The 139341-nt window shown below is 39.1% G+C and overlaps 1 protein-coding gene and 2 pseudogenes across 13 annotated transcripts; 1 reads left to right on the top strand and 2 right to left on the bottom strand.

Moving 5' to 3' along the window:
- The first annotated feature begins 26077 nt into the window (after nt 1-26077).
- Caap1 (caspase activity and apoptosis inhibitor 1) lies at nt 26078-126770 on the top strand. 13 transcript variants are annotated; one of them, XR_013049215.1, is made up of 10 exons: nt 26078-26408; nt 30890-31090; nt 31861-31945; nt 33249-33324; nt 64565-64638; nt 67182-67220; nt 70329-70460; nt 122238-122359; nt 123000-123127; nt 125749-126770. XR_013049215.1 is itself a non-coding variant. In XM_006974013.3 (7 exons), the coding sequence occupies exons 1-7, from the start codon at nt 26166-26168 to the stop codon at nt 82216-82218; spliced, it is 1143 nt and encodes a 380-aa protein (XP_006974075.2). In that variant the 5' UTR covers nt 26078-26165; the 3' UTR covers nt 82219-83161. The 13 variants fall into 13 exon arrangements, 3 of the variants coding, with proteins under 3 accessions (XP_006974075.2, XP_006974074.1, XP_076420624.1); XR_013049211.1 differs by having other exon boundaries at nt 122984-123127; XR_013049213.1 differs by having other exon boundaries at nt 122976-123127.
- Nucleotides 85105-118027, bottom strand: LOC102916787 (ATP synthase peripheral stalk subunit b, mitochondrial pseudogene; annotated as a pseudogene).
- A 5763-nt stretch (nt 126771-132533) lies between the features above and the next one.
- Nucleotides 132534-133207, bottom strand: LOC102916472 (glutathione peroxidase 1 pseudogene; annotated as a pseudogene).
- Nucleotides 133208-139341: the final 6134 nt, after the last annotated feature.

The following is a 139341-nucleotide window of genomic DNA, read 5'->3' as shown; positions in this document are numbered from 1 at the left end:
GGGGAAACCCAATACTGTTGTGCTGCTTTGTAAATACTATACTCGGACAAGTGCTGTTCTCAGCTTTGATCACAGAAGCTTCTTTGGATAATGAAGTGCAGACTTGTGGCTGCTCAAGGTGCTGAGAACAGGTGACCATTGTGAACTCACTCTCAACAGGATTAGAAAATAGTGGAAGAAAAGGAAGAAAGGATGTAAGAGCTGGATGATGGAGGACAGGGCTGTGAAAGACTATCTTATGAGTGTTACAAGGCCATTGGAATCATGAACTCAGCTGCTGCGATTGATTGCCTATGGTGGCCTGCACAATACAGCCTGCCAGCATTCAGTCAAGGGTTGGAGAGAGGGGCTCGTGAAGCTCTGTCCCCAATCCCACCCCAGGAGCTGGTTGTTGATGGGTAATGGGGTGGGAGTGGGTAAGTCACTGTTTTCAGTGGTGTGACTAGGGAGCCCACCAGGTTCCAGTAGATAGCTTTACACCTATGCTCATGCTGATGACCTTGGTTAAACTTTTTTTTTTTTTTTTTTTTTTCCTGGAGCTGAGGACCAAATCCAGGGCCTTGCGCTTGCTAGGCAAGCACTCTACCACTGAGCTAAATCCCCAACCCCGTTAGACTTTTGATCACAATAAAATACCATGAAAGTAGGAGGGACTTTTAGGGGAGAAGGGGAATTGATGGGAATGGGAATTAAAAAGGAGATGAGAGGATAGTGGAGTGCATGTAATTGGAATGTGCACACGCACGCGCGCGCGCGCACACACACACACACACACACACGGGTATGCACGCTTGCACAAGTACTCAAGACACTGAGAACAAGTGACCATAGAGTACCCAGCTCTAAACAGGTTATCTATATTACCCTGTCCAAGGCTTAGAAAATATACACACATATAAAATTGCAAATATGTTTTTAAAATTTAAAAGACAGACTGGTTGTAGCTCACTGCAAACCAGTGTGTGGGTGTTCCTCTGCAGGCTTTAGAGCAGACAGGGAAAATGATCCACAAAGAGGCAACCAGTGCTGGACCAGGACTTCTAGAGTCTGGCTCAGATTTTTTTTTTTTTTTTTTTTTTTATATTAGCCTGCCATCTACTACACTGGGTGCTCAGGACCTGAGGGCTGCCCTGATCCTTTCTCAGGAAGTGGCTCATATCATTTTACTTTAGCCATACTTAAGTACAGCCCAATTTTGGGGAAAGGTATTCAGGTAACTGTGGTGATAATTTGTTGTACTCTAAAAAAGCTTGCCTGAAGATCAGAGGTCAGGCAGTGGTGGCATACACCTTTAATCCTTGCACTCGGGAGGCAGGGGCAGAGATCCATTTGGACTTCTGTGAATTCAAGGCCACACTGGGCTACTTGAGATTAATCCAGACTGAAAGAGAAACAGCCAGGCAGTGGTGGCACACACCTTTAATTCCAGCCCTTGGGATCACACACCTTTAATCCTAGCACTAGGAAGTTTGAAACAGGAAGTGATATGGCTGGGCAGAGAAAGGAATATAAGGCAGGAGGAGACAAGAACTCACTCTTACAGGTGCTCTTTCAGGCTGAGGAGTTGGTGAGCTAAGAGGCGATGGCCATGGCTTGCTCTGCTTCTCTAATCTTACAGCTTTCACCCTGATATCTGGCTCTGGGTTTTTATTATAAGACCATTTAGGATTTATGCAATAGGTAACAACTTAGTCCCATGAGCACAACAAAACTTCAGACATGTTTATATTGAAGTTCTTAGCAAAGTACATATGGCTTCATCCATAAGATGGTTTCTTGTTGACTTAGAAACAATGCTGAAGATAAGGGTCTAGAGAGAAGGACTGAGGTGAACATGTCTGTGGAGTGAGAATTGGTCTGGCTCTAAGATAACAGAAGTCACTTAGGCTGTTGTAAAGCCCAAGTGACAGCTTTCATAAGGATGGCTTTTGTGGTCTCAAAGCAATGATCAAGACTTGGGAGGAAAGAGTCTGAGATAAGTAAATTCTGGGAGATAAAGAAAGAGCCTGTCTCATCAAACAGCAAAGGCTCACCAGGTTGTAAAACTACATCCTTCCTGGCATTCCAGCAAGAGCAGCTGCACACCTCATTCCATTGAAGAGGTAAGCTGTGTGTTTAACTTTCCTGGCCTCCTCAGTGCTTATCTGTATGCACAGGCCTTTTGCCCTCTACACTAATGTGTGCACACATGTGTGAATATATGCAGTCAGACATTTATTATCTCATATTGTGTCAGGAATCTTGTCACAGGTGCAAATTGAATTCTCGTTTTAACTAAGAGTACAATTGAGGTATCAGCAAAGGCTAGAGTCTCCATTAAGGACTAGGGAAGCATCAGTTTTCATGTCCACTTGTTTGGTGTTGCATGCTTTTGGGGTCTTTGAAACAATGACCTCAAATCCTAATTACCTGTTGGCCAGAGAAAGCTGTCCTTTATTTACCAACATAAGAATTTGTTTCATTAAAGCAACAAGAGACACTGCTAGCAGGACCATACATAGCTCGGATCTTTATAAATCTAATCACAGAATTGACATCTCTGAAACATTAATGATATTCTGTTGGTTGGAAGCAGGTTATTTGAGGGGATTGGATAACGTAAGGCTGTGAATACTAAAGGGAGAATTGTGTAGGACCATACTGGAATCTGCATATGACATCTTCATTTCCTATAAACTGATAGCTTGGTTACAGTGAGATTAAACTATTGGCAATGTTTTGCATGTGATATGTATCTGCTATTTTGACTTGACTCTATAATATATGAGATATCCTTTGGGAGTAAAATAGTCCTCGGTATAAGTTAGTGCAAGCTTTAAAAGTCATCTGGAGAAATAGATATCTCAGTATTTATCTTAGAACCTAAATGAGGTGCTGAGGCTTTTAATTTGTCTGTGAACCACAGCAATTACTTCTGATGCCACAACACTTCAGTTCCTGACTGACTCTACACGTTCTGTGGAAAATTAGTTTAGAAATAATGGCCTCCATAAAAGAAAAATATTTAAGGAACTTGGCTCAGCTAGAAGGTGCACAGAAAAGCTGGTCACCCGTTAATCTTGAACATCACATTTACAAGGTAACTTGGGTCTGTAGCCCTAAGTTTTCTCATGTCCCACCTAGCCCTGCAGTCCTGCAGCTGCTTGTAAAATAATCATTCAGAGGCTTATGTTAATTATGAACTGGATGGCCTATGGCTCAAGTTTCTTGCTAGCTAGCTCTTATAACTTAACCCATTTATATGAATCTATAAATTGCCACATGGCCATGGTGTTTTCTGCCTGCTGGCATCTTGCTGCTTCTTGGGTGGCAGCTGGTGTCTCACCTTGCTCTCCTTTGATCTTTCACTGTCTCCCTTGGATTTTCCCACCTGGCTCCATCCTGCCCTACCATAGGCCAATGCAGCTTTATTTATCAGCCAATCAGAGCAACACATATTCACAACATATAGAAAACATCCTGCAGTACTTTTTTTTTATCTAGTCAAAAGGAAGGTTTTAACTTTAACAAAGTAAAACTACATAAAATAGAACAGTTATCAAGCAGGAATTATAGTTACAATATCTAGTCTATTTTTATTTGGCGAAATTAAAGAAAATATTCTACCTATCCTATATTTGTGAGTCTAAGGTTTTATATCTAATTTATCTTCTATTATAACCAGAGAAAATTATAATTATAACTGTTTAGTCTTCAACTACATCAAAGACCCAAGAAGGATATAATATTACCTAAGTAAACAGGAGGTGCATTGGAAGCAACTTCTAAAAATCTAGAATGACAGAGACAGCTGGCTGCCAGGACAGTTACCCAAAGTTCCTCTGCAACATTGGGGCATCCATCTTCAGCCTGTAGACCTAGAGGTTTTTAGTCACTTCTCCCTGTGTCCTGTAGAATATCTGGCAATCTCCTCTGTGAAGCAGGAACCTGAAGGACCATCTCACCTTGTTTTGGCAAAATTTGGTGGTCATTTTTCTATGAGTCCTGCATGTCCAGTCTATATAATATACTGTCAAAGCAGTCTAAGCAAGAGCAGTTCTTTGCCCAGCAGACCATTTTGTGCTAAGAAGAAGATAAACTCCATATGGAGTATCTTTTAATGTCCATCTTTCTCTTTGAAGTAAATCAGTGCTGCCAGGAGCAGACATGTCTCATTGTCCTGAAAGTCTAAGTTTTAAAAACATTTTACATACCATATTCTGTAAGTCTTTGAAGTGTCTGAAGATTGCCTACCTAATTGAAATATACCTTTATACACCTAAAAAATTAACTAACATGGTTATTGATTATCCTAGATGACTATTAATCTGTATTTCTTAATTATATATTACAATTTTAAATGAGTTACATAAACATAATACCTTAAACAAGGATAGAAATATATATACAGTATAACAATATTAACTTTATAAATTTGTAGCGAACTAAAATCTATAGCAATGTAAAACATTTTAAACAAGTTGTTGCTCTTTAAAAGTACATTTATGGGATGTCTTTCTGTACACTGTGAATATGTGTTGCTCTGATTGGTTGATAAATAAAACTGCATTGGCCTATGGCAGGGCAGGATGGAGTCAGGCAGGAAAATCCAGGAGAGATAGTGAAAGGAGAAAGAAGAGCAAGGGGAGATGCCAGCCACCACCCAAAGAGCAGCAAGATGCCAGCAGGCAGAAAACACCATGGCCATGTGGCAATTTATAGATTAATATAAATGGGTTAAGTTATAAGAGCTAGCTAGGAAGAAACTTGAGCCATAGGCCATCCAGTTCATAATTAATATAAACCTCTGAATGATTATTTTATAAGCAGCTGCAGGACTGCAGTGCCGGTCCTGCAGTGCCAGGTGGGACCTAAGAAAACATATGGCTACAGGGTTCCTGAAACATAAGAGTCAACTCAAGTGTGACACCCACCTTGAGGGAGTTAAGATCACAGGCAGCAAGGTTGACATGCATCCCCTCTTGGTTACAATCAAAGGACCAGGAAATTGTTATGAAATACCTTTACACTATGTGAAGATATGTCTTTGTGATTGGTTTAATAAAAAGTTCAATGGCCAATAGCTAGGGAGGATTTCAGGGCAGAGAGGATGCTGGGAAGAAGACAGTGTCAACAGCCAGACATGGAGGAAGCAGGAAAGCAGCTTGGGCAGTACAGAGTAAAGGTAATAAAGCTATGAAGCAGAAAGCAAATTAATAGAATTGGGTTAATTTAAATTATAAGAGCTAGTTAAAAACAAGCATAAGCTATCAGCTGAACTTCCAAAGTTAATAGTAAGTCTCTATGTCATTATTTGGGGAGACAATGGTCCTGAAGAAAAATCATCTACAAATGGTGCTGAACATGGGGCATGTATTTCAACATAAAACCTGAGAAAGCTTGAAAAAAGGGTTCCAAACACAAAAAAATGGAGCCAAATGGCTTCCTAGTCCTGCATTCTCTCCTCATGCAGACCATGGTATGGAGACAAGCCACTGCCTGCGGGTTTGAGCCACTAGTGTGCCATGAGCTGGCTGTGCAGAGGTTTACGTTTTGCACATGCAGACAGAAAGGGTTACAGATATGCATTAAAGCAGGCTCAGACAAAAACAAGCAAACTTCTAAACCAGTTACAGTGTGTTTAAAAATGTGCATAGGCTTAAGAAAGAAAAGAAAATGGGTATAGTCAGAAAAAAGTAAATCATTTATAAATAATGAAAAAATAGAAAGCCACATAAAGAAGAAAAATACACAGGGAGTCTGGATCCTGTGTGGTATTGTATTGTCTTTGAATTTATTGCTGATAAGCAAATGACAGCTGCTGGGTGACATGGAATTCTAAAAGGGATTGCTGAAATAAACCAGCAGTTGGAAGACACCAACACCTTGCCCTGGCCTCCACATGTGCATATGTGGGCAACTATACCTGTACACACAGGTGCACACACACAAGCATACACATCATACACATACCTCTCTCTCCCTCTCTCTCTCTCTCTCTCTCTCTCTCTCTCTCTCTCTCTCTCTCTCTCTCTCACACACACACACACACACACTCATGAAGAAGAGGAGAAGAGACAGGGAAGAAACAATGAAAGATGTCAATCTAATTGGGTGACTACTCCTACTCATGACCAACTCCTACCTAACTCTCAAGGACTTTTCAGAAAAAAAAAAAAACCTTGACAAGTCTTTTTTAAAAATGAATTTTCTGCTTTAACAGCTGTGCTAGCTAGTTTTTAATGTCAAGTTGACACAGGCTAAAGTCGTTTGGGAAGAATGACAAAATGTCCCTGCCAGATTGCCTGTGGGCACCCTGTGGGGTATTTTCTTGATGGGTGAGGGGCAGTGCTTCGGTGGGTGGTCCTTTATGGTGTGAGAAAGTAGTGGGAGCAAGCCAGAAGGAGCAAGCCAGTAAGAAGCACTCCTCCATGGCCTCTGCATCAACATCTGCCTCCAGGTCCCTATGCTATTTGAGTCTCTGTGATTTCTCTCAGTGATGGGCTGTGATGTGGAACTGTAAACTGAAATAAACCCTTTCCTTCTCAAGTTGTTTTTGAGTGTGGTGTTTTATTACAGCAACAGGAACCCTAAGACTAAGCCTTCTGACTCCACAATATCGTTTAGCAAGAAAAAGCACCCTCATAATCTGAACATAGTAAAAAGAGTTTGCTGTTATTTTAAAAGGCCAGGGTACCTAAAAAGGGACTGCAGAAAATCTAAATATCAACAGGGGGAAATTAGAACAGGAACATGGTTTCCTGTTTTACATGAAAATAAAACACTTTAGAAGGTCTTACTAAAATATAGAGTGAACAGAAGGGACTTCCAGGATATTACTGTCAACAAGTAGATCCAATGGTCAAAAGTTGCTTCCCTGTATGAGAACTCCAGTAGACAGTTGAGGGATCGTGCATGGCTCTTCTATTTATGCATCTGGTCCTGTAACTCCTACTATCAGACCGTCAACATTACTGTCGGTAGGCTTGCCTTTTTTATTTACTTAAATCTTTTTCTTGCTCTTTCTTGGCTGCTCTCCTCCATTGCTTTCTGCAGAGTCTCATCGTCATGGTTGTGTTGTCTTGACTGTCTGTGCTTCATGCCAGAGAGAACTTTACAAGAAAAACCAACACATACTGCTGATGTTGTTTGCTTTGTAGATGGAATTTATCTTTTAATTTGTAGTGCAGGGGGCTGGAGAGATGACTCAGTGGTTAAGAGCACTGGCTGCTCTTTCAGAGGTCCTGAGTTCAATTCCCAGCAACCACATGGTGGCTCACAACCATCCATAATGAGGTCTGGTGCCCTCTTCTGACCTGCAAACATATATGCAGGCAGAACACTGTATACATAATAAATAAATAGATCTTTTTAAAAAATTGTAGTGAAAATAGCATAGCACAGACATTTGTCTCTTCAGTGGAAATCATAAAAAACAAACAAACAAACAAACACCCTCTCCCAGACTGTCACCAACTCAGCAAACTGAACTGACTGCCTAAATCAGGCCCTGCCAGGTGGCAGAGTGTAATGTGACTAATAACTATGCAGACAGTTGGCATGTATGTGGAGTGGCCCAAGCTTTGAGGGTGTTGTGGAAACTAAAACAAAACAAAACAAAACACAAATCAAGAACATGGTTTCCTGACCTCTTCAAGACAACCCGTTAAAAACGGTCACCAACTTTCAGACATACTGAAAGCAGTTTTAAAATCCAGTTAAAACAACCATGTAAGTTTGCTCCTTGTTGTCTAAGATGTACTATGTAGCCATGTATTCCAGGCTGAACTTGAACTCGAAGTCACCTGACTCAGTCTCCGAAGTGCTGCGATTACCGTGTATCGTGAAACTGGTGGGAGCATAAACTTCTTATATTGCCCTTGCACGAGCAGGCCCAGTGCAAAATCACTGTTACGAGAGCCACTGAGAAGGAATTATGAATCGGAGCAATGGAGAAGCATTCTTTTTGTTTGTCTTTCTCTCACGTCGTAGCCCAAGCTAGCCTCAAACTTGCTATCTCCCTGGCTGGGCAGGTCCTCCTGCCCCACCCCCAATGCTGCTCCTGCAGGCACAGGCCACTGCACTCAGGTAGATCTTACCAGAAACTAGCTTACGGTGTGGAGCAGAGAACAGACCGGTTCTCCACAGCGCTTCCGCCTCCCTCTTACAACATGTTTGTGTGTTAATTCTTTGGAACCATATAAACAGCTTTCTTGTTAGCCTGGGGTATTTCTATGCTGCAGAGCTATCGCCCAAATGGTGGTGGAAATCCTACCAGAAACAAACAAACAAACAAAAACCAAACCTATTCCCTTCTGGGGAGTTCCTTCTAAATGTCAGTTTCCTGGAAACATATTTCCTGGGCCAAATAATTCAATCCCTTTGTAATGTGTGATAAATTTTCTTAGACTTCCCTTGTACTTACTATCCTTAGTTTTATGGATTGGTGGAAGACACAATGGAATAATAAAGTCCCACTTGTTAACAGAGAGATTTTTAACTTTCTCTGTCCAAAGGCTATTCTGTTAATTTTGCTCAACCATTGTTCTAATCCCATCTGGAAAACATCAAGGTTTTCCCCTTTGAAATAATAACAGGAAGCCCCATCTGCCTAGTAGAAGGAAACATATGAGCCAGCTCTCCTCAAAGGAGATGTTTTCCACTTCTGTTAAGATCAAAACTTTTTTTTACAAAAAACAAAACAAAACAAAACAAAAACAAGTTAATTAGAGACTGTTTTAATAGGGAGCAACTGGAGACAAAGATAATATTCTAGATCACAGCTTCCAACCTACGGGTTGTATTCACTGGAAACTAAATAAAATAAAGGGCTCCCTCCAGCTTCCTGGAAGGACCCTATGAGTTCTTGCTAACGAATCTTTGTGCTACTCGACACTGACACATTTGAGAAATGCACACCTGCGTCTCCTCAGAGAGCCTCATTAAAATTGATTGCTAACTCCATGTTTTTCCAACCAAAAATATTTTTTTAAACTAATTTGTGTGGCAAGGTGGGGCTCTCATGCCTGAAGGCACATGTGCAAGTCGGAGGACAGTTTGGTGGCGTCAGTTCTCCACATTGAGTGGTTTCTGGGTTGAACTGTTATCAGTTTGGGCAAAACCTTTTCCTCTTGAGCCATCTCTCTTGCCTCTCAACTAAAGAAAAGATATTGCTACATAGAAATATTGTTCTGTAGAAATTTATCTATCTATCTACCTATTTGTTTGTTTACAGTGCTGGGGTTCATGCCTGGGGCCTTATAGATGCTCAGCAAGTATTCTAACACTGAATTATATACCTAGTCATCATACATATTGTATGTACTAAGGGGGCAACATGATGTTTTCACACATGCACACACTGTACAATATTTAAGTCTGTAAAAACTTATTTATCGGGGCTGGAGAGATGGATCAGTGGTTGGAAGTGCTGGCTGTTCTTCCAGAGGACTCGGGTTCAAGTCCCAGCACCCACATGTTAGCTCACAACTGTCTATAACTCCTGTTCCAGGATACCCTCACACAGATGTTCATGCAGGCAGAACACCAATGTACATAAAATACAAATAAATAAATTATTTAAAAAAACTTATTTATTGCCTCAAAAATTTATCATTTTGTTATGGTAAAAATGTTCAAAAATCTTTTCTTCTTGGATGCCAGAGTTTTTGCATCTATCTGGCTATAAGTTTTTTGTATCCACTGACGAACTTTTCTCCATCCCTACCTTCCTACTCATCCTTGCCTCTGATAATCACCCTTCTCTTCTTTTGTTGAGAATGAGATCATGCAGTACTTGTATTTCTGACTCTTATGTATTCCACTTCTACCTCTGATTTCAGGGCCTGGAAAAGAGACAAAAAAAAAAATCATGTGCTCAGGTATTTTTAGCTCAGAGATGTCCTGTTCTTTTGGCTCTTGCTCTAACCATGGACTTATTAACTATCTTGATGTTTTATGTTCCATTTTATTGTCTTTCTTATGAGAAAAATTACTTTTAGCTTTGTTGATGCTGGGTTCAAACTCAGGGCCTTATTAAGTAGGAGTCCTACCTCTGATTTACACCCTGCTGGAGATGTCTTTCTGTATGCTGTGAATGTGTTACTCTGATTGGTTGATAAAAAAAATGCTAATTGGCCAGTACCCAGGCAGGAAGTATAGTATAGGTGGGATAAGGAGAGAGAGAATAATTCTGGGAAGGGGAAGGCTGAATCAGGAGACGCTGCCTGTGTGGGAGCCCATTCTCGGGTTCCTCGTGGCTTACCCAGCAGGTCCGAATAGAGGATGATCAGGACCACGGGCCTGAGTGCAGGTGTCTGAGATGGTCTGCACTTGGCTGTGCTGGGGGAGGAGGTCTTTTGCTCCACCCCCTTGGCGTCTCTATAAAAACCCTGGGCCAGAGATAGTCGGGGCCCATTGGAATAGGTTCCAGGCCCTCTCGAGGCTATCCTTTATTTTCTATCTGTTTATCTCCGCAAGATTCTCCACTATAAATCCTTCTATCTAATATTTCCTGCTGATTGCACTCAAGAAAACTCTGGGGAACTGTGGGTGTGGTGGGAAAACACCCCACAGAATGGCGCCATGAACAGGGACTAAAGAAAAAAGAGAAATAAAGGGACTAAAGAAAAAAGGAGGAACAAAAAAAGGGGGGACTAAAGACAAATGAACAGGGACTAAAGACAAAGTAATAGGGACTAAAGACAAAGGAAAATAATAGTTTTATTACAGAGTTTTTGGTGAAAGTGCTGTCAGCCCTGCCAGTGGAAAGGCATGCCAGTGTTATGGAAAAAATATATTTTTTATATATATTTTTGAGAGGCAGGGGTTTTATCCTCGAGAGAAAAGGAAAGCGGACTGGAAGGATGTCCGATGCTGCAGCAAAATTCTCTTGGGTCAAAATTTTCTATCTTCTATCCCTTTCTCAATTTCTATCTGTGAAAAATAAGTATAAGGTATAGGATAGTAATATAGTTTAGGAAAACTTAGAAGTGTAAGATTGTGTAGGAAAAAATACGTAAGGCAACTAGACAGAAAAACTCTTCAACTTTCTCACTTTGGGAGCTATAAACGCAAACTGGGGAAAAAAATCTTTCTTTGGGCTTTTCGGGTAGTAAAAAAGCTCTTCTTTGAGCTTATGGGGAAGAAAAAGTTTCCTATGGAAGCTTTTGACTTGGGGATAGCTGAAATGCCAAATCCAAGTGGCAGGAGAAAGTAATTTCTCCCTGAGGCAAAAATGGGGGTGTAAAAAGTCAAAGTTTAAAGCTGGGAAGTTTTGGGAAAAGTTGGTCTTTCTCTCTTGGGGAAAAAAAAATCTTTCTCTTAAACTATAAAGCTTTTCTTGGAAATTTTGGGGCAAAAAAATCTCTCTTAAAAGCCTTAATCTTTCTCAAAAGCTCTTAAACTTAAAAACTAAAGCCTTTCAGAACTCTCTCAGAAGGACAAAAATTAGAATCATCTGAAGATATTAGTATGGGGACCACCTGGGATTAGCTCTAAGAGAAAACAACAACCCTCTTAAGACAGCAAAACCTCTCCAAGTTCTTTCAAGCTTTAGAGAAACCCTGTCTCGAAAAACCAAAAAAAAAAAAAAAAAAAAAAAAAAAAAAAAAAAAAAAAAATCCTCCCTGCAATGCAGGAGGCAGGGACAAGTTCTTAAAAACCTCTTCTAAGCTCTGTCTCTTCAAGCTGGTAAAAGATAGTGGGTCAGAGTACCCTGAGGGAATCGCTTGGGAGAGTGTGAGTAAAGAGCTACAGAGAGCCCAAAAGGGCAGGAAACTTTACCTGAGAAAAGCAAAAAACCAAGCTTTTCAGTTATGCCCAGCTGAGGCATCAAGGGTTTTGTTTCTGAGTGAGCATTTCAGAATGAAAAGGTGCTCCTAATCGTCCTATGCAAAGATTCCCTGAAACTGTTAGCATTGTATCTTCGCTTCTGAGCAAAAACCCAGAGGCGACTGGCCAGCTTCTCTGAGTTGGAGTGCATTTTGGGGATACTAGGGTTCCTGCAGTTGTAAACTTCCTGGAGCACAGAGCTGAGGCAGGAAGGTGCAGGACCCAGGGGAAGATTGCTAATGAACAAACAAAACTAAAGCTGGTAGAAACGGCACAGTTGTGTGCTTTCCTACAAGTCCCAGGTTTATAGGTCCACAACTGCAAAAAGAAATCTGAGAAAAGCTTTCCTATCAGAGTAAGGACCTTTCTGGGAAAACAGTAAAGCTGAACTGTGTCTGAAGCAGTCGTGCTGCGGAGTCAGAACGCTGTCTGGGGAAAGAGCCCAGCCAGGGCAGAACAGAACTAGCAAAGCTTTCTTTTCTGTCAGAGAAAGCATCTCTTTGAGAAAAGCTTTGTTTCAACTGACTCCAGGTGAGATGAGGGAGTGTAGCCCTAAGGGGTGATTGCCTCTGGCATAAGCTCTGTCCTTGAGCAACCAGACAAGCAAATGCAACCCACTGGGGGACTGGGCCAGGTGAAGGCAAAACACCTGTCCTAATGGGAGTTTAGAAATGGCAAAAACCTCCCTTGTTAGATTATCAGTCTGTAGGCAAACCACACAGACCCTGAAAACAGAAATGGATTAAAGCCCCTACCTTCAGTAGCAGGGAAAGCCGCCACTGTAGTGTCGGAAACCGTTTCTGGGGTAGAGGGGGTAAACTGAGACCAAACTGGGTACTGTCTGGGAGAAAGCCTCTGAAGAAACAGAGAAGGGACATAGTCCTCCCCAGAAAATATGTGACCTGAAAAAGCTGCTAGAATTTGAGGCAGATTGGGGGGGAGAAAAAAGCCCCTTCTTCCAAAGGCAGCTAGCAGAGGTACAGAGCTGCAGACAGATAGCTGAGGCTCTGCATCTGGGGGGGGGGGAAGGAACAAGCAAAATGAGAATAAAGTCAGTGGGAGAAAATCTCTCTGAAGGAGCTATGGAAAAGCTCTGTTGCAAATGATCTTGTTTTTCACTGACTGCCTAAGGCAAGCACAAGCCCCAAGCAAAGTTGCTATCAGAAATGCCAGCCTCAATGCCAGCTAACGAGGCAGGTGTGGTTCTGATTCGGGGGCCAGTGTCTGATGAAGTTGAAACACCTGTTAAAGCCAGCTGAGGAGAGGCCAGAAATCTCCCAATGTGCCATAGCTGAAAATGTAAAATGCTTGTTCAAATCTCCCATTGCAAAAGCAAAAAACTTTGTTCTAACCTCCCAGGCAAGTCTAGTAAGAGAACCAGTTGACTCTCAGAGCCGAAAAGAACTATGGGAAATCAATGATATAAGGAAAATGATATAAGGGACTGATATGGGACTGATATTATTATAGACTGATATAAGGGAAATGCATTCTGGGAAAGGTAGTTTTTCCACTAAAGATGGCGACATTGCCCTGAAACACTTTTGTCAGCTCTAAAATTAAAATACAGCTTTTAAAAATAAGGAGGAAAATCGTCTAAGAGTTTGGGTGTCAGTTCCAATGAAAAATTGAAAGAATACAGAACTAGGTGCTTCGCGGTTTGGGGGTTGGTAAAATGCCTTATTTACCCTAATAGCTGTGCAAAGTTTTTATGGTAGTTGGATGACAAAAAGCTACGTATAAGAGCAAACAAGCCACTTTAAAATCCTTAAAACAAGGGAAAGCAGTTTATACACTGAACGTTGTCTTAGATATGAAGAAACTTATGTTGAAATTAAAAAAGTTCTTTGCCTTTTGAACAAACTGCCTGCAATGAGTAATTCCTTTGCAAATCTAATAAGGAGACAAGGTAACAGGCATTCAAAAAAATGACTGCTTTATAGATGGGAAACAAACTTCAGAAAATCTAGCTGTCTTACAAAATAGTTGCTTTACTTGAAAGTTCCTTATAAGAAATCAATGTTAAATATCACAGCTGCTAATAACATCAGGAGTTAAAGCTAATGAAGTGAAAATTCTAAATCCTGAAACTCAAGTGAAATGGAAAGATTCCTGTTCGGGATTATGGAAGGGTCCAGATCCTGTGTTAATATGGGGTCGAGGACATGTTTGTGTGTTTTTTGTTTTTTTTTTTTTTTTCACAAGAGGAGAATGAAGCTCGGTGGTTACCGGAGCATTTGGTAAGGAGTGTGGAACTAAGAAAAGTCAGCTCCAATGATGTTCCTGTAAAGGAACCAGAATGAAAGTAGCTCGATTAGTATTTGAGGTTTTTGTCACTGGTTTAATGCAAACAGTGAGGAATAAGAGTTCGGAGCTGTGCCGCTTTTGGCTTTACTAGCTCCTTTAGAAAAATACTTTATATCACCTAATAGCTGTGCAGTATTTGGCGAAGAGCTTTACAGCAGCTAAATACGGTAATTTCACCTTCAGTGTGAAGTGAAGTTTTTCGGTAGAACGAACCAAAAATACTGCTGTAATAGAAACGTTTGTCTGAATTGAAGCACTTAGGGGAACTACTATGAATTTGGGTGAAGGGACAGCCTCTAGTTAAAAACCGTTTACCGCTGACAGTGCATCTCTGCCGGTTCGAAAAGGCCGAGAAAACTCGGCAACTTTGGAGTGTGGCTTTGTCCGGAGAATGTTACAGTCCCCTAGCAACAAGTATCACAACTCTATAATGACAACACTCACTAAATCCCAGTGTTGTATATCAAAGCTGACTATAAACTCTAAACTTTAGAAATGATGTACGTACTTCCTGTCTAGTTAAGAGAATCTTTCTAATAGAGATGGTGATAATAATTAAGAGAAGTAGAAAGATGAAAATAAGATATGTGAGTTTGTAAAAATTCTGTCTTGTTAGATATGTGTTAAGAAATCTTTAGGTGTTTGCTAAGTTAGATATATGCTAATGGTAGCCTATATAAGTTTGTAAAATAGATCTATAGAGTTCCTTTAAGAATATAAGCTTGTAAGAAGTATCTAAGGTAGTCTTAAGACATGTAGTAATAAGCTTGTAAGATGCTAGTTGTAAATGCAAGTTTAACTAAGAAATAAGATGGAATGAATATAAGTATATAAGAATTAATAAGAAATATATTTGCTAAAGTAGTTCTATAGTTTCCTTAAAGTATAAATAAGTAGATGTTAAAATGTTATATGTGAGTTTGTAAAAAAGTGTAAATGTTAAGTGTGAGTCTATGCTTAATGTATATGGTGAAAGAACCTGAGACACAGAAGGTAGTGTCCCAGTAGACTGCAAAGTAGGCAGTCTGAATGGTTTCAAAAGGTCCAGAAGCCGCTAAGAAGCTAAGAATGGCAGACGCCAGAACCAGCACAAGGCATCCGCAGCTGAGATCCATGGAATATCAACGCAGCATAGAAAAACCTGAGCTAACAGCAAAAACGGTGCGGTTTAGAATATTACTATAACTAAAAAGGTCTTTGGCTTGAGAATAAAAGTTCAGAGACGCTTGTTTGAACTAAAATTATTAACTGCAAAAAGTTTTGGTTGAAAAAATGTCTCTTCATATTTGGAAGTGAAAGCCTGATACCAGAATTTTTCTTGTTTGAACTTTTTGAACTTAAAAATGAGATAAAATTACAAAAATCTTGGTTATGGACTTCTTCATATTTGGAAGGCTCGTACCAGAATTTATTTGAATTTTGGGACTTAATGAAATGAATAGATTTCATTGCAATGGGACAATTTTGAGTTTACTTATAGTAATGACCTAGGAACTGTTTGCTGGAATTGGGTTAAAAATGGAACTGTTTAAATGAAGAAATGTATTTCTACTTAGAATCAAGATGCAATTTTGTGTATGCATATATGCTTTATTAACTGGTGATTTATGAATTGTTTTGTGGAACTGTTTATGTAAAAATGGAATTACTTATGGAACTGGTTTTGTGTTACAAATGGAACTGTTTAAACAGAAAAGTTTGGGTTTTCTAACTAAGCTTGAGATTTTGCTTAAAATTATAAAGAAAAGGGAGAGTTAATATTCCTTAGTCTATTTAATTTAAATTGTTTGAGTGGATTAATGTCATGTTTTGTTAGTAAGAAATGCAAATGGGGTATACTAAGAGACTACTTTTAAAGTGTGTAAAGAGTTTTATTAAGAAACTGCTTTTGGATGTTTTGCTAAAAGTTTTCAAAGTGTTAATGGTTAGATTGAAAATATTGCTTTTCAATATGGGTTTGTAGGAATTGTTTAAGTTTGGGTTCCTCTAACTAGGTTTGAGATTTTGTTTAAAAAATTATAAAGAAAAGGAGGAGTTATGAGATTGAATTATGTTCACAGAAACCTATTGATATTAATGCACCCTGGTTTTGTGGAGTTGAGGAAATGTTTAAGTTTGATGTGAATACATCAAAGTTTTTCCTATGTTCTGTTAACAAGAAAATTCAAATGACTGAGTTAAAGTTGTAAGACGGAGAAAATTGTTAACTATATATAGTACCATATATGCTAATTCAAATGGTTCTGTTAAGAGTTTGCTTTGAGTTGTAAGATTGAGAGAATTGCGACTATGTATGACAATATTTATGTTAAACTGTTAATGATAATGATGAAGCTAAGGGATTCTTTAAGTTTGTAGTCGCCTTAAGAGTTTTTTGGTTTAGAAAGGGCTTGAGGCAGCTAAGACTGCTGTAGTCACCCTGGACCTAATTCAAAAGAGAAATGCCATCTATATCATCCTCTGCTCCCATACTGGGAGGTGTAATAGCTATGGAGATTGCTGTAAGCCATTAATAGTTATTTTTTTATATATTAAGAAGGGGGGACCTGTGGGAGCCCATTCTCGGGTTCCTCGTGGCTTTACCCAGCAGGTCCGAATAGAGGATGATCAGGACCACGGGCCTGAGTGCAGGTGTCTGAGATGGTCTGCACTTGGCTGTGCTGGGGGAGGAGGTCTTTTGCTCCACCCCCTTGGCGTCTCTATAAAAACCCTGGGCCAGAGATAGTCGGGGGCCCGTTGGAATAGGTTCCAGGCCCTCTCGAGGCTATCCTTTATTTTCTATCTGTTTATCTCCGCAAGATTCTCCACTATAAATCCTTCTATCTAATATTTCCTGCTGATTGCACTCAAGAAAACTCTGGGAAGCTGTGGGGTTGGTGGGTAAACGCCCCACATGCCTGCCACTGCCATGAGAAGCAATATGTGAAGGCAGAACTGAGAAATGGTACCAAGCCATGTGGCTAAACATAAATAAGAATTATGGGTTAACTTAAGTGTTAGAGCTAGTGAGTAATAAGCTTGAGCTAATCGCCATACAGTTCATAAATAATATAAGCCTCTGTGTGTTTACTTGGGTCCAAGTGGCTGCAAGACTGGCGGATGAGAGAGATTTGTCCTGACCACTGGCAGACTGGGACATAGAAAAACTCCAGCTACAATATCCCAGTCCAAACACAATGGCTTTTATTCTTTTCATTCCTGTGTTCTTCTTTTCTTCTTAAAGGCTCATAGTTTGTCCTTTAAAAAAAAAAACCCACGTGCCAGGCGGTGGTTGTGTATACCTTTAATCCCAGCACTTGGGAGGCAGAGGCAGGCGGATCTTTGTGAGTTCGAGGCCAGCCTGGTCTACAGAGCGAGATCCAGGAAAGGCACAAAGCTACACAGAGAAACCCTGTCTTGAAAAATCAAAAAAAAAAAAAAAAGTTTGGATTTTTGCCGAGCGGTGCTGGCACACACCTTTAATCCCAGCACTCCAGAGGCAGAGCCAGGAGGATCTCTGTGAGTTCAAGGCCAGCCTGGGCTACCAAGTGAGTTCCAGGAATGGCACAAAGCTACACAGAGAAACCCTGTCTCGAAAAACCAAAACCAAAACCAAAACAACCCCCCCCCACGATTAGCTAAATATTATCATCCTAGCCATCCACATGCCCAGGTAAGCTCAGACATGTTGGATGTCACCATCCTCCTATAACTGACAATGGTTTGTGATGCTTATCACTAATTTTTCTCTCTTCCTTCCTTTTACATAACCTATAAAGAGATACCTGTAGATATTGTCTGCCAAATTTTTTTATGTCTCATGTCTAAAATCTTCTATTCTTCTGTCTTACCCTCTGCCATTAACTGCTATCTTATATTCAAAATCAAGAGGCAGTTCCTTTTGGTCTTAGGAACATTTTACAAAATGTTAGTGGTTAGACTAAGAATGCCACTTTTATTTACACCCTAGCTACATAAAATATTTACAAAGAACATGCATATGTAATATGCACCTGTGGTGGTTTGAAAGAAAATGGCCCCCAAAGGAGTGGCACTATTAGGAGGTGTGGCCTTTTTGGAGAAAGTGTGTCACTGTTGGTGTGGGCTTTGAGGTCTCCTTTGCTCAAACTATGCTCAGTGTGGTACACAGTTTACTTCCTGTTGCCTGTGGATCAAGATGTAGAACTCTCAGCTCCTTCTTCAGTATTATGTCTGTTTGCAGGCCATCCACCATGATGATAATGGACTGAATCTCTGAAAATGTAAGCTAGCCACCCCAATTAAATGTTTTTCTTTATAAGAGTTGCTATTGTCATGGGGTCTCTTCATAGTAATAGAAACCATAAGGCAGAAGTTGGTACCAATTGGGACTAAGATAGGCCTGACCATGTTTTTGTTTAGATGAATTTGGACTTAGGTACTTTGGGTTAGTAAAGCAGAGGAAGGCTTAATGGGCCATACTAATAGAAGCATGGAAGACAGTGGTGCCAAGGGTCATATGAACTGTGGTGGGTGTGCATTAAGAGGCTTCATAGGAGAAGAACTTTAGTATGTTGCCTAAAGACCAGTCTTGTGATATTTTGGTGAAGAATGTGGCTCCTTTTTGCCCTTGTCCGAAAAGTTTGCCTGAACTAAAGTGAAGAGTTTTTTTTTTTATAAATTCCATCAGCAGAGGAAATCTCAAAATAGCCCAGTATTGACTCTGTTGTGTGGTTATTAATGTTAACTCTAATGAAGATTTTTTTTCTCCCTTTTTTTGTTTTTGTTTTTTGTTTTTTGAGACAAGGTTTCTCTGTGTAGTTTTGGTGCTTGTCCTGGATCTCACTCTGTTGACCAGGCTGGCCTTGAACTCACAGAGATCTGCCTTGCTCTGCCTTCTGAGTGCTGGGATTAAAGGCATGTCCCACTGCTGCCCTGCTTGTTTTGTTTTTTGACACTGGATTTTGTTTGTAACAGTCCTGGCTGTCCTGTTACTCACTCTGTAGACCAGGCTGTCCTTAAACATCCTCTGCCTCCTAAGTGCTGGAATTAAAGAAGTGCACCACCACCACCACCACCACCACACAGCTTCTAAATGAAGATTTATAATTAAAAAAGAGCAAGCTGAGCAAGGAAAAATACAAAATGTACAATTTGAGGAAAATGGGGAACCAGGAAGTGGAAAGGAGCTAAATCCTGTGTTCAAGGAGATAAACAGATTAAGTAATAGAATAAAAGGAGTGGTGACCTCAGGGCAAGACCCCACAGAACTAAGCTTCCAACTTGTGAAATGGAATTGAAGCTTAGAGCCAAATGTGGTGGTGCACACCTTTAATCCCAGCATTGGGAAGGCAGAGGCTGGTGCATCCCTGAGTTTGAGGCTAGCCTGGTCTACAGATCCAGTTTCAGGACAGCCAAGCATAGGCAGTGAAGGAAATCATCAAATAAGAGAAGCTGGTGAAGATGTAATTGAACAAGGGGATCATCTTTCAGCCCCAGCAAGCAGAAGAACTTGGCAGATTAGGCCATGTGGTTCTGGCTTTAGAGTCAAGGATAGAAGAGAGGGGCTATGGAATCTTCCTCTGAGACTAAGGAAACAGCTGATGCCAGGTGTGTGGCAGGGGTTTCCTTGCATGTAGGCTCAGAGGGGCCATTGTATGAAGCTGTGAATTTGAAGCCTAGATTGTCTTGGAGACCCCAAGATGATGGAGATGCCAGAGCTGTGGGATACCTACTGAGGAAAGATGTTAACAGTGAGTGTAAACAGCCCAAAGAAAAGGAAGTGTGTTTTAATCAACAAAGCTGCAAGGAGTTGGAGATCTCAAGAACACTTTGATATCAGACATGGAAATGCAGAGTTCAGTTTGCCCAGCTAGTTTTCAGTCTTGCTTTGGCCCAGTATTTCCTCACTATATTCCCTTCCCTATGTTTTGAAAGGGTAATGTATATTGTGTGCCATTATTTGGTGGAAGCATGTGATCTGCTTTTCTTATTTATTTCTATTTATTTTATTTTTTATTTTTGGTTTTTTTTTTTTTTTGGTTTTTCGAGACGGGGTTTCTCTGTGTAGCTTTGCGCCTTTTCCTGGAGCTCACTTGGTAGCCCAGGCTGGCCTCGAACTCACAGAGATCCGCCTGGCTCTGCCTCCCGAGTGCTGGGATTAAAGGCGTGCGCCACCAACGCCCGGCTTATTTTTGGTTTTTTGATATATGGTTTCTCTGTGTAGTTTTTGGAGCCTGGCTGCAACTCACTTTGTAGACCAGGCTGGCCTCAAACTCACAGAGATTCACCTGAATCTGCCTCCTGAGTGCTGGGATTAAAGGTGTGTGCTACTACTGCCTGGCCTTGATTTTGCTTTAATGGGGGATTACAGGTAAGAGATTGCATGAATCCCAAAGAGACTTTGAACTTTAAATTTTCAAATAAGTTTTGAGACTACTATAGACTATGGGGACTTTTGAAGATAGAGTGAATGCATTTTTGTATTATGATATGGCTACAAGCTTTTTGGAGTTCAGAGAGTGGAATGTGGTGGTTTGAAAGAAAATGGCTCCAAAGGGAGTGGCAATATTAGGAGGTGTGGCTTTGTTAGAGTAGGTATGGCTCCTTGTTGGAGGAAGTGTGTCATCATAGGTGTGGGCTTTGAGGTCTCCTTTGCTCAAGCTACACTCAATGTGGTACACTGTTCACTTCCTGTTGCCTGTGGATCAAGATGTAGAACTTTTAGCTCTTTCTCCAGCACCCTGTCTGCCAACATGCCCCCCACCATGATGATAATGAACTAAACCTCTGAAACTGTAAACCAGCCCCAATTAAATATTTTCCTTTATAAGAGTTGCCATGGTCATGGTGTCTCTTCACAATTGAAATCCTAACGAAGACAATACCCAATATCCTCACCCTCTGGCTTTTTGTTTGTTTGCTTGTTACAGGCATCTGGCTTTAACTAGGTGACACAGGCTACATATTTGCCCACCTGTTCAACTGACAGTATTTCATTGCCTGTCTGAAACATCAGTTCCTGATTTCAAAACAGTAGCAGTGTCTGCTGCTTTTGCTTTCCCCAATCATAACCCTTTGCATCTTGGCAATACAGTACTTTGGAAGTGGGAAGCTGGAAGATCATGAAATCATGGCCACTCTTAGCTACCTAATAACTCTGAGGTCAGCGTGGGCTACATTAGACCCTGTATCAAAAATAAATCAAACTAACCCCCTCCCCCAAAGCAAAACTAAAATGCTACCTTAGCATCAGGCTGGGAAATTATGTGGCCTTTGGGTATTGGAAGATAACAAACATCACCCCTCACTCTATGAATGCCTGGGCTCATTGCAGATGTAGATAGTTCTTTTTAGGATACCTAACTAAACCTTTTCCTATTTTTATACTATTCAAAGTTGTGTTCATAATCAGTCTCTAAAGAAGAGACTAATAAGGGCACTAGATGAATACAGAGGAAGATCTTTCTCAATAATAAAAACTAAGAGTTTCTAGAAAAATGGCTCAATTATATTAAAGACTACATGGAGGATTAGAACTCTATGATTATGGAGAGTTGGACTATTGCAGGTCCAGAGTCAAATTATCTTGCGTTATCATTAGTTCCTTTAATAGTACCATTTCATTGCCCACTTTCGAGTCTGACCTAACAACCTTTCAAATATCAGGTTGAAATGCATTACCTTGTTATCTAAAACCTGTAACAGGATTTCCCACACTTCACTATAACCTGGTAAGTTTCCACCTAAACATTTGAAAAATCTGGACTTTTGAATTTGTTTTGTTCTGTGACAATATGTGTTCATTTAACTGCTCCCATATTGAAACATGTTATTTGGAGCAGTCTGAATCCTTGTTCCTGTGCAGTGCTCACTCACATTTGCCTCATCATAAGCAGCCTCTTGTTTTCTTTTAGATAAGAGCTATGCTTTGCATTGACAGGGTAACAGGCCTAGACATTGCCAGGGATGTGACACACTGGTACATATCCGGACACTGGGCAAGTACCAGCAAAATGCTGGGATTGTGGGTAAGAACATCCCCATTGGAAATGGAGCACGAGTAGAAATATCTTTTCAATCATTAATAGAATCACTTCTTTTGCCAGAACTATTTGGTTCCAAGGAAATCCTGTGATTCTTCATTCTGTGTAGTTTTTGTTTGTTTGTTTGTTTGTTTGTTTTAGACAAGGAAGTCATTGAACCTGGAACTCACCGATTCAGCCATACTAAGAGGACAGCAACTCCCAGAGATCCTACCATTTTTCTCCTCAGGATAGGCTTATAGGCCCGCACCATGGGCCTTGGCTGTTGACATTGTGTTTTGAGGATATGAACTCAGGTCCTCAAGCTTACTTGCCCAAAGCAGACTGTGCTACAGTCACAAAGACTCTTTTCATTTTTCATGCTGTGTGTGGTTAAATGTTTCTTAGGTTAAGTGTGACACTACTAAGGTATTTGAGCTTACTGAATTGACAAAATGCCATACCAACTTCCCAGATGGCTTGAATTTAGGCTTTCTGAAACTGGTAGCTGGTTATCCTAGGAACTGGATCCCTTTTCAGATCTAGATCTCAGCATTTTCTAATTTGTATGCTTGCCGTCCTTTATAAATTATTATTTTCTCTCTTGATGTCTTGGAACCACATATAAACCTACTAGAATTATGGCTGTCCCAACAACTGGACATGATTCAATGATTTTTTTTTTCTGTATTACATGACCAAAGTCCTCACTCAGGAGACCTGTGTTGCTCGATAAAATTTAGTTCAAAACTCCTAATTACAGCTTTGTGAGACAACTATGTAGGAATGAATCTTTCTAGCATCATGGGATCTTTAGGGTTTGTTTGTTTGTTTGAGATAGGATTTCTCTGTGTAGCCCTGGCTGTCCTGGAATTCACAAAGATCCACCTGCCTCTGCCTCCTGAGTGCTGGGATTAAAGGTATGCGCTACCACTGCCTGGTCAAGGATCATTCAGTTCTTAACTCTTGAGAACTATCAGTTGATTATCCATGCTTGGTAGAGAAAGATTTTGATCAAAATGGAGAACTAAGAGAGGCTGGAAAACATCACAAAAAATGAGGTCAGAATCCTTATCTGAAGAAAAATACAAGGAGTATAACTGTAGTTACCTAGAATATTAGCATTGTAGGTTTCTTCTGAGTGATGCCATAAAAATAAATAATTTCAGTAAAGGCCATTTTCTTATCATACTTCTTATTTAGAATGATTAAAATGTTGATATTTTTGAGATTTATTTCTTAAATTATATGTACTTGTACGTATTTGTGTGGGAGTATGTGTTCATGAGTGCAGGTACCTAGAGAGCAGAAGAGGGTGCTGGATACTAGAGCAGCAGTGTAAGTTATTAACACTGAGCCATTTCTCTACTCTTCCTACTCATCCTGTTAGCCTTGTCAATAAATGAAATTGAGACAGCTGTTTTGTTTCAACAAAATTTTTGTTCTTTAAAAAGAAGTCAATACTGGGTTGAGAATGTAGCTCCATTGGTAGCTAGTGCTTGCTAGCATACACAAACTGCTGGGTTTGATTATCAGCACTATGAAAACTAGGCAAGGTGGTACAGTAATCCCACTACCAGGAAAGGGGAAGCAAGAAAGAAGATCAAGTGTCCAGGGCTGGGGCTGGAGAGATGGTTCAGCAGTTTACAGCAATTGCTGCTTTTCCAAAGTTCCTGGGTTCCACTCCCAGCACCCATATAGTGGTTTACAGCTATCAGTAACTTCATTTCCATGGATCCAATGCCCTCTTCTAACATCTGAGGGCACAAGGCACTGGTGTGGTGCATGTATGTATATACATGCAGGCAACATATTCATACATATAAATACATCAATCTAAAAACAAAACAAAACAAAACAAAACAAAAAAAAAAACAAAACAAAACCAAAAAACCCCCCAAAAACCAAGAAATAGTGCAAGGCCATCCTTAGCTACTCGGAGTTTCAGGCAAGCCTGGACTATGTGCAACCCCTCCCAAAACAACTGTGAAAGTAAATTCCTGAAAAGAGGCTGTGGCTGGCTTCACCCCCACCCCCACCCCACAAAAAAAAAAAAAAAAAAAAAGCAAAAAACCTGGAAGAAGCCTGTGTAGGCAGAGAATCATGGATGGATTGGAATTTCAGTACTGAGGAGAGATGGAAATTTTGTAGTTTCAGAGGCTAATTACTTTATCTTGGGCTAGTTTTAGCCTCCAGGAACAGCCGTTTCTTACCCCACTCTTATCAGTGTATAAATTGACACGACTGCTCTGTGATATGGTTAAGGGTAAGGTTTTTATTCCAGATAGGAGAGAGAACACCCAAAGGCATGTGGAAGAGTCCAAAGGAAGAAAGTAGACTGATGGCCAGGGTTATCTGTCAGAGGGGAGAATAGCAGGGGACAGAGAAGAGAGAAAACAGTGAGAGAAGCAGGAGCAGCACATCGAGAAAACATAGTGAAAATACTTAGCTGGGGAGAGGGAAACCCATGAGCTGGAGGGAGTTTAGGGTAGAGGAGGAGATAAGAAGGGCTAGGGTGCTAGCATGGACTTGGAAATGTGTAACAGGTATCTGTGATACTGAAGGCACCTGTAGACCAGCATGAGATCTTATATGCTGATTAGACACGAACTACAGTTAGCCATACATCCCTTTTGCCAGAGGTAAGTGAAATGACTCCTTTTGGTAGATGGGAAACAGCCTCACAAGTCACTGAGGAATGCTGGCTTTTATCTATCGCCAGAAATCCTAGTCCAGGTTGAGCTCGTTTCTGGACATTTGGACTGCCTTTTGGAGTTTGGGGAACTGGAGTTTCCTTTGGATGTGACAATATGAACTAACAGGTTGTGATAATAATAAAAGCCTCTTAGAAGCTATTAACAGAACACCAGCTTTTATCAATCCAAGAGCTAAGAATGTCACCAGATAAAATCTTGGGCCTACAGGATTGTACCCTCCCTTATCTCAATGTTATCTGTCTCCTGGGTGTACCCAATAATGTATTTAAAACTTGCCTTGATTTATCTTTGTTTTGTAAAATTATAAACAAAACAAAACAAAATGAAACTGCTTCCAAGTTGGAACATAGAATTTGGAGTAATCTAAATCTGCGCTCCTCAGGCCAGGGTCACTCAAAATAGCTCCAGATAAACTCTTATTCCCTTTAAAACGAGAGCTGTGTTTATGTCACACAGCAATAACAAAACAAATCCCCAAATCTATTCGAATTCAGACTTCACAAGATATATAGTGTTGGGTGTTTATAGTTCCACCTACTGTAGAGGTAGGTAGGGACAGTTAAGCCCAAGAATAGTAGGTTTGCCCAGACATCAATGCTGGATCACCTCAGAAAGAAAAACAAACAAAGGAGTTCCTCTCCCTAGGCTATCTGAGGAACTTTTACTGAGGCAGCTAGAACTCATCTCCACAGGTGGCTGTTTTCTTGACTCTAATAAAAACTTTGAGCTCACTAAACACTGTGAAAAAAGACCCCTTCTTTTTAAACGTTTTACTCTCCCCGATCCCACATTCTTTAAAAGTAACATGGAATCATGGCTCGAAATTAGTATCAATGAGAAAAGATACAGAAGCACAAGACCGCTATTCTTGAACAACTCTTTAAAGAACACTTAAAAACAATTTGCCCAAGTGAGGTCGTAATGAGAGGAAACATTTTTCCCCCCTGAAATTCTTTTTATTGCTATATTGTTGTTGGTATCACACGTGGAACTTGGAGGCAAAGGAGAATTACTCACGAACCTATTTGTAAGCTGAGAAACACTACAAAGAGTTACCCAAAAGGCAAAGATTGTTTTGGAAAACTCCACCTTCGGATCTTCGCTGAGGTTTTAAAAAAAAACAAACCACATTGAGCCCGACTGGAACACACGTCACCTTCCGAACTGAAGACCACCTCAGCAGCTAGCACCGCGCGTCCGGGTCCCTCCTCCAGAAACGACACCCTGCGAAACGCGCCGGGACCGGAAGTGACGTCAAGCCTGCGCCAGCCCCGCCGGCCGCTACGGAAGCGGTGTTCTGTTGCTGCAGAGACGGCTGGCTGTCGCCGATGGTTGCGGTGCGGGGACCATGACGGGGAAGAAGTCTTCCCGGGAGAAGCGGCGCAAGCGGAGCGGGCAGGAGGCGGCCGCTGCGCTCGCGGCCCCGGACCTGGTGCCCGTGCTGGGCGGTACCGCGGGCGGCTGCGGGAGCGGCGGCTGCTGCGGGGGCGCCGGCGGCGGGGCGAGTGTGGCGGGCGGCGCGGAACGGAGCGAACGCCGAAAGCGGAGGAGCACCGACTCGTCCTCCAGCGTCTCGGGCTCCCTGCAGCAGGTGCGTGCCTCGCCTCGCGCCGGTGCCCGGAGCTGCAGCCCCTCAGAAGAGCCGGGCTGCGGAGCCGGGCGGGCGCGCACAGGAGCTCATTGTTAGTGCCGGGGTCCCCAGGGCCGCCGGTTCTGTTCCGAGTCCGGTGGAACCCGTCCCCACGTTATGAACTTCCAAGTTTCTGAATTTACCGCTCAGTACCCCTCTCCTATTAAACTTTTCGTGGCTCTTTTTTACTCGTGGCTTTCCCGATCTCGGTAGAGGCTCCGTGGGGTCGGGAACTAGTTAACAAATGCCTGTGTAAGCATTTACATGATCATACCTTACGGTTTTAATGGGTTCTGATTATTTTCACATTACACATGAAAAAAAAAAATTCAGACAGCTGAGACCCAAGTTCGAAAGTTTTACCCACAGTCACAACTGCAAGAATTTCATAGTTCTTACATTTGAATTCAACACCTGGGACCAAAAAATGTTTTTGTGCTCCATCAACCTGTCGCGATACCCCCATTTAAAAACAGTAGTTTGTAACTTACAATTAAACGAAGGTGTTCTTAAAATCCATGGAAAACGGGATTAAGGCAGAAGTTGAAAGCCCTTTGTACTGCCGCTTGATCGGCATACCTTCTGTTGATATGCAGCCACTTTTTAATGGTTTCCTTTTACGAACATAATTGGGTAATATGCCGGCACTGAATGGGGTTCCTTCCATACATGGTGTGTTTTAGGGACTTCCCAGTATCCACATATCTTTATTTATTAATATTTAGGTTTTTAGTTTTTTTAATTTTTACATAAAATACCAAATGAAACATGTTCATGGATCTTGTGCAAGAGTTACATAGGCATAGAGCTACAGTAGTGAAATTGCAATGTCAAAAGTATATGCGTTTTAAAAAGCGATGGATTAAAAAAAAAGCGATGAATTCCTTTTCTTTAGTTCCTGGCTGCAGATGATATATTGACCAAATGCTTCATGCTCACGGTCCTAGAGCTCCACAGTCAAGATGGACTAAACCCTTGATCTGTGAACCGAAATCTTTTTAGAGCAAAACAGACGTGCTGGGAAATAGAACCAAATGCTTTTAAAGAAAGACTTTACTGATTTATAGCCACAAATATTCGTCTTTGTAAATCTTCACTAGTGTATGTTATCCTTCTAACTCTCCCCCATCCCCCATGTGTAGCCCTGGCTAGTCTGGAACTTGCTGTATGTATGCTCTGTAGACCAGGCTGGCCTGAAACTCAGCATCCATCCTCCTGCCTCCGTCCTTGGAATGCTGATATTATAGGTGTGTCCCACCGCCCCATTCTTGTTGTCTGTCATCTTTCAGAGAGCTGTCGTCAGACTAAAGGGCCAAGTGAATATTACCCTTTTTTTTTCTTTTGATTCAGGGTCTCACTATATAGTCCCTACTGGTCTGGAATTTGTAGAACAGGCAGGCCTCAAACGCAAAAAGGTTTGTCTGTCTCTGTTTTCTGAATACTGGGATTAAATTTAGGCATGTGCCACTGCACCCGGCTAACATTGTTTTAATATGTATTTTCCTGATGAATAGTTAGTGATACTGAACACGTTACATTCTTATTTTCTATTTGATTCCTTGTATAGTTGTATATAGATCCTTTGCCTGTTGTTCTTTTATTCGGTGTTTCACTGAGGAGTCTTACACGAATTTATATTAAGCTTTAGTTTTAAACCTTTGTGTAGCTTATACAGAAAATGTCGCAACTTTGTTTATGGGGTGCTGGAGCCTTTGATTTCTTTGTAGCCAGAGCTGGTAGTTTTTTTCCCTTTCCAGAGTTTGTGTTTTGGAAGATCTTAAAATTTGTATAATAGTTCTGTATTTTCTTTTAATACTTAACAAATTTTACGTATATTTATTTTGTGTATGTGTGTGTGTGCATGTGTGCCAGAGCAACTGTGGAGTGGGAGGACAACTTGTAGGTGGTGGTTCATGGAGTCCAAGGATTGAGCTCAGGTTGTCAGGATGGCAGCAAGCACCCTTACACGCTAAGCCACCTTGCCGACTCTTTTCTTACAGTTTTTAAGGTTAAAAAAGAAGTGTGTGTGTGTGTGTGTGTGTGTGTGTGTGTGTGTGTGTGTGTCCCATTTGAGTGTGTGCCACATGAATACAGGTGTCCAGAGAGGACAGAAGAGGGCATGAGATCTATTGGAGCTAGATATAGGTGATTTTAAGACCATTGTAGGTCCTGGGAGCCACGCTTCCATCTTCTGAAGAGCAGCAAGTTCTCTTAACTGCTGAGCTGTCTCTCCAGCCTCATACTCTTTAACATTACAGCTTTAAATTGGGACTTGTGGGTGCAACTATCTATATGGTTTTTCTTCTATCTAGTCATAGTATTTGTTATTCGTGATTTTCTGTAATACTGTGATCATACTAGACTTTTTACTTTTTTTTTTAGCACTTTTTTTGTTATTAATTTTGTATTATCAAAATCTAGTGTAGTATTAGATAGTAGCAGTGACAACAGGCATTCTCTTTCCATTTTGTTTTTAAAGTAAGACTCTCCTTCCTCTCTTCTTCCTTTCCTTCTGTACTGAACCCAGGGCCTTGAGCCTGCTAGGCTAATGCTGTAGCACTGAGTTATACACCCAGCTCTAGTGGGACTGTTCTAATGTTGTTCAGTAAGTATATTTGGGACAGATTGTGAAAGGTGGCTTTGGTCAGGTTAGGGAATTTTCTTCAACTGGTGGGTATGTCTTTATCATGTGGCTTCCTGGCAAGCTGTTTATGTGATTGTATCTGCTAGTGTAATTTTGTTGTTTATTTATTGGTAAGCTAGTTGATACTAAACTGTATGTACTGTCTTGGGATAAGCCCTGTCTGGTGTTTTGGATCTCTGTGTTGTATGAAGTATTTTTACTTTGTGGTAGATATTTTTGTTTATTTTTGAGTCTCTGTGTAGCCCTGGCTATCCTGATACTATTTAGCCTCTAACTCACAAAGATCCACCTGCCTCTCGAGTGCTGGGGTAAATCTTAATTAGACTAGCCTACAGCTTTAATTTTTATTGTGGATTGAGTAGGGAAGTTTATGTATATTGCACAGTAGTTCATAATATTTTCCTTACATGCTTATCAGAACTTGTAGGGCTTTACAGGCTTAATTGGTTTTTGTTTGTTTTTTATTTGTTTTCAGTCAGGGCCTCACTATGTATCCCTGACTATCCTGGAACTCATTGTATAGGCCAGGCTGGCCTTGAACTCACAGAGATCCATCTGCCTCTCCCTTTCTAGTGCTGGGATTAAAGATGGACACCATCTTGCCTACCCTAAAAAAGCACTCTCATAAAAGAAATTTGAAGAGCCAGTGAGATGGCTCCGTAGGGCTGCACAAGCCTTGCACCCGAGTTCCATCCTTGAAACTACTGTGGAAGGAGCAAACCTACTCTCGGAAGTTGTCCCTTGACTGCCGTGTGTGAGTGTAAAGTCACACATTGTATACCCATATAATAGCAATAGACAATTTTAAATTGAAAAAAGAAAATATTAGAGATCTTTTGTGCTTTCCCACCCCATGTGGCCTTTCACATTCATATCTGATAAGCATCTGCACTTGTTAATCGTGTGATATGGTGTAGTCTAGGGGAAGGAGGGAGGAAAGGCAGTCTTAAAGAAAAGGTACACAGAAGCCCCACCTCTATAGCTGAGGGAAGGAGGTGTGTATTTGAGTAATTCAGAGAAGGTCCTTGTGCTGGGAACCTAAAAAGTGAACACGAAGGGCCAGGTGGAACATAGTGTCACAAGAACAGCATGGACTCATTTCATGGTTTTAAACTAGTATAAGTAAGGACCCATTCTAGAAAATTCATCTTGTAATGGTATACAGAACTGAAGTCTCATACTGAATACAGGGAATGCAGCTCCATGGCTGCCATAATCTAGGAAAGATTATGGACCAGAGTTTTGGAAGTAGATTTGGAAAGACTGACTAGTTATGGGGGATAGGAAGTATAACTGTCAGAAATGTCTTAAATTATTGAAACTATTTGAAACTTTTGAATATGAGTAAATCATACAGCAGTTTAAAAATGATAGCTTGTGGTTGGAATATGGCTTTTTAATTGTAGTTTGTAACATTTGCTGCTTTTTTTTTGTATGAATTTAAGTAGAATGACAAAGCATTTATATCTTTTGGATGAATGGCCCCTGAAGGAATCTCCTACTTCTTCAACTCTAAAATTTTAGGATAGTCCTCATGGAGTATATTTTCATTTGTGTCTTCTGAGTTATGTTTTTCTTTTATTAAAACTCCTTGTGTTAACTGCAGAGTGAAGAGTAAAATTAAGGAGTGATGAACAACTAAATTTTCTCTTTGGACTTTAGATAGATAATTGTGCAAATAAAAGGAATTTAGAAGTGTTTAATGAAGAGTAATCCAGTGACAATAGATGGTGTTATGCATACACTCTAAGTATTCTAAATAGTGTTATTTAATAATTCCTTATTTTTTTACTTGTAGGAAACCAAGTGTCTTCTGCCAACTCTGGAAAAAGAATTATTCTTGGCAGAGCACAGTGATGTTGAAGAAGGTGGACTGGATCTGACTGTTTCATTAAAACCAGTTAGTTTCTATATATCAGACAAAAAGGAAATGCTCCAGCAATGCTTCTGTATAATAGGAGAAAAGAAGTTACAGAAGATGCTTCCTGATGTGCTGAAGGTACTTTGCTGGATTAGGAGGCTGCACACACGTGGAAAGAGAACCTTCTTGTGTAACAGTCATTTCACTGAATGTAGTGTGCGAGTGGATGTTCTAATCTAGAACAAGCTACTTGAAAGAATGCAAGGAAAAGAATTTGGAGAACCTTAAGTGACCTTATATGTTGAAGCATTTTTTTTTTTTTAAAGAAAAATATTTAGGCAAGTCATTTATTCACCCTCTGGAAATAATTTTATTATTTCCGGGTAATGGTACTAATTGGAGTTACAAGGTATCTTTCTAGTACTTAAGAGTAACATGCTGCTGTGTAACAATCTACAATAGTTTGTAGTAGCTTATGTTTCATCAAGTTTATATGTGTTTTCTTGTATGTATTCCTGAAAACATTAGGGAAATATGTGGTATTCTGATTTTATGTATAGAAAGCCCAAGCAAATCGTAAGGGTGAGTAACTCATATAGTCACTCCCTGAAGATTTAAATCTTAAGAATTAAATAAGGTAAATAGACTACAATTAAGGGTATCTGGAAGACTGATTTGTACTTCAGTTTTTCCTTCTAATAAATCCATTCAAATCTCTGAAATTTTCATGTCAAGTGACAGCTTTTCAGATTTCATTCCATAAAAAAGTTCATGTGAATATTCTTGAGGCTTTAATTTGTTTGATTATAAGATTTTGCTAATTGGAATTTTTCTTATAATTGCAGTTTTCCAGTTTACATTGGAGCTATAGTACATAAATGCATTTTTTTAAATGTCATTTTCTTTAGAACTGTTCAGTAGAAGAAATTAAAAAACTATGCCAGGAACAATTAGAGCTCCTGTCTGAAAAAAAAATCTTGAAGATTCTTGAGGGTAAGAATGAATATTTTTACATTCTGCAAACTTATTAAGTGGTTCTCTGCATAAATATTGAGGTTTTCTTTCTCTTGCTTGAATGTGACTTTAATTTCATTATTGTGGGGTCACTGAAGAATATTTTTGCTTGTGTTTGTACTGAAATATAAAATTTATATATGAGAATAGAATTTCCAAAAAACCCCCAAATTTGATAGTTTTCCCCAACTAATATATAGATAAGTCTATGTTTTTATATTATAATAAAATGAATTAAAAATATCAGAAGTACTGTAAAAAAATCACCAAGAAGTTACATTTTCTTTAAAATAATTAAGACATTTTCTGCTTTATTTTCTTCATAACTTATAACGAGCTATTGTGTATTTCTCTTGTTCCAACAAGACTTAGATGTAATATTAGAATTGTTTGCAATTTTCCAGCATTTATGTCTCCCAAACAAAGATTATTCTTTGATACGGATAACTTTTAGAATTTTGGATTTTCAAGTTATTTATTTTTTTGGTTTGATTTGGAACTTTGAGAGGTTTTTCTCATTTGTATTACAGAAGAAACAAAAGCAGATCTTTCAATTTCCAGAGACTTTTTTTTTTTTTTTTTTTTTTTTAATGTAAAGTAATGGGGTTGGAGAGATTGATCAGTGGTTAAGACTGGAGTTGGTTCCCAAACAACATCAGGTGGCTCCCTATACCTCCATCCCCGGGGATCTGATATCATCTGCCTCTGCAGGCATCTTCCCCACTGTGTATGCGTAGGGGCACGCATGCATGAATGCATGCGTGCACACACACACACACACACACACACACACACACACACACCAAACAACAACAAAAATTAAGGATTTAATGCATTTTGTAATTCTGGAAATATATACATATTTATGTATATAGTCCCTAATTATGTACATACACCTTCTTGTTTGTATGTGATTGATAAAGGGAAGACAATGAAAAAAATCAATTTTACATATAACACTGGAAGCTGGAGAATGGTTTAGGATTAAGAGCACTTGGTGTTCTTCTGGAGTATCTGAGTATGGTTTCCCACACACACATTGGGTGGCTTATATCCATCTGTAATGCCACTTCCTCCCTGTGTGGACACTTGCATACATGTACCTTCCCACACACATATACACACAAATAAACACATAGATAAAATCAGTCCTAAAAAATACAAGTAATAGAAAAATATTTTATTACTTTATTAAACTTGTATCTTTTAAAGATGGCACTTTTTATATAATGATAAAATCATTTTATAAACATGTTTTCAGTAGTTCATTTTTTTTTATAAGGTGACAATGGTTTGGACTCTGATATGGAAGAGGAGGCAGATGATGGCTGTAAGGTGGCACCCGATTTAATCAGTCAGTAAGTTAAAAACACAAACACTTTCATTTTAAAATTTCTTTGTTATCCTTTTGAAGATCCGTGATTTAAAACAATATTAATGTATGTGTGCTTGTATGAGTGTATTGCCACATGTGGGTAGGGGGAGGCCAGAGGAGGGCATCAGATCTCCTGGAGTGGGAGTTATAAGTTGTTGTGAGCTGCCTGAAGAGGATGCTGGGAGCCAAACTTGGGTCCTCTGGAAGAATAGGAAGTGCTCTTAACTGCTGAGCCATCTCTCCAACCTCTCTTTGAAGATTATGATTATCTGAGTGTGTGTGTGTATATGAGAATCTTTATATAAATATGTACATATATAAAAGTTCATTTGACCTATTTATTTTTACATGTACGTTTATATGTGTATTACTGTAAATATATATATATATATGTATGTGTGTATATATAATTGGAAAATTGTGATGATAAAAAGTACTTGAAGGCCGGGCAGTGGCGGCGCATACCTTTAATCCCAGGAGGCAGAGCCAGGCGGATCTCTGTGAGTTCGAGGCCAGCCTGGGCTACCAAGTGAGTTCCAGGAAAGGCGCAAAGCTACACAGGGAAACCCTGTCTCGAAAAACCAAAAAAAAAAAGTACTTGAAATTTTGAGAACCATTGTCAGTGGATAATAACATGAATACGTATGTATTTAAGAGGCTGGAGAGATGGCTCAGTGGTTAAGAGCACTGACTGCTCTTCCAGAAGTCCTGATTTCAATTCCCAGCAACCACATGGTAGCCCACAACCATCTGTAATGAGATCTGGTGCCCTCTTCTGGCCTGCAGTCATTCATGCTGTATACATAATAAATAAATTTTTTTTTAAAAAAAGTATGTATTTAAGCTGAAGTTTAGATTTTTTTTCATGTGGAATAGAGTATTATTGGGTAAGTATAACTCAAAGGGACAGTTTCACATTACAAGTATAGAGAGGTGCTGGACAATTGATGCCGCAGTTAAAAGCACTCGTTGCTCTTCTGGAGGCCCCCAGTTTGATTCTCAGCACCCTCATGGTTGCTCACAACCATCCATAACTCCAGTTTCATTGGACCCGATACCCACTCCTTACCTCCTTGAGCATCAGGTATTATGTGGTACATTTACATGTAGGCAAAACACTCATAAATATAAAAGAAAATAAATCTAATAAAAATTTTTTTGAATTGTTTTGTTATTTTGTGTTTTTTTTTTGACAGGGTTTCTCTGTGTAGTCCTGGCTGTCCTAGAACTTACTCTGTAGACCAGGCTGGCCTTGAACTCACAGAGATCTGCCTGCCTCTGCCTTCTGAGTGCTGGGATTAAAGGTGTTTGCCACCACCGCCTACCAAGAATTTTTTTTTTAAAGGTGTAGAGAGCTAATCAAGTTATCTATGTTTTCTTAAGCCTTGAAAATGTCTTGCTATGTTCCTTGGCTGCCTCGAGAGAAACAGACTTAGTACATCTTGCTTTAAGTCATTCTACAACATAGAAAATGTTGACATTTTAAAGAAATCATTTTAGTAGCTTTTCTTTAAAAACAGTGATAATCCTTTATATAATGTAGAACTGCACATCACTCAGTTTATTTAGTTTAAGTATTTACTAAACCTGTTGCTTTTTAGTACTTTTAAGTTTCTTCTCCCACACCCTTTCTTCCCCCCTTCTCTCTCCTCCCCTTCTTCCTTCCTCACTTTTCCTTTTAATTTTAGTTCTAGGAATTGAACTTCACACATGCTAGAATTTTTGTCCCACCAAGGTATATCCCTAGCCCTCAGTTTCTTAAATCAGTTGTTATGTTTCTTGATGTTACTTTTAGAACCTTGAATTCAGTTTTTACTTGATTACTTTTATTTTCCCATTATTCATTTCCCTCCATTTTTTAGGTATTATTAAGGTTTAATGCTTTACTATCTCACACCTGAACAATAGTGCCACTTCTTTTTTTAGTGTGAAAGCCGTTTCAGTTAGAATATAAATTTGGTTCTTTTTAAAATTACATCAAGGGATTGGAGAGATGGCTCAGTGCTTACAAGCACAGGCTGCTCTTCTAGAAGACTTGGTGTCTTAATTAGTGGTTTTATTGCTGTGAAGAGACACCATGATCACAACAACTCTTATAGGGAAAACATTTAATTGGGTAGGCTTGATTACAGTTTCAGAGGTTCAGTCTATTATTATCATGGCTGGGAACATGGTAGCAGGCAGGCAGATGTGCTGCTGGAGGAGTAGATGAGAGTCCTGCATCTTGCAGGCAACAGGAAGTTGACTGAAACACTGGATGTTATCCTGAGCATTGGAAACCTCAAAGCCCACCCCCACAGTGACACACTTCCTCCAACAAGCCTACTCACTCCATAAAACCACACCATATAGTGCCATTCCCTATGAGATTATGAGTGTCAGTTACATTCATGTACGGTAACACTTGGTTTTGAATCCCAGCTCCAGGGACTTCAGCATCCTCTTCTAGCCTCCATGGGTATTAGTTATTCATGTGGATGCACAGAGATACATACAGCCATACACACAAAACCAACCAACCAAAGTTAGAACAAGGGCTATATTTTAGCTCAGTAGTTGAGTTCTTTCTTAGTATGAACTAGACCCTGGGGTTTAACCCCTAGAACCACAACAACAAAATTCAGTAACTAGCTTTTGAATTATTATGATGAAAAAGTTTTACAGAGATACAAAGATACAAAGCCAGTGTCATAAAGAACCCACTGTATGATTAGACAGGTCACATGAACTTTTTGTCATGCTCTGTCAGGTAGACAAAGCAATTACAAACATATATATGTGTATCTGTAGGGACCAGGAGAGGGTGTCAAATGCCCTGGAGCTAGAGTTACAGGCTGCCAGATATGGTTGCTGGGATCCAAATCCGAGTCCTCTGGAAGAGCAGTATGCACTTTTAACCACTCACCCATATATCTCTCTAGGACCTAAGAGCTTCAGGATTCAATAGTTCTGACCTTGTGCCTCAGCCTCTTAAGTAGCTGAGACTCCAGTTTTTATTACTAAGAATGATGTAGGACCAGTGAGATGAATCACTAGGCAAGGCATTTGCTATCAAGTCTGATGGTCTGAGTTCAATCTCAGGGACTCACAATGTTGGAAAGAGACAACTGACTCCCCAAAATTATTTTTTTTAGCCTCCCCACAGACACTCACCACAATTCTACACATACCCCCACAAAAATAAATGCATGTAAAAACATTTTTTTTAAAAGAATGTCAGTTGTGATGAAGGAGTCGTCTTGGAGTGTAAATTGAATGTTCTGGGAAGGGAGGGCTGTGGGAAGACCCTGGCTTTTGCTCCTGTTGCTGACTCCTTTTCCCTGCTTCTTGGAGCAGAATAACCCACATAAGCAAACCTCTAGACCTAAGACAGGAAACTAAGGGCTTCTGACAGAATGCGGGCAGAGCATTTCTTTCACCTTGCTATTGAGCAAAATTGGAGCCACAGAATGAAGACAGATTTTCCTTTTCTCAAAGCTTGCAAAGGCAGCTTAAGAGGCCTTTACTGATAGCATCCTTTTGGATTTTGCTTTGTACTTTGAGGTCAATTGAGTTCTATTCATCTGAGGGGAAGTGGACTAGTGGGTAGATTCATGTAAACCTTTTTTCCAGGCTTCAGCGGAAGAGTCAGCTTGGCATATTTGGTGCTTAAACTCCCTGTGTCCTGTGACCTGCTGTTTTTTACTCTAGTAAATGCTCACCGTGTGACCAGGCTGCATGCTAAGGAAGTAGTCTGTTATGAGCAGACAAAAAAGGCTGAAAGAAACTCAGTAACTTCTATTGAGCACCGAGTTAATAGAATACAGGAAATAAAGCTTTAACAAGATAATAGGACTGCTCGAGGAAATATAGTTAGAGCACAAATGTAATTTTGGGAACTAACGCTATTCTGTGTTTCTTAACTCACTAGGCTGAGTGATAAAAAGATTGGTTATGACTGGGAACTGAATTGTTGTCCTAAACAGGCCGAACGGGCAGATAAATACAGAATACTACAGAAAAATCTCAAAAAAATATATGTAACTCAGTTTTAGGAGACCTATCATGGATCTACCAGGAAAAACAAAAAGTTACACTTTTTGAGTTAAAAATTCGCCTTAAGACCCTATAGGGAAAATGTGGTGATAGATTGTGTACCTAATAAAATGTGCCTAATGATCAGAAGACAGAGCAAGCCACTAGATTAAACATAGAGGCCAGGTAGTGGTGGTACACACCTTTAATCTTAGCATTCTTTTTTCTTTTATCTTTTTCTTTTTTCTTTCTTTCTTTTTTTTTTTTTTTTTTTGGTTTTTCGAGACAGGCTTTCTCTGTGTAGCTTTGTGCCTTTCCTGGATCTCGCTCTGTAGACCAGGCTGGCCTCAAACTCACAAAGATCTGCCTGCCTCTGCCTCCCGAGTGCTGGGATTAAAGGCGTGCGCCACCACTGCCCTAATCTTAGTATTTTTGAGGCAGAGATACATCTGGATCTCTGAGTTCAAAGCTGCCCTGGACTACATGAGATTGACTCAGTCTAGGAGAGAAACAGCCACACAGTGGTGGCACACACTTTTAATCCCAGCACTTGAGATCTCATGCCTTTGCTTGGGAAGCACACACACCTTTAATCCCAGGAAGTAATATGGCAGACCAGAGAAAGATATATAAGGTGTGAGGAAACAGGAACTAAAGCCTATTCAGCTGAGGAAGCTCATTCAGCTAGAGGCCTAGGCTGAGGCTTTTCAGCATGAGGAGTTGGTGAGGGAAGAGGTAGTGGCTGTGGCTTGCTCTGCTTTTCTGATCTTTCAGCTTTCACCTCAATATCTGGTTCTGTTTTTTTCTTTCTTTCTTTTTTTTTTTTTTTTAAATTAAAAGACCATTTAGTAATTCGTGTTACAGGAAGAATAAGGAGAGAAGATCTTATGGGTTAAATTATGCCCTGGAGATTCATTTGTTGAGGTCTTACCCAACAGTGGCTCAGAATGTAACCTTATTTAGAGATTAAAAAGTGGTCATAAAATTACAGTGAGGTTTTTTAACGCGGGTTCTGATCTGATCTGTGTCCTGATACTAAGAAGCAAGTGAATACATTGGAAGACACGAAAGAGTAAATTGAGTAGGGGAATTTCCTTTACATTTCAAAGAAATTAAAAAGTAATGAACTACAAGAACATTGAGAAAATAAAACAGCAAATACAAAAGCTCAAAACTAAAGAGATAGAAAACACACAGAACTTTAACCATTCATGACCTCTGTCTTTGTAAAGGCTATACTATAGAGAATATCTTTCTGATTTGAAGGAAGTAAGTGAAGGATAAGATTAGAGAGTAAGGAGATGCTTCATAGGTATATGTGAGCTTAAAACAAATTAGAATCCACATGTGGCATTGTATGTATAACTGTGGAACTAGCAAATACATGGCTTTCTTGCAAAATGCAAGTATATCCCCACAGAAGTAGAAAACATGAAGATTGATGCTGGAGAAATTGGAAAGTTGAATGAAGTTCTGTTGAGGAAGCACCAAATCAAGATGGGTGCATTCACACCTGAACTGTTCCTTACATAAGTCAACATATGTAGTGTACTTGCAGCCGATGAAATGTTCAATAAATGCCAACTGTTACTATTCATAGACAGATACCTCTCTCTGTGTGTGTGTATAGCCTAGAAAAAGATGAAGAGATTTTTCAGTTTACCTTAAATTTCTGCATACTCTTAATATCCACAGTCTTATAAGTAGTGCCACAAAAGCATACTGGAGATTTTAAGCCAGTTCAACCTGTGAATATAGGTTCACAGGTATAGGCAAATAGAAATATTAGCATGTAGAATCCAACAGTGTATCAGGTGAGTAATTACACTGCTCATTGTGTAGAATTTACTCCAAGAATTTATCAGAAAACCTAGTTAGAAAATCTATTAGCATAGTTTATATCACTAAATTGAAAGGAAAATTACATGACCGTATAAGTATATATAGAAAAGGCCTTTGGGAATGTTCAGCTGTCATTTTACTTGTGTGTAAGGTTTGGTACATGGTGTTTGATCCATTATGAAATGACTATTAGACAAGCACATAAGACTATACATCATCTTGCATATTTGATTTTTGTGTATTGTAACAGCATCTAAAATCTAGTTCAGTCAACTTCCTGTGCATATTGTTTTTAGCTAGCTATAGTCCTAACCTCATGCATTAGATTTCTAGACTTAGTCATTCTGTCTAACTACAGCTTAGTGCACTTTGATCTGTATCCCATTTTCTCTTTAACCCTGGTAAACACTATTCTATTATTCTGTTTCAGTGTAGTTAATTTTTTTTAAAGATTTATTTATTTTTATTTAATGAGTGTTTTACCCACATGTATACCTTCATCACATGCATGTAGTACCTGAAGAGGCCAGAAGAGAATATCAGAATTCCTGAAACTGCTTCGTTCTAGACAGTGTGTTCTGAGGTGCCATGTAGGTGTTTGGAAGTGAACCCAAGTCCTCCTTAAGAGCAGCAAGTGTGTATAACTGCTGAGCTGTCCCTCCAGCAGTATATTGGAATCTCTTAAGATTTCATATATAATTGAAACCATGGTGTTTCTTGGTTTTCTTGTTTGTTTTTTTTTTGGCCTTTTTTATCTTTTTATATCTATCTATCTATCTATCTATCTATCTATCTATCTATCTATCTATCTATCTATCTATCTATCTATCTATCTATCTATCTGAGATAGAATCTCATTATGTATCTCTAACTGTCCTGGAACTCACTATGTAGACCAGACTGGCCTCGAACTTGCAGAGTTCTCACCATGTAGAGTTCACAGCCTGCCTCTGCCTCCTGAGTGCTGGGATTAAAGGCATGTGCCACTATGCCTGCTTTTTTAATGTCTGCTTATTTCACTTAGTGTAATGGCTTCCAGGCTCATTCATGTGGTTATAAATGATAGGATCTCATTTTAAAAAGCTCAATACATACATACAGATATGCATGCATATATGCATGTGGGTATCTGTATATGGGATGTGTTTATCTATGTGTAATAGGTATAAATACAATATGTTATTGTATGCTACTGTTTCTTTACCCATTTATTTACCATTGGACTCATAGATTGATACTATATCTTGGCTGTTGTGAATAAGACTGCAATGTATATAAAATGTGAATATATCTATGAGGTGTATTTATAGAGTTGCTTTTTTCTTTTTTACTTCTTTAAAAACGTTTTTGAGAACTTCCATACTATTTTCTACAGTGGTTGTACAATTTACATTCTTACCACCTGTTTGCAAGGTCTTCTGTTTTATCCACATCCTCACTAATTCTTATCCTTGGTATTTTTAATTAATTAATTTGTTATTTATTTATTTATTTATTTGCAGACAGGGTATCTCTGTGTAGTTTTGGTGCCTGTCCAGGATCTCGCTCTGTAGACCAGGCTTGCCTTGAACTCACAGAGATCTGCCTGCCTCTGCCTTCCGAGTGCTGGGATTAAAGACATGCGCCACCGCCACCCAGCTCCTTGGTATTTTTAAAATGTCATTACTTAATTATCTGGTGTGTGTGTGTGTGTGTGTGTGTGTGTGTGTTTTCTCTCCTTTTAATTGTGGGTTGTAGGAATTGCACTCAGGTAGTCAGACTTGGAAATGTGGAGTTCTTAAACTAAAACCTCAGAAACCATAAAGATACATTTGTGTGAAAATATTAGAATTAGTTGAGTAGGACTAGGGAGTTGATTCAGTAGGTAAAAACACTAGCTACACAAGCTGACCAATGTGAATGTGATTTCCAGAACCTAATAAAAGTGGGTGGAAATTTTATATAGCACCTTATTAATGATGTTTCAATATCAATTAAAAACAGGCTTTGTTGTGGATTGTTTTGCTCAGTTGACTATGGACTAATATGAGTACTCTGAGCATGGTTAAAGTAAGCCAGGATAAGCTGTGGTATTCAGTTGGTTAGGTATATTAAATACAGTTAACTATGTTTTTATTTTGCCTTGTGTTTTCTGACTGTCTCATGTAGCCTCATTGGGCTTCTCACTCTATGTAGCTGGGGTTAGTCCTGTGTTCCTGACCCTCTTGCTTCTGCCTTGTGAGCACTGGCATTATGCGTGTGCCCCATGTCTTCCAATGTTTTCAGTTTGTAATGGGATTATAAGCATTAGTACTTTGCAAGCAAGGGACAGTAGTCCTTTTATTAGGCAAAGGTGGACTCCACTGTAGATTCGGAGGTTAAAGTTGATGTGCTTTGAAGATGGAAGAAGTAGCCATAAATTAAGAGATGTAAGTGGTCTTTATGGGGTGACAAATATACAGAAATGAGATTTCTCTTTCTTGTAGCCTCTTGAAGGCATGCAGCAGTGTTTCCACCTTGGTTCTTGTTACCTGAGGTCCTGTTTGGATTGCTGGCCTGCAGGACTGTTTGGGAGTAGATTTATTTTGTTTTAATCCACTAAATACTTTGCTATAGGAGCAACAGGAAAATAATGCAGTATACTTAGTAAAACCTGGGAACTAAGCCAAAAGTTACATATAAACATCTTTTTGAAGTGGTTTCCAAGCAGCAATATATCAAAATATGGATTTCCATTTTTTTTTTTTTGGAAAAAAATACCAAGTTAAGTTTTCTGGGAAGACAAACATTGTTTAGAGTTATGTATTGGTATCCTTTTAGGACATGTATATTTCAGTCAACAGCATAGTACTTCATTTTCCTAAATGTTTAATGTATAAAAGTATTTATGAATGAAGCTCTGATTATAGGGAAAAAAATGGATAAAAGCCAGAGGCTAGTTTAGGAAATATATCAATTTCTCAGCTTCTTAGTGACTAAGGAAAAGAGGAAATGAAAGTATCTTTGTTCAGTTTATCATATTATTTTTTAATTAATTAAATTATTTAAATTTTTATTTTATTTTTATTGTTTTTCTTGTGTGTATGTATGCACCATGTGCATGTGTGCATTTCTCTTGGAGGCCAGAAGAGAGCATTGGGTCTCCTGGACCTGGGGTTACAGATGATTGTGAGCTATCGTGTAGGCACTTAGAACTGAGTTGGGGTCTTCTGTAAGAATACTTAGGGCTCTTACCTGCTGAGCCATTTTTCCAGCCTCATTTTTCAAGATTATGAATGTACAATATCTGAGATATTGTAGTTAAAAAATGTATCTTGGTACTTTTACATCATGAGTGGTGTGTGTGTGTGTGTGTGTGTGTGTGTGTGTGTGTGTGTGTATGTATGTATGTGTGTGAAAAGTGTTGTTATGCTGGGTGGTGGTAGTGGTGCACACATTTAATCCCAGCACTTGGGAGACAGAGGCAAGATTAAATGCGTCTTAAGGGCTGTGGAGATAGCTCAATGTAAATTTCTTGCTAGACCCACCCATGATTCATTCCCCAGAACTGTGGGGAGAAAAGAGAACAACAATTAAAAACCTAACATGAAAAACAGTTGTGTTCTTTTCAATGGACACCATTTTTTTTTTTTTTTTTTGCAATTTTAATTAGAAAGAACATAACATTATAAGAATTGAGACACTACAAACATCTTTCATCAGGAAGCCATGGATTTGTGTGTGTGGTATTTAATATGACGTATTTCTATTAGTTTTCTTATAACATGCTAAAGAGTTTAAGATATGGAAATACACGAAAATGTTTAGGCACAAAATCTAAAAGTTCCAAAATTATCTTTACAGTTTATGTTAAGTCATTGTGTAGAAAACTTTAAACATACAAATTATATTTTTTCTCTAGGTTCAGTGTTAAAATGCTTTTCTCTTCCCAGACTATTTATATTCCCCTGCTTAAAGCTTATTGGCTATTTTTCACTTACATTATTTTTTTAAGGTTTTACTTTTCATTATGTACATGTGTGTTTGTGGGTATGTGTATACAAGTGTAGGTTCCTGCAGAGGCCAGATGCATTGGATCCCCTGGAGTTGGAGCTGCAGGCAGTTGTGAGCCACCCAATGTAGGTGCTGGTAATGGAATTCCAGTCTTCTGGAAGAGCAGCAAATGCTCTTAATCTCCTAGCCCTCTCTCCAGTCCTGCTTACTTTAAAGTGGCCTTATTCCAAAATAACAACAAAAAAGGTATGAAAAAATTTGACACTTGGCTACTTTGAAATTCATAAAAGTTCAAAGTTGTGTCCTAGTTTGGTCAGTCGATCAGTGGGTTAATCTCAATCTCTCTCTCTCTCTCTCTCTCTCTCTCTCTCTCTCTCTCTCTCTCTCTCTCTCTCTCTCTCTGTCAACTTGACAGAAGCTCAAGTTATCTGGGAAGAGAAACTTTAGTTGAGAAAATGCCCCATCAGATTGTCCCATAGGCAAGTCTGAGGGGCATTTTCTTGATGTGGGAGGCCCTCACTCACTGGGGGCTGCTACCTTGGCCAGTGGTCCTGGGTTATGTAAGAAAGCAGGCAGAGCAAGCTATGGGAGGCAAGCCAGTAAACTGTACCTGACTTCCCTTCATGATGGACTGTGTGCAACTAACCGTAAGCTGAAGTAAACCCTTTCTTCTCCAACTTGCTTTGCTCATGGTGTTTTATCAGAGCAGTTGAAACCCAACTAGAACAGTTGAGTATAATAGCAAGTGTTTATAAACCTGGCACTTAAGAGGCTGAAGCAGGAAGGTAGTAAATTCATGGACATCCTGGGCAACTTGCAAGACCCTGCCTCAAAATAAAAAGGAAAATGAGATCTAAGATTTCTAAATATCTAATACCCACAGTTTGTAAATCCCTGTAAGGAAATAAACAAGCTAAGTTACCATTGTATTGTAGATAGCCTAAAAACTACCATCTCAACTTTCTAATTAGGAATTGTGTCAAAACTTATGAAATGTACGGATTAAGATAAATTGCTTAGCAAAAATAACATATAAGATAATGCAGAGCCTGAGGATTTTCATGATGACTCCATCTGGCGATTGGCTAGAAGAGAAGCTTTATGACAGTTAAAGTTGCACTGAAGATGAGACTAGTTGTTTGGCCTATAATGTAATATGATTATGCTCTGAAGAATGTGTTTGTAATGAAATTTAAGTCTTGAATAGTACAGCAAAATAGCCAGCATGGGGATTTTTAGATGTTAGGGATAAAAATACAAACACTTTAGGGAAATCATAGCAATGCTTCAGAATTGTTATTGCTAAATACCTTTTTATGAATTTTAAATGAATGCATTTTTATTGCAGGATTTGTCAGTGGAAATGAATTTGTATTTCCCTATAGGTGATGAGCTATGTAGAAATAGTGTTGTAGTTTTAGAGGATAGGAAACTCTGAAATTCTCAAAATAAGTTGCAATGAGCAATGAGGAAATAGCATTGTAGTTTTAGATGACAGGGAACTCTGAAATTCTCAAAATAAGTTGCCGATTATATATGAGACTCTGGGACTGTCCCAGCCATTCGTAACTTCTTTTGCAGAGGGTGTGCTTTGAATTGAGCAGCAAGTTCAACTTTTAATGTTAACTTTTTAATATGCCAGATATACTTAAATTTTGAAAATACCTAACTGAACTGTTTAAAATAATTTAGAATTTTTTAAGAGAATTAGACTTTTTAAGAATTACTTCATTTTCCGGAGAGACGGCTCAAATGGTAAAGGCCTTTGCCGTCAAACACTGTCACCTGAGTTCAGTCTCTGGGACCCACAAGGTAGAGAGAGCGCTGAGTCCTATAAGTTAGCTCTGATCTCCACATGTGCACTGTGGCAGATGCATGACCCTGCCATACAGGAAGAATGACCTAAAAGGCCCATAAGATGATTCAGTGGGTAAAGACCTCTGCTGCCAAGTCTGGCAGCCTGAGTTTGATCCCAGGACCCACATGGTGGAAGTAAGACAACCAACTCCTACAAGTTTCTGACCTGCCTATACATGCCTGTCGTTACATACATGTATACACGCACACAGAGAGACAAAATATTGTAAAAAGTAAATTAAAAAATTGCTTCATGTCTCTAATCCCAGCAATGAGACATTGTTTCAAAACAAAACACAGTATCATAACAAGTCAAACAGAAGACATGGCACATTGATTACTTTTCTTGTTGATGTGACAGAGATAAAATAGCCAATAAAAGTAGCTTAAGGAAAGGTGTGTTATTTTGGCTCACCTTTAAGAAAAGACAGTTCATGATGATGGGGAGGCACGGCAGCAGTAGCATGAGGCAGCTGGTCACATGACATCCACAGTCAGGAAGCAGGGAGACAGATGCTGGTGCTCAGTGCTTTTCATTTAGTCAGGGATCCCACCCAGCACATGGGATGGTGCTGTTTACCTTTAGCATGGGACTTCTTCTTTTTTTTTTTTTTTTTGATATATATTTTTTATTTTACAATATCATTCAGTTCTACATATCAGCCATGGGTTCCCCTATTCTCCCCCCTCCCACGCCCTCCCCTTACCCCCAGCCCACCCTCCATTCCCACCTCCTCCAGGACAAGTCCTGGGACTTCTTTCCCCACTTAAACTTTTTTGGAAGTACTCATTATACACCCAGAAGTGTCTTTCTGTCTTGATTCTGACTTAGTCAAGTTGACAATGAAGATTGATTACCATATATGGAGATCCATCCATCCTTCCTTTCTCCCTTCCTTTCTCCCTTCCTTTCTCCCTTCCTTTCTCCCTCCCTCCCTCCCTCCCTCCCTCCCTCCCTCCCTCCCTCCCTCCCTCCCTCCCTCCCTCCCTTCCTTGTTTTTTATTTTCATTATCTTCTTTTTTTGGTTTGTGACAGGATCTCACTGTAGCCCTGGCTAGCCCAGAACGTCCAGAGATCCCAGAGGTCTACCTGCCTCTGCCTCCTTGAGTGCTGGGGTTAAAGGTGCCACCACACCCAGCTTCTCTCTCTCAGATTTTGGAGAGCCTTAAACTTCAGTATGGTTAGAAGCATCAGTTGACTTTATTTAGTTACTAGTTTGGAAGTACTGGTTATTAGTTATACTGCATTAGTTTAATGTAATAGCTAGATTTATTTATAAGCTATTCCACCTTCAAAACCGTTTTTCTTACATATTCTTCATAGTCAGAACAGGTACTTTAGAAGCAAGAACAAGAGGATGTAGTGCAGAAATGGTGAGGTTTGATGACTGCTTTGCACTAAAGGGGTTAGTTGAGGAATTACTGGGCTCTTTTCTTGTCTTAAGAGCAGCAACTAAAATTTGCTTGTGACCACCTGTCAGTTGTTGAACCGTAGCCGTGATATGTTGTGGAACTTGTTGTTGTTGGTTGGTTTAATAAGCTTTTATATATTCAAATAATAGTCTGTGTGGTTGCTAAGCTTGGCTGGAAGCCAGCCATTAGTAGCTGTGTTAGTTTTCCTGTTGAGCTAGCATAACACAGCTGCTCACCACCTTTTGTTTTTTTCGAAGAACGTTGATCTCTGTTTCGTGGTTCAGCTCAGCTGACAGCAGAGTGCTCAGAGTTTATTTGGTTAGAGAAACTTCCTTGACTATGTTTGTATAAATAACTTTAAAAAAATGAATGCTGTTTAACCAAGTGCCAACTGCTGCTGGTATCTTTTTAACAAAACGTGAATTTGTTAGAAATGAGTCTTTCATAACCCACTTTTATTAAACTTAATGCAATAAAGTATTTGAGTACTGTGAATGCCCCTGAGCTTGATTAATAGGCAGCACAGATTTACATTACAACCAAATATTTCTGTCAAGGGATTTTTAAAAGGGGAGCCTAAGATAGACCTGAGATCTGAGCTTGTTGGGGAATGATATATTTGGAAAATTGACCTGTGATTAAGTCAACTACTGTCACCACTCTGGAATGTATGACACTGTTATGTTTAATTGTATTAAGTATGGAATTTTTTTTTTGTTTGTTTTTGTTTTTGGTTTTTGGTTTTTTGAGACAGGGTTTCTCTATGTTGGCTGTCCTAGAACTCACTCTGTAGACCAGGCTGGCCTTGAACTCACATAGATCCACCTGCCTCTGCCTCCTGAGTGCTGGGATTAAAGGAGTTTGCCACCACCACCTGGCGGAATAATTTTAACATGTATGATGAACTCTTTCTAACTTACCATCTACTTTTCTCCTCTCTGGTATTTTAAACCTCTTCCCAACTTTTCCTAGTCTGATGATTTTGAAACAAATTGTGACCCAGTTGTTTAGAAATGAGAAGCAGATAGATACTTTTTCAGAATCTCTTGAGTATTCCTTAGCATATGTACTAGTTAATTTTTTATGTCAGCTTGATATAGGCAGGGTCCCTTGGGAAGAGAGATCCTCATTTGGGAAATGTCCCCATCAGATTGGCTTGTAGGCAAACCTATGAAGGACTTTTTTTGATTGTGATTAATTTGAAAGGTCTTAGCCCATTGTGGGTGGTGCTACCCTGAGCAGGTGGTCCTGGTATATACAAAAAAGCATGCTGACCAAGCCGTGGTGTACAAGCCAGTAAGCAGTGTTCCTCCATGACTTCTGCTTCAGTTCCTGCTTCCAGGTTTCTACCCTGAATTCCTACCCCGACCTACCTCAGTGATGGATTGTGACTGAGAGTTGTAAGATGAAAATGATCCTTTTCCTCTCCAGGTTGCTTTTGGTTGTGGTCTTTTATCACAGCAACAGATACCTGAACTAAGACATCATAGGATTGAACTTTTCAGAGGCCATAAGTGGAATCCTCATTTTAGTGGTCTGTATGGCCTGCCTGTTGATTCATATGGAGAGCTTTGAAGGACTGAGAAGATTATTTGTTGTTTTGGTAGCTCTCTCTAAAGTTTTTTCCTGTTTTTGAAATCACAGAAATCTAATTGTTATACTAGAGTTTTTTTTTCTTTTGTCAGTGAATTGCCTCATCTTGTTCAAATACTGGGTCACATGACTAGCAGATATTTTACCTTTTACCTAATCTTTCCCTATCATCTTTTAAAAATATTTTATTCATTGAATTAAAATATACGGTGTTCTTCCCCCCCTTTCCTTCCTCCAACCCTTCCCATGCCCCTCCATCTCTCTCTCAAATTCATGACCTCTACCTCTTTAATTGTTACATACACACACACATATGTGTGTGTATATGTGTGTGTATATATGTATATATATATGTATGTATGTCTCAGATATAATTAGTTGGAGTGCTCCTCCTTGGGGAAGACTTTCTCCTGCTCCCAGCATTCCTTTGTTGCCTGTGGTTCTTTGTCTCAGGTTGAGGGTTCCTGAGCTCTCTCCCACTTCCATGTTAGCATTTTTATTGGTGTTTTTAATTTAGGTCTTGTGTAGGCAGCTGTGTTGATGAGATTTCATGGGTTTAGCTTTTCTGAGATTTCTAGCAGATACAATCTCACAGGAAACGTCCTGTTTCTCTGGCTCATTCCACTCCTTCCACTATAATCTCGGAGCCTTAGGTGTAGGAGTTGTGTTGTAAATATATCATTTGGGCTGGACACCACACAGTCACTTGTTCTCTGCATTCTGATCAGTTGTGGTTTTCTACAATGGTTTCTGTGTATTGCATGGAGAAGTTTTCTTGATGACAGGGTGAGGACTAAACCTGTGGGTATGAGGATATTTAGAATGTAGTTAGGGATTAGTAAAGTGATAGCGGTAGGTTCTCCTTCAAGACCCATGACATTGCTAGTCCCAGCTAGATGGCTAGGTTTCCAGTACCAGGCGTGATTTCCCCCTTATTGAGCAGGGTATTAAGTCCATTAGAGAGCTAGAGTGTATGTGTCACTATTACACCCTTAGGGGTGTGGTGCTATGCTGTTCATTGTTTTAGTTTGTAGGCATCATAGCCAGGTAGGATTGCTTCCCTCCCTTAGAAGCTTGCATGATGCCTTCTGGTACCATGAAAACTAGTCCTCAGGAAAGAAGCTTTCAGGTCAGAACCAGCTCAGATTCTGTGTCCTGTGTCTGAAGTGAAAGGTATCTTTAGCAAAAGAGGCTTATCTTTAACCTCTGGGAGGCAACCAAGGACAATAGCAGTAAGGTTATGTTTTGGGATTTTTCTTAGATGACCCTGAACAAGAACTTAAAACTAGGCTTCTCCTTCCTGGTCATTATTATTATTAGTGTATGGATCTTGCAGGGGAGCGTTGTCAGCTCAGATGGGGAAATGTTATTTAAACTATATGTATATAGGTATACACAGATTTGGATGTGTTATATGTAATTTAAGTAGGCAGATAATAGATTCCATATGACTTTTTCAGACATCCTTACTGTTATTTTGCCCTCTCTCCTCCTCTTTCTTTATTGATTTCCCTCCCCATCCCTAATTAGAACCCTTGTTTTTCCCATTTCTTCCTTCAAATCACACATGCTTACAGCTGTCTGCTTACCAAGACTAACTCAGGCCTGGTTCCAGTACAATTATTGCAAATGTGCAGTTTAGTTAAATGTAAGTAAAGATGTAAATATTAATAGGAAAAAGTATGTAATTAACTGCTTTGAGAATAATGAAAGTTGTGGTCACTTAGCTATGGTGAAACAATAAACAATGGATAGCACTGTAAAAATACCAAATTTCTTTTTGAAATAGAGTCCAATGTTGCCCAGGTTGACCTCAAACTCAAGTTCCAAGTCCTCCTGCTTCTGCCTCCTGAGTGCTGGAATTACATATATGTGCCACCACTGTGCCTGACTTTAAACTTTGGTGGGTTTTTTTTTTTTTTCCTTAACTGGATTTTCTAATTTATTTTGTAAGTTTTTCAGCAACAAAACTAAACTGGCTCTACAGCTGGATCCCTGTTCTTACAAGGGAGGAGCCTTTCTACAATGAGACTCATTTTGGTTTTTCTTCATTGACAATTTCAGCCTCTTTTGTATTATTTGTACAATTTGTAAGCATATTTATTTTTACCTGCTTTTTTTAAATAAGGAGGGAACTTTATTTAACATTAAGGGTGGGAGGGAATCAGAAGGGAGGCGGTTTTACTTAGTGACACTGTTCATTTCATGTTCTTGGGGCAGCCACTGAGCACAATGCATGGGCCTTTTGCCTCTCAGGAAAGTCACAGTGTCGAAGTGTGCAGCTGGAGCTCATCTTCAGATAAGCCTTTAGCCACTGCTCTATCTTCATTTTGTCCAAGTCCTTCATATCGAAGCAGCGGTATGGTTTCTGGAAAACCTCCTTGGATTTGTGTTTCTATCCTATCCTATCCATGTACTCAACCTTAACATGGACTTACAGCCATCCTTCTTTTTTTTTTTTGGTTTTTCGAGACAGGGTTTCTCTGTGTAGCTTTGCGCCTTTCCTGGAACTCACTTGGTAGCCCAGGCTGGCCTCGAACTCACAGAGATCCACCTGGCTCTGCCTCCCAAGTGCTGGGATTAAAGGCGTGCGCCACCACCGCCCGGCTACAGCCATCCTTCTTGAAGTCTTAAATGAAGCCATGGCAGTCCTTTTGCTGTCTATATTTAATAGTGATCTTGTTCTCAATGCCGTACAAGGCTAGGGGTGGCAATATGCTGGGGCTATGCTCTGTACTACGGGATCCAGCAGAGGGACTATGACCAGCCCTCTTTTCCCAAGAAGCTCCTTGTCCAGGAATGGCGGAGGAGGCTGAGAACTCTTGCTGCTGCTTACCATGCTCCAGCTCCCTGACTATTTAGAAAGCATTCTAAGGATGTGATCCTTATTTGACTCAAATCCAGGAACTGCCCCTGTTCCTCCAGGTGGCCAGACAACTCATAGGTGGGGATTCCTCATAGAGTGCAGCAGAACTCTTACCAGGACCCCCTTCTCACTTTGGTGAGCTTTTTTGTTGTTGTTGTTGTTGTTGTTGTTTCTTTGTTGTTGCTGGTTTGTTTTTTAAATTGAACTCAGATTTTTTTTTTCATTTTAAGTAAGCCCAAATTAGAAATGTGGATATTGGTTATGTGAGTAGGCATATATATATATATATATATATATATATATATATATATATATATATATGAAATTTGGTGAACTGAAGAGGCATTTATGTGATTTATGTTAATATTAGATGTTAACTTGTTAGCTTTCTGAATGCTGGGATTACAGTTATGAGCCACCGTGTGTGGTGTGTGTGTGTGTGTGTGTGTGTGTGTGTGTGTGTGTGTGTGTGTATTTTTAAGATTAATTGCATTTCCTGCCTTGATTAGCTGAAAGAGTGTTTACTGTTAGGGAGATTTCTGTTTGTTTTTACTTGTTTTTAAAATCATGAATTGAACCTACACTCCACACATGCTAGGCAAGTATACTACTACTGTTTAACACTCTTGGCCTAGTTTTTAATTCTTTTATTAATAAAGATTAATAAAAATAAAAAATTCTTTAAATTAATAAAAGAGTTAAGAACTAGGTAAATATAACTTTTAATAATAAATAATTAAAAACTGTTCTTTGCTATATCAAGCATGCAGAAAAGTAGAATAGTATAATAAATGTCTGTATTCCTGCCACCTAGTTCCAATATTTGATACATTTTCTATATTCAGTTCACCTACTTTATTCTGTTTTTAATAAATTAGATATTTTGAAAGTATTTTTTTTTATTTCTAAAAAATAAAGGCACATTCCCACAAAGCCCTCATGCTTTTATGAAACAGCAATAATTTGGGATAGTTTTTCAGTATCAATGACACCCATTTCATACTCTCATTTTCCTGCTTGCAAGGTCATTTAGAAGTGCCCACTACTTTTCTTTTCTAATTGATATTTTCTAATTGATATACTGACAAAAGGTCATTATCCTATGTAATGTCTCACCTGACTGAATGCTTCTTCATGCTTTTATCTGACTTGTTCCTGTGTACCGTGAATGTCCTATAAGGTGGAGATTATTGAAGTCTTTTAGTACTATATGTCTTAGCTTCCTATTTTCAGTATACAAAGTTAAACATGGGATGGCTTAAAATAACACATTTTTTACCTCCTTTGTTGTGCTTTGTTTTGTTTTGTTTTGTTTTGTTTTATTGGGGCAGAGTCTCACTATGTAGTCTAAGCTGACCTGCAAGTCACTGTCTGCTCCCTCCTGGAGTTAGAACTGCTGAGGTTCACTGTGGTCGAATACTGCCACACCTGGCATAGCTTTTTAATCTTACAGTTCTGGAGGTCAGACGTAAGAATCAATTTTACTGGGCTAATGCGGTGGAGTCAGCAGGGTAGACATGTCCTTGGCTTCATGGCTACTAGGTGCTGCCTCTTCCTTTTGGCTTGTGAAGCCTCCTTTATCTTCCAGGCCTGTGATGTTGCCTACTTTTCTCTCTGACTCTTGTGTCCTTATTTCTCTGTTAAGTTTCAGTCTGGCAGATCTGTCCAGTGGTGAGAATGGGGTATTGAAGTCTCCCACTATTAATGTGTGGGGTTTGATGTGTGATTTAAGCTTTAGTAGTTTTTTTTTTTTTAACCTATGTGGGTGCCCTTGTATTTGAGGCATAAATGTTCAGAATTGAAACTTCATCTTGGTGGATCTTTCCTGTGATGAGTATGTAATGTCCTTCTGGATCTCTTTTGATTGATTTTTATTTAGTTTGAAGTCTATTTTGTTAGATATTAGGATAGCTACACCAGCTTGCTTCTTAAGTCCATTTGATTGAAAAGTCTTTTCCCAGCCTTTTACTCTGAAGTAGTGTCTGTCTTTGAAGTTGAGGTGTGTTTCTTTTATGCAGCAGAAGGATGGATCCTGATTTTGTATCCATTCTCTTTGCCTGTGTCTTTTTATAGGTGAATTGAGTCCATTGATATTAAGGGATATTAATGATCAGTGATTGTTAATTCCTGTTATTTTTTGTTGGTAGTGTGTGTGTACTTCTCTTCTTTGGGATTTACTGCTGTGGGGTTATCTATTGCCTGTGTTTTCAAGGGTGTATCTGACTTCCTTAGGTTGGAGTTTTCCTTCTGGTGCTTTCTGTAGGGCTGGATTTGTGGATAGGTATTGTTTAAATCTGGTATTGTCTTGGAATGTCTTGTTAACTTTGTCTATGGTGTTTGAAAGTTTTGCTGGGTATATTAGTCTGGGCTGGCATCCATGGTGTCTTAGTGACTGCATTACATCTGTCCAGGACCTTCTGGCTTTCAAAGGCGCCATTGAGAAATCGGGTGTTATCCTGATGGGTTTGCCTTTATAAGTCACTTGGCCTTTTTCCTTTTCTGCTCTTAATATTCTTTCTTTATTCTGTTTCTTTAGTGGTTTAATTATTATGTGGTGAGGGGACTTTTTTGGAGGGTCTAGTCTATTTGGTGTTCTATAAGCTTCTTGTATCTTCATAGGTATTTCCTTCTTTAAGTTGGGAAAGTTTTCTTCCATGATTTTGTTGAAAATATTTTCTGTGCCTTTGAGTTGGTATTCTTCTGTTTCTTCTATCCCTATTATTCTTAGGTTTGGCCTTTTTATGGTGTCCCAGATTTTCTGGACGTTTTGTTTTATGACTTTTTTGGCTTTGGTGTTCTCTTTGACTGACGAATCTATTTCCTCTATTGTGTCCTCTACACTAGAGATTCTCTCTTCTCTCTCTTCTCTTCTCTTCTCTTCTCTTCTCTTCTCTTCTCTTCTCTTCTCTTCTCTTCTCTTCTCTTCTCTTCTCCCCTCCCCTCCCCTCCCCTCCCCTCCCCTCCCCTCCCCTCCCCTCCCCTCCCCTCGTTCTCTCTCTCTCTCTCTCTCTCTCTCTCTCTCTCTCTCTCTCTCTCTCTCTCTCTCTCTCTCTCTCAGAGATCTGCCTGCCTCTGCCTCCCGAGTGCTGGGATTAAAGGCGTGCACCACCACCACCTGGCCCTCTCTTCCATCTCTTGTATTCTGTTGGTTATGCTTGCATCTGTGTTTCCTGTTTGTTTACTCAGATTTTCTATTCCCAGCATTCCCTCTGTTTATGTCTTTGTCATTGTTTCTATTTCAATTTTCATGTCTTGAACTGTTTCCTTCACATGTTTAATTGCTTTTTCATGGTTTTCTTGGCTTTCTTTAAGGGATTTATTGATTTCTTCCAATTTTTTGTTTGTCTTTTCCTCAATTTCTTTAAGGGACTTTTTCATTTGCTCTTTAAAGTCCTGAAGTTATTTTTTTAAGGTTGTTTTTTTTCTGCTTTTTCTACATTGTGATGTTCAGATCTTGCTGTTGTAGAAGGGCTAGGTTCTGGTGATGCCATATTGCTCTTTATATTGCATGTATCTTTGCACTGATTTCTACCCATTTCTTCCTCCAGTAGGTGCAAGAGGTGTCTGTGTCTTAGCGAGCTGCTATTGGTCCAGTCTATGCTTGCTGTGTCTGTGTCTCAGGGGGCCCCTCTGGGTCGGTCTAAACTTAGCTCTTGGTCTAATTGGAGCTGACAGATTCTGTACTTCAGGGAGCTGCTCTTGGTCCAATCCAAGCCGGCTGGTGTTGTGACTCGTGGTTTTATCAGGGCTCTTCGGATACTGTGTCTCACAAGCCTCTTTTGGTCCGATGAGACCTGGCAGGTTCTGTGTCTCAGGAGCCACTGGTGTTGCAGGGGGATGGATATTGGGGCATGGCGTGGGTCTTATAGATTGGTGGGTCGAATGGGGGGTTTTGATGGGGGAGCCTGACTCCAGGAGTCTTCCCTGCTGACCAGCAACTCTTGGTCCAATGAGAGCTGGTGGATTCTGTGTCTCAGGAAGTTACTGGGGTCGCAGGTGGATGGTATTGGGGTAGGATGTGGGTCTTGTAGATTACAGGGTCCTGTGGAGGGTTTTGGTGAGGGGAGCCTGCCCATAGGAGTTTTCCCTGCTGGCCAGCAAGTAGGGCAGAGATGGGTGGGGGTTCCTGGGGATTGGTTGTGTCCCAGAGCCTAGGTCCTTGAGGCAGGACTCTCTGGGTCGGAGAAGAGTCACTCACCTCTTGGTCCAATGAGAGCTGGCGGATTCCTTGTCTCAGGAAGTTACTGGGGTCGCAGGCGGATGGGTATTGGGGTAGGGTGTGGGTCTTGTAGATTGCAGGGTCTGATGGGGAGTTTTGGTGGGGGGGGGCTTGCCCGCAGGAGTTTTCCCTGCTGGCTGGCAACTGGGGCAGAGATGCGTGGGGGTTCTTGGAGACTGGCTGTGTCCCAGGGCCTCTTAGTTATTCTTTACTATTTTATAAAAAAACACCTCATTGCTTATGTGTCTCTCCCCCTACCCCCCACTTATTAAAAATACGATGTTGTGTACAGGTGTGGCAGTACATGCATTTAATGTCCAGTTTGGCAAACATACTTTATATGATAAGATGGCCATGAGCCTGTTGGAGGCATGTGTAGACTATTAGGTTCTGTATGTGAAATGTCCTCCATAGGTTCATGTGTAAACACTTGGTCCCCAGCTGGTGGGCTGCTTTGGGAGGCTGTGGAACTTGTAGGAGGTGGGGTCTAAGTAGGAAGTGGTCACTGGGGCCCTGCTTCCATATTCATTTTCACACCCTCACCCCCAGTTGATACTGTGTAATAAGTATCTGCTTTGTTTCTGCTGGTGTAGCCATGAGTCAGTTCTGCTGCCCTGTCTTCCTTGCCATGATGGACTTTATCTTTTTTTTTTTTTTTTAAGATTTATTTATTTATTATGTATACAGAAGAGGGCGCCAGATCTGATTACAGATGGTTGTGAGCCACCATGTGGTTGCTGGGAATTGAACTCAGGACCTCTGGAAGCACAGTCGGTGCTCTTAACCTCTGAGCCATCTCTCCAGCCCCTGGACTTTATCTTTTTAAACCATGAAACAAAATATATCCTTCCTCCTTCAGTGTTTTTTTTTTTTTTTTTTTTTTTTTGTCAAGTATTTGAAACAGCAATAAGAAAAGTAACCAGTACAAAAGGTTCTGTTTATATATACTTATATTAATTCATTAGAGGATTTTCTTCTCACAGCATTCTCTGAGTTTAATTCTCATATATGTCTAATAAAGAACTGACTATGCTTTTAGACAGCAAAGAATAATAAACTGGTTATTTGGACACAGTTATGTTCACATGTGCTTTATAAATTTTTTTTTTTTTTGGGGTATAACAGAGTATTCTACCTACCGCAGTTTACTCTGAGATAACAGGGTAGGGATTTCCAAAAAACTTTAGGGAAAGTATTATGGAATCACTGACAGCATCATGGTTAATAATATTTAGCTAGAATCTCACATATAAATTAATGGTACCTGCTGGTTCTATTTCATGTTGCACATTTAGATACCTTTTAAAGTGATAGGTTAACTTTCATTATTGGAAAAGACATGAAAACAAGATTATGTAAACACAGCAAAAGAAGACACTCCTGGTGAGTTCATTTTGTATTTAGAGGATTGCTTGTTTAAAAACCTTGAGTTTCAAGCAGCATGTTTTCAGAGAATCAGAGACCTGAGAAAGAACTGGGCTGTGATGACTCTTGACTCTGGATTATGTGATATGTGAAAAACGGATGGAAATGAGCTCCCCCTTGGTTAGGGTAGGATTGAATGCTGGTGTCATTTGTGGAAGAGGATGCAGTAGAGACAAAACTTGATTTATTTGGTACTTGGGAAAGCTTTGTAGAAACAAATGGGTTGTTTGGATTCTTTGTATAGTGTTTGAAGGTTACAGTTGACTGCCAGTTTTAAGGATTTATGAGTCAGTAATGAAGGTGCTGGGATCTGAACTCTGGTTCAGCAGTAAGCACTCCTAATCCCTGAGCCATTTCTTCAGCCCCACATATAGTCTTTTGAAGCTTTAGTAGCATAGTGTATCTGGGGCTCATACATGTTTTGAATTTCAGTAGTTTCCTTTCATTGCTGAGTAGTTCTCCATCCTGTGGGTATATGAGTTTTTAATTCCCCAGTTGAGATGCTCTAAGAATAATGGCATATTAATGGTGTTTACACCTTAGTCTCCAGACTCTGAGAAGATATTGCTTTATATAGCAAAACAGACTTTTAGATTTAGGATTAGCAACCTTTTGATAGGGGACTTATCCTGAATTACACATGTGGGTCTGCTATAATCATCTGAACCTTCTTAAAAGTGGGAGAGAGAGAGAGAGAGAGAGAGAGAGAGAGAGAGAGAGAGAGAGAGAGAAAGAAGAAGAAGAAGAAGAAGAAGAAGAAGAAGAAGAAGAAGAAGAAGAAGAAGAAGAAGAAGAAGAAGGAGAGACGGAGGGAGGGAGGGAGGGGGGGAGAGAAAGAGAGAAAGAGAAAGAAGAAAGATATGACATCAAAGATCCAAGCTGGGCTGGGCGGTGGTGGCTCACACCTTTAATCCCAGCACTTGGGAGGCAGAGGCAGGCAGATCTTTGTGAGTTCGAGGCCAGCCTGGTCTACAGAGCGAGATTCAGGAAAGGCGCAAAGCTACACAGGGGAACCCTGTCTCGAAAAACAAACAAACAAACAAACAAAATAAAAAAAAAAGATCCAGGCTGTAACTATCTTAAGTTTTCAAACAGGGAAACAGTTTCTACAGCCTCGAGGAACCTAATTCTGTCCAGAACCCAAAAGAATAGAAGATGGATCCATACCAAGTCTTTTAGATCCTTTTGATCCAGCAAGATCCACACCTTACTTCTGACTTTCAGAATATTAATATAGTGAATTTATGCTCCTTTTTCCCCCCCTCTGTTTTTCGAGACAGAATTTCTTTGTGTGGCACTGGATGTCCTGGAACTCATTTTGTAGACCAAGTTGGCCTGGAACTCACAGAAATTTGCCTGCCTCTGCCTCCTGAGTGCTGGGATTAAAGGCATATGCCACCACACCCAGCAAATCCGTTTTTTAAACCATCAAATTTCTCATGATTTATTATGGCAGTGTTAAAAAACTAATGAGGGTATAAGATTACTTGTCATTTTTAATGATTTTGAACAAAGCCTCACCTAACATTTGCATGCAAGCTTTTGTGTCTTTTATTTGTTTGTTTAAAGGAAGCACCTGAGATCAGGATTACTATGTCATCTCTGCATCCTTGCTTGCTGACTCTGAGAGGTCCATTTGGTAGTTGCTTTGGGCTTTAGCCTTCCTAATGTGTAATATATCACATTATGGTTTAAGTGTACATTTCCCCAATAACAATGGGTGTTGGATTCCAATTGCCTTTTCAATTTGCCATCTATATGTCTCCCTCAATTGAAGGTATTTTTTTAATCTTTTATTGTTTCCTATTATAATTTTCTTAGTTGCTCTTTTGTTACCATAATAAAACAACTTAAGGAAGAAAAGTTTGTGACTGGGTGCTCCAGAACGATTACAGTTCATCATGGCGTGGAACCCATGGCACCTGGAGCAGGATGCTGGCCTCTCAAGTTGTATTGGCAGCTTAGAAGCAGAGAGAGAAATCAGGAAGTGTGGCCAGCCTATAAAATCTCAAAGTGCACCTCCAGTGACACACTTCCTCTGTAAGGTTCTTTCTCTTAAAGGTTCCATAACCTTCCTAAACACTGTCACCAGTTGAGGATCGTGTGTTCAAATGCAGGATCCTATAGGGGAAACCTCACATCAAACTACAGTTATTATATATTCCAGATTCAAGTTGTTTTGTTGTAGACAAGAAGCACTGTGATGTCCAGACTGAACTCAACTCCTGGGCTTAAGTAATCCTCCTGCATCAGCTTTCCAAATATCTGGGGTTGTTGGCACATGCTAGCCACCTGACTTGGATACATGTTCTTTATCAGATAATGTGGCTTACAATTACTTTCTCCACTCTGTGATTTGGCTTTTCATTGTCTTAGTCTTTTTGGAAAAAAGAAATATTAAATTTTGATGAAATCCAGCTTAGTAATTATTTTTATTTGTAGGCCATGTTTTAAAATTATTTTATTCTCTCTCTCTCTCTCTCTCTCTCTCTCTCTCTCTCTCTCTCTCTCTCTCTCTCTCTCTGTGTGTGTGTGTGTGTGTGTGTGTGTGTGTGTGTGTGTGAAGTAAGTACAGGTGCAATAGCCATGGCACATGGGTGGAGGTTAGAGGACAACCCTGGAAAGTTGATTCTCTTCTACTGCAGGATCCAGTAATTGAACTCAGATTATCAGGTCTCTTGTTTCTGCTGTTTGCTTATCCTAGCAGAAACCAAAAATTTTCCTGTGTTTTCCAAAGGTTTACAGATTTAGACATTTGGGTCTGTAGCCATTCAGAAATACTATTTGCATATGATATAAAGTATGGATCAAGATCATCTGTAAGCTGTTTAACTGACTAACAGCATTAGTTCAAAGGCTGTCCTTTTTCCATTACATTTCCTTTGTTCTTCTTGTATATTGAAGAGTGTGGAGAGAATCTAGCACTATATATATCCTTTATTTTACCAGTTTACCTGGTTTTGCTAGTTTACCTTTGCCCTTTGAGGAAAAATCAGACTGTCTTTGTCTTGTTGATCTTTTTGTTGAGAGATTTTCCTAACACTTTTCATTTGGACAAGAAATTGATTACTCTTCCTCTCCCTTTAGAAATACATTTTAAGGGCTGGAGAGCTGGCTCAGCCATCAAGAATACCTGTTGCTCTTGCAGAGGACCGGAACTGAGTTCCTAGCACCCATGTCAGCTGCTCCTAACTTTCTGTAACTCCAGCTCCAGGGAATCTGATACCCTCTTCTGGCCTCCTTGAGCAACTTCGTGTGACACACACACACACACACACACACATACACACACACACACACACACACAAATATGTTTCAAGCTTTTGTTAATTCATACATAGTTGTTCTTGATTAAGTTCCATAAATTTCCCCAGTGTGTTAATGTCATTTTCAAAAAACATTGTGTTGTAAGAAAGGAAAGAGTACTATCGAGGGCTTTGGTGACATTCAGCCCGAGCTGCTGCTGAGGGCCCTGTCTGGGTCTGTGGCTCTGCCATAGCCAGAGTCTCTGTTGATATCTGTGGCTCCTGTTACCATCGAAGGCTATGTAGATGCTTGGGATCTGGGCCACCACCTGGGGCCATGTTGGTACCTGAGGGTCATGCTGCTGCCAGGGCTACGCTGCTCTGAGTGGCCTGCACTGCCATGTGGGGCCATGGTGACATCTAGGCAGGGCTGTTGCTGAGGACAATGTCTGGATCCATGGCCCTACCACAGTTGCGGTCTGTGTTGATGTTTTTAGCCCGTATTGCCACCAAAGGCCACATGCCTGGGGTCTAGGCTGCCCCTTGTGGCCATGTTAATGTCAAAGGGCCATGCTGCCACGGGGCCCTGCAGATCTGGGTGGCCTGCACTGCTATCGGGACCATGGTATTGTCGGGCTCGAGCTGCCGAGGGCCATGCCTGCGTCCGTGGTCCTGCTACAGCTGGGGTCTGTAGCCCATGTTATCCTGGGTGGGGGTGAAGGGAGAATATGTTGAAATCTGAGGGCCATACTGAGCTCGCCGGCCTTGGGAGAGCTGGCTCTGCCCTATACGGGGAGCTGGCCCTGATCACCCCAGCCCTGGGGGAGCTGGCCCTGTACTCAGGAGAGATGGGTCCGCCCCTCACCATGGGCATGGGAGAGCTGACACCGGATGGTGTGTGTGCTGCAGAGCTATCTCCATATCTCGCCTGAGGGGGTCAATCCCAGCTGAGGCCCGGACTGACCAACTTAGCTACCAACCAGGCCCACATCCAGTGCTTTGAGTTGACCTATTCCAACCTCTATCTCATCTATGACCTGCTGGATCTCTCTGAGGGACTGGTCCTGTGGAACCATAGCTGCAGGATCTCCATGACTCGGGCAACAACAGGGTATCTGAGGAGTTTTGGTGAGGGTTCAGTATTGATAGTGTCCCAGAAGCCAGAGGCCTTGAACCTGACCAACAACTCATTACAAAGAACATTTGTTAAGTAAAGCTGTTTGGATGAAAGGATCTACTGCATGACACACCACAGACCCAGTGCCACTAAGACAAATGAAGAGGTGATGGAGAGGCAGGAAAGACGGAGGAGTGAATTGGGTTGCCTTTTTTAATTAATATTTTTAGTTTTTTATTTTTTTGGGGGGCACTGTGAGGGTGAAGGGTGGATATGGAAGGACTGAGAAATGGGGGAGATTGAGGTGCATGATGTGAAGTTCCCTAAGAATCAGTAAAAATTATTATTATTATTATTATTATTATTATTATTATTATTATTATTATTTTAAAGAGGGAGTAGTAGTGTCATGAAAAAGAAAGTTGGGCTTATGTCAGTTTGAGAACGTAAGTTAGGGCTGCAAATAGAGTCCTCTTATAACAAGGTCATTGTAAATTAAGCTGTGTTAAAGAAAGAATGCAGGTGGAGAGAATTAGGAAAGTAAAAATAAAATCAAGCTTATTCCTCCCTTGTTTTAAATAGAATCACAAAGATCACTGTAGACTCTTAGTCACACTGGCTTTTCGGTGTGCTTTCCTCCCTTAAGTTCTCTTCATTCTCCAGTGGTTTACTCTAATAGTCTTAGTTTTAAAGTGTTTAGTACAAAGTACAGTCAAATAGCCTTTAAATATCAATTGCAGGTTTTTTCTTAGTTTTTCCTAGTTTGGGCAACTAGCATATTTTATTTTATTATTATAAAGTAGACTCAGACTTCTTATAAACCTGAAAGAGAGAAATATATGCATGTTGTAGTGTTCTTAGACTTTAACATGTTTTTGTGAATCTCTTGTTTTCTCTACTGTTTAGTGAAAAATTTTAAGTTGTGTTAAAGAACTAAGCCTGTGTGACAATTTTAGTTGTGAATTTCACATCTTACAATAATCTAGTATTAGTTTTGATTTGTATTTATTTTATTTGCTTGTTTATTTTTAGACAAGGTCTCCCTCTGTAGTTCAGGCTGGCCTTGAACTTTTGGCAATCTTCCTGTCCCTTCCTCTTTGAGTACTAGGATTACAGGCATGCATCACCCTGCTCTGCTTAGTACTGATTTGTAAGTTTTAAATCATTAAGAGCTACTTCTGATTTAAAAAAAAAAATCTGTCTTTTCATGTTTCTGCCACAGGGTGGTGTACTATAGCTATTTATGGAAATTCTGTTTTGTGACTTCAACAGCCTGATCAAACCTAACTTAAAATAGAATTTTATGTATATTCTCATTGGGCATGCAAATAAATGGTTTATAACAGTAGATAATCTTTAAAGAGTCTTATTTGAAGAATATTTTAGGGACTTTGATCAGTTTTTATTGCATTTGTACTTAAACATTTTATTTGGAAGTAATTTTAGACTAAATTCATTGTAAAAATCAGACTAGTAAAGGTGAAATCCTTAAAACATTTATCTAGATTTACTTTTTATTAACATTTTATCCTTTTTACACACCTTTTATTTATATATACATATACTTTTAAAAAATCTTAATATTTTTGTGTATGATGTATGTATGTCTGCACATGTGTGGAGGTCAAAGAACAAGTATTTCCTCTCCTATGTTTACATGGGTTCCAGGGATTAAACTCAGGGTATCAAGCTTGGGTGGCAAGCACCTTTACCTGCTGAGCCATTTCTCAGGACCTACATGTGTAATTTTTATGTCTGAATGAACATTTGATGCTTAAGTCACCTTGTGATGTAACACATTATCCCTAAATGCTACACTGTGTATTCAAAGGAACAATCCTAACCTTTATATAACTGTGAGTATCAATTTCAGGAAATTTAACATTCATAAAAGGCTTTTATCTGTCTACCATCAGTATCTCAATTTCTCTTGACTCAGTTCACTTCACCCTTATTCCCCTTCTAGCCCGGTCATTTGTAATATTTAATTGTCATGACTATTTAGATTCCTTGACCTGAAATATTTCCATAGCCTTTTGTCTTTCTTGAAAAAATGTTGAACTTCCCTTATTGAAAAGCATTTCAGTAATGGGTTTGTCTGATGATTTGTCATGATATAGGCTACACATTCTCAGCTAGATTGCAGAGATTTTGTTGTGTCATCTTTGGAGTATTATAAATGTCCTGCATACTTTTTACCAGTGATACCATATTTTGTTGGTGGCAATTTTGGTATATTAATGTTAATTAAACTTAAAAATACTGATACTTAAAATCATAAAGATTACATATTTTAATGGAATACTTTGTCATTTTGATACAAATGCATATTTTTGTGGTTTTAGGTTTATGTGTGTGTAGCTAAAGAATTATGTGCCATTTGAGGATGTAATGTTTTCTGTAAAGGTTGATCAGTGCTTGGGGTAGATAATATCTGAGTTTACTAGGATGCTTGAGGTAGAACATTTTAACTTTATTCCTTGCAAAACTCTGTATTTTTGTCTCTGAAATATCAAGGAGAATTTTTGATACCCTCCTTGCGACTTGCCAGTCATTATAATGAAAGAATACAATATGAGTAGGTGACATTAGATAGCAGAGAAACATTAAAAATGGAGTCATGGCAACTACAAATCTCACAGAAGTTATTATTAGTACCAGAGCCAAATAAATTTTTTTTTAGATAGATATAGCTATTTCTGCCTCATCCTCCCATGTGGTGGAATTATAGATGTGCACCACCATGCCTGGTTCCAAAAACATGATATTATAGTCTCTGTTTGAGTTTGGGTTTGTAATCATGATTTGTTAATGCAAAATAAATACATACTTGCCAAATACATTGATTGTAAAGAGTAAACTTGGCAAAGAAATACTTGCAGTTCTGTTTTATTCTTAGGTTACTTGAAAGACTTGTGCTACTGATAACTAGATAAAATAATTTTGTGATTAGCAACATTTCCCAAATTATTCCTGTAATGCTTCTTTCAGGGTACCAATAAAGATTCTCAGAAGGAAATAGTTATCTGATTTGAGAAGGTCATTGCTTATCTCACTTGAATACTCACAAATAGTATCTTAACTCTGTTGAAAAGGTGTTTGTAGCATCAGCACTGAGATGGTACAGCACTGTTCAACTCTGCTGCAAGTTGTATAGGGAAACTTTTTGCATGTTCTTATATTTAATCTATTTACTTTGATTATATATGTATATATATATATATATACATACATACACATCAAATGTATTTTCCACATACAGTAGACATCAAAGCATTTGAGGTATGAAATTAGAAGAATATAAAGTAATTTGAATGCTAAAATGCCCATTACATTTAACTGTGAAAACTGGAAAATTATTGGATACTGCTGTGAGTTGTGATTTCTTCCATCAGCTTCCCTACAGAGTTTTGGGGAAAAAAAATTGCATCCATGTTCCCCTAGGTTTTCTTCTTGATTTTACAAAGAAGTACATCACATATTATTTCTCTATAATTGCTTCTTTTGACACATGTATACACGGTTCTGACTTCTCCTAGTACTAAATTATACCCTGGGGCTTGGAATTCACCCTATCTCCCTGGTACCTAGCATAGTTCTCAGAACTTGGACAGTAAATTATTGAATCCAGTTTGTAAAGTTTTTATTTTTATTGCTTAGGCAAGACACCTGTGTAGATTCTGCTTCATCCCTGAGAGAAAGCAAACAACCAGAAGGTTTGGAGTCAAAGCAAGGTATGGATCAAATTCTTAATTTTATATGGCTTTTACCAATAGTAAATTTCCAGTTTGAAAATTCACCCCGCTTTACAGAGAGGGAAATGGAGTACCCTATTTGTCCATGAGCATGTCTTCTTAGCTACTGGGTGGCCTGAGTGTTGTGTGGTTGGCTACAGTTGCCACCAGAAAGGTTTTACCATCTTGAATGGTTTTTATTTTAGTGATTTCTATTGTGTATTTTCAATTGCAAGATGGAAGTAAGTTAGCTGGGTGTCTCTGGGTTATATGTGGAACAAAGATGATAACTTTGTAGGATAATACCCTTTCTCCCTTTGCCAAGATATTTTTCCTTAATTAATTTCTTCTTCAGAGAAGAATTTCCTTTCTTTAAATTGGTTTTGACATAACAAGCTAGTAGGTATAAAGTGGTAACTTTAATTTATTTAAGCCTTATATATCAATAGGGCTCATAATTTAAATGCTTTAAAAATTCTTATCTTCATTAGAAAAATTTTATTTATTGTTCATGTATCATCTCATGTTTTTTCTATTCATTAAAATGATGACTTAAAATTTCTGTAAAACTTGAGCTATAGGAACTTCTCAGTAGAGAGAAGCAGGTTTTTATTTCTTTTAGGCAGAAGTCCTGAAGCTTCACTTTGTTAATTGATAATAGACTAACAAAGTGAAATATGTATAATTTTGTAATCTGTTATGTATAATTAATATATATACCATCTAGATTTTAAAAATGCATTGGTGTTTATTAATATTTCTGATGCTTTTGGAAATTGTCCAGTGCTTTTTAGAAATTCTCTAGTGTTAGGCTCATAAGTAGCCAAACAAAATTTGTACTTTGACTACTGAGTATCCTCACAGATAGAAACTGAGATTTGGTTTATCAGCATTTCTTTGTCATAGAAATACAAGCTATAAACACATTGTTTTCAGTTAGTATAACTATGATCATCCAACCCTCTTTACACTTCACATATAATTAGGCCACAGTGCTATTGTATCTTTTCTTTTTATTTGTGAGGCAGAGTCCTACTTTGTAGCCAGGCTAGCCTTCAACTCATGCTCCTCTTGCCTTTGTCTCAGGAGTGTTATGAATAGGCATATAACCACCACACTCAGCCTGCTGTTACCACTTTCCTTTGTTCCTAAAGTTCTTGGTATTGACTGAGCAAAGAGAATGTGAGTATGCTATTAGATTATCTAGGGGAAAATACTATCATATGAAGAATAGAAAAGGCTAAAATAAGGGAGGTTGATTCTGGTACCAGTAGAAAAGAAGCCAGAAACTGTACTGTACAATTTACACCAAGGCTAATTTTCTAAGGGAAGATGTATTTTGACTCCATGTTCAGATGCCCAGAGTTCTTAAGAACTCCATTGCAGTAGAAATAGCCGTTTTGCTGTGATTTTCCTACAATAAGTAACTCTAATCATTTGAAAACTTGCTATGGAAAAACCAAGAGGAAGAGAAAGGACCCAAGTAGCGATATGCCAGAAAAACTATGCGATTTGTTTCTATATACTGAGTTTCTCACATAAGCATGGGGAGCACACTCTTGGCAATAGCCACACCTAAGAAAGGTGAGGTCAGAGCATAAAAAGGCTACTGTGCAAAACAGTTTGTACAACGGTGGTAACTAATCTGAAGAAAAGTTACATTTTCAGCATTTTTTGTTGTTGCTGTTGGTTTTCGTCCTATTTCATGGATGAGGATGGAACCCACAAAGAATTCATGTATGCTAAACCAGTGGTCTACTATTGAATCACAATCCAGTTCCACCCCCTTTTAAAAGAAAACAGAAGTAAAGTTGTTTTTAAGAAAATGTTCCTAAGTAAAATATAAAATGCTTTGCTGCCTAGTAGGATAAGAATGAATTATCTGCAAGTTTTATTTATGCAGAACATCTTTCAGGTAAATTCTGGAAAAACTGGTCTGAACCAGATTGTAAGTAACTTCATGGGGTTACCTAAGAAACTATGGTTTATTAGGAAATAGAAATTCTTCAGGCTCAAAAAAAAAAGCACCCCCACTTTTCTAAATGAAAAAAAAATGTTTTCTATTTGTAATTTGTAAAACTCTGAAAATGTAATGGTATATCTGGAAATTTTCCTACATAGTTAGCCATTCTGCTCACAATAAGCTTAGTCAAAATAAAACATAATGCCAGGCAGTGGTGGTGCACTCCTTTAATCCCAATACTTGGGAATCAGAGGCAGGAGGATCTCTATGAGTTTCAGGCCAGCCTGGTCTTCAGAGCAAGTTCCAGGACAACCAAAGCTACCTAGAGAAACAAACCTGGTCTAGAAAAAAAACAAACAAAACAAAAGAATGTAATACTCCTTGGAAATGCATTGTCATTTTAATGGCTTGAAAATTTAAGATTAATTATTCAAGTTTAGTTAGTTCTAAAGTTCAATAGACCAAAATATGAAGTAGCATTGAGTTTTCTGTTTGTTCTTTCAGGATAAATCTTATTATGACCTATTATTTCTGTATGGAACAGACATGTAATTTAAATTACCTTTTTGATTTTTTTCAGTTTCTAAAAGGCTGAAGTATTATTTGAGTAGTTATCCAGGTAGGAGTTGGACATTCACTCTCAGTTAAGTTGGTATTTCTTTGTTAAGTACTGATAGGAAATAGCATTTTTGAAACTAGCAGTGCTAAAGATGAATATTGAATTCATAAATAACCTCTACTGTACTGATGCTAATAGAGATCTACTTTTACCATGAAAATATTTATATGCAGGTTTAATATTGTTTGATTGATTGGAACTGTAACAAAATTAAAACTCTTCTGTTAGAAATTATTTCTTAAATCATTCATTCTCAGCCAGAGGGTAGTTATATGAGGAGATATATCAATTACAGCTTTGTCTTTTAGCACAACCATGTATATGTGTATACATGAGTATGCACCTGTGTAAGCTTATGGTGAGCTTGAGATCTTAAGATTTCCTAGAATATCAGTTACTGTATTGTTGAAAAGACTTAGTGCTACTTTTAAAATAGACATGTGTGTTTAAATTTTAAAAATGGATCATTTTGCTATAGATCAAAAAGTGAAAATTTCTGTTTAATGAAGATAATGTATAGAAAACTTTTTTAAACTTTTAAACCCATCTTTGGTAGTGTAATGAGTTATTTTCCTACAGACTTATTTATGAGAACATTCAGCAATGTTAAAATACAGGTCTGTATTTAAATTATTCATGTCTTCGGGATATGTGCAACTTATAGGTATTGTAACTTCAAAAATTAAGTAAAATCTATGCTTCCATTACTTCTTTAAAGTTGTAATGTTAACAAAATTAAAACCACACTTGAGAAAGTGGATATTTATTTTAAAACCTTTGAAAAGTTGTCAACTAGAAAAGTGATTAGTTTGTTCTGTATTTCTCATAATCATGAAAATAGAGTAGACAAAAATATCACTAGTTAAAATTTTGGAGTTTATTTCTAATTATCAGAGGTATCAGAAGATGCATTGGATTGCCTCAAGTTCCTATAATGGAAGGTGCTCGACTGAAGATTGCATAAACCACCACCTGGTGGTGCTGTTGTACAGCAAACTGAAGCACTGCTGGCTGGCCTTTTTCTTGAAGTTTCTTTTACATTGTCAGGTTTTAGAAAGACCATTGCCTACTGCATTGTTTGTACTTGGGCAGAGTGTTGAATATGTTTTCTTACTTTGTTTAATGGTAGAATGAACTATACAAACTTTTCTTCTATTATCTCTACTTTTTGTTGTTGTTGTTACATTAGAAAAAAGGATGCTTGATTTAGTCATTAGTCTATTTGATGATTCTTTGAAATATATTCACTGGAATCTAGGTATTAAAATGAATAATATAACCATACAGTACATAAAATTATCAGTGTCAATAAGGCTGTATTTTACTTGGAATCTTATACATTTGTTTGTTTGTTTGTTTGTTTGTTTTTTCCAAATGAAATTGGAGAAATACATATACACATAGAATATGCACAAAAGATTTGTGCTGTGGTTAGGCTCAGATCTTACCACTAAATCTATTGGCTCTTATAGCTAGAGCTTAGCCTTTGAATTCATGAGTTAGTGAATACTAGACAGCATTAAGGGTGACTTGGCTGTGCTAGGAGTGTGGCTCAGTAGTAGAGCACTAGCCTAGCGAATGCAAGGCCCTGGGTTTGATTCCCAACACTGCAAAAAAAAAAAATGTTAATGAGAGCTTGAAGAATTTGAAAGTCAGGCTTTAATAGGAATAATATGTAAGGCAAGCTTTAATAGGAACAAACTGTTCGTCAGTGCTTAAGCTATGTGGTGAACGCTTTTATTTTTAAATGAGCTTTCAGCATTCAGACCAGTGGTCACCAATAAAGTATGCTTACCGTATTTCCAGAGTTAGAGGAGGAAATGCCAAATTTTCTATAGTAAATTAATAGTAGAAGCTAATTATGTTTTCAATCTTTCCCCTTAATCTTTTTGATTTTATATATATGTACATATAAAAGGTCTATATAATTATAATGGTATAAATCAGTTTATAAGAATAAAAAATATATGTGTTAGAGCAGGTGTTTAAAAATGTTTTCCCTTACAGACAGGCTAACAGACTATAAACTATCAAAGAATCACAGGGACTAGAGAATGGAGAGATGCTATCAGTGGGTCTCAGCCTTCCTAACACTGTGACCCTTTAATACAGTTCCTCAAGTTGTGGGGACTCCTCATCATAAAATTACTTTGTTGCTACTTCATAACTGTAATTTGCTGCTGTTATGAATTTTAATGTAAGTATGTGCTATGCAGGATCTCTGGTATGAGGCCCCCGAGGGCGTGGTGACCCACATGTGGAGAAGCAAGTTTTCTAGCAGCTAGACAAAGGGAAGAAAGTGTCAATGAAGCAGTCTTTGTCTCAGATTAAGTTCTGGAGGTCTGTAGTATAGCATCATGATTATACATCAGCATGTTGATTGGCTCTTGAAAATGGCTGAGAGAATAGATCCCAAAGGTATTATGGGGTAGTCCTATTGTAGCTTAATTTAATTATGCTACAATACATAGATATGGCAAACACCATGCCATGTGTCATGTCTCTTTTGCCTGCCAGTCATACCTTAAAACTAGGGGAAAATAATTGAAAATGGCTTACTTATTTTTCATTTCTAACATTTTTAAAGTTACATAAAATATTTTGTTGTCATTCAGAAGAATTAAGCATAACACTTGGTGAGGTCATTTGAATTCTTAAGAGGAGGGGTATTTAGATAAAAACAATTCTTGATCTTGCTGCCATTGTTGATCTAACGCAGTCCTACACTGGGAAAAAATAAAATAGTAGATAGAGATTAAGACCAAAGATCATGAATGAGTGGATTTGCAGGTACAGAGGCATCGAGAACTAGCCAAGGCAGTACATGTTTGTAATCCCAGCATTGTAGGCTGAGGCTGCAAGAGAACAAATTCCAGGCCAGCCTAGGCTAAATAGCAGGATCCTATCTCTAAAGAGGAGTAAAAGGTTGAGCTTTGCTAAAAAGAACTTCACATATATAGATGAAACCAGTTATGGACAGTTATGGGAAATCAGATGCCACTAGTGGCTTTTATTCTTAGACAGGAAGAGAAGGGCCACCAGCTGATGAAGTAGCTAGCATTTGTTGCCTGTGCATTTTAAATATCTTCCTTGTATGTATTGCCACAGAAATCTCTGGATTGGCAAAGGAACTCCTTCTTAGAAGACCTACGTGCGTTTGTGGTGTGAGTGTTAACGAGCCGTAGGAGAATGAGAAGAAAGTTGTACAAAGAAGTCTGGAGTTTCGAGCACTCCAAAATAGTGTGTACTATTTTATTTTTAAAAGCCATGTCTAATTACTTTTCTTCTGAGCTATTGTTTTGTGTTATTAACCAGCTTTGACAAGTAAGTAGTCATGTAGATCCTGACTGTGGACTTAACGTCTTTAAAGGGTTGGTCAAGTAAGAAGAGTTGTGGTGTAGGCCAACCTGGCAAGACCTATTTCTTCCCACCTCCAGAAAAAGGAAATTGTTCTTTTTTTCCCCCATTTCTTTGAACTTTACACATCATTGCCAGAAATTGAAACAATGTTATTCCTATTTTAAAAAATTATGATTGTTATTTTTATTATTTTTCTGAGACTGGATCTCACTATGTAGTCCCGCCTACCTGGAACTTACTATGTAGACCAGGCTAGCCTAGAACTCATAGAAATCTAACTTCTTGAGCCTCTCAGATACTAAGATTAAAGGTTTGTGCCACCATGGCCAGCCTCCCCTAAATTACTTATTATTTTTTTCTTGGTATGGTATATGTGCATATGTATAAGCATAGTCACATGTGAGTGGCTGTGTGTGTGTGCGCGCTCGTGCACGTATGTGTGTCTTATGTATTCCTCTGTTACTTTCCACATTTTAGTTATTGAGGCAGTGATCTCTCAGTTGAACCAGGAGCTCACTGATTGTCTAGACTAGCTAGCCAGCTTATTCTGGAGATTGTCTATCTCTGCCTCCTGTGTACTCACCGTGAGTGGCTGCCATGTCTGCCTGGCTTTTACATGGGTTCTGATGACTCAAACTTTGGTCTTCATGCTTATTTGGTAAGAACCTTATTCCCAGCTACCTTTCCTACTTTTTAATTCATCTCTTTCTATGGGTAATAGTTGAATGAAATAATGAAAATTACATTTTATATACTTAATTAGTTTTTGTATCTTTTGAATTGTAAAAACTTTCTACATTAAAAAATAAATGTCAAGAATTTTGGACACATAATGTCTTACCATTTAATATTGGAGATAGGTTTATATTACATAGCCCAGGTATGGTTCTCCTACCTCAGCCTCTGAGTATTGGGATTATAGGCTTGGGCCACCATGCTTGGCTTGTTTCATGGGGAATGAAATTATAGAAGGTTTGATTTAGTATAATAAAAAATTTTACTTCCTTGGTTCCTTAAGTTATGTCCATTTTAAGCATTTGGTTCTGTGATATGCTTCCTAGGATTCTTAAGGCGGTTATTTCAGAGGTTGCATAGCACAAATTTTCAGCAGATGCTTGGATCCTGTTAGGTACTGTGGGTGCTTTAAGTCATCAAACACTTCCCACCTCAGCCTAATGAGTAGGTAGGGAGCAGTGGTGTGCACCCGTCTTAGATGTGGTTTGGTGTATACAGGTGCATGTGTGGGTATATAAGTGTCAAAGGTCAACCCTCAGGTGTTTTTCGCGTGTCACCCTCCTTGTTTTCTTATGAGACAAGGTCTCTCATTTGGCATGGAGCTTGCCAATTAGGTTAGGTTGCCTGGCCAGGAACCCCCCAGTGACCCACCTTTCTCCATCTCCCCAGTGCTGGGATTACAGGTGCATGTACTACCCTGGCTAGGGTTTTTTTTTTTTTTTTTTTTTTTTTTTAAAGCATGGGTTATAGGGATCTGGGTTATAGGGATATAGCTTAGATGCTCACGCTTACGTGACACTTTACCAGCAGAGCTATCTCCCAAGTGTGGCTGTTTTTGCATCTGACTTATAGTCATTATTTCTTCTGAGACCTTTTGGATTATCAAAAGAGCACATTAATTGGTAACCCAGTACCAAATGGTCTGCCCTGAAAACATACATACAAGTAACATTATACAAACCAAACAGAATGTATATGTATTTAGGATTATATGTGTATATACATATACATAGTGAATACATATACATACATTCATGTAACAATTAGTGAAAAAGCTCATGAACTGTAAGAGAACAAGGAGGGGTATATAGGAAGGCTTGGAGGGAGGAAAGGGAAAAGAGAAATGATTACAGTCTCAAAAAATAAAGGACATAATATATAAAATGAGTTTTCAGTGCCTTTTGGTTTGTGTATTTTAAAATTTTGGAACTGATATCTTCACCTAACACAGTGTTATTTAGTGCTAGGCATAGGGCTAAAGAGATAAATAAATTGGCCCTGGCCTGGAAAGAACTTAAAAACGGGAACAGATGTATACTTTTTTTGTCCATAGTCACCTGTTCTTGACTGTATGTGCTTCTTCCTCCTGTTGAGACTGATGAACTCTGCACTCTCACAATCTGCACAGCCCTCTGTTTGTATCCAGGTCCTAGTCTCTTTTGATAATTATCGCCTACTAAACCATTCTCTCCCTTTCTTGTGAACTGCTGCTACCAGCTAAGTCACTGCTTCCTGCTCATCCTGACTCCTAACTGCTTTTGACCCACGGATGACTTTCCTTTTCTCTGTAGTGCCCTCCTTCACTCCTGCTGACTTCTCAAGAATGAGTGCCTCCGGACCGTGAACTTTTTCACCACTCCATAGATGGTGATCTTAAGGAGTCCTAAGACTGACAGGAAGAAAGCCTGCGTGCTTTCAGCACCCAAAGCATTCTTGTCTTTGCTATGGGTGTTTGCTCTCTAGTTCATCACATGAGTTTTCCATATGCCAATTATGTCTTGATCAAACGTCATCTGATCTGTCTAAAGTAGTTAGCTTGTTTCCCTCCTTTCCAGAGCTCGTAGACCTAATGTACCTCGACTTTTGTAGGGGTTGGTGTCATGTTTACTGGGCTGTCGTTTCAAAGAAGCCATCGTCATTTGATAACTGGCACTGCACTGCTCTATTATATGTCTAGTTCACAGCCTATCTCAGAGTATAAATGGGAATCTGTCAGTGAGACTGGGTTTCAATACTTGTGGTCCACATCTAAGATTTAAGTTCATTTATGTGAGTAGCAAATTGTTTAGGTAAAACTAAAAACCAAACAATCAAATAGCTCCAAATCTGTGAAACATCCTAGTCTACCATTCTTCTTACCTCTTCTTGATACAGAACTGATCAGCACCTGATCCTACCACCATTGCCTAGTAAATACTGCTAGTTATTGTTTACAACTTGGCAAATATTTAAGGGTATCCACGTGTTAACTGGACATGGTCCTTACTCTCAAGTAGCTGCCTACCTTGAGTACTTTTTATTTACATCTGACTATCTTATTTAAATAGAGTACTTCATTAGACAGGTTCATTTATGTCTTTGGTTCCTTTAAGTGTTCAGTACTAGTTCATAGAAATTGGACTTAAGTCAATTTTTTTTGAATAAGTAAGGAAATAAATGGATACAAGTAGTGTGTGTGTGTGTGTGTGTGTGTGTGTGTGTGTGTGTGTGTGTTTATGATCTGTTCTCTCCTTCCACTTGTGAGTACTGGGGATTAAACTCAGATCATCAGTCAGCTTTGATGAAAAGCACCGTCATCTCACTGGCCCATAGTCTGTACATTATTCTTTATACAGAAGATGAAAGCAAAATACTCTAGCATTGTAACAGGGTTGGTTTATTTCACCTGCTGCTCCTCCTCAGAAAAGCACATTGTTTCTGAGTTGTTTTTTCTTTCTGTCCTCATCGGGGCCATTTGTTGTTGGTTTCTCTTAAGTCTTTGGCTTTGTTTTCATTGCAAGTGTAATAAGGCTCAGTACCAGTCTTCTATGTTGATGAATGATTATGGTCTCTTTAAAATGTGGTCATAATAATCACTTCTCTGGAGGTCACGTTTCTTTTGATATTTTGTAATTTGGGTGATGTTTATAGAGTTTAATATAGAGTCTTTTTTACATCCCTAAGCTGTCTTTCCCCATAAGAAGTATGCCTTCTCTCTGATCATTCTGGAAAAAGGAAATCACCAAAAAAAGCAAAACCCTTGGGATACTTGGTGATTTCCAACTTCATTTTAAGGCGATAATTCCCCAACTTTCCACCATGGGTTCCCTCTCCTTCTTTACATCTCTTGAGGAAAGAATGAAGGTAGAATAGTCAGTATTTTTACTGCTTCTTCAATCAAAATATTCTTAGTTTGGGGGAACGATAGCATGTTTAGTGATTCTGTCACTTTTTTTTTTAACATACTAATAATGATTCAGTTTGCTTTATAAGTTTATAAAAAGGACCTTTATATTTTTATTATCTTTTTCTGTGCTTATATATACTTAAATAAGCAAAAGCAATGCTTTAGGCAACATGTCCATGTGTGAAATAGACAGTGAAGCTGAGCACAGGCTCTTTGGACAGATTGTGAAGTGTTAAGATGTTGCTAGCAGAGAGTATGCGTATAAAATCTACCAGTTAGTGTTGCTGTGTGTACAGGGGCATAGGGCTATCCACATGAGCATGGGCAGCCTGTGAGACTGTCCCTGAAGAAAACTGACTTTAAAGCAGGTGATTGCCTATAGTTCTTCAACTAGGGGTGGGACCTTATGAGCCCTTCCCCAGTTCATGATGGGATGTCAATTGGTGTGGTCTTGTGCAACAATCATATTGTTGATAGTTCATGGCTATAACCTCCCTGTCATGTCCAGAAGATACTATTTACAGCAGTCCTCCTGGTCCTCAGTCTTTTAGAATATTTCTGTCTCCTCTTCCTTGATGTTTCTAGAGCCTTAAATGTAGGGGTTATACTATGGATGTTTCACTAGGGATGGGTGCCCCATAGTTCTATGTACTCTGTACTTTAACCTCTTGTAGGTTTCTGGAATAGTTTCTATCTGCTGCAAAATCTCTTGCTTTTCTTTGGTTTACTTTTCTTTGTAGCCCAGGTTGGTCTTGAATGCAAGATCTTCCCTCAGTGCCCCCCGCCCCCCAAGGCTGATATTGGTGTTTCTCCACACTCCTTACTCAAAAATTTGTTTTTTAAGATTTAAAAATTTTATATGTACGAGTGTGTATATGTGATGCCTGTGGAGGTCAGAAGATGGTGTATGATCCACGGAACTGGAGTTTAGGGTGATTGTGAGTCATGGTGTCAGTGCTGATAACTAAACTCAGATTCTTGGCAAGAGCAACAAGTGTTCTTAACCACTGAGCCATCTCTCCAGCCTGTTCCCTTAACTTTTGTAATTTTTTCTTTTTGCCAATGTGCTGGGTTCCCTCCTGTTCCACAAAAGCTGAAAGTTCTAGTTTTTATTAATCAGTAAAAAGTAATATCTTTTTTTTTTTTTTTTTTTTTTTTTTTTGTAACAGGGCCTCAGTATGTAGACTAGGCTGGCCTTAAACACCTGAGTGTTTCAGCTAAAGGCATGTGCTACCATGCCTGGTTTCAAAGCAGTATTTTTTAAATTTACATTTCCTTAATTGGAAATTTTTTGAAAATTTTTTCATGTATTCATTGGTCCTTTGCGGTTTTTAATTTGTGGAATGCCTGACCTGTTTCTCCCCCCCACCCCCCGCCCCCACCTTTTAACTTTTTATTGATTCTTTGTGGATTTCACATTATGCATCCCGATCCCACTCATCTCTCCATCCCCTGGCATCCACATCTGCCCCTGCAACCTCCTCCCAAAAACAAAACAAAATTTAAAAGAACAACTGACACCCCCCCCCCCAATCACACACACACACACACACACACACACACACACACACACACACACACACACACGATTCTGTAGTGTGGCCCAGTGAGTCACACAGTATACCCTTTAGTCCATACATCTTTACTGGCAAGTGTTCATTGCAAGGAGTCATTCATTGGTCTGACTCTGGCTTCTCCTGCACCACTATACTGGGGCCGCACTGGGATTCTCTTGGATATCCTTTTGTTGTCCTGTGTTGTGGAGCTCCTGCAGTTTTGGGTCTGTATGTCCGGCCCCTTCACATGCTCCTGCAGTTCATAGATGGGGTGGGTGTTGGGTGGGCTAACTCATAGCCCTGCTTCTGGCTCTGGGTGGTAGCTGGGTTGGTCAGCCTGCCAGCTTTCCCTTGTCATCACCACCACTGGGGTGAGCTCTTCAGTACTGCCCTGGCTATCTCACCCAATGCAGCCTGCAGCAAAGAGTGGGGCCAGTTCTCTTGTTCTCCAGGCCTCAGGTCCGGTTCACTTTCACTTTCAGGGCCAGCTCTACTGCCTTGCTACCCTTTACACTTGTTTCTGATTGTTTCTCATATAATAATACATGTACATAACTATATATTTCTATATTTTTCCTTGATACAAAAATATTTTAGTGGTGTTTTACTGATTTCTGTCCCTGTGTCAGAAATTGTAAGTTTTTGTTTCTTTTTTCTTTTTCATGTTTTTTTCTTTTATTCCCTTTTTAACAGTACCAGGGATCTACTCAGGGCCTTTCACCTGCTCTTGGGCTGTACCCCTAACCCTAGGACCTTAATGGAAACAACTTTGTTGTTTCTTTGTGGGTTTTTTATTTTTCTTTTTGCTTAGTAAAGACTCATATTTACTTGTCTTTTCTTCAGTTAATTTACATTTTTGTGCTATTTTTTAGGTATTTCCTGAATGACTAGTTGCCATTTGCAGGAATTTGGACAGCTGTGTAAATACTCCCTCTTCTAGGCTTTGTCTCTTGGCTTTAATGCACCTTCAGAAGGTTTCATAGGCAGACTAGCCTTTCATGTTACAAATAAGAACTGAATTAACAACTAGAATGTAGTAAGACCTTATAAGGTTAAATATGCTCACATAACTTAAAATAACCTTTAACTTTTAAGAGTTATACTGTGATGTAACTCATGTGATGTCATCAGTGTTTTTGTGTTTATTTGCTTTTATTAACTGTTCTATCTAAAACACTTAAGAAAAATCAAGTTTGTGACATGAAATGTTTTCCTTTTACCTAATTTTACAAAACCTTACAGTTTTCAAGCAGTGAAATTTGTTACAGATTATAGTAAAATATAAGCATTACATTTTAGCTTTTCCTATTCCATAGTAAAAGTCCTTTTATTTATACCAATTGTATGCTACTTGTGAGTGTGTTTCTCTCTGTGCATTCTCAGTGTTGGAGATGGAACCTATAATCCTTGGCCCAGAAATATATGTTAAACTGAATGGATATTAGTTATTTTTCTTCTCCTTGGCAATAAAATGTTTGAGGAGTATAAGGTGTTGTGTTTAGTTGTCAAGTATTTAGCCTTTGTGCTTTAATTCCATGCTCATATCTATAGCTCATCAAATAATGTAAACAAATATTTCTCTGTTAAATCAGAGTATTCACCTGTGTCTTTGATTAGTTTGAGTAATGATTGATTAATATTTCTGTCTAGATGCTGAGTCTAGATAAATTGATTTATTATTTAAAACTCTTTAGTACTCGTGTTCAGAGTTTGGGATATGAACCAAACAGGTAGGACAGAAAGAGGACAGCAAGGAAGTGAACAAAAGAGAAATGATGCAAGCATATGGGCCAGAGGACAATGTAATAGAATGTACATTGCACAGAACTGGCCACAGCATCACCGGGAGAGAAGAACGCTCAGGGAGTCCCTGTACTCTGTATTACTTTTGACCCCCCACCCCCCAGCTTACACTTTGTCTTCCTAGCACTGTAGCCTAGCCAAGTTCTTAAGTCCTTTAATCCTTTCTCATAATCAGTTCGCTCCACTCTTTATTTATATTGCTTTTCTCTGAAGAGCTCTATAAGGTCTGCAATATGAGGGGTCACCCGTATTACTGGAGGAGCAGAGTTAATATAAGGAATATATCACAGACTCTGTTTCCTGTGAATAAAGCTAATTATTCTGCAGCTTCGTAACATCAGCAACTTGGGTTTCATTTTTTTCTTGACTTTTTTCCCCCTGTGCTATTTTTGATTAGTCTTATTGTTTTAGTTAATAGTTTGAATTTTTATTCTTATTATTTTAATTGCATGTTTGATATTTTAATTCAGGTTTATCTGTATTTTATTTTTCTTTTTGAGTTTTAATAACCTTTGTTTATATCATGCATACATCAAACCTTTTTTTAAGATCTTTAATAAAACTTGAGTAATTAACTGGATTTAAGTACTAGTGTTTTTGTGAAGTCCAAGTATGTAACAGCTTACAAATTGAATTTTGGGACTCTTATCATAATTCATGGTACATGAATATATCTGTAATGAAAAAAGTTTGAACATATTTCTGAAAAGTAATTATAAAGCTTTATTAAAGCAGATATCACATTATTTGCTTCAGCTCTTCCTAGTGACTAGATTTTATTGAAAAGACTAGAAATAATTTACCTTTTAGATTGTTACTATAAGACTTTTGTAAGTTTAGGTGTAAACTGAAGGTGGTACTTTGTAGAAGTCTTACATGACTTAAATTGGCACTCACTTTTCCTGAAAATGAGTGCACACACACACTCTTGTGTGTACATACACACCCAGAGTGAGAGTACAGGATAGAACACATGATCACACAATTTTAAGAACTTTGAATGAGGCGTTTAAGATAATCACTTTTTTGAAAAGAATGTATAAGATTGCCTTTTCTGCTTTGTGAGATGTAAGAAAAACCATTACAAGTCCCCACTGCTGAGAAACGATGAGAGCAAATGATTTTGGAAATGTGTTCATATGTTTTCAGGTGATGATGTTAAAAAGTGAGTTACTGACTGTTTCTACTGAAATGATAAAACTTAAGAAATAGTAGAGAGGCTAAAAATGATACTGATACCTTCAAATAATGGCTTTTACAAGTTATTTACTTTCCATTTTGTGAAAAAGTGCACATGTCAAATCATTTCAGGTGTGTAATGCTACAAAGTTTTCGTACCTATGGTATACTTACAATGGACAGATGCAACCTATGAATGCCTTCAGCAATATTGTGTTGTAGAGAACTCAAGTTACTTGGAATTGATAATTTTGAATGTGAACAGAGAATACCAGATTTTTTTTTCTTCTTTTTCCCCTCTTTTTTTTTTGAGACAGGGTTTCTTTGTGTAGTTTTGGTGCCTGTCCTGGATCTCGCTCTGTAGACCAGGCTGGCCTCGAACACACAGAGATCCGCCTGGCTCTGCCTCCCGAGTGCTGGGATTAAAGGCATGCGCCACCACCACCTGGCTCAAATTTCTTTAGTGATAGAATAGATGTATTGTTGACAGAAAAGCAAAGGTACAAAGCAGCATATCTTTTGTATCTCTTGTCCATTTAAATGTTTGAAATACACTCAAAGAGATTTTCTTCACTAGGTTTTTGTTCTTTGAGATTGGGACTGAATGTATGAACATTTTGATCTTAAATCTCTAGTGGTACTGATTTTTATAAAGCATTTTACTATGTAAGCTCAGGGGAGTGACTCTTTAGCTATGGTTACTTCTTAAATAAGCCCATATAAACAGGCTTTAAGAATTATTCAGATTAAGCGAATGTTTGTGTAACTTTGTGCTTCTTAGTCCCAGAAAGGTATTTGAAAGCCGTCTTCCTCCTGACAGGGATAAAGAGCATGCATTATGATTTGAGTGCGAAATGTCTCCGCAGACTATTGTGGTGTATACCCTTAGTCCCACATGGATGCTTTTTTTTGGAGGTCTGGAACTTTTAAGTGCCTCATCATTGGAAGTAGGTCACCTAGGAGATACCATGTCCCTGGCCTTCTGGCTGTTTTACTCTTCCTGTTTGCTATGTAACCACGGACTGAAGTTAAATTAGGTCTTTCCTCTCATGTCTTGTTTCAGGCATTGTGTCCTAGTCTGGCCGACTTAGCTCTACATTTCCAGGCCTGCTGTGAGACAAGGCAGCATGGTGGCAGTGGGAGTGTGTGGCAGAATCTGTCCCTGTCATGGCAGGCAGGAAGCAGAGAGAACAAACAGAACAAGACAGAAACCAAGAACAGGGGAGTCAGGGCAAGATACTCCTGTGGCTAGGCAATATGTCTACAGCCTTTCATAATAAAAGCTCCCCCAGCTGGAAGGTCACATGAGCCTGTCAGTAATATTTTATATTTAATACTTAACCTTTTGTTCATGGCCCCCAAAGACTCATGGCCATTGTATAATACAAAACACTTAATACATCTCTAGACCTCCCAAAGTCTTAATGATTTCAACGTTGTCCGAAAGTCTAAGGTCACTCCCCCTTTGAGGGGCTTGCTCAGAGGGATCCTAATTCTGCTATGCATCGCCTGTTCTCCTGGATTTCTCTTGGTGGAAACCTTCATGACATTGTAATTCATGTATTCTGCACAGATGTCAAACCAATTTGATTGTAGATGACCCCAAATCTTCCACCTGAATGTTGAAATTTTTTTTGAGGTTTTGGACAACAAAGCACATGCTTTCTTATGTTTGTTTTTACCTCAAGTTAGAATATTTCTATTAAATATTTTGTAAGAAGAATTTTTTTCTTGCCATTTGGAAATTCTTGCTTCTTTGGGGAGATACATGAAATGCTCTTTAGAATTTATTAAAATTACAACTTTTTTGCACATTCTATTTGTGGCAACAAAAATATATTGACTTTTTCTACTTTAATTTTGGAGTTGGAAGTGGTTTTATAATTAAAGTGATACAGGTTAAGGTTAGTAGAGTATCTGTTATAAAACAAATGAGGTAGAATTGTTTTTTTTCTGTTCATTCTGTTAACACTTGTTTTCATTTGCCATTCAATATTTTATATATAAGTTTTATTCTCAAACCAAATGATTGAAAATTAATTTTTAAATAAAAACATGCTTGTTACTTAAAATATAAATAAATTAGGATAACAAATGAGCACTTAAAATTGTAAATGATATCTAAAGTTAGGTAATGTCCAGTGCCAAGGCCAAGACTAGTTACTTGAGCATCATAATCTACATTTAAATTCTTGACATCAAAGTTTTATAACATTAAAATACTTGTATGCCAATTTTATTCATTTATTGATTCAGAACCAAGTGCTTGAATAAGTATAGGAGAGGATTTGGGATAAGTGATGTACAGAATATCTAGCTTCATGATGACATTTTTCCTTTTTCTAGTCTACAAAGCAAAGTGTATCCTCTAGGATGAAATTGTATTTTCCCGATAATGCTCTATTTAAAAGGTTTTCAACATGAGTCTTCATTGTGTAATCTATAAACTTCAGTGCGGTATAAGACATCATGACATTTTAATTAGGAAAATTGATCAAGGGAACTCCATATGATGGACTAAGTTTCCCAGTGGTCCGTGTTTTACCAAGTTGGAATGAAAACTACTCTAGGGTTTACATGAAATAGAATTTGTTTTTCAAGTTGAAGGAAGAGTCAGGAAAGAAGTGAGCGCAGGAACGATTACAGATGAACTTGGGCCTCTGTAGTGGGGTAGGTAGGTCAGGGCAGTCCCTTCATCCTAAGTAGAAGGAAATGTTGACCCAGAGCTTTGGGTTACATGGTTCTCCCCCACCCCCTTCTTTTGTTTGTTTCAGGCAAAGGGGAAGATAGTGATGTACTCAGTATAAATGCAGATGCTTATGACAGCGATATAGAAGGCCCATGCATCGAAGAAGCAGCCGCTGCCGCCGCCGCCGCCGCCACTGCTACCGCTGCCGCTGCTGCCGCCGCTGCCGCCGCTGCTGCCGCTGCTCCAGAAGTCCCAGAAAATACGGGCCAGAGCGAAGCTGGTCAGATCGATGACCTGGAGAAAGATATTGAAAAAAGTGTGAATGAGATTCTGGGACTGGCAGAGTCTAGCCTAAAGGAACCCAAAGCGGCCACCCTGACTGTTCCTCCTCCAGAAGACGTTCAGCCTTCTGCACAGCAACTGGAACTTCTAGAACTTGAGATGAGGGCAAGAGCGATTAAGGCTCTCATGAAAGCTGGTGATAGAAGCCAGTCTAGTTTTCTGACTTGAATTTTGTGTGTGTTTGAATGAAGCCATGTCATATAATTTTGTATCTGACATTTATTTCGGGTCTCATGTGATATTTCTCCTGTAAAACTTATTAGGTAAACTCATCTTAGGCTGAAATTATATATATTTTTTACTTTTATATTATACACTATAGATGTGTGTTTAAATTCAAGGCAAATACAGTTGGATACCCTGGGTATTTCTTTTAGTTATGTCTGTAAATTGATATCTTAAAAGCCAACAGGAAGGAGTTGGAATATTTTTTTCTTTGTTTTTAAATGTTTGGGCAACAAACTCAAAAGCTTTAAGAAAGATTGACCAAGCATGTTTCTCTTAAGGCTACCTGTATTTTTCAATAGAATATTAAATTATTGCTCCTAGATTTGTTAACAATTTAAGAATTTTAGTTTTGTGTATATATATACTTTTAAGATATGTACTGTTTGGGGATGCCTTTTGTGAATGTGAGTTTCCTAGCTAAAACTAATGAACTGTTTTGTTGTAAGGCTCAAAGATCTGAAATTGCTTTAAAAGCTTTTTTAATAAAGAAAAAACTCAACTTAAGGCTATTTTTTTAGCAATGTAAAGTTAATTTGTTCATGTTTAATTCCAGCAAAAAGCCATTCTGACATATGTTTGGTCTTTTGGGGGTACTTTGTTCACATTTTTTTCCCTCCAATTAAAAAAAAACAAATTTTCATTTACATTCCAAGCTTTCAGGAAAAGGGTAATATATTATGATACAGGGTTTCATTTGATGTCGTTGTTTGAAGATCTGATGTATAGTTCCATAAATCAAAATAATAAAAGGCTGTTATTCTGGATATGAAGACTTGATACTTTTCCAAAAGCAAAATTGACTTTAAGAACCTTTGATAAATTGATGTTGTAATTAAGCTAATTTTGTATACTTTTTAATAAACAAATTAGCATCTTGCCACAATTATAGATACCTTTTGCTTCATTACTAGTTACACTTGTTTGATACCAAAATAAATTTGGTAGGGTCCCTTAAAATAAATGAAATTTTTCCTAAAATAGAAATTTGGATCTGTCTTATATTATAACAAATGTCTTGGTATATTTTTATTTAAAAGCCATACTCTAGTGATATAATACAGGAAGCCTCTTCACACAATTTACAGGAATTGTCTTTGATCAGCTGACTTAATTATATGTTGATCTTGAGAGGTTTTAGGTGCACAGAAGACAGGTTTATAAACCATTACAGATGGATTTATTGCTCCTGAACACCTTTCATATCCCCGGCCCCCCCCCCGAATTTAATGAAGCACAGAAATCTTTGTCACATGAAATACTTCTCTTAGCCGGGAAACATTGTTATGATTTCAGCAATGTGTGCTCATTGTCAGGGCTTCTGTGTGAACAAGCTTCAGTTATAGTGAAATATTCTAACATAAATGTTAAAATAACGAAACAGTACAGAGTAACTATTACTGCTTACTAATTATAAAACAGCTGTTTGCATTTCTGTGATTAAATATACAAGAGTAGAAAAATCTGAGTGTTAGTTACTGCTCATCAAGCCTTGTGTGTCTGTTCTATTTGGTATATGCTGTAGAGGATATTTGAAGTAGAATATGGGTGTAAGAAAGAATGAACTAGACATATTAAAGATTATTAGATGCCTGGTTTAAAAAAAAAAAACCAGAAAGCTTGTTTTCCACATCAGAGTATTGAGAGCTTTCTGAAAATGATTGGCTGTAAAAAAAAAATAGGAACTTTTGTGTTAGAAATGTGTTGTAATATCAAAATAACATGTAATTCTCATGTTACTACATAACCCCCAACTCAGGGAAGTCACTGAATGTCTCTTAAGGAGATTTTAAGCATGAAGTAGATTGATAAATGAAGATGTGAGAACTACATCTTTATATGTATAATTCTTTTGTAAAGTGAGAGAAATCCTTGAGTGACTAGTAATTAAGTTAAAAAAGGCCACGTTTTCCACTTAATGTCAAATAGTTTTAACATGACTGGGAGAATGACCCAAATGTGTTTTTTTAGGGGGGAGGGCATGATCACGTCCCCTATTTTGTGGACATGAACTGGCTTGTAGTCCAGGCTGGCCCTAACTTACTGTCCTTCTGCCTCCAGTTCTCCAGTGCTGGGCTAATGGTGTGCCACCATGTCTGGCTGTAACCCAAATCTTGAGAGCTGTGTGGCAGCTGATGATGGGTCCTCAGTGTTAATGAGCAGATGTCCTAAGTAAAGTGTCCTTCTAAAGGAATACTAGCAACTCCTTCGGATGACTAGGCAGTGTATTATTACAAGTCTTTTCTCAAAACTTTTCAGTTAAACGTTAGGTCCCAGGCCCCATGATCACTTATCTAATTAGGGAATTCTCCATAGTTTGACCAGGAATGAAAATTACAGTAAAATACACATTTTTATTTCCATTTTCAGTATGGACAACACATTTGTAAATCTATCATATGGATAGCTTAAGGATGTTAAAATTTCTCAGTTCTCTTTCATAAAAAGTTGGAAAAGAAACTTTATTTTTTTCCCTTGACCATGCCTGTTACAAACTAAAAGATCAGTGCTTTAACTAAAATTTCACCCTTCATTATTTTTACATATTTTTCCATTTTACTTGTCCATTTATTGCAAGATAGTATAATTAGTTACAAGTGTAGCCTATAATTTGGTCATTTTAGTCAGCCAGCAAGTTGCTGCAAATTGCTCATTCAAAAGCCATCGACAGACAACTTCAGATGCAGATCAAGGATCTGAAGTACCTTACTGGACAATGGGTTGAAGCCACTAAATGAGTCGTTGTCATTGTAGTTTCTATAGCTAGCAATACGGGAAGATTTTTGTCACGCAGACCAGTTCCCACTTAGTGAACTCTTTCTGGCTGTCTCAGTTGAGATAGATACAGTCACGCGATGGCAGCTTCGGATCTGCAGTGCACTTGGCACTTGCCTCCTCCCCCTCCTGTGAGAGATGCTCTGCATCATAAGCTTCACCCAGTCTATCATGTACTCCTCGTCCTTTTGCCACATCATGTCCTGTCCAGGTGTTTCTTTGCCATGTACCTGTAGTCTGTGAAGCTATTGCTGGTAAGTGACCTCCAAGGCCACGGGAATGTTGTTCTTCTGAGCATCAGAGGTAGTCCTGCTTCTGAATTAATGCTTGCTGTGCCTTCTCCGTGCCTGCTGTATCCCGAATTCCTTTGATAGTGACTTGCTTTACTTCTAGTTGAGCAATTTTTTTTTTGGCTTACTAAGTTTATTGATAAATTCTCCAATAGAGGCACTATGATTTTTAATCACATAGAACAATTAACCCTACTATTGACATGGCAGAGAAGGTCTCTGGGTTAATTACATTTATTTCTTGGAATAGAAAATACAAGTTAAGTCCAGTTCCAGGAATGTAGGGTCTTGTTACACCAGTTTTAGGATAAAGGAACTGGAAGAATTCCTCAGGGATCAGCTCAGTGTGTACTTTTTCTTCATATTCAAGAAGAGGTGGTTGACAGGCAATACTGCTGATCCCAAGTTGTCCATATTCTTCAGACTCTGTGGTGGCAGGCAGTACCACACAGGACAGTGTGGTTAGTGAAATGGGCAGCTATCTTTTTACTTTTACATTTTAAATCTTATAATTAAGAATTAAGTAGATTTTAATAAAACATTTACTTTTTCAGTTATATGTGTGTGCGCGCGCAGATGCCTGCAAAGCCCCTAGAGCTAGAGTTCCAGGCAGTTGTGAGCAGCTTTATGTGAATGCTGGGAACCTGACTTGGATCCTTTTCAAGAGCAGTGTATACTCGAACCACTAAACCACCTCTCCAGCCCCAAGTCAACTTTTTGAGATGAAAAAGTTTTTAATTAAAAAGCTTGTAATTAAAAGTGAATTTTATGTACTTATTTTTGTGCCTGGGAGACAAACACACATTCAGTAGTGTGTGTGTAGGAATCAGAGGACACCTTCCAGGAGTCACTTATCCCTGTCTACCGAGTGGGTTCTGGGAATTGAATTAGGTCTTGAGGGTGGTAGCTTTTGATTTTGCCTACTGAGCCACCTTATTGGCCAGAGACATGGTTTGCTATGTAGTTCATGCTGTCTTTGAACTTAATATTAGCTCAGGCAGGCCTGAAACTCATGGTAGTCCCTCTGTTGCTTCATCTTCCTAAGTACTGTGATCACAGGCAACCCTGTGCATTCCAGTCACTGGAATCCCTTTTTAAAATTAAGTGTTAATTGTTACCAATAAGCACTCAGGTATATTTAATATTTAGTACTTGAGATGCATTATTAACTTGGGATTTAGGTCCATGGATGAAGCACCTGTCACACAAACATAAGGACTTGAGTTTGGGTTCCTCAAACATGTAAATACTGTGTGTGTGTGACATCCCACCTGTAATTCCACTGCTTCTAAGTTTGAGACAGTTGCTCACCAGAGTAAGCTAACTACTTAGACTGCATAGGTGACCTCTGGGTTCAGATTCAGAGGCCCTGCCTCAGTCAGAGAATGATGAAAGATTACCAATGTTAACCTCCAGCCTCACATATATAAACTTGAACACACACATATGCATACCACACACGTGATTGGAAAAGTAGATGCCTTGAGATGTAATGAATGTGAGGGTTAAAGAACAAAGGGTTCGGATTCTATACTGAGCAGTTGTGGAATCTTGTCCAAATAGCCATAAAATGAGGGAACTATATGGTTAGCCGTGTATCCAGTTTCTTGCATCTACAGTAGTCTGTAATTCTAATATAGTAGATCACATGACTTGTGAAACAGAGCTCTTAAGTTCAAGTGTTCCTCTGTTCCCTTTCTCTTGCAGTTCAAAATGAAACAGCTGTTACCCTTTGTTCGTTAGGACTCCTCGGTGTGAACTGCAGTCTAGCTGTGATTTTTTTTTCTTTACCCAATTAACATCTTCGTTGTCAGAATCTCTTGGTATGTATACTGCTCAGAATTACCACTTTTGACCATAAACTTAGATTATTTTTAACATTTTATTTATTGTAAGTAATGTCAAGTTGAGGTTTTTATTTAATTGAAAATTTTGTTCTCATATATTCTGGTCATGTTTTCCCCTTCTACAGCTCCTCCCAGATCCTTCCCACCATCCAATCCAGTAAACTCTACATCCCTTCTTTCTCTCTCTCTTTAGAAAACAAACAGGCAAACAACAACAACAACAACAGAACTAAACAAATCTGAATATAGGAAAAAACACAAACATGCACACACATAAAACAAAACTAATAAACACAAAATCAGGAACTACAATTTACATTGTTTTTCTCCCAAATCTTATAGTGAAAAGGAACAGTATCATTTTGTTTGGTCCTTTTTATACCCAGCTGTCACTACTCAGAGATAACCACTTTCAAGTCTTTTACTGTCTTGTAGTATTTGTATCACCCAGATACCATGATTCTCATACTATTCTGTGATATTTCTGCTCTAGATTTTATTTGTTGTTCTATGGACTGTGAAGACGAAATTTTCGTCTATACTGTTTTCCTAGACACTCATCTTCCTTCACCCTCCTCATACAGAACATCTCACCTTTTCTGCTGAAGTTAGCATTTGGTATTTACAGTAGTTTGACTATGTAATTATTCTATAGCAGGATGATGTGACACGTATATGGTAGTTCCTTCTTTGGTCCAGTTTTGCAATTATTTTGGAGTTAATATGATTGCCTTATCGCTTCATTTTCTCAGGGTTCTATATTTATACCCAAATATTAGTCTCAATATTAGATCTCTTCTCTTCTCTCCTCTTCTCTTCTCTCCTCTCCTCTCTCCTCCCCTGCCCTCCACTCTTCTCCCCTCCCCTCCTCTTCCCACTCCTCCCCTTCCATTCCCTCCCCACCCCTTCTCTCCCCTCCTCTCCACTCTTTCCTTCCTTCCTTCCTTCCTTCCTTCCTTCCTTCCTTCCTTCCTTCCTTCCTTCCTTCCTTTCTTATTATATTTTTGCTGACTCATTGTTCTGTGATAATCTGGATTGATTGGTTTTACTTCTTAATGGACCTCCATTTTCTGAACAATCTGTCTTCCTTTTTAGCTTTCAGTCCTTATTTTGATGACACACGTATCCTGGTAGCTTCCTTAATGTTTTGGGTCATTGGTGTGACTCAATATGACTCAGTTATACAGAACCTTATCAAAACTTTATATGAGGAAGGAAAAATGTAGGTTTGACGTCATCAGAAGGACTGTGCCAGTGCCTATCAGCTTACTCAAGCTCTTGAGAGTTCATTTGTCACCTGATTTTTGATCCTTAATGTGTGTTGTCTCCCTTTGGAAGCTTTTCGAGTCTGATCTTTATCCTCTGTTCTGCAATTGCCTGATGAAGTGTAAGGGTGAGGATTTTCCTCCATTCATCTCTTTGAAGCTTTTAAAGTATTCCTGGGTAAGTGTTTCTTCTCTTTTTTGGGCTTAACTGTTTTTCTGGGTTATCTGATTTTAAATTCTTTTAATTACTTTTAATTTTCATCTTTTTTCTTCCACTTTCTCAGTTTTCTTTTTCAGTATTTTCTTGGATAAAGAAAAAAAATCCTATTTTTAACTTTCAAAATATTTTTCTTTTATCTTGTAAATATTCCCCTTTTAAGGCTGGCCCGTAGTGGCGCATGCCTTTAATCCTAGTACTTGGAAGGCAGAGGCAGGCAGATCTCTGTGAGATCAAGGCCAGCCTGGTCTACAGAGCGAATTCCAGGACAGTCAAGGCTACACAGAGAAACTCTGTCTCAAAACAGCAGCAGCAGCAACAACAACAACAACAACAACAACACACACACACATACACACACATAGACACACACACACACACACACACACACACACACACACACACACACACACACACACATTCTCCTTTTAATCTGACTTAGATATTAGTGTCTGTAAGGTAGTGGTTCCAGAATGGAACTTGCATTTTGATTGGCCGTGGTATTCAGAGGACCTTCATCATAGTAGAGCAGTCTATGATCCAGGAGTGTGCCAAGACAGTCCTGTGAGGTGCACATATGGAGTCATTGTTAATACCCCTTGTTTATTCTGTGCTTTTAATGGTTTAACCGTAATATGTTGTGGGGTGTTTCTTTTCTGGTCCCAGTATATATGGTGTTCTGTAGGCCTCTTGTACCTAGACAACATCTTTCCATTTTCTTCTGTGATTTTATTGAAAAGTTCTCTACATCTTCATTATGGTATTATTCTTTTCTGTGCACCTACTTTGAAGGTTAGGTCTTTTCATGGTGTCCCAAAGCTCTGCTGTGTCCCATTCATATTTAAAAGAAATGTTTATATTGGGCTTAACTGAGTGATCTAGTTGCTCCACTTTGTTTCCGAGTACTGTTTTCCACATGATCCATTGTGTTGGTGAGGCTTTCCATTCAAGCATTCATTTAAATAACTGACTTTTTCATTTCCAGCATCATTTCAGTTGGCTTTTCTTCAGCAGTTATACCTCTTTACTGAATTCTGTTTTCATATCTTGGATTAGCCTCTACATTTCATTCAGCTTATTGTTTTTGTCCTCTTGAAGTATGTTTATATACTCTGAGTTGTTTGAACTTAGTTAAAATCATTCTTTTGAAGTCTGTCTGTGGAAGGTCTTCCACATAATTCTCACCAGGGTTCATTGTAAAAGGGCCAAGCCATTGCCTTCTCTTGTGGAACTGGTTGTTGGAGGCTCCAGGTTGTCCTAGTTTTCTTATGAGCGTCTACTTACTACTACCTGCATGAGCAGTCACTGTCCAAGAGTCAGCACACTCCCTGCTGTTCTCTGTTGCCTTCTGGAGTCTCTGTTGCCCAAGTCAGTGGGCAGTGGAGCCAGGAGATCACGGGAAGCTGGATGTGTAGTGAGGAAGGCCTTGGATCCAGAGCGAGGGCCTGTCTGGGAAGTGAGACTCTGAAGGAGAAGGGAAAGGTGCCTTATCTGGTGGGAAGGAACAGGGATAGGAGACTTTTAGCTGGGCAGGAAATAGGTCTTTTGATTATAAAGTAGAAAGTGCTTCAGATTTAAAACCTACAACTTGAAAGACTTAAAAGGACCAATATTTTAATGTTCCTTTAAAAATGTAAGAGACTAGAATTCATTGTCACTGTAAAAGGTAAGTTTTTTAAAAAAATATTTTTTCTTATATTACTCTACTGTTTTAGCATATCTTCTCTGTAGAATATATTTTTATCAGAGTTCAAAAAAGAATTAAGAAGTCTTGTAATAGATTTGCCCCTTGTAAACAAACACATTTGGTGTGGGAATTTTAAATAAGGTTCCATTTCTTATGTGATATTTAGACCTACCAAATTAACATAAATTTGTATTTATGCCTATCATGTTTGTTGGCCTATTACAACCTAGTTAGAAGGAAAACTGAAGATCATCCAAACAGAAAACTTCTCTGCCTAAAAAGAGATTCTAGAAGCATCCATAAACATGACATAGTTTTATCTCTATCTCTTAGTGAAAAAGCTTAACTTCAAAATGATTGTTTTAGTGTTAAACATTGGTGTAATAGCTTTTTGCAAGATTTTGCTACTAGTAAATGTGGAAGAAAATAATGTATCAATAACACTGAGATATCAAATTACAGTTTGATTATGGGGACTTTTACTTATCATATTAACCTTTTTATTTCTACAAAAAACCTGCAAAGTGTAGAAAGAGAAAAAAGCATTTATTATATTTCCTTATTTGCAGCTAAATTTTAAACATTAAAAATACTACATTTTCTTGTCAAATTTCTTTCTTACGGTTCTTTCCTGCTATTAACATTAATATGTAAACTGAATACCTATATATTCTATATGTTAACTGAATACTTATATATTCTGTGGCCTGTAAAAAAGGTTTTTGTTGTGCATTAGTTTATCAGATTGCTGCTCTAGTCACTGGAGAAAACAAAAGACTAAATACTACATGGTTACCAAATTGTGGAGGATCACTCCTCAGCCTTCCTTATTGTTGTTTTAATGCTTGTTCATATAGTTAACTGCCCTATCCACCTTAAGATTCATCCTTCCTACGCTGTCTGTAGGTGGAAAATCTTATCTGTCAGACTTGGAAACCTGTTTTGTCAGGATATGAATTTTAGTCTATGTGGGAAAAACCTCTCATGTAATTTACAGTTTCCATGTCGAGTAAATGAAATCCGTCTTTACCAGTTGCAGGATATGTTACATGAACATTTGACAATGTAAGGTCTTGGTTTTCATGATTCCACTGATATATGAACTAATGATAATTGTTTTTAAAAGCTTGATAGTCCTTAATGAAAGATAAACTTGTTGCTAGTTATTTTGAATGACCAAAATTAACCTTTAATTAAGTTTATTGTTGTGAAATTCAGGAACTGTCAAATTATAGTTTCTCTAAGAGTAAATCTGTAAATCATCACCATTGAAGACATTTTATTGCTAATTGGTTTGAAATTATTTGTGAGCAGTTGTTAGAAAATAGGCTTTTGATTGTTTGGTCTGTGTATAGAGCTCATGGAACTCTGTGAACAGAAATTTAGGGTGAGCAGTTAACCACGTTAGCCTGCTTTGAAGCAGCCCTTCCTGAAGAACCATTTCTGTCTGTATTTCTTCCCTCTTTTGCCCCCCTCCACTAGTAACTCCTTCTACATTTTATCTTTCCCCTTCCCCCTTAACTGGTCATTGAGAAGAAAACTTAAACAACAATAACAACTTTGTTTCTTTCTCAATTTGTAAATGATAAGAAAGAGGCTGGAGAGATAGCTTGTTCTGAGTTAGGTTCCCAGTATGCATATTTAAAAAGAAGATAGGCAGATTCCTTAGGCTCACTGTCTAGTCAGCCTCGCTGGTCTCATGGACACTCCCCAGACCTATGAGAGATCTTGTGTTTAAAAACAAGGTCAGTGATCTCTGGTTTCCACATTTATGAAAGTGTATGTGCATGCACACTCACACCCACAGATACATCCACAAGGAACTTCATAAAAGCGTTAAGAAAAATATTACCTAGTATGAACTTTTTCTGAAGACTTGTCTTTTGATTTTTAGGTAGAAATTTTATACTCTTAGAACCCAAACAGGACTTTAAAAAAAATTTAGTTTTATTATATTTACTCATGTTTGTGTGGAGAGCAGAAAACAGTTTGTGGGAATCGGTTCTCTCCTTCAACCACGCCAGTTCCAGGGATCAAACTCAGCTCCTCAGACTTGGTAGCAGGTGACTTGACCTTCTGAGTCATCTCATGTGCTTTGGGCCCAGGAATTTTTTTTCTTCTTTTAATTATATGTGTTAATGTGTGAGTGTGGGTTTGTGCACGTGAGCGCAGTGCCTCTAGAGCCCAGAAGAAGGTGTCATCCCCCTGGAGCTGGAGTTGCAGGCAGTTCTGAACTGCTAGATGTGGGTGTTGAGAACCTAATTGTGGTCCTCTGCAAAAGCAGGCTGTGCTCTTAACCAAGGAGCATCTCTCCAGCCCTCACGTTTATATTTTGATTAGATGAGATCTAGTTTCAGATAACAAGACATTTAATGTTTCTTTTTTTGTGAATAGACTAAAGTCATTTTTAATATTCATTTTGAATTGCAAATACTTACTTGGATTTGAAGAATCTAAGTTTTTGTCAACCCATGGTCATTTTAGTGCACATAGTTACTCAAATGTAGTCTTTTCCTTGTATCTGTCTCTCACCTATCTCTCAGTTATCAAAAGGACATGAATGTTCATTTTGAGTTGCAAGAATTTTTTTTTTTTAAGAAAACCTTTTGTTTCCTTAATTCCCAATTTCTTTGTAATATTGTGGGTGTTGCAGCTGACTTGGAGAAAAGAGAATACTATAGAGGTATCCCATCTAGATATAATTTAATGGTTGTAGTGATTGTTCTATATTTCTTTCTTTTTTTTTTCAGAGCTGAGGACCAAACCCAGGGCCTTGCACTTGCTAGGCAAGCGCTCTACCACTGAGCTAAATCCCCAACCCATGTTCTGTATTTCTAAATCATAGTTTGTTAATTAAATTAGTGGTATGCAAACTTTTTCACTAAATAAATTATATATTGCTATGTATGCACACAATATGCATTCATATATGAGACTCAGTGTTTTCCAAGTATATAAGAAATGAATAAGGCAAGCTACAATCTGGAGAGTACACGTTTGCACAAACAAGAAAACCATATGGCTGGGTGATATCCTTAAGATAGCAAGATATCCTACATATAATTAAGAAATTGCAAAATCTTAGTATTCTAAAATATATGTTAACTATGGTTGCTTATTCTTCAGGTTCAGTGAATGTTGGAGGAAAGACGAGTTGGGAGATATACAGAGGAAGTTCATACAACAGAGAGAAGTAAAGGCAAACAACATTCTGCAGGAATTATATTTACTCTGTCATAACATATATCATATGATAAGGAATGTTTCTAATGATGAGTCAGTCTGCAAGAAATAGGATTGATGTGCAATTTTGGCAAATAGGTTTCATTGCAAAAATATTTTGTTGAAACTATCCAAGCTTCTGTTCTTGATTTACTAGGCAAATGTGGCATCAACTTCAGGCAGCTATTTGAAAACACACTATTATATGCACTTACATGTATTTGAATTTGAATTGCATCTTGGTTGCAATCCTTCTTTTAAGTTTGCTTGAAACAATGGGATTCTTTTTCAATAGAACATAATGAAAGAAATAAAACAATAGAATGAAACAATAGAATGAAAGAAATGAACTTGTGTACTTTGGGTACATAGTCCCTTGATGTCACTTAAAGCATGTGCTTATTACTGAAAGTTCCTAGAGGCCCACAACTAGTGAGCTGGATTTGGTACTTTAGAGGTATAAATTAGCTGGAGAGATGGCTCAGTGTTTAAGAGCACTGGCTGCTTTTCCAGAGGACTCAGGTTCAATTCCCAGCACCGACATGGCAGCTTAAAGCTGTCTGTAATTTCAGTTCCAGAGCTGTCTGTAACACCTTCACACAGATATACATGCAGGCAAAACACTAATGAACATAAAAAATAAATAACACAGAAACTATGAAAAAAAAAAAAGTTGAGGTATAAATTAAGCCAAGCATAGTGGTTCATGCTTTTAATTCCAGCATTCAGGAGGCAGAGGCAGGTGAATCTAAGTTCAAGGCCAGCCTAGTCTACATAAAGAGTTCCAGGCAAGTCAGGGCCAAATAGTGTGACCTTGTCTCAAAAACAAAACAGAAAATAGGGTTGAGGAGATGGTTCAGTGGTTAAGAACACTTGCTACTCTTGCAGGGGACCCCGGTTAGATTCCTAGCACCTATGTGGTGGTTTGCAACCATCCATAGCTTCAGTTCCAAGGAATTTGATGCCCTCTTCTCACCTCCATGGGTACTAGGGACATAGGTGATGCACATACATACATGCAGGCAAAACATTTGAATGCATGAAATAAAACTAAAAAAAAAAAAGAAGAAAGAAATCTATGCCCCCATCCCTGGAAAAACAAAAACAAATAAATAAAAACACATCATTCAGAATAACTGGCAGTTATACTTGGCAGATAAGTGACACAGTTAGCAAATATTGCTTATAACTCTTTTGCTCTCCCAATATTTTTTTTCCATGGAAACAATTGCTATAGGTCTGGTATTTATAATAATATGAATTAGATTTGTGTGTGTGTGTGTGTGTGTGTGTGTGTGTGTGTGTGTGTGTGTGGTTGATTTCAGCTGAATGATGAAAATACTGTGGAGGCCTGGTCAAAGTGAAATTTCATAATGCACTTTTCATGTAACAAGTATGGGCAGAATACTTTATCTGTAAGATTTTGCCCACACAACAGTTAAGAAATCATGCTTTCCATTAGTCATAAGCTTACTGTCTCATGCCTTCAATGAACATTCTACCAGTGCCTTGTTTTAAATTTGGGGGTTTGTGTTATTTTGAAACGGACGATCCCTGCATATATTTTCACAGTGGTCCCTGTAAACATTTAAATCTAACAAGTCAAAGCAATGAATGTTGCAGATGTGTGACAACATCAGCAAAATAATAAAACCACAATGAACTTAAAATATGATCTTCATGTTCTAAATTTGTGTATTCTTTTTTATAAAAGGTGGGGTTGTAGAAAGGAGAGAATTTCAGGTTTTTATGTTTAATTGCCCTAACAGCATGTGTTGACAAGTCATAAATAACAGCCACTCTGAGGGACTAAATAAATTGGTTTCCACAAGCAGTGATTCATCTTCTGTCTTTCATTGCCGTCAGGCTGAGACAGCTTTTTTCTGTCAGCTGATAGGAACAATATTTGATAGTTTAACAGCCCCATTTCTATTCTTACAATAGCTATCTTACCTTATCTATCAGTTACATTTCAAATACTGAAATGCAGTAATTAACTCTCCTTCTTTTACTTAAAACTTTGCAACTTTGTAACTATTCAGTCCGGTATTTTTACAGAATTCCTGTGGAATGGAAGTGCACTGGGTGAACAGTGCTCTTTAGTGTATTTCTGTCGCTTTAATCTCCATTTTGTTGTTATACCATTCGCATATATAAAGGTCACCCTTTAAAAGTGTACAGTTCAGTAACTTAAAAAATTATGATTTGTCATTATCTAAGTCCAGAAGTCATTATAATCGGAAAAAGATGCATTTTACTGATAAAGGTACTCCTTCAGCCTTACTTCTTCCAGCCTCTGGCAACATGGATACACTGTTCATACTTGGGCTTGCCTACCCTGCATAGTACATATAAATGGAAACCTAGAATAGGTCCTTGGCTTTTTAATTTTGTCATTCACCTGCCCATGTTGTCATGTATATCAGTACTTCATTATATTCATCCCCAAATAGTACTCCATTATCAACAAACTCTAGAATTTTATTTATTGATAATTAAGAATGAGTTGATTGCAGTGTGGTTTACTGCATTTTCTTCCTATTATGCTTTCATTTGGGGTCATTGAGATTCTTAGATTTGTCATTTTATTTTCTCAAGTCACATTTAGAAGATTTAGGGCCATCGTTTCTTCAAATATTCTTATTGCCCTTCATTTTTCTTTGAGCACTCCAATTATTCAAATATAACATAATGTCTTTTAGCAAATGTCACTAATGCTCTGTTCATTTAAAAAATTATCTGTCTTTTAAACTCATCAAGCTAAACTGGTGTTGATCTCATTCAATGCATTTCTCATGTTACACATTGTAGTATTCCCTTTAAGAAAGTTGGCAAGCACCTCTGTATATTGTCCACCTCTGTATATTGTCCACCCCTGTATATTGTCTGGACATGGAGGAATCAGTCCAGAAGCCTTTGGAACACATACTTGTCCTCTTAGCTCCAGCAGCTGTGATGGTTCCTGGCTTGTTCGGTTGAGTTGGTTTTCTCCTCACACGGAGAGTTTCCTGGTTTCTTTGCAGGCCTAGCAACTTTTGAGTGAATGCCACTCATTCAGCATGTTACTTTGCTGGGTGTGCAGCATTTTATTTGCATAAGTAGTCATGGACCTTTCTATTGAGATGCAGTTATTGTAAAGAGCTTGAGGCTTTATGTTCTTGCTTTTGATATCTGGCAGGCAGAACTGTCATAGTCAGCCTAGGGCTAATTATTCCCTGGTACTGAGACACCCTCCTGACTTAACGCACATGGTGTGCAGCATTAAGACTCTCCACCTGGCTAAGTGAGCAGGGCCTGTGCCTGGCCTTGTGGCGGTGCAGCTACTCACCCCTTCCTTTCCTTGGCTTCAGTGCTCAGCTGCCTATTTGTGGGGGTCTGGGGCAGCTTGAGTTCTCTCTTTGTATGGCTCTTTCAGCTCTGCTGCACTTTACTGAGAACTCCTGCTGCTGTTCTATTGTCTTCTGGCCTCCAGAGTTTCTGTGTAAGTCCATGGCATGTAAACTGTTACTCTCATGTGTCATATGTCAGTTTTTAGACTGTCATCATTCATATTTTCATTATTTTTTTGTCTTCTCGTGTTCTGAGACTCCAGTTACTTATACATTAGCCCTTTTGACATTGTCACAAAGATCCCTGAGGCTTTGTTGAAATAAAAGTTTTTCTCTTGTTCTGATTAGAGAATTTACTAGACTATCTTAAAACTCACTGATTCATTCCAATTTTATCTCAGTTTTGCTGTTAAGCCTGTACAGTACCCTTTAAAGTTTTTTACATTGTGCATTCAGTTATGAAATCTCCATTTGGCTCTTTTCGTGTTTTCAGTGTCTTTATTGAGACACCTATCAATCCATTGTCCAGATAGTACTTTACTTTACTAAGCGAGGCCAAAATAGTTGTTGTCATATCCTTAATAGTTTAATGTCCAGGTTGTTTGCTTACCCTTGGTAGTCTTTTTTTTTTTTTTTTTTTTTTTTCCGAGACAGGGTTTCTCTGTGTAGCTTTGTGCTTTTCCTGTGGGAAATCATTTTGTAGCTGAAGATGGTTTTGATCTTCTGCCTACACCTGGAGTATTAGGATTACAAATGTATACCACTGCACCCAGTTTATGCATGGCTAGACCCAGAACCCTGGGCCTCATTCTGTGTGCATGCTCTCTGCCAGCACACTATATCTTCAGCCTAAAGTGTTCCTAGTATTCATAAAGCAAGAAGTTTGAAAATGTCCCAAATATCCATTGATAGCAGAAGGAGCAATGAACTTGTGTTCTGTTCATAAATTAGATTGTTAATATAGGAATGAGTATGAGCAAAGTGCTGCATCTAACAAGGAGAGTTCCACAACAGTGATGCTGAGTAAAATAAATCTTACATGTGATGGGCTGCAACAAGGACCTTTTCATCAGCCAAGTGATGGTTAAATTGCTATGCTTTCTTTGCAGACCCATCAAACAGTATTATTTATGAATTCTTCTCTATTATACTTCATAGAACAATCCCTATTGTATGTCTTACTCTTTTAGGAATATTATCTATTTAGTTACATTCTTAGCATATTAAAATGTAATTTTCTTTCTGTATTCCACATTTAGGAGGATATTGGATTTCTTCATTGAATTCTGAATTTAGTTTCCATGAGCACATCCTTAGCTGTCCTAGTGGCAGTACGTGTTTCTCTTGAGTTCATTTCACATTGGAGTTATTTAGGAATATTACTTGTGTGTTTTATAAGCAGTCTTTGAGAATCTTTCACGTGAAAATGATTTCAAGGCTTTGAAGAAGGAGGTTCAAGATTATTCTGATATTATACTTTTTAAAGAAATAGCATTGTTCTTGAAGCTAGTGGAACATTCCGAAGCAGAATCGTTGTAAGAGAGTGGACCTAATCATAGAAAACACTGGTTCAAAGCCAGGCAATGGTGTTACACGCCTTTAATTCCAGCACTTGGGAGGCAGAGGCAGGCAGATCTCTGAGTTTGAGGCCAGCCTGGTCTACAGAGTGAGTTCCAGGACAGCCAGACTTACACAGAGAAAACCTTATCTTGAAAAACAAAAGAGAAAAAAAGAAAAAGAAAAAGAAAGGAAGGAAGAAAGAAAAGAAAACACTGATTCAGTAACTTCAAGAAAAGGCTTTATGTAATTGTCTCTTGCTGTATAAGTAACCATCCTCAATTCTGTAGCTTCAAAAAGTAGGCATTTCTTGGTGTCATAGTTCCTGTGGGCCAGAACTTGGGTCAGCTTTACTGGATTGTCTGGCACAGGATCTCTCACAGGTTATAACTGAGGTGTCACTTGGGATTTGGTTTTACCTGATGGCTAGACTTGAAAAAAGATTCACTTTCCTGTTCACTTACGTGATTTTTGGCAGGTCTCAGTTCCTTGTGGGTTGTTGCACTGTTCACCATATTGCCCCAAACTTTAGAGGCCAGAGATTTACACCTCTAGATGCTTAAGTTGGAGGCTTGTGCTGGGATTTAAATGGCAGTGACCCTGGCACTTGCAAGCTAATGTAATGCTTTGCAATAGTGAGTAGCAGGCAATGTCTGCTTCCGTTCAAGCATCTGAGCAGGCCTTGGTATTGGGGACTCGCTCTAATAGCAACTACTGCTGTAGCTCTTGGGCCTAGGATGTTGGTATCCTTTTCCCTTTACTTCTTCCAGTAAGGAAGGCCTGCAGTTTCTGGCCTCTGCTGTCTGTCATTTGTGCTCCCAGTCACTCTCTTGAACCTGTCAGCCCACCCTTTCTTGCTGTTGCTTCCATCCATTTATTCTGCTGTCTCTTTACCTCAGCCTGCTCTACTATTGATGGTAAAAATCAAGCAAGAAAAGACCACTGCAAGGTTTTTAATGGCCCCAATACCGCAATATCAGGAATCAGCACAAGGTGTCTCCCGATGAAAAGTGAGCCAGATAGCCTGCTTATCTAGCCTGAAGAGAGGTGTGGCATGGGTATTTCATCATTTGCATGAAAGACTATGTTTAGATCAAGTGCAGTCAGTCTCTACTTGTCTGCCAAGAAAAAGGCTCTCCCTGTGGCCTGTATAAAACAGCTTCAGGAGCTTAAGGCTTGTGATGGCAAAAATTCTGATGCAGGTTATTGAAACAGTCATGGCTAGAAGAGTGTCTTCTGGGGCTGGAATTGTGCTTTGTCAGCAAGAGATATTGTTGACATGGAGAGTACAAAGTACCCGGTGCCACTAAGATGGTCCAGCTGGCTGCCAAGGAGGGGCTGCTTGTCTCCCCTACCTCCTCTCTAGGTACCAGGGAGTCTAATAGTGGTCAGTTCATGAGTCAGAGTGCCCAGCACTAACAGCTTATTAAAAGCAACATCAACAAATAAACAAAAAATCAGAAAGTATTTACAACAATTAACTGTCATTTAACATGGACAGTGCTTTAACAACATTAACAGCTCCACACTTAGCCAAGCACCATGCAGATTGGGTCTTTGGGAGCCATCTCAGAAGCTATAACACTGACCTTTCTAAGTAGCCAAGAGAATAATGTGTGTAACATTGGTTTAGGGTACACATCAGAGTTTGTCTTCAATGAAGAATTTCTTTTGTCTATTTTGACCTGATTTAGAGGATGTCTCTACAATCTTAGTAAGTCTGAGCCAAACATACTCTTCAGGAGATCTTGAACCTTCATTTACCCTGGTTTCTCTGTGGGGTCTGTGTTGTTTTGACCAATTATTTCTGGGTATGAGACCTGGTCTGCAGTGTGGTTGATATACCCAGTGACACTCCATTGGAGAAAACTAATTTTCCCTCTCCTAACAGCTATCAGTTTGCAAATAGCTTTTTTTTTTTTTCTCTTTTTTGGTTTTTTGAGCAAGGGTTTCTCTGTGTAGCTTTGCGCCTTTCCTGGAACTCACTCTGTAGCCCAGGCTTGGCCTCGAACTCACAGAGATCCACCTGCCTCTGCCTTCCAGTGCTGGGACTAAAAGCATGCACCATCACACCCAGCTGCAAATAGCTTCTTGGGTAGGGTTGGAACTTTGTACACACTTCCTCTTCTTCATGCTGGGATTTTGATGATTTGAGTCTGTATAGGTCTCGTGTATTCTGTCACAGTCTCTGTGCATTAATATTGGTATCAGTCCTGTTGTGTTTGGAAGACACTGTTTCCTTGGAGTCATTCACCACCTCTGAGAGCTCTTACAGTTCTTCCTCCTCTTCTACATACATCCCTGAGCCTTGAGGGGAGGATTTTGATGAAGACATTCCATTTAGGCCTGAGTGCTCCAAACTTTCCCACTCTCTGTACGTTGTCCAATTGTGGATCTCCTTGTTAATTCACATCTGTACATCTGTTTCAAGAAGAAGCTCTTTTGGTGGGGAGTGAATGATGCACTGATCATCTAAAATTGATTATCTCCACTGTGGTGCATCATGTAGGGAGTCTTGGGAAAGAAAAAGTTACCTTATTTATTTGATATAATGCATTGCATATTAATTGATTTATATATACTTTGTTTTCGTGCAAGAGAATGTTTACCCTTGTAAAAGTGTTAGTGGCCTGTCACCTTGCAGCTGCTTGGCGACCACAGTGTGTTTTGACTTAAGTCATCTGTTTTTCCGCTTAAATATTTTCTCAAAAAAGAGGTAATTATGCTGTTATAAAAATTTAAAAATCCCTTTTGGGACTTCTTCGTTGGTGATGAAATACTATGCTATCATCTTGTTTTTTAGTATTAAAGAAATAAGATTAGAAATACTTGGAATGACAGCAGCTTTTGGCCCTTATTAAACAGCAAAAAATGGAAATGGATGTACAGTTCTGTTTTATGGTTTAAAATGTTTATATGATGTTAGACAATATAAAGGCAGATGCTAGTAAACTCTACCTTAAAGTATAAAAGTACAGCAAGTTCATTTAAAGTTAATTTTTTTTAAGTCACTGGACAGGTTGCTATCTTTCCATAAGAAATCAATAATTGAATTAAAGTAATTGAAAAGTATTCAGAAACAGTTTTCTACTCATGAAAAACACTTTCTTATTTTGATTCTAATGTGCTATTTATTTCTTCATGTACCTTAGGCTAGCCTGGAATATGCTATGTAGCTAAGGCTGGCTTCAGATTCACGAGCCTTCTGCCGAAACCTCCCAGATGTTGGTATTAGAACATGAGCACTTCTCTGTTCTTGTAAACAAGGAAGTGTTGAGTCCTTGGTCTATAACAGGTGGTATTTCCTTTTACCTATGAACAGATTCTATAACTGATCAGTAATTCAGCAGTTGTTTTGGCTCTAAATGAAAGAGATAACATTCCTAAGAATTTATTATGTATGTTTCTTGCCACTGAATGAGCAAGACAAATACATACCCATCAATGCTGACTGGATGGTAATTTCTGAAACATGAAGCCACAGCTCCTCATAAATAACAGAGTAACAGAATCACCGAGAAGTTGGCAGAGATCAATCTCTAGATGGATGAGTTAGTCTGTAAGCAAATAGCTGCTTAGCTTCTAACTTTTAAGGATGCCCTTGTTTCTAACCTAGATGCTTGGATATCAGTAGAGACGGTAGCATTTCTACAACAAAACCTAATGGGTCAGCAGCTGAGCATTTTATATGAGGACACATTGTATTTTAAGTGGAGAGCATGGAGGAGCATCCTGCCCTGTCGGGTCTAGAAAAGCACCTTTCCATGCTATCACGGAAATTAGCTATGACTGTTCAGTGAGCTGAATTTAACAATGGTGTCTTGGGAAGAGAAGTTGATATAGGTTTTGTTGATGACCCTCAAAACACCACCATTAAAACATTTGGCAGCCTTGTTATTTTATTTCAGCCATATATATAAGGCTATATTATGTGACATGTACTATGTGTATGTTAGTTTAATTTGTATAAAAGCATACATACATAAAAGTATACATACATATATTTGTGGTGTTTGACACTATTACTAGGAAGATGTGAATGAACATCTACTCACCAAGATAGGGAACTGACAGCAAACCAAAGTAACGATGCCACTAAAATCCAACTTGATGAAGCAAGGATTTTTACTGGGGTTACTTACAGGAATATAGGTGAGGGGTTACTTAGGAAGTAGAAATGACTCAATGACAGTTGCATCATCAAGAGCCAACCCCAGCATGGTTGACATCTCACAAAAGCAGAAACCTGGAGAACACTGCACAACTTATGGGCAGATTGATGGGTTGGGGAGTGTTTCTTCCAGGTAGCTCAGTTGGTCTGAGCCTCTTCTAGGCAACTTTTGTCTAGGAGTGTCTCTGAGCAGTCTTTACTATTTATATTTGCCTGCAGAATAAGGGGCTAGTGCATTTTGTCAGTTTCAGGGACTTCCTGAATCTTCAGAATTGTTTGCTTCCTGCAACTTAACAAGCTCCCAGCAGGAGGGAGTTTCACCCCTCCTTATTTTATTTCTTTCTATTTTTATTTTGTGTGTATGGTGTTTTGCCTGCATGTATATCTGTATACTACATTTGTACCTGGTGCCTGTGGAGGCCAGAAGAAGACATTGGGTACCCTGTAACTGTGTTACAGATGGTTGTGAGCCAGCATGTTTTTTGTGGGAATATAACCTAGATCCTCTTCTTAGAACAGTTTTAATGGGCTTTACTTTTAACTGGAATGTTCATAACATGTTAACAGTCCTTCCTACCCTTCCCACAGATTTTTAGTAAATGCTCCACAGGGACTAAAAACTCATAGTGTTGCCTAAACTTTCTGTTTCCTTCTCTGGAAGCTGCCAGCATTTCCAATTCTATGAGTAAACAAGGAGATGATCCAAAAGTGAGTAAATGTGATTGAACTTTCAAATGAAACACAAACCCAAATGATTTTCTATCTCGGAAGACAAGGAAAGAGGTGTCAGGACTGTGTGTGTGTGTGTGTGTGTGTGTGTGTGTGTGTGTGTGTGTGTGTGTGTGTTGAACACATAAGAGTATGTGGATATATGTATACACATGTGGAGGCCTGAGAAGAACATTTGTGTGTCTTTTATTGCTTTCTGCCTTATGGCTTTGAGATGGGGTCTCTCATTGAACCAGAAGCTTGCTATTTTTGCTACACTGACTGACCAGTGAGTTCCTGGGATTAGCTTGTCTGAGCTCCACAATGCTGGGGTTACAGGCATGTGCAGCCATGTCCATCTTTTTACATGGGCACTGGGGATTCAAAATGAGACCCGCATGCTTTCACAGAAGGAGCCCTTCCCTACTGAGCTGTCTCCCCAGTCTCCTTGTGTCACATGTTTAATAGTCTTCATACAGCAGTTTCCTCATTGTGGTGCCTTTTGTAGATACGTTTGTGTGTATGGAAAACCTTTTTACATTTGTATAATTTTTATAGTTGTTTACACCTAGAAGTTTTATTGGGTATATCATTTCATCGGGGCAAAACCTGCAGTGGGAAATAATAGATAACCGGGTATAGATAATCTCAACAGAACTGTAAAGAGAGTTGAGTATCTTTATGGTAATGTACTGCTCCTTCTTAAGCACCATTCCTCCTGGAAGAATCTGTACTATCAGTAAGAAGGTAGGCACATCCACTTTTGTTATTTGTACATTTCTTGTGTTTGCTAATGGAAATGCCATTCACACTGTTATAGACAAATATGGCTATGTGCACAGTTGATGCCTCCTGAAGTAGAAGTATCTAGAAAAAAAGAAAGTTTGACACGAAAAAGGAACTAGATATTAGAATCTGATCTTTTATGCATTAAGTTGAGTGTGCAAGGATAAGAAATATGAGCTCTTCTTTTCTGGGGATGGGTGGGTCGAGGAGACAAGGTCTTATGTAGCTCAGACTGTCTTTGGAGTTGTTTTATAGCAGAAGATGACCTTGAACTTCTGATCCTCTTGACTTCCAGATGCTGGGATTGCAGATATTCACCATCATGCCTGATTTAGGTACTTCTGAACGTTGAACCCAGGCTTTATGCATGCAAGGAAAACACTTTACCAAACTAAGCCACATCTCAGCCTCCCGACTGTTGTGTGCACAACTGCATGTATTGAGCACTGGGCAGAGGCAACTCTATGAAACAGAATACTTCCAGTGTTCCAGGTCCATGTTGTGAAATCACATGATAAAAGACCTTGTTTCAAACACCTGATTCCTAACTCCAAATATCCCTAACCAAAGACCCTGACTGAATGTATAACAATATGAAACATAGAAGTCTTAATATATTTTTTGTTTGTATACATCAAACTGTATTATAATAAGCATAGTAGTTGCCAAACCTAAAAAAGAACATCAAAGAACCAATGCCCAGATGGTTTCTCTTAGCAATCCAAGGAGAGGTCACAATTTTTTGTTTATTTTGAACCAAGAATTCTTTAGTCTAGAAACTAGGCAAATAACAGTTTGCTTCAGATGCATTTTAACTATCAAGTATAGACTAGCATTATTATTTTGTGTATATGTGAGAGGAGAGAGAAATATTCAGTCTGGAATCTTCAGCTGGAGAAGACTGGGGATCTAGAATAGAATAATTTAGATTCAGAAAATGTTAGGGAACAAAACTGTAGAAGTGTCTTCTTCCCCTCTCCATGTGTGTCTGACCTCTCCACGTGGTTTTAATTTGCATCTTCCTGCTGATTCATGCTACTTTTCATGTGATCACTGCTCAGTGTGAATATATGTTTGTGATTCTGAGCATTTTTGCCATTTTTTTTTTTTTTTGGTTTTTTTATTATTATTATTATTATTATTTTACAACACCATTCAGTTCAACATAATAGCCACAGAATCCCCTGTTCTCCCCCTCTTGCCCACCCCTCCCCCCAGCCCACCCCCCATTCCCACCTCCTCCAGATCAAGGTCTCCCCCGAGGACCGGGGTTGACCTGGTAGACTCAGTCCAGGCAGGTCCATTCCCCCCTCCCAGACCGAGCCAAGTGTCCCTGCATAAGTCCCAGGATTCAAACAGCCAACTCATGCAACGAGCCCAGGACCTGGCACCAATGCACAGCTGCCTCCCAAACAGATCAAGCCAACTGACTGTCTCACCCGTTCAGGTGGCCTGATCCAGTTGGGGGCCCCTCAGCCTTTGGTTCATAGATCCTGTGCTTCCATTCATTTGGTTATTTGTCCCGGTGCTTTATCCAACCTTGGCTTCAACAATTCTCGCTCATATAAATCCTCTTCTTACTCACTAATTAGACTCCCAGTGCTCCACCAGGGGCCCAGCCGTGGATGTCTGCCTTCAGATTCCTCAGTCCTTGGATGGGGTTTATGGCACCACTATTTGGGTGTCTGGCCATCCCATCACCATAGTAGGTCAGTTCCTGCCGTCTCGCGACCATTGCCAGCAGTCTTTTGAGGGGGTATCTTTGTGGATCTCCGTGGGCCTCCCTAGCTCTCTGCTTCCTCCCCTTCTCACCTTCTCATGTGGTCTTCATTTACCATGGTCTCCTATTCCTTGTTCTCCCTCTCTTTTCTTGATCCAGCTAGGATCTCCCACTCTTTCCCTCGACTGTCGCCCTTCATTGTTCCCACTCATGACCAGGCTATTCATGTAGATCTTGCCCATTTCTCCGTGTCTTTTTTTGGGGTCCCGTTTTCCAGGTAGCCTCACTGGTGATGTGAGTAGCAGTCTAGTCATCCTTGTTCCACATCTAGCATCTTCCTATGAGTGAGTACATACCATATTTGTCTTTCTGAGTCTGGGTTACCTCACTCAGGATGATTTTTTCTAGATCCATCCATTTGCCTGCAAACCGTGTGATGTCGTTGTTTTTCTCTGCTGAGTAGTATTCCATTGTGTATATGTGCCACAATTTATTTATCCATTCTTCAGTTGAAGGGCATCTAGGTTGTTTCCAGGTTTTGGCTATTACAAACAATGCTGATATGAACATAGCTGAGCAAGTGCTCTTGTGGTATGATTGAGCATTTCTTGGGTATATGCCCAGGAGTGGTATAGCTGGATCTTGGGGGAGATTGATTCCCAATTTTCTAAGAAAGCGCCATATTGATTTCCAAAGTGGTTGTACAAGCTTGCATTCCCACCAGCAGTGGAGGAGAGTTCCCCTAGTTCCACATCCTCTCCAGCATAAAGTGTCTTCAGTGTTTTTGATCTTAGCCACTCTGACAGGCGTAAGGTGGTATCTCAGAGTTGTCTTGATTTGCATTTCCCTGATGATTAGGGAAGTTGAGCAATTCCTTAAATGTCTTTCAGCCATTTGGGATTCCTCTGTTGAGAATTCTCTGTTTAGTTCTAAAGCCCATTTCTCAATTGGACTGTTGGTCCTTTTGATGTCTAATTTCTTGAGTTCCTTATATATTCTGGATATCAGTCCTCTGTCAGATGTGGGGTTGGTGAAGATCTTTTCCCATTCTGTAGGCTGTCGCTTTGCCTTGTTGACCGTATCCTTTGCTCTACAAAAGCTTCTCAGTTTCAAGAGGTCCCATTGATTGATTGTTTGTCTCAGTGTCTGCGCTACTGGTGTTATATTTAGGAAGTGATCTCCTATGCCAAGGCGTTCAAGACTATTTCCTACTTTTTCTTCTAGCAGGTTCAGAGTAGCTGGATTTATGTTGAGGTCTTTGATCCACTTGGACTTAAGTTTTGTGCACGGTGACAGATATGGATCTATTTGCAGCCTTCTACACGCTGATACCCAGTTATGCCAGCACCATTTGTTGAAGATGCTTTCTTTTTTCCATTGTACACTTTTGGCTTCTTTGTCAAAAATTATATGTCCATAGGTGTGTGGGTTAATGTCAGGGTCTTCAATTCGATTCCATTGGTCCACATGTCGGTTTTTATGCCAATACCAGGCTGTTTTTATTACTGTAGCTCTATAGTAGAGCTCGAAGTCGGGGATTGTGATGCCTCCAGAAGTTGTTTTATTGTACAGGTTTCTTTTAGCTATCCTGGGTTTTTTGTTTTTCCATATGAAGTTGAGTATTGTTCTTTCCAGATCTGTGAAGAATTGTGTTGGTATTTTGATGGGGATTGCATTGAATCTGTAAATTGCTTTTGGTAAGATTGCCATTTTTACTATGTTAACCCTGCCTATCCATGAGCATGGAAGATCTTTCCATTTTCTGAGATCTTCTTCAATTTCTTTTTTCAGGGACTTAAAGTTCTTGTCATATAGGTCCTTCACTTGCTTGGTTAGTGTTACCCCAAGGTATTTTATGTCATTTTTGGCTATTGTAAAGGGTGATGTATCTCTAATTGCCTTCTCAGCTTCTTTGTCCATTGTATATAGGAGGGCTACTGATTTTTTTGAGTTGATTTTGTATCCTGCTATGTTGCTGAAGGTGTTTATAAGCTTTATCAATTCCTGGGTGGAATCTTTGGGGTCACTCAAGTATACTATCATGTCGTCTGCAAATAGGGAAAGCTTGACTTCTTCCTTTCCAATTTGAATCCCCTTAATCTCCTTATGTTGTCTTATTGCTCTGGCTAGAACTTCAAGTACTATATTGAATAAGTATGGGGAGAGTGGACAGCCTTGTCTCGTTCCTGATTTTAGTGGAATTGCTTTGAGTTTCTCTCCATTTAATTTGATGTTGGCTGTTGGTTTGCTATATATTGCCTTTATTATGTTTAGGTATGTTCCCTGTATTCCTGATCGCTCCAAGACTTTTATCATGAAGGGGTGTTGGATTTTGTCAAATGCCTTTTCTGCATCTAGTGAGATGATCATGTGGTTTTTTTCTTTGAGTTTGTTTATATGGTGTATTACATTAATGGACTTTCGTATGTTGAACCACCCTTGCATCCCTGGGATGAAGCCTACTTGATCATGGTGGATAATTGTTCTGATGTGTTCTTGGAGTCTGTTTGCCAGTATTTTATTGAGTATTTTTGCATCAATGTTCATGAGGGAGATCGGTCTGTAGTTCTCTTTCTTTGTTGCATCCTTGTTTGGTTTAGGAATCAGGGTAATTGTAGCCTCATAGAAGGAGTTTGGTAATGTTCCTTCTGTTTCTATTATGTGGAACAATTTAGAGAGTATTGGTATTAACTCTTCTTTGAAGATCTGGTAGAATTCTGCGCTGAAACCATCTGGTCCTGGGCTTTTTTTGGTTGGGAGACCTTTAATGACTGTTTCTATTTCCTTAGGGGTTATTGGACTATTTAAATAGTTTATCTGGTCTTGATTAAACTTAGGTATGTGGTATCTATCGCATTTTTGCCATTTTTAAATGGGGTGTTTGCCTTTCTGTTGTGTTGTTACAGTTCTTGCCACAGTCTAGACACCGGTCCTTTGTCAGACATGCTTCACCAGTATTTCCTCGGAAGCTTGTCATCTCTCCAGTCACTCTTCTTTTTCTTCATGGTGTCATTTGATGAGCTGAAGTTTTAAATTTTACTGGTTTCCGTGACTTAGGCACACATTCTTCTCTGCTAAAAACCTGTTAGCTTTAATGTTTAGGCATAGCTCATTTATTTATTTCTGTCTTGATGATTTTCAGAGTAGATCCTCTAAAGAAATGTGAAATAATAGCCAGTTAAAATTACTTTTATTTAGGGACTATTAATTTTAACAAGATCATGAGACTCCTATTAAATATCTTGAGAAAATATATGAAGGTTTGGAATTACTGAAAAGACCAGACCATCTTCCATAGTTACATTCTGCCTTCCAGCATGTACTGTAAGAATATTAAAGATTCTTCTGATGAAAGGGCGACCTTGATTTGTTTTAAACATATTGGTTCAGGTATGGGTATGGACTGTGCATTTCTGGGTAATGGCCAGCACTAGCACGAGGAGTCTCCTCTCACAGGAACATGTCAGGAAAACAGGCAGGTTACCCTTTTCCTCATGGCCCCAGTGGTCTTCATACTTGTTTTCTCTACACTTCTAGATCTGAAATAGTGTGACTGCTCTATGTCCTGTTTCATTCAAATATGGAGAGGTGAGCAGTCACAGCCAAGCACCCCCTTCTGCCACCCTGCCTTCCTCACATGACAGGCCGCACCCTCAAATTGTGAACCAAAATAAACCCTCCTGAATTGCTCTTCAGCTTCTTTGTTGGTTAGTGGAATTCTGAGAATTCATCCCAGCCCAACACTGAGGTGTACTTCTAGCCCTTACATAGCTTTTTGTCACAGCAAAGAGAGGTAATTAATGTGGGAGATGTGGCTCCCATCTGCTACCTGAGTAGAGACACTGATGAGTGAGCAAGCCATTGGATATTCTCTTCAGCAGAGGGTGGTGGCTCGTTTAAACTCTCACATAACATTTGTTCTGAAAATAGATTTCCTGAAGCTTAAGTAACTGTGGATTAACTTTTGGCAAGACTGAAACAGTGGAAGCTAAGCAGATCATAGAACCTCAGAGTGTTGGGAAGCCACACATTGTCACGGTTCTGCCTCAGTTCTCTGCATAGTGCTTCCTTTGAAATTTGCAGTAACGGTCTGCGGTTTTCACCATTTAATGCCTGGAAATGCTGACACCATTTGGCCATTTCTTCCTGTTGTCCAGGCAGTACACCCAAGTAAGGTAAGAATATATTTGTCAAATCAAAGAACATCCCTCTAGAAGATTAGACTGCTGCATTCAAAATGTTCTCCTAACTCAGATAAACATAGACTATTCCTGGTTGTGTGTTTTGTACCATTTCCACTGGTGATGGTATCCCATATTGTGATGTCTTCCCAGAAGATTTTCTTTCCCTGACTTAAAAAAGTTTCTAATACAAAGGTTATATTATCAACCAATGCTAGTTTGAAAGAACCAAATAGGATTTTGAAGATTACCCTTCTTTAACAATGCCTTAAATTTTTATCTCCTTATCCATTCCACATTGCTTTCTTTCTCAAGACATTATGGTTTATTGTGTCTCCAGCAGGTACCTTGCATGTGATTTACACAGTGAATGGCCCTGCTTTCAGAGCAAGTTAATGATATAATATCCCCATTTATATTCAGAGCAGTCAACACTCTCTAGCTCTCAGAATAATAAAAGCACCTGCATTTAATATACATGGAAGAATGGGAAGGCAAATAGCAGATAAGGCACAATCAGGTAAGTGTAATCAGATAAAATATCACAATATTATAGTAGATCAGCATCTCGTAATGACTTGAATTTTGAAAGACTGACAAACAGCATGGCCTAAAGCAGCCAGGCTTACTCCTTCCTAGCAACTCTTTCCAGAGCTGATTGCTCCTCTCATGTGTTTTCTGGCAGATTAAGCAGGTAGTTTCTTATTTTAACTCTTCTAGAACTACAATGTCACACAGCAAAACACCAGCAATGTTCCTTTTGAGACCATATCAGAAACAAAAATAAGTGACATACCTGAAAGGAAAACGTTCCATTCCCAGCAGTTATCTCAAATTGATCCAAATCAATTTTATTAAAAAGCAAATAAATACTGCAGTCCGAGGCAGAGCTTTCATTTCTACATCAGTCTTTGCCTGCATGAAATTGACATTTTATTCTTCTTTTTTTTAAACAGCAGAAAATGGTTAGGCGACCAGAACCTGTTCTTCAAGGGCATCTTCACATTTGACCATAGCTACCTGGTAAACCTAGCTGTACATCTTACTACTCCATGATCCCTAATGGATCAGAACCCCATGGATTCCAGTAGAAAATATTGAATTTGCCAAAATCACAACTAAAAAGACTTGGTTTATAGGGTAGGGTGTAGCAGTTTTCTTCGGCTTTGAAGTTACTCTATGTTGGAGGCCATTGATCTTTTCAAGTAACTTCTTTCACCTTTCCAGGTGTTACCAAGGCCTAGGAGTGTCGGCTGGGAAACATGGGAGAGCCCAGGTCCAGAGGTGCTGCAGCAAATGTATGTCCAGTTGAGAGTTTGCCCTAAGGTTGGGGCCCTCAACTGCCACACGATCTGGCTGCCTCCAGATCTGGAAGCACATTTGTTCTTAATCTACTGCAATTAAAAATTATCATATGCAGAAATTGAACTGACATATCCATCTTCTGACAAGGACTTTGTTCACTTTCTTGTTCCTGTCTGAAGGGTGGTAATCCTGAGTACTGGGAAAACTGTTAAATGAAACTCCCGTAAATACGAATGTGGATGAGATGAAATAACTATTTATTGCACTTAGATCTGAGGCAGGCAAATGGAGGGAAAACTTAGCAACCTGGGACTCTGCTTGGCTTGAGCTGCACAAACATCCCTTTTCTGACAAGGCAAGTAGCAACTTGGCCGGTGGTTGGAGATGCCATACATATAGGGATTTACAGCCTCCTCTAAGACTCCTCCATTTACAAAGGACTCAGAGAGGCCCAGAAAGAGGGTCACTCCAATCCTGACTGTGGGTAACTGACAGCGAGAGGTCCGCATGTCTCTCAAAGGAAACTGCAACCCTCCTCTTGGCCCTCTCTTACAATGCTTCACCAACCCAAAGGCAAGAGTGTCATCAACTACATCTCTAGTAGAGCTTTCCCTGTCTTATTGAAATCTGCTTGTCTGGATCCTCATGTCCTTAGGCCTTGATTTATAACAGTGTTTGTTCTGTTGCTTACTTCAGAAGAAACTTCACAAAACCATTAACCACTTAGGAACATGGAGTTGGGATAACCTAAATCTGTGCTCTTCGGCCAGAGTCACTCATGATTATCTCTCGAATAACTATATAGTCTTGCCTTTTAGATTCCTTCCACAGTGAGTTCTCAGGTAAAGGAAAAACTAAAGAAGTAAAATTAAAAAGAGGTGATTTTATCTATTGGAAAATACACACCCACACACCCACAATCATAACCACACCCATGCCCACTCCCCCTCACACACACACTGGTAATTTCTATCTGGACCCAGTGTTTTCAGGCTGTTTGAACATTGTTCAAAGACTAAAGAAACACACACAAGCATCAAGGAATTTTCTCCAGAAGCAGAGTGAAGGTAAAGGTTATATATATGCTGCAAAGGAGCAGTGGACTCCAAGCTAGAGTGCTCAAGATAACCTGCTGACTGCTTGGGACTCCCTTTTGTGGGTCTAGGAGGAGGAGTCAGTTGCTAGGGGTAGGATATAAATGGCCTTTTGGTTTTAATTGGTGTCTTTTTCACATCAGACATATCCTGAAACTTATCCAGGAATACAGGCAATGGGCTGGTCCAGCCAGGACTAGGTTTAGGTGTATGCACAGTAAGGCAAATTATGTCCTCTTAGTGAACTTGTATCATCTTATGCTTGTGCATGATTGAGTATGCATATGATTAAAGTCACATACATCATGAGTGTGGTGGTTTGAAAGAAAATGGCCCCCAAAGGGAGCAGCATTATTAGGAGGTGTGGCTTTGTTGGAGGAAGTGTGTTACTGTGGGGGCCGGCTTTGAGGTCTCTTTTGCTCAAGCTTCCCTCAGTGTGACTGTCACTCGACTTCCTGTTGCCTGAAAGATGTAGGGCTCTCAGCCACCACCATGTCTACCTGCATGCTGCCACGCTCCCCACCATGATGATAATGGACTGAACTTCTGAAACTGTAAGAGAACCACCACAATTAAATGTTTCCTTATAAGAGTTGCCATGGTCATTGTGTCTTTTCACAGCAATGAAAACTCAACTAAGACAATGGGGAAAGGACATGTGCAGTGAACTAAGGCTTACATAGCCCAAGCCTGTCAATCAAAAGCAGATCACTTACAGCCTGCCCCTAGCAACCAATTGCCCCCTCTCTCGGACTCACAAAAGGAATATCCAGGCAGTGACCAGGCACTCTTAAGTGGCAAGCCTGCTCAGATCCCACTCTCTTGCAGCATATTTGACCTATACTTAAACTTTGCTCCTGAATCAAGCCCCTGCTGCTTTACTTACTTTGTCTGATTCTTCAACTCTTTGAACAAGACCCGGACAACCTAGAAACTCCTGTTCATTCAGAGACCACCAGTAACAGAACTGCTCTGTTTTCTTTGAGAACAATCTTTCTCAAGAACGTGTCTGTCTTCCCACCTATCTGATTTGGATTGCCATGACAAAGTGTCTTAACTAATGGAAATGAATTTTCTGACAGTGGTAGAGGCTGAAGCCTAAGATCAGAGTGCAACATGGCCAGCTCTGTGGAGGGTTCTGTTCCTGGCTCTCAGTAAACCGGCATCTTACTGTGTACTTCAGCAAACTTCTTTGTGTGTGCACAAAGAAAAAGTCCAATCTTTGGTTTGTTTCTTTGTGCAGTTATAATGTCACTAGGAGGGGTTATTACCATGACTATATCTGTGCCTGTTACAATGCTCCAACTCCAGATATCTTCACAATAGGGATTATGACTTCAATAAATGAATGGGGGATGTACATCACAGTTTGGTCTTTCCACAGTGTTACCAAGTTGTATTATTTTGTCAAAGTTAGTAAGGTTAAGTCAGAACCACTGTCCTCAGAAAAAGGGAACCCTGAAGAGTATCAGTTCAGTTCATGATGGAACAAGTACCAGTTGTGTGTGAGTCTTGGCAGCTGTGAGTGTCCTTCATCCTCTCCCATACCCACCCTGGTGCCAACACTTACTCATCCCTGATGCACCCACTTTAGTCTTATAGAGGGAGATCAGTCACAAGAGAGCGTGTTTACATCAATAATTAAAAGAAAAAATGGCAACTTTAGGGGGGATTATGGTGTCATCAGTCCCTTGTGTGGTCTGTATTCTTTCTGCCCTTATAGTAACATGGACCAATTAGAATTTGGAATTAAATTAACACAGAGGGGTGAATTCATCTACCCAAGAAATTTTCCATTATATTCTGATTATAATTTCCATTATATTAACATGGGTGTAAAAGGACTGAGTTTCAGAAGGTTTTGAATAACTAGAATAGAAAGCATAGAGAAATTTGTGGAGAATCAGAGATTAATTATAACCCTGCTTTCTAAGCATTCTGCTTTGTATGTTTATTTCCATATAATCCATCATTGAATGCTTTGGGGAGATGGGTTGAGATTTGCATTTTACAATTGAAATAGTGAGTCGCTTCAAGGTCAGAAGATGGAATCTAGATTATCAATTTAAACATGAATTTCACAATACTGCAAGTTGAGAAGGCCTCCCCCACTTTTCATTTTACTTCTTGGAGGCTTACAGGGAAGAATCAAAGAAGCCTATTGTTACTATTTTAAGTTGTCATTGTCTGAGTCGAGGCTGTGACAAACAGTGTTTAAAAACATGTATCACTGGTCTGATTTATGGTAGGCAGCTTAAGACAAAATGTGGTGAAGACCATTTCAACTTCCTGATTGAAAAATTTTCTGTTTCTGCTTGAAGCCACATTAACAGGTATTTTGTAAACAATGATGCAGACAGTGCAGCCAGCATTATTTTCTGGTTATACTGGCATGTCTCACACTCAGGGCCATCCTCTTGCAGGCCTAGACTGCTGCAGTAATGGGTTATCAAGCTACCTAAGGAGTGGCCTGATCATTAACCACCCCAGTTATGTTAATGAACTGTCCCATTGTACAGCACACCTGTGCTACAGTTGGGTATGAAGCACGTGCCTTTATAACTGAAGACGTCAGCATATACATGCTGTATTTGGATATGTGAAGTCCTGACCCTTTTTGCTTGTTTTTGAGGCAAGGTCTCACGTGTCCAGGCTGGCCTCAGATTTGCTGTGTAGCTGAGGATGACCTTGAGCTCCTTTTCCTCCTGCCTCCAGCACTGAGTGTGAGGATTAAAAGCATGCACCGCCATGCCCAGTTTACATAGTGCCAGGGAGGGATCGCACTCAGGGCTTCATGCGTGCGAGGCCAGCACTCAATCAGCTGAGCACATCCCCTCCCCTGAAGTCCTGACCTTTTAGAAAGGACAAGAAAGAGAATAAAACGTCTGTGAAAACATGTAGGTGTGATAACTTCCTGGGAGATGCATGTAGTTCTTTCCTATTAACTATAGCTTGAGTTTGAATATTTTTGGTGATAAAAAGATACTTTTTAATTTCATTTTCAATGATATTTGAATCCTATACCCTGAAGGAAAGGCTTGATTTTATATGCCCTTGAAAGGTGGCCCTTTTCACGCTTCAGAAATCAGAGATGATGCAATCTTCTTGTGTCAGTTTTTGCTGCTCATTTCTTGGAAGACATTGAACTTTTTTTTTTTGAGTCAGGGTTTCTCTGTGTAATTTTGGTTCCTCTCCTGGATCTCACTCCGTAGACCAGGCTGGCCTCGAACTCACAGAGATCCACCTGGCTCTGCCTCCTGAGTGCTGGGATTAAAGGCGTGCACCACCACCGCCCGGCGACATTGAACTTTTAGCTTCAACTTTCTGGTATTAAAGGCAGGAGCAGCCCCTGTGAGGTGGTGTCTTGATTTCTGTTTTGAACATAGCTTAGATCTGTTTGGTCTCAGATTATCTGAATCAGAGTTTCTAATAGTCATTAATGCCTGAAAATTGATAATTTCCAAAAGCCTTGGTCTGAGGCCTCTGGTGCTAAAAGGTCACTTGTGGAGGGCCTGTGCAGGGCAGCCCTTGAGTCATATAGGTATAGAATGCTGCTATCATTGCTGGAAGGACTTGTGTCCTTAGCTGTTGGCTCTGAACCTTGCTAGCTTTACCTTGGAACAAAATATAAATAAGTGAATTAAAAATAAAAGGAAAATATTATTTTCATGCTATTTTTGTATTTGTTTTGAAACAGGGTTTCTCTGTGTAGCCTTGAACTTCTTGGAACTTGCTCTGTAGACCAGGTTGGCTTCAAACTCAGAGATCCATCTGCCTGTGCCTCCTGAATGCTAAGATTAAAGGCATGCACCACCACTACCACAAAAACCTTTTTTTTTCTTTTTTAAAGATTTTATATATGTGAATGCTTTGACTGTGCCCACAGAAGACAGAAGAAGGCAACAGATACCCTAAAAGTGGACTTACAGATGGTTGTGAGCCACCATGTGGATACTGGGACTGGAACACAGTTCTTCTGCTTTTAGCCACTGAGCCATCTCTCCAAGCCCATTTTTTTCATCCTATTTTAAATAATCTCATTTAATAAGTTTAAGTAGATTGCAGAAATTTTGTTATTGTATAGTATGACATAATTATCCAATTACATAAAGCATTAAAATACTTTTATTTTAAATTTTATTAAAATATTGAATTCTTTTATACTATATATGTGTGTTTATATATACATACATGCGCACACACACACACACACACACACACACATAGTCTGTGTATTTATATAAATTGAACACATTCATTTTCCCTTCCCTCCTTTCCTCCTTCTAAGGAACCAGAATGTTTCATTGGAGATGAAAAATGGCTAAATATAAAAAATGATCAGTGGAGAAAAACCATCTGAAAAAATAGTAACTTAGCTGACTAATGAGCATTATGATTAGCATATTCTACACATCTATCAATACCAAGGCTCAGTATGCCTCTGTTCCTCTCCAAAATGAATAATGACAGGTACCAGGACCCTGTTAATATGTGAGTGGTCTAATAGACACAGGCTAGCATGCAGCAGAGAAGAATGTCAATCAGGGTCAGGGTCTCCTTCCTCTGCCTCTGCCTGTCCGTTGAGCAGCCATTTTCCTCAGGGTCTTCTCCAGCCTCAGCTCTTGTTGATCTTTCCTGTTCCCACTTTCACTTCTCAGGCCAACTGAGTTCTGTTCTCTTGGTTTCCAAGACACTCTGAACAATGTGTATTCCCTGGGTTATATGGATTTGTAGATGTGCTTTACCTAAGGGTACTCACAGGTTCCTGGATGATAGAGTCTGTACCATTGGTTTCTGTGTACCTGGCACATAGTAGGCACTGATCGAGCATTTGATGAACAGATGTTCAATACATTCTCTTATGTTAGTGTACAGCAAAACAACTTGATGTCATAGGGAGCTTTAGATATGAAAGATATTAAGTATTTACATTTTATAGTGTGTGACAAGACACAGAAAGTTGCCTATGTTTCATAAATGTGGTACATGCATTGGCTTGGTGATGGTAAAGAAATGGATGGTCATGTTGGCAGAGTGCAGTGAAGTATGACAAGAGCATGGGTCCCAGTACTCTATGTGTAGCTTTGTCATAGGACCTGGCCATAGTTCTGGGACTTTTTAGATCACCCCCCTCTTAATTTTATTAAATAGACAAGAAGAAGCAATCTTACATGAATTCCATATCATTCAAGCTTTGAAACTCTTTTCCTGTTTTAGTGGTCTTTTAGAGATTGTCTATAACCACAAAGAGCCCCATCCTGCTAGCCCCTCATAAAGCTCTTGGGCAGTCTTGTGCTCTGTTTCAGTTTGGGGTCCTCTGGATACTTTTTCTTTGTTTTTTCCTTTCATTTTCTTCTCTCTCCCTCCAGTCCGGCAGGATTTGCTTTGAGCTGCAGAGAAATTTGAGTGTGGTATTGGTTGTTCGCAGTCTTCCCACAGGTGATCTCATTCACCTTCCCCTGCTCACATTGCTCACTCTGCCGCCACTGGGAATTCTTGGCCCCTCTCCTGCCACCCCTTACCTGCACCTGGCTTACCGGAACTTCTAAAGCCCTTTGCCCTATTTTCATTTGCTGTCAATGTAAAGTCTGAGGCCATTTCGCTGTGGGTTTACGTCAGCCCACCCCGACTTTCGTGGTGTGCTTCCATCTTGAATATGATAATAACCCCGAGTGCTACTCTTTGTGTATTGTGTGTGTCTGTGTTGATGCGGTGTTTACTCTCACCATGTCTAAGTCTTTGCACTGTTCCAAAAGGGTGGTTGCATTAATTTTACAGATGAGGAAACATTCTCAGGTGGCTTAAATATCTTGTCCAGATTGTCCAAGATCAAACCTGACGCAGTTTCCAGTGTAGCAAGATACCAGTCAGCCTCTGCATGGAGTCTGTTCTTTGTTATTGTCTTCATGTCAGCTTTTGTTTCAGAATCTAGGTTGTATCACCATGTGACAGACATGTCACCATCCTTACACTTACCCCTTCCCTGTTTTGTTATTGTGTGTGTATGATTTGTTTATATCATACAAACTTCAAACTCTCAGAGTATTGTGCTTCCAGTCCTCATTTTAACATGGTGACTCCCCAAGCATTTTTGTTGTTTCGATCTTTCATATTGTCATTTTATTTGCTAAGTTGTTTTCATCAGGTTGGTTTACCATAATTACATAAAGTTTAATTTTTGTTGCTACTACAGAGCATCTAGAATATTTTCATTTTGTGCTGAGATAAATTATAATATTTATGTCCCCTTTGGAGATAGATGATAATGTTGGCTTTCAAAGAATTTTTTTTTTTAATCTTCAAAGAACTCCCATGTACCTGTCCCTATTCCAATAACAATGTGCACATATTATTTTAACTAATCTCCTTTATTTCTTGAATTGAAAATATTAAAGAAAATTTCAAATATCTTACCATTAACCAATAAATACTTCAGGACCAACTGTTTAATGCATAAGGACCTTTCTCTAGGGTCATCCAATTCTCTGTAACTGCCATCTCAAATCCAAGTTTAAATTTACATGATAATAATGGATAATTTCTCTCATTTGGTTTGTGCAAATTAGGGTCTAAGTGTGATCCACACATTACCTGCAGTTGGTTGTTATGTGATTAGCGTGTATCATTCTGCAGGGTAGATAATACACACTCAATCTCCCTGTGTACAAGACCTTTATCTTGCAAGCCTCTTGTCTCAGCCTCTGGGGTGCTGAGATTACAGGGTTACTAGCCCCATTTACAAACATGTCAATATCATCAGCTTGTTAGACAGAAAGTGGTCCTGTGTAGTACCTCAGCATCTTCACACTCATTGTCTCCTCAGGGTGCTCTTTAACTTCCCTATGCACTGTATTTGTTTAGTTGCTAGTTAAATGTAATGGATTTAATATAAATATAGCTCAATTTTTAAGAAAGAATACTAGGTAAATACTTGTATTTTCAAGTTGGGGCTAAATTTAACACTCTTCTCAACACATTTTACCAAATCATATGCTCTTCTCCCGCCCCCCAAAATCAGATCTGGTTACTTGCACCACCAGAAATAAACATTAATGTTGAGGAGCCCGAGCCAGTGTTAATAGGAACATGTGTGAAGATGACTCATCGCATGAGATTCAGAAAGAGGACAGCTGTGAATTGCTTTATTTAAGAGGATGGCTTTTCATTGGGAACCAAATTCAAATATCTGAATTTTTCTCTTTCATCTTATGGGACAGGCTGTGAACTGGAGAAGTTGAATTTAACTTTGAGCTGTAAATATATTGTTTCCTCATTCTATATTCTTTAACTTCTAGTTGCTCATTTACTGTATTTATTGCCATTGTATGGGGTAGATGGTTAGTCGCAGAAGCTGAGACTCTGAAAATGGAGAAGAGTTAATGTTAAGCTTCCTAATCCAATGTCTTGGCTTACAGTTATTTTTTGTTCTTAAATATTTGCCCAATTTAAGCTTTATTGTTAACCATTTTTCTTTATTTCTCCTAAGAAATGACTTTGCTATGTTTTTACTATTACTGAGAATGAAGTCTTTCTCTATGTCTCTCTGTCTCTCTCTGTCCCTGTCTCTCTCTGTCTCTCTGTCTCCCTCTCCTGTCTCCAGATGGCTCTTTAGACCTAAGAAGCAATTCTCTTTCTTTTAAAATATCTGCAAGTATTTGAATTGATGCTGGTAAGTTACATCTTTTTTCAGTATTCCTCCATTGACCTCATGGTACTTGTCCTTGCTTGGAGAATCCTCCAGTATTTCTACCATGCGTGTAAGTGGTGTGTGTGTCAGGAGTAGTGTGAATTCAGAGGGCACGTGTATGTGCAGTGTTGGCATAGTACTGCAGCTGGGAGGAGAGAACAGCATTGTGGGGTTGTTTGTTTCTTCACTGGAACAATAAAGAGAAAAGTGAAATTGAAAGGAGGCTGTTGCTGTAGGCTTGAGTTGATACAGAAAACTACAGTGCTTTTAAAGATCCCTTTAAATGTTCCCATTCGGTATTTCTTAGGGGTAGAAAAGCCCAAGTTTAAATTGTTTTATTAGACTGCCAGACTCCTTTGTATTTTTATCTTGTATGTTTTCTATATCAAATGGACACTTAGTTGCTAATCTGTTTCGGTTTTCCCCATCTCCTTTTTGTTAAATTTAGTAATTTTTATAGGAATAATAAACATTTAATGTAGGAATAATTAAGCTAATTTTCATTTTCATTTCTAACCTTTCTATCATGAACTATAGTCTCATTTTAAAATGAATCTTTTTTCTTTTTGTTTTTTTGAGACAACCCTGGCTGTCCTGGAACTTACTCTGCAGACCAGGCTGGTCTCAAACTCACAGAGATCCACCTGACTCTGCCTCCCGAGTGCTGGGATTAAAGGCATGTGCCACTACTGCCCAGCATTTAAAAATGAATATTAGTTCAACATTATCACATTATTATTTTGGGGTAAATTTGTTGCCCATTTTAAAATGTACAAAAGAGGACCTGCATTATGTGATTATGTGGCTTTTCTCTGAGTTCTTTCTCTCATAAACACACACACACACACACACACACACACACACACACACACACACACTGTAGTAAGTACAGAAATTAATCATATATAAGTGAATAAATTTATCAGTTCTTTCTAAGATCAACCACGAACTCTACAATTCTCAGACCCAGTATATGGAAACTATATATAAGTTGGCTCCTAAAATTGTGACTCTCTCTGACTTGAGACCTAGCATGGGCAGAGTTCTTAGAAGAAAGAAATAATCTCTTCCATTGTTCTATTTGCTTATTAAGATTTTGTCTTTTTCAATGTCTTCCTTATGTAGACTTTTCTGCTTTGTTTGAGATAAGGTTTTCTAGGTAGCCTGTGCTGGCCTGGAATTCACTGTTACCCAGGATGAGCTCATTCATGGTCCTTCTTTTTCTCCACAAATGGAATTACATGGAATTACAAGTGTAATTATACTGCTTCATGTACTGGGTTCCCAACTTTGTGTGAAGTTCTCCCTTTGAGAAGAACTTTTATGTGGTCCACGGACACATTTTTTTCTTTGTTTTATTGTATCAAAGTACTCCCCAATAGTCTTTTCCTGTGAATACATGTCATTCGTAAGCTGTGGGCTCCCAAGCAGAGTTGAATCTTTATTCACTTCTTCCTGTTGCATAGCAGCTCTGGTTTATAAGCAAGTAAGAGAGTAAATTTCTCTCTATTTGGATGAAGTTAAAATATAAGCCTTGACTATCAGACATGAATCATAATACTGCTTAGACTAATATATTATTTGAGTATATCAAATGCTACATCGATTAATCTTAATCATTTCTATTCTTTTAAAATATCAACAGTTAAAAATTGTATATCTTATTATTAAAAATGGTTTGAGCTGAGATGTAATCTCTCAAATGGAGGAATAAAAATAAGAACAAGATAAGGCAGAGAACCATTTTTCTTCCTAAAAACTTGAAATAAATTGAGATGTAAAAAAAGTTACACATTGTTAAATAAATCAGAGGTCTTATGACAACTCTAATATTTTATAACAGGTTTTTGACTTGATTTATGTATTTAAAATAACTAGCAAGGTATTCTTTAAATGCTAAAACATAAATTACAAATGGAAAGCCTTGATTTATGTAAGTGGTGGATGATGTGTGGGATGTGGCAAGTGATTGCTGAGTTCTGCAGTATTCCCAAGATGGGGCGATAGGGCCACAAAGTACAGGAGAAAATGCTGCCTTAGGCTGCGTTTGTTGACTCATAGGTGCAGACTGTCTCCCAGGAAGTGACAGAATCTTGATAGGAACTTTCACTTGTGTTTCAGATATCCAGATTGTAGTGAAAGCTGCTGGACAGGTCTCAGCAACTCCATGTCACTGTGGCAGACCAGATGTGTGCAGACGTCTGCAAGGAGAGTGTAGAACTTGGAACAGACTGTCTTTTTAGGTAAACCTCGTGTCTCTGATATCTTCCTATACTGTGTAGGTCACATGGCCATCAAGGCAGCAGTGCCCCACATTTTTATATTCCAGCCTGAGGACCAGCCTTTTTTGGGTTTGTGTCCTGTAGCCGTCTTCCTGGTTGTTTTGCATGACTGTCTGTCCTCTTATCCTCCAATTCTCACCTTAACTGTAACTGCCCCCAGAGAGTCCTTTCTGGCTCTCCTTACCTAGAGAGATCCCCCTTTACCCACTGCCCTGTTTATTTCCTAACACTCTAACAAGAATTCTTTCTTACTGCTTTCACATCTCATTGCTTGTCTCCACCGCAAATTTCCTGTGGTGGGGGAAAAAAAATCCACTTTGTTAATTACAACAGCAGTGCACTTAATGGCAAACAGTAAGCACTCTAGAAAATTATTAGCTAAATGAATAAAGATCTGTAAGATTGTATTTGAAAAAATTTCCTGTAAGAAGCATTGCTTTAAATGAACATGGCCGTAAGCCCAAGAGATCTTTACAGAGCTTTCTCATTCAAATAAGTGTCTTGTGATGGTTCAATAGGCAGACTGTAGGGTTCTGCACCAAGAACTCACAACTGTAGCCAAGCCCTTCTCACACAGGCTCTCAGTCTCCCTTGCCTGCAGGTGCGCACAGGCCGACACTCGATGGACACAGGCCGTTGAAATCAACCGGGACTAACCACTTTGTGTCTCCCAGAGCCCTTCCTGTGCCTGCCCCTCTTCCTCTTCCGCTCAGGAAATCATGTTAGCAGGTAAGCTAGTAAGGCCTTCCGGGGACCACCTTAAATAACACAAATTTACTATTAAAAGGCAAACAATAAACCAGTTATAAATATTAGAGCCTTTTTGTGTCAATGAATTACTTGCTACAGTTAATGAAGATGCAGTGTCTTTATTGATACAATTCATGTGATTTTTTTTTGCCTCTATGTTTTAGCAAATTGGTCTTGAACTTCTGGGAAGCATTTTATTGTTTATGTAACTTTTAGGGAAGAAAACAATGTGTGTAGTTGAGAGTCTAAGTGGGAGAAGAATGCTTGGAAATAATTGGAGTAGAGCCTTTACTGATACTTGTTAGGTATTGCTTCAGAATGATTAGCATAATGATTATTAATATTTAAAGTGAACCATGTAAATGCAAATGTCACACATCTTTCACTTATAATGTAGTCTCATCCAGTTAAAATTAATTAATTTGTTAATATTTTCTACCATTCATCTAAAATACATTTGGAAATAATTGCAAACTCTTGAAAGAGGGAGGAAAGTAACATTACAATGATTTTTGTATCTCTTTTAGTCTTTTTTGAAGACAAGTCAATCAGTCAATTAGCTTGTCTCCATACTTGCATAGTCTTTGTCTACACTGGCATATGTGTTAATCTGGAGGAAACTCTGGGCAATAGAAATTACACTCTAGTTGGAAGAACAAGATACGTACAGGAAATAAAGCTGCCCGTATATGCTACATTGTTTCAGTTCATACTGTGTCTATATGCCATATAGATACAGACACATATTTATTTCTAGAAGAACTGCATTGCTAGTACATCATGAGTTCCCGTATACCTTTTATATAGTTTTCCTTAATGTTAACATCTTATATAGCTATATGCATTTACTAAACTAAGGTATTGCCATTGGTACATTATTAAGTAAGCTACACTTTTTCAGATTTAATGAGCCTTTCAAATAATGGATTTTTTTCTGTTTTGGGACTTAATATTGTATTTAGCATATATGTGTTTAATAAGGGATAAAATATAAAAGGAAGATGCAAAGAATTTCATTGAGTACTCAGGCATCAATATTGTTAGCATTTTGCGTCTTCTCTTCCTAGCCCACGTACATTAACAAACAGCGTACACATTTTTAGGTCAAGCTTAACACCTATTTTTAAATATTTTTGTATGTGTGTGACAAGATCTAACTATGTACCCTAGGCTGTCCTAGAACTTGGGTCCTTTTACCTCAGCCTCCCAAGTCCTGAAATTACAAGAGCGTGCTATTACACCTAGGCACCCACCTATTTTTGCATTCTCTTCTCTCACCTTGTGGATTCCAGGAGTGGTCATCAAATATAGTGGCCAATACACTTACCCACTGAGCCATCTCACCAACTCTCTAGTTCTAATCATTTAGCAAATCACAAATATCACCCTCTGTAGTTTCAGTTTGAGATACTTTTATATGTTCAGTTTTTTAAAATATGGATATTCTTTTGGTTAACATTACTCATTCATTGTTCATTTCAGTTTTTTCTTGCAAATGATACCATGATGATTTTTGGTATACATGAGCTTTGGGTAATCTCCATATTTTTACAGATCAAAAAGACAAATATATCATGTGAGAATCTAGGTATTCCCTCCATTCATTTTGTTTTATTTTAAACTCGACTAGTATATTTAAATTAAACAACCTATAAAATAAAAAATGAACCTCTCTGCTCGAGTGGACCTGTCTCCCTGAGGGAAGGAAAGCAGTGGGAGATCTTCAGGCTGAGCCAGGACAACAGGAATTGTGCAGCTTCAAGCCTAAGCTTTCCAGAGGCGCCCCAAGTGAGCTCTCAGAAGAGTGCCACAGCCGATATGTTTTGATGTGTGACTAGGGGAGGCATTGCTTGGTCATTTCCTATGGTTGGTCAGTTTTACTTTCAGGGTTTTGCAATTTCTTGGTCACTAAATAGTAAGTTTTATTACTAGATAACAGACATCAGGACCAGAATAAAACAACCCTGAATGTCCCTGAGTTTCAAAGGAGATAGTCATCTGCTCCTAGGGCACAAGTCCTGTAGTGTCAAGACCTCTCGAGCTGTAGTCAGAGGACATTCTTGTCACACATGAAGCGGAATCAAGGCTAGGAATCTGGATGCCTGCCCCCCCCCCCCCCCAGAGCCACAGGCCACAGTGGTTGGACATTGTAATCTCACTCTTGGAATAAAAGCATACCCTCCCTGGACTAGAATGTGGAGACTGGGGCAAGTATGGCTTCTGAAGTTAAGCAGGCATTACATATCCTGAATCCAGTACCAACTAGAAACTCTTTGACATTAAGTAACTGAGGCTCCTTAGTCTGAGCTTTCTCAACATGAATGTAAGCCTGCTATAGAGGTAGATTTGAATGACCTGTGAAAATATCTGGTATGGTATCTGGCCGACAGTGCACAATTGAATTAAAGTTTATTCAAGGAAGAGTGGATGAATGTGCTTCCTAGCTGTTTGAGCACCTTATGTTTTAAATAGTTGTGTGGCTGTTTGTGATAGAAAATACAATAAACATCAAAGACATGAATTAAATATCTATTTAACTCTCTCTGTCTCTCTCTCTCTCTCTCTCTCTCTCTCTCTCTCTCTCTCTCTCTCTCTCTCAGTTGCAGACAACACAAACAGATTCTGGCTAGAATTTATTGGATGAACAGTCAGATCCTGAAATTTAGGAGTTGAAGCAGCAAGCAGTTTGATGATACAAGCCATGGATCTCAGGGGCCTCAGAAGCAGATTGTTATGGATCTTCCTCTGGAATGTTGATGCCTTTATTTCTCATTTTTAGTGACCTGTCATCAGTTGCCAGGAAGACAGGGCTGTGTCCCACAGCATGAACACTGATATCATTTCTCTGATTCAGGAGTACTTCACAGGGAAAAGGGAATGTTGGGAGACTAATATATTTTAAAGTTTCTTTTTTTATTTTATTTGAAATATTTATGTAGTATAGAAAAACTAATTTTAGTGATGACAAATGTTATTAATTTAGATAATAGTTTACCATAAAAGAGAGACATAAGAAATATTTATGTGCTGGGCAGGAGGCATAACTCAGTGGTAGAATGCTTGGCTAGCATGCATGAGGCCCTGGGTTCAATCCCAAGAAAACTTCCTTCCCCTAAAAAAAAATAGTTATAGGATGAAATTTCAGAATGCCACTGAAAGTTTTTAAAGGTTTTTTTTTTTTTTGAGACATGATTGACATATAATCAAGTCTACATATTTAAAGTCATGGTTTGGTATATTTTGGCACTTATGATGCACATCCAGAAAACTGCCACCATGATGAAGACAATGACTGTCCTCCACCCCCGGATGTCTCCTTGTGTTTTTGTGTTCCTTCCCTCCATCCCTGCCATCCCTAAGCACCTACTACTTATGTCTCTTAGATTAACTCGCATTTTCTAAAGGTTTCATATAAATGGGATCATACAGTGCACATTCTTCTGTGTGGCTTTTCTACTCAGCACAACTACTTTGAGACTCATCCATGTTGCAGTATATAACAGTGCTTTGTTTCTTTATATGAATGGCTAATACTGAATATACAACTTGTTTATTTACTTATTGGCGAGCACTTTACTTACTTCTATTTGGGGATGGCATCAATAAAAATGTTTTAAGAATTTGTGTGAAGGTGATTTTTTTTTATATGTTTTCATTTCTTTTGGGTAAACCAGAAGTAGGGTCACTATTTGCCAAGTAGCAAGTGGTTGTACCATTTTATATTCCTAACAGAAATGTCTGATATCCACACTGGTTCTGTATCTTCACCAACACGTAGTATATGTCTAGCATTTACTTGAAAATAATGGAAAACAAGCCAAATAAAAAAATCAGTTAAATTTTTTTTTTTTTTTCCGAGACAGGGTTTCTCTGTGTAGCTTTGCGCCTTTCCTGGAACTCACTTGGTAGCCCAGGCTGGCCTCGAACTCACAGAGATCCGCCTGGCTCTGCCTCCCGAGTGCTGGGATTAAAGGCGTGCGCCACCACCGCCCGGCCTAAAAATTTTAAACAGCTTATTAAAGAAGATATAGAAACAATGACAAGCATATTCAATGTATTTAGCTACATTTAGAAATAAAATATTAAAACCACAATGACATGCTTATTCAAATGATAAGATAAAATAATAACTAATAACTTCATATTATTATGCTCAGTTTACAGATGGAAAAACTGAGGCTCACAGAATTAAGTAACTCAATCAAAACAGAATTTTATGTCACAGTTATTTGAAGAAGGCTTTAAAATCTCAGGTTGGAAAGATGGAGATTTACATATTAATTATCCCCTTCTCTGGCAAGATAGACTGCCCTAGTCACAGTGGATATTATGGAAGTTCTAGTGCAAGTTTTTTTTTTTTTTTTTTTTTTTTATCTACTTAACCTAATATGTAAAATACATGCACTTCTAACATCCAGCTTTGTCTGGATGCCTCTTGGAGAAGTACTCAAAATATGGAAAATACATGAAAACTTCACTGGTCCAACAAAGATACAATTCTGTTTAACTATGACCCCTAAAAATCAAGTTGTTTTTTAAGGATCTTATATAGCCCAGACTAACCTCTGCGTTGCTTCATTGCTGCGGCTGGCCTCGAACTCCTGTTCCTCTGGCTCCATCTCTTGAGTGCTGAGATCAGAGGCATGTGCCACCATGTCCCCCGGTTTTATGTAGTCCTGGGGGTTGAACACAGGACTTTGTGCATGCCAAGCAAGCACTTTACCATCTGAGTTGCATCCTCAGCCCTTGTTTTGTGTGTTTATCTAACAGATCTCAACCTGACTCACTCTACTCTTTCTTAGCCATCTGATCCTGGGCCAATTATTAAGTAAACACTTTAGGCTTCAGCTTCCTCTTTTGTAAATTGGCAACAGTTGTACTTGTGCCAATGTGTTACGGGCCTGAGAATCTGATACATACACTTTCCTGCTGTGCCTTATACTTGTCTCCCATCACTGAAGTTACCATGCCAATAATAATATATGACCATCATAAAGAATAGGTATGTTAAGCCTTGTACTCACTACCAAGCTCAAAACACCAATTCATCATTAGCCAATATCTTACATATGAAGGACTTGCTTTCCCCTTTAGGAAATGGAAATTCCAGGACAGACTATGACAATTCAATCCCTAAGAGTTCTAAGAAGTAAGGGAAAGTTGCCCTTTAAGTACAAACATTGAGCCACATCCTCTGAGTTTTAGAGTTTAAGGATCAGATATGCAGGAGTCACAGAGTACAGAGAAATCAGAGTGAACATGATAAAGAACAGTGTGGAACACTGTTTCATATATATATATATATATATATATTTAATTTTACATATCAGCCACAGATTCCCCTGTCCTCTCTCCTCCTACCCCCCAGCCCTCCCCCCCAATCAACTCCCCATTCCCACCTTCTCCAAGGCAAGGTCTCCCCTGGGGATTCAGCTCAGCCTGGTACATTCAGTTGAGGCAGGTCCAGTTCCCTCCTCCCTTCACCCAGGCTGAGCAGAGTGTCTCAGCATAGGCCCTAGGTTCCAAAAAGCCAGCTCCTGCACCAAGGACAGGTCCGGTCCCACTGCCTGGGGGCCTTCTGAATAGTTCAAGCTAATCAACTGTCTCACTTATCCAGAGGGCCTGGTCCAGTTCCATGGGGGCTCCTCAGCTATTGGTTCACAGTTCATGTGTTTCCACGAGTTTGGCTCTTTGTCCCTGTGCTTTTTCCAATCATGGTCTCAATATCTCTTGCTCATATAATCCCTCCTCTCTCTGGCCGATTGGACTGCTGGAGCTCTGCCTGGGGCTTGGCTGTGGATCTCTGTATCTGCTTCCACCAGTCACTGGATGAGAGTTCCATCATGACATTTAGGGTGTTCAGCCATCTGATTACCAGAGTAGGTCAGTTCGGGCTTTCTCTTGACCATTGCCAGTTGTCTATTGTGGAGGTATCTTTGTGGATTTCTGGGGACCTCTCTAGCACTCTGCTTCTTCCTATTCCCATGGGGTCTTCATTTATCATGGTATCTCTTTCCTTGTTCTCCCAGCTGGATCAGGAACAGAGTGGGGGAACACTGTTTATTATGCTCAGATGATTGAAAGCTGCTTGCAGTTCTGTGGTCTTATCCTTGGTATCAGGCACACAACCTTGGTAGACGTGCCTCATGCTCCACTTGCTGTCACACCACTGGCTCTTTTCCAGGCCTCTGAGACTGTTGCTGGGGCTACTAGTGATGCATTGTCTCCATCTTGTTAGTTTCCTTGGAAATATGAATAATGCTTTTGGTCAGTACTTGGGACTTCAGTGAGGCTTCCTCCAGCCACTTGGATGTGAGATTGTGAAGAGAGACAAATATGCTTCATTACTGGCTGCCTCCACCAATGTTCACTCAAATAGTTCAGTAACAAGTGGGTCCTGTAGAGAGCCTGAATTTCTGCTGGTTGGCACCACTATTGTTATGAAAACCTCCCAGAAGACAGGCACTGAGAACAATTGTTTTGCCATGTTGGAAAAACTGTGCCCTGCTTCCAAAACCACGAGGTCAGGTGAATGTTATATCCCAGCTATGAATGTATGAGAGGAAGGTCTCGGTAGGTCTCTCATTTAGAGTGCAGTTCATATGGCTTTCAACTGTTCTGGTTTAAGCATGACATCCTCAGCTTGACCCTTGGGTGGCAAAGGAGTGGAGATTATGATGTACAGTGCGCATCTTGTTCCTTGAACTCAAGTATTGACATACGTCATCTTTGTGTAGCATTGTTTGACACTATCAGTTTGCAGCACAAACATAATTATTTGTCTTTTATAATTTTACTTCAAAGTAAGTGCATAACACATTGGAGTAGAGATCCCTAGTAACTCCAAGGTTTGCCAAGTGTGCCCACTACATACCCTTCCATTCATTTTTTTTTAAAAATGCATGGTGGTGCAGGTCTTTAATCCTAGCACTCAGGAAGGAGAGGCAGGCAGAAGGCCAGCCTGGTCTACAAAGTCAGTTCCAGGACAGCGAGGATTGTCACACAGAGAAACTTTGTCTAAAGAAAAATTTAAAAATGTGGTAATATGTCTAACAATGTATATAACATTTTCACATTTCAACTGGGCATTTCAGCATATAAGTACATTTATGTTTTTATATAATCACCAACTCGCTTCACAGTATAAAAACTTAAAAATCTACACTCACTTAGCAATAATCACCCACAGCTTTCAGAAATCACCATTCCACCTTCTCAATGTATTTGACTACTCTTTTTTTTTTTAATCTCATTTAGTGGGTTCATTCAGATCTGCCTTCTTATTTTCAGTTTCAATTCACACTGATAAAACCTACTACTATAGAAGTAAGGAGTTTAAGTGGAATTTCCATATAATGGGGGCGACCATGTCCTAATTAGAAATCATATGCTACCAAATAAAACACTCAGTGCCAGGAGTGGCTTGAATCTTTTTTGAGACTTTGGCCAAAGGAATCCCACCGATCCCTCCATAAACATTGTTGGCTACTGCCAACGCTATTAGTCATGCTCTGCAACCTGATGGTAAGACCCAGTTACTAAAGACACCCCCTAGTTATGTCATCCAACATGGAGAAATAGAGCTAGTGCTCAACTAGAAGCTTTATCCCTACTGACTAGCATTCATTGTGTGGAAAAGTGCTATACATGTTACCAGAGAAGAAAAGTCATCGTGAACCTTGCCATGAACTACAGTAGTGACCTGCCTGCAAGATAGACCTACTGGTGCAATATTGCACAAACATTACAGGAGTAACTGACGGTTTGAATGAGAATTGCCATCCTAGGCTCCTGTGTTTGAGTGTTTTGTCCCCAGTTAGTGGAATCGTTTGGGAAGAATTAGGAGGTTTAGTCTTATTGAAGGAAGTGTGTACCTGGAAGTGAGCTGTGAGGTTTCAAACGCCTACACCAGGTCCTTTCTCTGTCTACTTGTGGATCAGATGTGAGCTCCCAGCTCTTGTTCCCGTGCCAGCCTGCTGCCATGTTCCTCACCATGATGTTCATGGACTAACGCTCTGGAACTGTAAGTAATCCCCCAATTAAATGCTTTCTTTTATAAGCTGACTTGGTCTTGTGTCTCTTCACAGTAATAGAACAGTAACTAAGAAAGTAAGCAAATGTTTTTTAAAGGTTGGATTGAAGGCTCATTCCATGAGATGGAATCCATATCTGACACTGTAAATGAGGCCAGGAAACTGAGGCTAGACAGGTCATGGACCTCAGAGTGAAACCTACTGTTATTCTGCTAAAGGAACGTAGAAATAAAATGATCCTGGAGAACATATTACTATGTCCATAGATCAGTGCATTGCTCAACCCTTATCAGAGAAGCCTCTCACAGTAGATGGAGTTTAACACAGAGACCTACAACTGGATGGTGTGTACAAGGGGACTCAGTCCTCGATGGGATGTCTTTATCACATCCCTCTCCTCAAGGCTCATGGATTTATGCGGACGTGGAGGTGGAAAATTTGAGAGAGCCAGACATGGTGATGACTCCAAGGACAGTGCATCTTTCAGACACAGCAGGGCTGATACAGATGTAAACTCACAGAGAATGTGATAGCCTGCACAAGACCTTCTAGCTAGACAAAAACCTCAGCACAAAGAATGGAAGTGGATACAGTGTCTCACAGGTACAAGAAGCTATTTCCAATTGGTAGCTGATGGGAGAGGGAAAAAAACCAAACCAGTTTTCTTTGCTGGAATGACACTGGGCATATCAACCACACTCCACAGCAGGCCTAATTCTCAGGAATAGTTGGCCAACACAAAATGCAGATGATTTTTTTTTTTTTAAGACAGGGGTTCTCTGTGTAGCTTTGGAGCCTGTCCTGAAACTTGCTCCTGTAAACCAAGCTGGTTTTGAACTCACAGAGATCCACCTGCCTCAGCCTCTTGAGTGCTGGGATTAAAGTTGTGCACCACCATGCCTGGCTGCAGATGATTTTTTTTGTTGTTGTTGTTTGCTTGTTTTTAATGTGTGTGTGTGTGTGTGTGTGTGTGTGTGTGTGTGTGTGTGTGTGTGTGTGCTTTTTGGTTTTGTTTTGCTTTTTAAGAGAGAGAAAGAACATGAAGGTTGAGAGTTTAGGGAGGTAGAAATAATTGGGAGGTGTTGAGGGTGGGAAAAGAATATGATCAAAATATGTTTCATGAAAAAAGATAGAGCAGACATGATAGAAGTCAGTGTGAATGTTTCTCAGAAAACTAAAATCAGAACTACCATGTGATTCAGCTATCCATCTCGAGGATATATACCTGAAAAAGTGTTAGTCAGCATACAACATGTAACCAGCCAAGCTCAGGAAGACAAACATCACACTTTTACTCATATGCACAATCAACATTAAAAAGTTACAAATAATGCTTTAAATAATGCTTTTTTTTTTTTTTTTTGTTCTTGACATTCAGCTCTTTATTAGTGGTGAAAATCACCTTTGTTTAGGCAGCAAGGCAGCGGGGACGGACAAGACCAGCGCCCATCCGAGGGGATTTCCCGGGAAATCAGGTGTTTCTCCATGCATATTTAGAGATAACACCATCATGGAAGAACTCCCCCCAGAGTGCAGCCAGTGATCACCAAACCCGGATGCCAGGAACACCTTAGGAGCTGCTGGGCTGCTGGGCCAGCAGGGCTTCTATGTCAGGTTAGATGTCGATGGTGCAAAAGCGGCGGCTGTATCTGCGCACTGGAACACCGTCGCGGCCCACCAGGAACTTCTCGAAGTTCCAGGCAATGTCGTTGCGGCACACCGGAGACCAAATGATGGACTTGGGGTCGGTCATGAGCGCAGTGGGCTCGTCACTGGGTGCCGGCAAGGACTCCCGCAGGAAAGTAAAGAGCGGGTGGGCCTTCTCACCATTCACCTCACACTTCTCGAACAATGTAAAGTTGGGTTCGAACCCCCCACCGGGTCGGATATACTTGAGGGAATCCAGAATCTCTTCGTTTTTGGCATTCTCCTGATGTCCGAACTGATTGCACGGGAAACCGAGCACCATCAGGCCACGAGGCCCGAAGCGTTTCTGCAGATCGTTCATCTCGGTGTAGTCCCGGGTCGTTATAAATAATGCTTTAAAGATATGATACGGGAAGGGGGACTACTTTAGTTCTCAAGAAGATGATCAGTTCCATCCATTTTCCTACAAATAACATAAACTTCACTCTTCTACATGGCTTAAAATTTGTGCATATATAGTCCAAATTTTCTTTATCTATTCCTCTGTTGATGGACACTGAGGCTGATTCCTTAGCTTGTCTGTTATGAATAGTGTCACAGTAAACATGGGGTGCCAGTTATCTGTTGTAAGCTCATTTAATCTAAATGGGGTATGGATATGACCAAAATATAAAATATATGTATGAGAATGTCATATGAACCCATTATTTTATATAATGAATGTACATATTAAAAGAAAAATAAATAAACAAGAATATACAAAAAAGTTATTTAGTACCCAACTGAGCATGAAAATCCATGCTGAGTGTTGGGTGAATCCTGCTATTTATCTTAATGCCCTGCGAACATGTGTATGTGTGCCTTGCGTTGTTCTGATTCCATAATAATAAAGCAACTCTCTGGTTATGGTATGCTTTTCTAACTTACATGCAGCTAGCTATTTCCAAACCTCCATCCCATCTTGTTTTATATTGTATAGTGTTATAATGAGGTTTGAAGGGTAATATAATTCCTTAACTCCAGAGATAAGTTATAAACATGTTTCCATAACCACATATGTTTTGTCACAATGACCAGTTTCCTTGGATATTGACCTAGGTCTAACCCAATCCTCTGGCTATAATGATTAGCTCATGGGGAGGTGTGACTGCTAATTTTAACAGTCAACGTGACACAACCTTGAATCACCTGGAAAGAGAGTTTCAATGAGGTGTTGTCCAGATCAGGTTGGCCTAAAGGCATGTCTGTTGGGGGTTGTCTTGATTATGTTCATTGATGTGAGAAGACCTAGCCCACTGTGGGTGGCACCATTCCCTAGATTTCTGGTTTCTGGGTGCTGAGTGTATGAGTTTAGGCAGTATCGTAAGCACTAGAGGCATGCATGTGTTCATTTCTCTCTGGTCTTGACTGGCTGTGATGTGACTGTTTCAAGTTTCTGCAGCCTTGGTTTCTCTGCAGTAATAAAATGTAATATGGAATTGTGAGCTAGAATAAGCGCTTCCTTCCTTAGGTTGCTATTTGACAGGGCATTTAATCACAGTGACAGAGACGAAAGTAGGACAGCAGATATGTACTTAGGTTGGTCCAATCAAAATAAAGTTTAGGCCTTTTACTTGGTGATTAGGCAGAAGTCTTTGCCTCTGATTGAATTTCAGCCACAAAAATAGGAGGGTGCCGATGCAATGGAAAAATATAGGAGAGAATTTCATTCTTGGTGATGCTGGATCAAGTCTTGCCTTAAGCCTCCCTACAACTTATCTTCTGAGTTATATAAATCAGTTTAGTATTTTTTTTTTTTTTACTATTTAACCAAACTTGAATTGGCTTTTTCCAATCACTAATTTTTAAGTACATTCTAACAAACTATCTGTGAAATTCTTTGTACAGGTTCATAAAATAGTGATTAAATGGAGTTCAGCACCCCTTTCTCCCTCCCTTTGATACTGATTTCTCATTGTGAGAAAATACCTCTTTTTCTGGCCTTGCCCACTAGTTTCTTTAGTGATCGGTTCATTGTCAGGATCCTGACAAACTAATTCTTAAGTTTATGGGACTGCTTAGTGCTGACCTTCAGGGTGATGGGTATTGTTCTATGGGGGTATGTTGGGAGAAGATCTTGATGAACTTGCTGCTTGCCTTGATGGTACTCTTGGAATAGTTCCTTTTCCTAGTTTCATTGGCTTCTCTAAAGTAACAGTCAGTTCTAGACACACCTGATTGCTAACACTTGACATCTTAGTACTGGTTACATTCTCTGGCTCCGCTTCCTTCCTCTGAAGTCTGAACCCTTTGTGTGTTGTGATGGGAACCATATTGGCCAACACAGTACTTAGCTTATAATAGGTTGACTTTAAATGTGAGGAGCCTGTCTAACTCTGACTTTGACGTCTCAGAGAATATCAGAAGATGCCGTTGAAAGCTCACACTCTTACCAGTCTTGTTTCTCCACTGTCTTAGTCAACTTGCTTATTTACATTACAGAATCTCACAGAATAGTTAATTTTCAGAACTAGATGGACCTAGTGGTGCCAGACTGTGATCTCAGCCACACATGGGTTTGGGGAAGGATCATAAGTTCAAGGTCTGCCTGGACTCCTGATGAGTTCTAAGATCGTCTGTCAACTTAGTGAGACTTTATCTCAAAATAAAAAGTAAAAAGAAATCTGGGGATATACTTGGCACAGCACCTGACTAGCATGTCTTGTGTCCTAGCTAGGTTCAATCTCTAGTAATGCACACACACACACACACACACACACACACACACACACACACACACACATCTTTTCATAGCACGGAAGTCCAGTGCCAGAGGCTGTGGTGAGAGTTTTCCTTCTGTTCTCTTACATGGTGAAAGGTGGGAAGAGGAGAGGGACTAGGGCTGATATCTCTTTTTCCTTCAGGTGCGTGTTATTGAATGCACAGCCTTATAAATGGAGAGCATGTACATTTTATCACTGAGCTACATTCCCAGCCCTGATCTCATCTTTTTATCAGGAGCCTACTTCTGTGACAACGGACACTCTTGCAAGAACAACTTTAACCCACCCACAAGGACAAAACCCTCACAACCTTCTTACCTCTTAAAGGTGCCATCTCTCCACACAGTTACATCAGAACTCAAAGTTCTAACACATGAATGTTGAGTAGTCATTCACACCATAGCAGCCACTTTTCCCATTTAATAAGGTCCTGGGTTAAGAACTTTCTGGTAATGTATGTCTCACTGTTTTCTTCTTCATATTCCCTTTAAGAAATCTATGCATCAGGCAAGGTATGGTGGCACACACCTTTAATCCTAGCACTCATGAGGCAGAGGCAAGCAGATCTCGGTGAGTCTGAGGCCAGCCTGGTCTGCACAGTGAGTTCCAGGAAGCCAGAGCTACATAATGAAATGCTGTCTCAAAAAGCACAGCAAAGCAAAGCAAAACAAAGCAAAGCAAAACAAGAGGAAATGAAAGAAATCTATGCATCATTCCTCTTTCCTCCACTGGCCCTGAGTAAATGTACTGAGCATGGACTTGGAATATCACATTAACAGTGTGTTGTTCTCACCTGGGATGCATATGCAGTGTTTCTTAAGGACTAAAGATGCTTGAAAAGCCAACAAGAGGCTGCAATCATCCAGAAAACCTGAGTATTTATTGTTTCTAATTTTATTGTAGAAGTTCCAGGTTCCTCTGATACAGGGAGAGTTATACATGAAACTATATTCGCCTGTCTTTGGGAATTGTTCACAAACATATACACCATCAATTGCTGCTAAATTAAGAACATTTTTCCCTGTCATCACCAAGATAACTTGGGATTCAAATTCACAAACATTTAAATGCAATCACTCTAAACATACTATGGCCTTGACTTGTATTTTCTCATTTTCAGTGATAGGACCATTTAAAAAAAAAAAGAAATAAAGCAAGCTATCTGTGTGAGCTGGTTCAACAGAGTGCCCTGAAAGTCCTGAATAAATTATAGGTAGATTTATGGGTATTGCTCAGGGCTATGGTAGATTGACTGGGTTTAAAAAAATGGGGTCTATTTATCCTGTAGGTCTAGCAGGTCTTAGGTATTAGGGAAAAGAGGTTCCTGAGTGAAAGCTGAATTTCTCTGATCTTACAGATTGCCTCCTGTATATACAGAACCATCTCCAGAGTGGAAATAATTGATTCACATTAAAGTGACACGTTGTCTAATTGGTCACTCAGGAAAACGTTCTCAGTGTGAAGCGACTAACCTTCTGCAAAATCACGGCAGTAAGACAGCTTTCAAAGTCATCCTGATACTTCAAACAAGAAAAAATCAATGCTATCCCAGATGAGTGGGCCTTGTTTACATGCTGTGTGCATCTAAGAACACTTCTTGTGGCTAATGTTTCCCGGGGTTTATCGCACTGGCTACTCCGATGCTCTCATTAGGAGGAGATGACTGGAGATGAGATTTCAGAATTTCTGTTTAGCTTGGCCACTTATGGGGATGTCATTGGATTTACTGGTCTGTGACTTTCCATCTTTGTTGATGAAGAGTTGTCTTGTGAGCTGTGTTCATAAGGGAAAACAATGCAAAGATTATGAGCGAGAGATGGGTTCTGCATTAAGGAGCAGTGCTTCCTTAAATTGGGGCCAAAATGTTAGCAGGAATGGGAGAGCTTGAAAAGTGTCACTGGGTAACTACAGTTTTTGACTGAAGGATCAGAGACCCTGGAAATTATAAATCCCTGTGTAAGGAGGACTATCCTATTTCCTGCTGAAGGGAGTTGTGTGCGCTAGATCCCTACAGTGCTGATTATGTGCCTCCGCTTCTCCTTTCTGCCACGTGGAACTTCTCTTCCAGACTTCTCTTCAGTGGGGTTGATCCCTAGCATGATGGCTGTCTTCACCAACCTTGTGTACTCAGCTTTTGTCACTCAAGCCAGGCATTCAACCACTCACACTATTTGATCTGTGACTAGCATTTTAGAAGTGAAATAACAACAATTTCATCCCTCAAAATATAATTTTCTATTTTATCTCTGAGGTAACTACAATTTTTTATTTTTTTTTTGGTTTTTCGAGACAGGGTTTCTCTGTGTAGCTGGTAACTACAATTTATATATTGTCATCTAATATGTCATCTGATTGACAATACAAAGGACAAGAAAAAAAATGAGGAAAATGTGTAGAATACTATTTAGCCTAGAGTAAACATGTAAAACATTTAGAAGAAATTAGTATGGATTTATATTTTGACCTAATATCCATTTGAGATAAGAACAGAGTCCTATTTTTTAAATTTATTATTTTTTTATGAGTATGAGTATTTTGTTTCATGGATATGTGTACCACTTGCATGCAGTGCCTCCAGAGGCCAGAAGACAGTGTCAGGTCACACAGAATTGGAGTTATAGGAGGTTGTGAAGAAACATGTGGGTGCTGGGAACTGAACCTGAGTCCTCGGCAGAGCAGCAAGTGCTCTTACAGGCTGAGCCATTTCTCCAGCCCCCAGACAGAGCCTTGTTTATCTTCGTAGTCCTCACAGAGCTCAGAACCCACTGGGTGAAATATGTGTGTGATTGACCAGTTGATCGGAACCTTTTAAAATAGTTACTATTTTTATTACTTTAAAGATTATTTTATGTGTACAGGTGTTTTGGACCCTTCTATATTTCATAAAGTGTTTCTCTAACTATAAAAACAATAGGTGTCTATTGAAGAAGATGAGGACAATTGCAAAGAATGTATATAATAAATACATTTTTCAGAGACAATGATTTTTCTTCCATTTTCTTTTTGGTTGGGGAGTATGTATTCTCACTCTGGATATATGAGCCCTAACATAAATGCAAGCAAATTCCCTCAAGTATTGTGGAGTTGTAGTTAGATTATTCTGGAGCTGCTAGAACCTTAACCATGGGAGTATGAAGACTAGGAATGTGGCACAGAGGACAGTATAAGAAACAAGGCCATAGACTTCCTGTGCAAAGGTGATCTCATGTGAGCCCAACCCCTTCTGCTTTTCTGCTCTACTAGGAAGAATGACCTTGAAGGGATATGTGTGTGTGTTGTGGAGGGGGATTGTATTCTGAACAGAGAGAAAGGCCTTGGCCATAGCCCAGCTCCACTGCCCGGACACACAAGAGAGCCCTCTGATGTCTCTGGAATGATTTAGCTTTATTGCCTATTGTCTCTCTCTCCAAATTGCCTTCAGGATGAATGTCCCAGCCAGAATCCATATAGAGGACACTGGCTTCCCAAGTACCTTCCTACATACAGATGCTCTTTCTCTTTATGAAACATACTTCAAATTGACCATTAACAGAGGCTGCATTTTGCACCTTATGAAGAGGAAATTATACCACATTAGAAGTTCTGCTCTCTGGCTTAGGCAGTGAATTAGATGAGGGTTACGGGCTGGAGTGCTCTCCTACTGGGCATAATACTCAATTTATTTTCATTCACGTTAATTTCTCTGTATCACTGAGTGCACAGGCATTAAACTGTTAAATGCAAGCAATTCCCAATTGTCCGACACAAATAG

Source organism: Peromyscus maniculatus, chromosome 2, assembly GCF_049852395.1.
Source record: "Peromyscus maniculatus bairdii isolate BWxNUB_F1_BW_parent chromosome 2, HU_Pman_BW_mat_3.1, whole genome shotgun sequence".
Taxonomy (NCBI): Eukaryota; Metazoa; Chordata; class Mammalia; order Rodentia; family Cricetidae; genus Peromyscus; species Peromyscus maniculatus.
The sequence above is the reverse complement of the archived record's forward strand: the minus strand, read 5'-3'. Positions and strand labels throughout refer to the sequence as shown.

Coding starts and splice junctions, on each gene's coding strand:
- Caap1 (XM_006974013.3), top strand. CDS start 26,166: ATGACGGGGAAGAAGTCTTCCCGGGAGAAGCGGCGCAAGCGGAGCGGG. Junction 31,946..33,248: donor AATCTTGAAGATTCTTGAGG/GTAAGAATGAAT, acceptor TTTTTTTATAAG/GTGACAATGGTTTGGACTCT. Junction 64,639..67,181: donor AGGTTTGGAGTCAAAGCAAG/GTATGGATCAAA, acceptor GATTTTTTTCAG/TTTCTAAAAGGCTGAAGTAT.